General features: G+C 39.1%; 2 protein-coding genes, 1 long non-coding RNA gene and 1 other non-coding gene across 12 annotated transcripts; all 4 read left to right on the plus strand.

The window, feature by feature from the left end:
• Positions 1 to 4950: 4950 nt before the first annotated feature.
• Positions 4951 to 34269, plus strand: LOC132435987 (flavin-containing monooxygenase 5-like). Of its 6 annotated transcripts, none has more exons than XM_060028319.1 (9): positions 4951 to 5041; positions 5270 to 5447; positions 15862 to 16050; positions 17983 to 18145; positions 19699 to 19841; positions 22732 to 22931; positions 26651 to 27003; positions 32601 to 32673; positions 33829 to 34269. In XM_060028319.1, exons 2-9 carry the CDS (start codon positions 5313 to 5315, stop codon positions 34172 to 34174), a joined length of 1602 nt encoding a protein of 533 aa, XP_059884302.1. In that variant the 5' UTR covers positions 4951 to 5041; positions 5270 to 5312; the 3' UTR covers positions 34175 to 34269. The 6 variants fall into 6 exon arrangements, 4 of the variants coding, with proteins under 4 accessions (XP_059884302.1, XP_059884310.1, XP_059884292.1 ...); XR_009521697.1 differs by lacking the exon at positions 33829 to 34269 and adding an exon at positions 31595 to 31799 and having other exon boundaries at positions 4955 to 5117; XM_060028327.1 differs by having other exon boundaries at positions 4957 to 5120.
• A 5864-nt stretch (positions 34270 to 40133) lies between these two features.
• LOC132436008 (uncharacterized) lies at positions 40134 to 62232 on the plus strand. Its single transcript, XR_009521699.1, has 3 exons — positions 40134 to 40373; positions 54323 to 54461; positions 61935 to 62232. It is a non-coding gene; the product is annotated as an uncharacterized lncRNA (long non-coding RNA).
• Positions 62233 to 85039: 22807 nt separating this feature from the next.
• On the plus strand, positions 85040 to 119161 carry LOC132424101 (flavin-containing monooxygenase 5-like). 4 transcript variants are annotated; one of them, XR_011246692.1, is made up of 8 exons: positions 85043 to 85235; positions 91446 to 91634; positions 93573 to 93735; positions 94779 to 94921; positions 98840 to 99036; positions 102780 to 102853; positions 108763 to 108835; positions 118978 to 119161. XR_011246692.1 is itself a non-coding variant. In XM_069541304.1 (5 exons), exons 2-5 carry the CDS (start codon positions 91509 to 91511, stop codon positions 98924 to 98926), a joined length of 519 nt encoding a protein of 172 aa, XP_069397405.1. In that variant the 5' UTR covers positions 85043 to 85235; positions 91446 to 91508; the 3' UTR covers positions 98927 to 99638. The 4 variants fall into 4 exon arrangements, 2 of the variants coding, with proteins under 2 accessions (XP_069397404.1, XP_069397405.1); XR_011246693.1 differs by lacking the exons at positions 102780 to 102853; positions 108763 to 108835; positions 118978 to 119161 and adding an exon at positions 102175 to 102425; XM_069541304.1 differs by lacking the exons at positions 102780 to 102853; positions 108763 to 108835; positions 118978 to 119161 and having other exon boundaries at positions 98840 to 99638.
• Positions 116477 to 116548, plus strand: TRNAQ-CUG (transfer RNA glutamine (anticodon CUG)). Its single transcript has one exon. It is a non-coding gene; the product is annotated as a tRNA-Gln (tRNA).
• Positions 119162 to 121690: the final 2529 nt, after the last annotated feature.

Consider the following 121690-nt stretch of genomic DNA (forward strand, 5'->3'; position numbering starts at 1 on the left):
CTGGTCCGGGAAGATCCCACATGCCGCGGAGCGGCTGGGCCCGTGAGCCATGGCCGCTGGGCTTGCGCGTCCGGAGCCTGTGCTCCGCAGCGGGAGAGGCCATAGCAGTGAGAGGCCCGCATACCGCAAAAAAAAAACAAAAGAAAAAACACACACCATGAGATAATACCACACACCCACAAGAATGACGAACAGTACCAAGTGCTGAGAGGCTATGAAGCTACTGGAGCTTTCATATATTGCAGGTGAGTGTATAAAATGGCACAACCTCTTTTGAAAACTTTTTGGCAGTTGCAACTAAAGTTAAACCTACCCTATGACCAAGCAATTGCACTCTTAGGCACACAAGAAAAATGAGAGCAGACGTCCACAAAAAGGACTTGTTCAAGAATAAAACACCTTCATTACACCAAAAAGTGCAAATAATCCAAATATTCATCAATAGGAGAATGGATAAACAAATTATAGATTCATACAAATAAAAAGAGCAACCTACTGATACACGCAACTACCTGGATAAATCTTAAAATCACTACATTGTGTAACGATTCCAAGCACAGAGAGTATATACTATATAATTGTATTTATATGAAGTTTGAGAACAAATAAAAGCATCAGATGTTAACTAGACTTATTTTGCTTATCATTTCACAATATACAAATATTCAGATGCACAAGTGTTGCACACCTGAAACTAATATGTTACATGTCAATTATACCTCAGTAATAAAAAACAAACAAAAACAAAAGGAAACAATGTTTACCTCTGGAGGTGGATATTGGCTGGGAAAGTGCACAAGAAAACTCTCTGTATGACACCTCTGCTCCACATCCATCATTACAGTCATTCTACCTCTGAACCATACCTAGAATCATCTTCTTCTCATGATCTCCCCTGTCTTCACCCTAGGACAAGTCTCAACTGTCTCTGATGTGCAGGCCACAAGGACACTGTGCCTGAAGACTGAATGGGAGGACAAGAGCCCCCAGAGACTCATCAGATATGAGTGTTGTTCTTCTCAATGTGAATGAGCCATTACCACAAAACTTCCATTCCTACTGATCCAGAATTTTAACTGATTTTCTTTTGAGCTTCATTTGGTTTTTACAATATTTCTAGTGCCTTAACCATAAAAAATGACATTGGTTCTATGGGAAAATGTGTTCTGATTTTCAACAATTGATTAGAATTGTTAAAATTGATTAACTTTTTAGAACCCAGTCATTTCTTCATTGGAGATTTTCCTCTTCTTTTTATGGTATTTTTAAGTATCTCTAAATCTATTTAGTGGGTTTATATTCTGTATTTCCAATCATCTTTGAAAATCACGAAGGGCAGACTCTTCCATTACTTGTGTTTGTGTGTTAGAGCATGGCTTGCAGCACTGGATGCACAGGAAGCACAGCTGAAATGGAGCAGGATCCTATGGTCCTCCCCCCACCCCCCATGTCCTCTGCCTGCCTTTTGTCCGTAGAAAAACTTTAGTCAAAGTTGAGCCTATATATACTCACTTGCAAATTTGCAGTTAGCCTAAACAGAGAGAAAATTTGAGTCAAGGTTTAAAACATTTTACAAGTAATTTTAAAACAACATAAAACATATTTGCCAAGTTTAAAAGTAATTAATTACAAAACACAATTAAAGTAGTGGAGCAGGGCTTCCCTGTGGCACAGTGGATGAGAATCCGCCTGCCAATACAGGGGACACGGGTTCGATCCCTGGTCTCGGAAGATCCCACAGGCTGCGGAGCAGCTAAGCCCTGTGTGCTACAACCACTGAGCCTGTGCTCTAGAGCCCGCAAGCCACATCTACTGAGCCCATGTGCTGCAACTACTGAAGCCCACGTGCCTAGAGCCAGTACTCCACTACAAGGGAAGCCACCGCAATGAGAACCCTGCGCACCGCAACAAAGAGTAGCCCCAAATCACGGCAGCTAGAGAAAGCCCATGTGCAGAGACAAAGACCCAACAAAGCCAAAAATAAATAAATAAAATAAATAAGTTTATTAAAAAAAAGTAGTAGAACATTAAAATTATATTTTAAAATACTAAGTTTTAAAAGTAATTCTTGTATTGTTCTGAAATTCTAAAACCGATTCAGTAGGGAGATATTAATATTCAGTTTATAAAAGTATTCATCAGTTTTCCTATAACTAGGCATCTCTAGTACATTCAGAATTATCCAGTTTACAAGTAATTCATTTATAAGTTAAACTTCCAATATGTAAAAGGGTTGCATTAAAACACTTCAGAATTTTATTTTTAAAAGTACTATTATAATATAAGTTCACATTTATAACTGAAAACTTTTATGAAAGTTATCAGTCTAAAAAGTTACAGGTCCAAATAATATTGATACTAATATTAATTAGGGTTGTCTTAACTGCTGTAAAAAGCAAAATTAAAAATTCTATAGCATAAACAAAATAACAATTTACTTATCTCTCATGTAAGAGTCCAAGATTAATAGATCCAGACTAGAATATCCAGTCATTTAGGGCCCCAATCTGATAGTGGACCTACTTCAATACATAGTTCCCAAACATCTCTCTGTTATCATTATTCTAGGCTACAGGAAACCATTGCCTTTTAAATGGGTTAGACAGAACTTAGTGAGAACTTAGTCATATGGCCACGTGCAGCTGCAAGGGAAACTGGGAAATACTGTTGCTATTTGGGCAGCCCCATCCCAGCTACAGTCCTATAATTCTGTAATATGAGGAAAACAGATTTTAATGAAGAGCTAGCATTGTCTGACACCCCTCCAGCCACTAGAATTCTGTGTTCATCCTTCTCCTGATATGCTCATCCCCACCCCAAGGGAGACAACTCCAAATTCCATCCAGGTCCTACATCCAGCTCAGATTCTGGGATCTCTGGGTGACTTGCAATCATCTCCCTCAGACTCAGATTGGCTTTTTGTGGTCCAGCAGCTCATTAACTCAAAGGAAGTCACTAACTTCTCCAACACCCAATAACCCATGGTCTAATAGAAACAGGATGATTATATGAGAACTTCTTGTTCTTTAGTATTCAGTGGCCCTTCTGCTGCCATAAATCTTGGGGAGAGATAAGACAAGAGGTTAATATTTTTGAAATCTTAAGGGAGAGGCATTTAGGCAACTGGAAAAAAAAAACCCTGCTTTTTCTTTCTACGAGAAAGTAGCATTAGACAGAAGAAAAGATATTTGGTGACAAAAGACATTCTATTTCATGGTATTTGACGGTGAGGACACTAGTTAAATAAGGGATTTCTGGAGAAAAGTGAGAAGAGAATCCAGAACAAAAGTAAATAGTAGCTTTTTTTTTAAAGAAAAATACGAACTTTTTGATTAGCTTGTCTTAAGATGACTATTGAGAGATTAATGACATTTTGATAATAAGAACCATATCAAAAAGACAGAACCACATCAAAACACAAAAACACTTTAATTACTGAGAAATATATATAACTCCATCCTTAAGCTTCTTTCCTTTATTCTCTCATTAGGCTATGTTGATGTCATGTGTTCCCCACTGTGTGTGTGATTACGTGTGTGTGTGTGTGTGTGTGTGTGCATGTGTGTGTGTGTTCATATAATTCAGACCATATTTTGAACAGGAGACTTCCTGATGGAGCCAAATGATTTCCCAAACCAAAGATCTATTTTTAAACACATTTTAAAGTAGTTGAAATAAGGCAACAGCTAAAAGCAGTTCAACTAAAGTGTAAACTGTAAAGGCAGGTGCTAGGCAAAGAAAGGGGATGCAATAGAGAGCTGAGAAATGGACAAAGGACTTGTGGCTAAAAAAGACGTAAAAATATCCTCATAAAGGAGCAGTATATATAGTGATTGAAGCCAGACTGCCAGGTGTACCTTCCTGCCTTTCCACTTACTTGCAAAAGATGTAGTTGATAGTACGTTCTTCTTGGGGTTGCTGAGAGGATTACATGTGTCCATTCCCATTGTATCTTTTGTACCATATAAGGTAAACCCTTGAGAAATAGTGATTGGTCCGGGAAGGATACTTTTGGGGTGATGTTAGTAAGTCAAAACCCAATGCTGGAATTATTGGCATCAAATCATCTTCAGCAAGGTTGACTCAGGGAGTAGTATGAGGTGCACAAAGATGCATGGCATCTGTCACAACCCAGCTCTCCCAGAACCCCTTACAGCTGTCAAAATAGACTCCTGGGTTGAATAAGCCCTGATTCTGACCTAGTGTATGAAATCCTATATCCATTACATTGGTCTTTTCCGAATAATTTGAAAATTTTGTTACATTTTAAAAGTGTAATCACACGGGTAGCTGTGTGTTTGTAATCACACAGATAGCTGAGTCAGGAAAGTTCTTTTTTACAGTATTTTTATTTTTTTGAAATTATCTGTTTGTGTATCAGTCTTCTCTACTAAACTATAAGCTCCTTTAAGTAGGACATTTAATCCCCTCACTCCCCACTGTACCCCAGCACCCAGCTCAGTGCATGGGTATTTTAAAGTAAATTTCTTCCCGTAGCACGGAACCAAAGATCCGATTTGTGGGGTTGGGGGTTGGCTTGGAGAGGTGGACGAGGGCCCGGGATGTGTTCTGACAGATCTCCTGAAAGACATGTTCTCCGCTTAAGCTTTTCAGCAAGACTTGCTTCAGGGTTGTTGGTGACAGTTTCCCTTCACCAGTAGGAGTCTGTCACTATAAGACAACACCAGGAAGTTAAAAGTGAATGGGAAGGGCGGGTGATGGAGATTCCGGCCCCTAGGGTCTCCCCTGAGAGTAGCTGAGAGTGCGGGCAACTGCAGGTGAAAAACAGAGAGGTCATAGGGTTAATTATTTCTGCCCAGAGCAGGTTTGGCCCACGTTTTCTCCCCTCTGTGGGGGTAATGGGCGCTGCTGAGTGGCCGGTGTGTTGGCTGAAAGGAGGTGGAGCTGAACAGCCCCTCCACATTGGCTATTGCTGCTGTTTGTACTTTGTTGTTTTACATTTCTTTGCAAAGAGCTGAAAGTGCAGTGCCCTCCAGATCGCAGCTGAAGGATCTGCCAGTGTTGGGGCAAAGGCAGCGAGGTCGGGTACCACAGCAGAGCTCTCAGCTCTGGGTCTCAGCTCTGGGTCTTCCAGGCACAGGGCTCACCCATCCAAGGTAGTAGTTCCCGGTGGTCCATGAGGACACTGGAATCTGGGTTCCCCAAAGGCACCTGCTGCTGCAGAATTTATCTAAATGCCACGTTCAAGCTCTTCTTTGAAAGGTATTAACTGATGTGTGCTTTCTGTCTTTTGTCATCCTTTCTTTAGGACAGGTTACACTGACCCAGCCCGGTGAAGATCTCTGGAGACCATGACCAAGAAAAGAATTGCTGTGATTGGGGGAGGAGTGAGTGGGCTCACATCTATCAAGTGCTGCCTGGAAGAAGGCTTGGAGCCCGTCTGCTTTGAAGGGACTGATGACATTGGAGGGCTGTGGCGGTTTCAGGTAAATCTTTTTCCTTAATACTTGGAACTCTCGCTGTAACTAGGTGCATAAGATATTTTACCTCGTGTCAGGAAGTATGATGGGCTTCACAGTGATTAAACCTGCCAGACTTCAACCTGCTGACCTCCTCTCAGCAGCCATCACCTCAGGTTCTATGCAGGTTCCTCTTTCCCTACGCTGGCAGCAAAATGGGACGCAGGTATCACTCGTTCTGTCCTTTACTGATGTCTGTGAAAATGGCACAGAGATCATTTTCATTTACAGATCTTCCTTGATTTACAATGAGGTTACATCTTGATAAGCCCATCGTAAATTGAAAATATCCTGTTACAAATGTATTTAATGCACCTAATCTACCTCACACCATAGCTGAGCCTAGCCTACCTTAAACGTGCTCAAAACACTTACGTTAGCCTACACACAGGCAAAATCATCTCACACAAAGCCTATTTTATAATAAAGTGTCGAATAGCTCATGTAATTTATTGAATGCTGTAGTGAACATGAAAAACAGAATGGTTGTTTGGGTGCAGAATGGTTGTAAGTCTATCAGTTGTTTACCCTCCTGATCCTTCCAGCTGACTGGAAGCTGCCACTGCCCAGCATCACCGGAGTATGTTACAAAATATCGCTAACCCAGGAAAAGATCAAAATTCAAAATTCGAAGTGTGGTTTCTATGGAATGTGTATTGCTTTTGAACCATTGTAAAGTCAAAAAATCACAAGTTGGGCACTGTCTGTAATGAGTTTTGCCGCTATCCAGAAAAGGGTAACAATCTTGGTGGGGGGGTGTAGCAGAATGGCAGGCATGTAAAGTGGTTGCTCTTGGTCTGCGTTCATCGGTAAGTGATCTAGAATACTGCTTACAACTCCTTCCAGGAATCCCCCCTTTCAATCTCTTCTAACCTTACTGTTTTTTTTTCTTTTCTTTCTTACCTTCCTTCCTTCGTTGCTTCCTTCCTTCTTTACTTTAAACAATTCTCTAATGATTCTAGTGCTTGAATAGGATATAAAATCTGGCTGCCTTCCTTGCTTTGCACTTTTCCTTCACTTGAGAAATCAAAGCAGTAGTCCCGTCTTCAGAGAAGGGCAGAGGGCACCTGCAACTGGGTTTTCTTGTCCTTGCACAGACTCAGTTTTAAAGTTGAGTTGCTTTAATATGCACACCGAGTCCTGCAACTTGTTACTAACAGTTAAGGTATCTTCTTACTTAAATGATAGTTAAGCTTATTATATGTCAAAGAATATCACCCTCCTTAACTGATCTCCAAAGCAACATCCATTGGGTTTGCTTTTCAACTCACTTTTTAAGCCAGTGAATGGTATTAAGGTGTCCAGATTTGTTTCATATTTCACAAAACGAACACGGTGCTGGCCAGCTACTTAAAAGTGGTTTCATTCGTTCATAGCATTCCTTAGTAGAACAGCAGTACAGTTGTTTTGCATCTGGGCTCCGTCTTGGGGACTAACTCTATTTGACAATCGTCCCTATTCGGATCTAGGGTGGATACTCCTTAGCACACCATGCATGCCTCGGTCATAATCAGTCTTGGGCATGGCTGAAAAGACTGTTAATTAATATTTTGTAATAAATAGGAAATTTTACTTTTGAAATCCAGCCACAGCATGGTGTAGAGGTTAAGAGCATGTCTGGGTTCAAATCCTACTGTGACCTTGGGGAAAACCATTAACCCTCTCTGTACCTCTGTGTTGTCATCTTTAAGAAGGAGATAATATTGGCACCCACTTCATAGTTATTGTGGCGATTAAGTGAATGAATACTCATGTCATCACTAATAACAGTGGCACAATAATTGCTAAACATCAGTTATTATTCAGTTGGCCTAGAGTGTGGCCCACACATTTGGTGTCTGGTAAGCATCCTAGCCAGGTCTGGCAACTACTGACCAGGCATGAAATTAGTGAAGGGTCCACCATCCTACCTGATTATCAGGTTTTACTTCCAAAGTGGTTTAAACTTCCTCTCTGTTAAAGACCCAATTTGGAGTGTTTTCTGATTATACTCTTGGCAAAACTTCAGCACCTTATAAACTGCTTTCTTGAAAATAAATAAGCTATATTTCATCATAATGCTCTGACTGCTGTTAAGACAGACCACATCTGTGTCTATTACATTATATACAACATACATACATTTTACATATATTATAAAGGCACACACAAACACCACTATATTTCTAGAGCCACGGGGGATGCCTGGCATATATTAGGCACCAAATATATTTACATTTTATAAATGAATCCTAGAGAAGCAAAATATCTTGGGTGGCTGCTTAGAATGCTTGTGAAATAGAGACCTTCATTCTCACATATTCCACAGTTACACAGTTGTGGAGCCTAATTGCAGATTAAACATGTTTTACATGCTGATGCTGGTTTCCTCAAGAATTGCCTCAGATCTGCTTTTCTGTGACCCCCTTGCTTGTTATTTGGAGCCTTCCTCTCCCCCATCCTACCTCCCCTAAATTTTCTGTAATTCATTGGGGGTTTCATATATAGGATCGTCCCAAGCACTTTGGAATGCCACCATTGCTACCGGGTGTCCAGTAAGCCACTGGCAACTCAGGGCTTCCATTTTCTCTTTCTTGTAACAGGTCTCAGGGACTCAATATAAATTTCTTTCTTCTTGATCTCCTCATTAAAGTTAGACCAGACTGATGGTGAAAAGTCGGTAGTAATGTGAGACATATCACTTTAATTTTCATACTGCAATATTACTTTATGAACGAAATAGCTTAAAATGATAAATCTCTTATGAAATGCTGAGGTTTTAATGAGCATGTATTGCTGGAAAATAATTTTTAATATTCTTTAGTCAATCTGAATTTTAAAAATCCTTAAAGCATACCAAAGCAGTGCTTCTCCAACTTTAATGTGCACATGAATCACTGGAGCTTTTGCTGAAGTGTACATTCCGATTCATTAATCTGGGGTGGTGCCAAGATTCTATATTTCAGGCAAAGCCCCAGGTGATGTTGATGCTACTGATCTGATAACTACAGTTCACGTAGTGAGGTTCTAAAGTGTATATGTGATACAAAGATAGCACATGGATACAATATAATGTAAGATGGGCATATTTAGAACATTTTAATTTAAAATATGAAATTAAGTAATAAACACCCTTAGTTGAATCGGTGTTTAATTCTTAAATATCAACCCCCCCCCCAAAAAAAGACAACTGAATGGATACAAAATACTTAAAAGAGGGTAACTGTAGAGCAGTGGCTGTCAGCTTTGGCTGCAACACTGAACAATCACCTGGGGAACTTTAACAAACTTTAACAAATACTGATATCAGTCCATCCAGATTCTGGTTTTATTGGCCTGGGGTGTCAATAAAGCTCTCCACTAGCTATTTCTAATGTGCAGCCAACATGGAAACCTTTGCCCTTCAGCTTTTACCCCAGCTTTCCCAGGTGATAAATGAGGATCACATTGCGTGTTGAAAACAAAATCGATAACAGTTCATTGAACAAACATTTCTGAAGCTCAGACTTTGTTAGATGGTGTGGAGACACAGAGTTATATAACTTCCTGCCACTGCCCTCAGGCATTCTGCAGTTTAGCTAAGGATGTGTGGAGAAAAGACTTCTGAGGTGGATGGGATAAATTCTGGTGCCCTGAGCTTTCCGGGGCCACCACACGACCTCTTACCAGCAGATCTCAACCTTGTCTACCCATTAGAGAAGGAGCAATTAAAACAGGGTCCCTGGGCTTCCCTGGTGGCGCAGTGGTTGAGAGTCCGCCTGCCGATGCAGGGGACGCGGGTTCGTGCCCCGGTTCGGGAAGATCCCACATGCCGCGGAGCGGCTGGGCCCGTGAGCCATGGCCGCTGAGCCTGCGCATCCGCAGCCTGTGTTCCGCAGCGGGAGAGGCCACAACAGTGAGAGGCCCGCGTACCGGAAAAAAAAATAAAAAACAAAAAAAACAGGGTCTCTGGGAGTAAGGACCAGGCATTAGTATTTTAGAGTTCCCCAGATGAGTCCAGTGTGAGTACAACGCTGAGAACAACAGTCCTAAGACAGCTTCTGTCCCACGGGATTCTGAGAGTCTGTCAAAGGAACAGAAGATCCACACTGTTCTCACTCCTCCCACTGAAGGGGAGTCATTTTTCTCCTTTCTTCTGCCCTTACTATTGCCTCCAGTCCCTTCAGTTCCAATTATACTACCCTACGTCCCTGGTTCTCTCTTTTCTCATATGAACTTCCTACTCAATGCGAGTCATGTGCTTAGGCAGGAAATAGAATCAAGATACATCTCTAGAGGGCAGATTATTCGCCGATGGTAGGAAAAACTAAAATGCAGGAGCAGAAGCTGCTTCTTCCACTCACTGACCCAGTACTGCTCTGCCCTCACTCTCTTTTGTAAAGCGGTGAGTTGACAGTAATGAACCCTACGTAGGGTCCAATCAGGTGTTTAGAAGGGCTTGAAGGTTTTTGTTGACACACAATAACACTTTGTTGTCTTAGTTACTTGAAAAAGAATACAAATATATGATTATTGTCACAGGAGTAAGATCTGTGATTCATTTAGCTCAGTGACCCCAACATACCTGCTGTGGAAAGCATGACTCCAATCTTTGTACTAAATTTTGAACCTTTGGAAAACAGGGACAGACTTGTATTTTTTAGCATTAATATAGTGTTTTTATTACAGAGAGACTTTAGAAATATCTACTGAATGAATGAATGAAGTCAAATTTGATAGGAATGTGTCTACCCCTGCCCCCTCAAACATCTTGGTTCCAAAAGGACCCTACCACTCATTAATTTAATTTTTTTTGAAAAAACGTGCTATGTACAAACAACATGTTTAAGTAAACTTTGAATTTTAGAACTGTGTTAGATTTACAGAATTATTAGGAAGATAGTACAGAGTTCCCATATACCCCATGCCCAGATATTATTAATATCTTACATTAGTATGCTACATTTGTCCTAATTAATGAACCAGTATTGATACATTATTATTAGTTGAAGTCCATGCTTTATTCAGATTTACTTAGGTTTTTCCCTAACGGCCATTTCCTGTTCCAGGTGTTCCCATCCAGAACACCACGATGCATGTAGTTGTCATGTCTCCTTAGGCTCCTCTTGGATGTGACAATTTCTCAGACTTTCCTTGTTTTTGATGACTCTGACAGTTTTGAGGATTACTGGTTAGGTATTTTATAAAATGTCCCTCAGCTGGGATTTGTCTGATGTTTTCATCATGGTTAGACTGGGGTTATGAATTTTGGGGAGGAAGGCCTTAGAGGTAGGGTGCTGTTCTCATCACATCGTATCAATGGTACACACTATCAAACTTATCACACCGATTGATGTTAACCTTGATGACCTGGCTTGAGATGGTGTTTATCAGGGTTTGCCACTTTAAAGTTGCTCCTTTTTTTCTCCCTTGTCATACTATACTCTTTGCAAGAAAGTCACTAGTCACAGTCCACACGTAAGGACAAAGTTGGCTATTCTAGGCCTTTTTTTCTTTCCACATAAATTTTAGAATCAGTTTGTCAATATCTACAAAATAGCTAGCTTAGATGTTGATTGGGATTGTGTTGAATCTACAGATCAAGTTGGGAAAACTGACATCTTAACAATACTGAGTCTTCCAATCTATGAGCACAGCATATCTTTCCATTTATTCATATCTTTGTTTTTCTTCTTCTGTGTTTTATGGTATCTGCATATAAGTCTCATACATATTTTGTTAGATTTTTACCTAAGCACTTAATTTGGGGGGAGTGTTATTATAAATGGTACTGTTTTTTTAATTTCAAAGTCCAATTTTTCATTTCTGGTATATAGGAAAGTAAGTGACTTTTGTATATTAACCTTGTATCTTGCAACCCTGCTATAATTGCTTATCAGTTCCAGAAATTTTTATTTTTAAATCTTTGAGATTTTCTACACAGACAGTCATATCATCTGTAAAAAAAATCATTTTATTTATTCCTTCCCAATCTGTATACTTTTATTTCCTTTCTTATCTTATTACATTAGTTAGGATTTCTAGTGCAGTGTTGAATAGAAGTTGTAAGAGAGGATATCCTTGCCTTGTTCTCAATTTTATGGGAGGGAAATTGTCCATTTTCTCACTATTAAGTATGCTGTTAGCTGCAGGTATTTTGTAGATGTTCCTTATTAAATTGAAGATGTTTCCCTCTATTCCTAGTTTGTTGAAGTTTTTTATCATCAAGTTGTAGTATAAACAACATTTCTACAAAAATAAAAGAAAAAATCCTACCTCCTTAATAAATCAATTTGTTTTTCCTACTTTGAAGTTTTATTGATTTAAAATAATTAAAATATACTCATATAACAGGGGAGAGATTATACAATGTGTAATTATATAAATATGGGTAGACATAGGTATACAATTGCCCTAGGCATACATAATATTATATATTTGGTGATTAGAATGTGACCTTAATTTTGTAATATTACTTTTTCCACTTAAAGTTATAGGCCATTTTCAGTGTTCCTATACAGATTTCAAAATCATAGTTTTAAGTATCTCCAAATTCAATCACTATAATTCACTCATTAATTCATTTCAAAGCATTTATTAAGCATCCACCATGTATGAGGTACTGTCTTGATGACAGAGGTGCAAAAAGTAAGACACAAATCCTACTTTCAGGTACCTCACAGTCATAGAAACAAATGCAGAATATCGCGTGTTCTAATTTGCCTTGATGGCAATCTGAGCAGAGAGTTTTGGCAGCTTGGAGGTTGAATGGGGCATTTAACTCAGTGGAGAGAACAAGAAATATTTCTCCAAAGAAGTGACATTTGATGTGACTCTTGAATGATAGATAGGAATTTTCCAAATGAAGAAGCAGTACTATACTGTTACAAAAGTTTAAAGTTGTGAAAGAGTCTGGAATGTTTCAACAACAATTTAATGACTCAGAAGCTTGAAATTAATTGAGGAGAGCACTAAGTGAAGATACAAAGGTGGATTGGGATAGATTGTGAAATATACTGAGTTTCAAAATAAGAAATTTGCTTTTCCAAATGGAATCAGTAGAGCCCATTAAGCAGTGGGTTGACAGGATCTGCTTTGAATTTAGCAGGATACTTAAGGAGTGGTGTAGAAGGTAAATTCTTCATCATATTGAGATACCATAATTTACTAAACCCTTTTCCTATTGGGGGAGGGGGGCATTTTAAGTGGTTTCTAATTAATAGATATTTTAAATACTATAAAATGAATATATCTATGCATTTGATTTTATATTATTTTGCAATTTTCCTTACAGCAAATTTTTGTGAATAAGATAAAAATATCTTATTCAACTGTTTTTGTAATAAATTTTGATGTATTTCATTAGTTTGTTATGCATTTTGTGAAATTTATTTCCTTTTTCTATATGTACCTTTCTCAGTATAATTCAATGTACATCTATTAAATATCTACTACGTGCTATTTATAATTTTATATGCTGTGGGAAAGAGCATGAATACAAGTCAAGGGGCCTACAATCTAGTTGGGGAGATAAAGAATAGACTCTAAGACATTATGGAGGTCTTTGAATCCTAAGCTGAAAAATATACACTAGAGAAAATGGGGCAGCATCTAAAATTTTAATTGGGGCAGAGATACAACCATACCCTAGAAAGAATACTTTGGTTGAAATAGGTAGGATAGATTAGAAGAGACCTGTAGAAACATTATTAGCAGCCAAAGGGAATGAGATCTTGAAGTATGGGGCAGAGAAATGGGAATGATCTATTCAGGATTCTGAAACTGAAAAATTCTTCTCTAAAAATGGGAGGAAAATCATCTCTAATGTGGGCAAAACCAAGGAACACTCTCCTTTGTGGCCATTCAATGTTCAGTAACATCCATATATCTTTTTCTGGAATAAAAAGAGAAGAGGGGGTCCAAATTGGTTAAGGTAATTTTCCATAATCAAAACAATTTTAAAAAATTCTAGTAGAGTTGAAAAGTCATCATTTATGATATCTCAGTGAGAGGCTAACATAACAATCTGGGTAGATATGGCGCTATTTTATGTGATCACTACAACACCCCCATGAGGTAGTTATTAGAAGTTTTTGAGGAAGCAAAGAAGTTAACCTTGCTGGGGAAAGAACAGTGAACTGGGGTTTGATATCAGCTAGAGCAATGCTTCTCAGCTTTCAGATGCATCTGAATCACTTGAAGATTTTGTTAAAAGGCAGATTCCAATTCAGTAGGTCTGGGATGGGGCCTAAGATTCTGCATTTCTAACAATCTTCCAAGTGATGCCCCTGCTGCTAGTCCACAGATCGTACTTTAGGTAGCAAGGATCTGGAGCAGTGGTTCTCAAATGACAGTGTATTTTGTTGGGCATTAAATGGTTCTGAGACCAATTCCAGTGTGTGTATGTGGGTGGCGGGTGGTCCTCAGACACCAGCAAACAATTCTCAAACACTAGCAGGATGTCCAAGAATTCAACTCAATTGTGATCCCTATCTACACAGAGACAGCGTCAGATTCCACAGATTGAGGGCTCAGTCCTACAAGACTTCACCCTCGACTCCACTTCAGACACCAGTCATAAGCCCTGGTTATTACCTGGGCTTCTGAACAACCACCTACAGATTGGAGGTTCCAACAACCCCCTCCTGGGATTTGGACTTCAGTTGCCATTCTCAAGTCCAGGTTGTTACCTATACTTCTGATCAACCGAGTATAAATCAGAAATTCCCACGAACCCCTCCCCCATTGGGTTTGATTAATTTGCTAGAGCAGCTACAGAATACAGGAAACCCATTTACTCACTAGGTAACTGGTTTGTTATAAAAGAATATAATTTAGGAACAGGCAAATGAAAGAGATACATAGGGAAAAGGACACTGAGCTTCCATGCCCTCTCCAGGCACACCGCTCTCCCCTAGTCTCTTCGGTTCACCATCCTGGGAGCTCCCTGAACCCCACTCTTTTGGGTTTTTATGGAGACTTTATGACATAGGCATGATTGATTAAATCATTGGGCATTGGCTATTGATTCAACTTCCAGCCCCTGTCGCCTCCCCAGAGGTCAGGGGATAGGCAACTAAAAGTTACAACCCTCTAATCACAGTGTTTGCTCCGTTGGTAACCAGCCCACAACCTTAGTTGCTTTCTAAAGGTCACCATATTAACATAACAATAGACACTTGTATCACTCTCAACAGTTAGGAAATTAGGAGAGTATTGGGAGCTCTGAGCCAGGAACTGTGGAAAAAGACCATATATGAGAATATATTTTGACCATCTGGATAACCAAATATATATTTCTTATAAATCACAATATTGCAGCATTTAGCTTATTTCATTTTTATGTTATAAATAATGCTGTCATTCACATCCTTAAACATAAATCTTTGTCTACAATGCTGAATCTTTCTTTAAAAGGCTAAGTTGCAAGGGTTTCATATTCTTGTCACATTGCTGTCCAGAAAATATTGTACTAAGATCTCATTTCACCTCATTTTTGCTAACACTGAGTAATTGTCTTTGTAATTAGTAAAAACGAGGTAAAATGGGAACACTTAGTGGACAGAATGTAAGTTAGTACAGTGTTTCCTGGAGAACAATGTGGCAAGTGTATGAAACCCTTGAAACTTCTCAAGGCTTTGAAATATATATACTATTTAAAAGACTCAGATGGGGAGTTCTTACTTGGAGTCTTACGTCATGGCAATCAGGTGACAGCTGGGCCTGGATGTGTGCTATGACCTCCCTGCTCACATATTTAGAACATCAGTTGGGATAACTAGACCTTCTGGGGGCTGGCTGCACATCTCTCTATCCCAAACATGCTCTTCATGTGGCTAGCTCAGGCTTCCTCACAGGATGGTGGTCTCAGGGTAGCTGGACTTCTTACGTGGCTGCTGACTTCCACCACAGCAAGCTTTCTAAGAGACTCAGGCAGAAACTGCAAGACTACTTATCACTTAGTCTTGGAAGCCATTCAGTAACATCCCAACTGCATGCTGTTGGTCAAAAGCAAGTCATAAAGACAACTTAGATTCAAGGGGAAGAGACTGCACGAGGGCACAAATACTGGGAGATGTGAAGGGTTGTGGGGAAGGGACTTTTTTCTTTTTTTTTTTGCTGTACGCGGGCCTCTCACTGTTGTGGTCTCTCCCGTTGCGGAGCACAGGCTCCGGACACGCAGGCCTAGTGGCCATGGCTCACGGGCCCAGCTGTTCCGCGGCATGTGGGATCTTCCCAGACCGGGACACGAACCTGTGTCCCCTGCATCGGCAGGCAGACTCTCAACCATTGCGCCACCAGGGAAGCCCGGGACTTTTTAAATTGGCATTTCTTTCAGAAAACATTTTCAAATGTTTGTTGGCTGTTTATAAACCATGACCTTAATTCTCAAGTTGCCATGAATGCTTTTTACTTACTGCAGGAAGAACCTGAAGAAGGGAGGGCCAGTATTTACAAGTCAGTGGTCATCAACACTTCTAAGGAGATGATGTGCTTCAGTGACTACCCCATCCCAGATCACTATCCTAACTTCATGCACAACTCCCAGGTCCTGGAGTATTTCAGGACGTATGCCAAAGAATTTGACCTTCTAAAGTACATTCGATTTAAGGTAGGGAATTTCGTGGGTATCTCTGTGTTTTGAGTTGTCAAGTAAATGAATAACTGGTCTTATTTACCAGTGCTTAGATTGGTTTGATATGCTCGTGTATCTATTCTATCCAGAATCCACTCTTTGTCTTCCCTGTGTCTCAAAATATTCATGGAAAGGTCCCTCTTCTATGTATTTTGACTGAAGATCCAGGAAGCCACCTTCATTTCATTGCCTTCATTCTATATCATTTGATTACAATAAAACAATGAGGGGAACTGACAGGTATGGGAACTTTAAAACCTTCTGTTTCCACAACTTGCTGCTTAGCCCTTTTATACTTTCTGAAGTACTTTCCAGTGCATTATTTATGTGATCACAACAACCCAGTGAAGTAGGTATTGAAAAGTTACAAGGAAGCAAATAAGTTAACTCTGGCATAGAGGGAGGAACATTGAATTGGGAAGCAAAAACCTGAGTTCTAGTCTTTGCTCTACCACTAATCAACTTGTGACTTCAGACAAGTAAGTTCCTCAACGTTGATGTATCTTAAGTTTATTTGTAAAACAAGATGCCTGTACTAGATCACTTCACTGGTTCCTTCCTGCTGTAAAGTCTTCTGTGATATTCCTATCATTCTAAACCATGACCATAAAAGAATCAATACTCTGACAGCTGGCAAAAAGCCCAAATCTTCTACCTTCTGATCATTCTACTAAATCATGACTCTTTCTCTTTAACAACAAAATTAAAATGGCAATATCCAGTGACGACTTCCAAAGTCAATCATTTACAGCCTAGTGGTGCTTCTCTTCACTTCTTTAAACACTTATTGAAGAGGTTTGTTACCATACTAAACAGTGAAGACACAAAAACAAAAAAAATTAGTGATTTCACAGTCTAGTTATAGAGATAGAAAAATGAAGAGAAATTTCATTGTAAATATAATTATTAAAAATGAAGAGTTAGTGATAAATGCCACAGAAATCTATACATTGCAGCTCAGAGGAGGGTTGCTTAACCCATCAGGGCATGAGGCATCAGACACCAGGAAGGTTTTCTTAGAGGAGATAATACCAAGCTAAATGTTGAAGGGTGAGTATCTCCAAATGAAGAAAGAATAAAAGGATGATCCAGGCAGAAGCACCAGCCTGTGTAAAAGTAAGAACATGATGGAGAGGAACAATAAATAGTATAGGATGGCTCGGGTATACAAGAGGGGTATCTCTATTAGTCAACCAAGACATTAGGGTCATAAACCCAGAAGCACATAGAACACATTCTTTATGTTTCCTTAAGCTGGGTAGAGTAACCCATATTTATTACTATTTTTTAAAGCTAAAAATTGTGCCACTGACTATCCCATCTCACACCTTCTTTCTTTATAGTTACTTGTAAAATGGGCATTTATGGGAGTCAGAGAGGTTCATTTACATAAAATATGAGCCACTGAGATGTTTCTCTACTCTATTAGGAAAGGGAGCCCTCTAGCTCAGTCACAAGTTTAAGGCCAGACAGTGAGAACAGGACTTGCGGTAAGAAGGCATCAGAGGGTCTCAGGATGTCTGGGGGTATGGGGAGGAATAGGCATTTCGTGCATGGAGTGTCTCAGAAGCACAAGAGAAGCCCAAACTTTATTCAAGTATCACATTGCCCTAGGGTATGGTCCAGAGAACTAGTAATTTGCACTTTTCTAGAAGCAGTGGAGAGTGCAACATTAGTCTGCCAACTCTGTTTTATTTAGCTTGCCTCATGGAAGTTTTCTCACTCTGACCACAGCCCCAAACAAAAAAGTTCTGATTTGTGGAGTATGAAAATGAAATACCCCTGCATGAGGCCTGTTAGGCGGTAGCAGCCCTTTGTTTACCCTCTGCAAGGAGAGTCCTGTCAGGGAAGATGTCCACTATATGGGCTGTGGTTATAGTGCCCTGTGGCTACCCCTTTACTTTTCAGACCACCGTGTGCAGTGTGAAGAAGCAGCCTGATTTCTCCACTTCAGGCCAATGGGAGGTGGTCACGGTATCTGAAGGGAAAAAGGAGGTGAATGTCTTCGATGGAGTTATGGTTTGCACTGGCCATCACACCAATGCTCACTTACCCTTGGAAAGCTTCCCTGGTAAGTAGCCTACAAGGAAGGAAGACACTTGAACTATGCCTGTGACCTGATCCCTAAAGAATGGGAGGAATGTGGTCTGAGTGATTCCTACCTTGGGATGAAATAAAGCTTATCCTAATTCTGCATATTCTTCTGAAAAGTGATGGGGTAACTTGTATTAACGCTATTTAGGAAGTAGAGATACCAGTAATTTGGGGGACTAGAGGGAAATTAGAAGGCTCTATATTTAGTTTTACAATAATTTTAGTTTTTTAAGGATAAAAGTTGATCTGCATTAGATTGAATGACGGAATTTTTCTTTTTTAATTTTTTTTGGAGTATAGTTGATTTATAATGTTGTGTTAGTTTCTGCTGTACAGCAAAGTGAGTCAGTTATTCATATAAATATATCCACTCGTTTTTAGATTCTCTTCTCATATAGGTCATTACAGAGTACTGAGAAGAGTTCCCTGTGCTATACAGTAGGTATTTATCAGTTACCTATTTTATATATAGTAGTGTGTATATGTCAATCCCAGTCTACCAGTTAATCCCTCCCCCACACCTTTCCCCCCTGATAACCATAAGTTTGTTTTCTACATCTGTGAGTCTATTTCTGTTTTTTAAATAAGTTCATTTGTACCATTTTTTTTAGATTCCACATATAAGCGATATCATATGATATTTGTCTTTCTCTGACTTACTTCACTCAGTATGACAATCTCTAGGTCCATCCATGTTGCTGCAAATGACATTATTTCATTCTTTTTTATGGCTGAGTAATATTCTATTGTATATATTTACCACATCTTCTTTAACCTGAATGAGGGCTTTTTTAGCAATCGAGGAAATAAACAGAAATATTGAGTTTCTAAGGAAGAAAATAAAGCTTAAATAAAGAGTTTAATTACAGTCTTTGGCCTGGATTTTCATTCTGAGAGGAAAAAAGCACTCTATGTATAGTTTAGTGTATATAAGAACATATATACTCCAATTAGAATGGAAGTAGGTATTTACAGATGATGAAAAGAGGGGGTGAGGGATGGGCAAAATAGGTGAAGGGGATTAAGAGATAGAAGCTACCAGTTATAAAATAAAAGTCACAGGGTTGTAATATACAGCACAAGGAATATAATCAAAAGACTGTAATATCATAATAACTTTGTATATTGCATAATCTATATAAATATCAAGTTACTATGTTGTGCATCAGAAACTGATATAATATTATAAGTCAACTACACTTCAATTAAAAAAAATAAAGAGGGTGAAAAGACAAAAGAGAATGGAGGTTTTCTGAAGCAGTTTGGATTTGTGAGCCCACGGGTCTAAAATGCTAACAGATCCTGAGTTCAGCAGACTACTTATAATAAGGAAATCACAAGGTTCCACTCTGAGGTGATAGGAAAAGAAAACAGGCAAAAATATTCAGAAAGGCAACAGTGCACCTGAGTAAAAGGAGAACATACAGAGAATATATGCATAAACTCTACACACTGCAAAAAAAAATGAATGATTTAACAAATGATATCAGATAAACCATCACCCAGTAATTATTTTCCCTTCTCTTGCAGGAATTGAGAAGTTCAAAGGACAGTACTTCCATAGTCGAGATTATAAGAATCCAGAGAGTTTCACTGGAAAGAGAGTCATTATAATTGGCATTGGGAATTCTGGAAGCGATCTGGCTGTGGAAGTTAGCCACACAGCCAAGCAGGTTTGAATTAGTAAATTATTTACTTTGCTTCACCAAGGAAGCTGCAGGTGGACCCAGCAGAGTGTATGGATACCTGCACACAGCCCATCAGTGCCAATGGCAAATGCAGGGCTTGGTTTCACTGCCTCAGTTGGCAACATTATGATTGATGATGTGATGGAGCCAAGGTTACAAGTTAGATTCCCATCATTCACTTGGCCTCACACTAAGAATTTGGTCATGATCACAAACTGTGCTCATAATCTCACTCAGCTGTCAGTTCAGAGTGTGCCTCTGGTTTTTAAGAAGATCAAGTGATTGCTGGGAGAGCTTGTTAGAGTGCAGCATTCAGAGTGTGGATCACCTGTTGGCCAGCAGAAGTGCTATGCTCTTATCTGAGGGAAAGTGTACTCAGTCATTGAAATCTTTTAACTCATAGGATGTTTGGGGAATTTTCCTCTTCACTCTTCATCACTCCCCGAATGGAAAAAAGAAGTCTAATCCTTCTAGAGACAACATGGGTATCAGTATGAAAAGCATCCACATTGTAGCACAGGCAAGCAGCTCTCCCCAGCCTTTGCATACAATTAGGTAACACAGAATAACATTTACTCTAAAGGAATTTCTATGTCCTTGATGTTTTTTGGTTTCCTAATTTGTTTTTTGTATCATAGCTTTTTTAAAAAAATAAATTTATTTATTTTAGTATTTATTTATTTATTTATTTTGGCTGTGTTGGGTCTTTGTTGCTGCACACAGGCTTTCTCTCTAGTTGTGGTGAGCGGGGGCTACTCTTCGTTGCAGTGTGCAGGTTTCTCATTTCGGTGTCTTGTTGCAGAGCACGGGCTCTAGCCACATGGGCTTCAGTAGTTGTGGCACGTGGGCTCAGTAGTTGTGGCCCATGGGCTTAGTTGCTCCGTGGCATGTGGAATATTCCTGGACTAGGGCTCGAACCCGTGTCCCCTACGTTGGCAGGCGGATTCTTAAACACTGGGCCACCAGGGAAGCCCTGTATCATAGCTTTTGAACTGGGAAAAAAGTATCTTCATTATAAATTCCTAGAAACAGACATCACTAATATATTTTGTTATGCATGTCTTTATTGAATCATAATTTTGTTGGCAATAGGTAAATGCCTGGCTGTTCTTCAGTAACTTTAACTAAGCTGTGCTTCTCCACAAATTGTTTTTAAATTATTTTTAAAAATAGAAGTTTAATGCCACAACTTTGTTAAATGAACTTTACCCACAAACTCCATTCAGTAACACTTCCCAGGTCGATCCTCATCTATCCCCACAAAACTGATTTCATATATTACTCCATGAATTAATTCAACAAGCATTTATTAGGAAATAGGTATATAAACAATAAAGGGTATGGGTGCTATGATAAAAGAATGTACCAGGTATGTGGTGGGGACCGAAGGCATGAGCTTTCTTTAATACCATTGGCTTGTTAAATGGTCAGCTGTAGAGGAGCTGGGCCTTACAAGCACTGAGGAATTGTAAATTGCCAAAGAACAAGGCAGCAAGAGCGGGTGTAGGTAAGGTGGTTGTGTCTGAGAAAGCTTTGTGACGTATGTATTTTTGTCACTATTTTATACATAGAGAACTTTTTAACTGAAACTCTGAGCATTTACATTACTCATAACCTATATTTAAAAAGTTATCTAGACTGCACATAAAATCATTTGATTTCTAACACCACACAGGCTCTTTCAATTGTGACACGTAAAAGTGCTTATTTATGATAGCGGTTATGGTCACCATCGGTGAGAATATATGTATGAAGTACATAATTAGCCCTCTATAGACAGGTCACCGTTTAACATGAAATGTTAGACAAAACACCATAAAACAATGTACTTATATAGCTTACAACCCGGGAAACTATCCCCAGAGAGTTTTATAATATAAAGTGATGCTTTTGCCAGGTAGTTGAATACCAAACTTTTTATCAGCTCTGAATGTGGACTTCAGCCAGCAGATAACAGAAAGACGGACCAGCTCCCTTTGTGCTACTTGCAATCTTCAGTATTTTCCTTAAATAATTGATGAAACATTACTTAAGCACAGGCTTTGGAGTCAGACTTAGGGCGGAAATTCAGCTCTACCACTTAGTGTTATATGACCTCAGGCAAGTTATTCATCCTCTCCATTCTTCTCCCCATATAAAGGACATAACAATACCTACCTCAAGAGGTTGTTGTATTGATTAAATAAAAATATAGATAAAGGACCTAGTACAGCGATTGACAGGTTACAATTCTCAATAAAAGGAAGTGATGCTGATGATAGGCTGGGGACTAAAGGATGTATATGCTCTACCTCCCACCTTGGAGAAAACATATTTGGAAAGATATAAAATAAGAATATATAATGTTACATGTCAATATAAGTAAGTTTTTTGTAATAATGTAAACAATGTCAAAGGCAAAATAAAGACTGAAGGTTTTGGATTAATGATGCCCAGTTGCTTTCAGCTTTACTGTTCCATGATTTTAAATGAGTTGGACAGGTGACAAGTGCTAGAGAAGTTCAGAAGATGGAGAGAAAATTATCAGCCAGAACAGTCAGTGGTATCTTCATGGAGGAGGGAGACTTGATCTGGATCTGAAAAATTAATAGGCTTTGGAGAATTAAGCTTTTCAGGGAGGCATAATGACATTAAACAGAAATGCACTGGTAGTTCAGAGCAAGACAGAGTCTTGGTCAGTGACTACCCCAATTTAATTGTAAGCTTAGTGTTTGAAAAGAAAATGGCAGGAAATTTAAAAATATATATATTACCAGGGAATGAAAAGCCAGACTAATGAGTCTGAACTTCATCTTGAAGAAACTGGGTTCCCATTCCTTCAGAGAAATGAGTCAGAGAACGGCAAAAACAAACATTTTTTTTTCCCATGCCTCAGGTTTTTCTCAGCACCAGAAGAGGGGCTTGGATCTTCAATCGTGTCGGAGATTATGGATATCCTTTTGATGTGTTGTTGACTTCTCGATTTCACTATTTTATGAGGAAGATTTGTGGTCAATCATTAGCAAATATATTTTTGGAAAAAAAGATGAACCAAAGGTTTGATCATGAACTGTTTGGCCTGAAGCCTAAACACAGGTATGTTCCCAGGCTGGGAGGTGGGCAGTAACAGCCAAGGCAAAGAATAAGGACTGTTCCCATAGGCTAATAGTAGGGTTACCTCTATGTTTACATTAAGCAAGTCCACAGAATCTGAGACTAGATTTCTACCTTTCCCCCACAGAAGTCGAAGATCTACTGGTCTATAATTTTCAGGCTGTAATTCTCCTTGGCATTAACCATTTTTATCATTCCCTGAGGTACCAGTTCTTTTTACATGATGCCCAACAGCAACAACAAAATGGTAATAGAGGGCAGGGCATCTTTCATTCATTCATCCAACAAACTGAGCATCTGTTATGAGCCAAGCATTATACTGGCATGAGAATACTGAGACTAAAGACCTAATAGTAATACTAATAGTAATAATAACACCCTACCTTTTTGAGGACTTAATATAAGACAAGCACAGTGCTAAATGAGTTACGCGCATTATCTCATTTAATCCTCACAGCAGCCCTATAGGTTGGTACTATTTTGATCTCCATTTTGCAAATATAAAAATTGACACTTAGAGAACCTAATTTGCCCAAGATCACACAAGTAACAAATGACAGACTGGAGAAATGGATATTTCCTTTAATACTCTACAAAGAAGACAGACAATAGAATATGATAAAGAAATGCATGGAGTCCTATGAGAGTATGAAGGATAGAAGTCCTCACACAGCATACAAGGTAGACTGTGATAGCATTTCCAAAGGCTGATTTTAAATGCTGTTTTCCCTTCTGACTTTTATTTTATTTTTCATAAATTTATTTATTTATTTTTGGCTGCATTGGGTCTTTGTTGCTGCACGTGGGCTTTCTCTACCTGTGGTGAACAGGTGCTACTCTTTGTTATGGTACTTGGGCTTATCGTGGTGGCTTCTCTTGTTGCAGAGCATGGGCTCTAGGTGCTCAGGCTTCAGTAGTTGTGGCATGCAGTCTCAGCAGTTTTGGCTCACGGGCTCCAGAGCGCAGGCCCAGTAGTTGTGGTGCATGTGCTTAGTTGCTCTGCAGCATATGGGATCTTCCCGGACCTGGACTCGAACCTGTATCCCCTGTATTGGCAGGTGGATTCTTCACCACTGCGCCAACAGGGAGTCCAATGTTTAGGTTTACTTGCTATAAAATAGTAAGTACAATAAGCACCCATATACCCTTCACTTAGATTCACCTATTATTCACAGTTTACTATATTTGCTTTCTCTCTCTCCCTCTCTCTGGAGATAGATAGACCCATACATATATGGCATCCATATATACATACATGTATTCATACATTTTTTTTTCTGAACCATTCGAGAGTAAGCTGCAGTCAGTAAGACATTTTACCCTACATTTTTTAGCATATATTGCCTAAGATATAGGGCATTCTTCTACATAAACATAATTATCACACTTAGTAAATTTAACATTGATAAAAATACCATTACCTAATATATTGCATATTCAAATTTCCCAAATTGTTTCAGTAATATTGTAGCTTTTTAAAATTTTTAGCCGTGCCATGTGGCTTAAAGTGCAGAATCCTAACCATTGGGCTGCCAGGGAATTACCTGTAGCTTTTTTATTTTTAACTCCAAGATCCTGTCGGGTATTACACCATTGCATTTAGTTGTCATATTTCTTTAATCTCTCAGTCTGAAATAAATCTCTCTTTTTTTGACATGGATTTTTTTAAAGAATTGAAGCCATTTGTTTTGCAGAAAGTCTCTAAATTTGGACTTTCATAGCAGTTCTTCCTCTATTATATTTAGGTTAAACAGTTTTGGTGTGAATTCTCATAGGTTATGTTGTGCCTTCTTGGTGGATCACATCAGGAGCTGTATGATAGCAGCTTATTGCATATTAATGACGTAAAATTCGATCACTTGGATTAGGTGGTATCTACTAGGTTTCTTTACTGTAAAGATATTTTTTCCTTTGAAATTAATCAGTGGGGTGATATTTTGAGACTGTCTCTGCCAACAACCTTTCAGGAATTTATTTCGCCCAATTATGGAAACTGTAGCATCCATAACTTTGGTGATCACAAAATATATTGAGGTTATATGGAATAATAGAAGAGAGTCAAACAAATAGGGTAAGGAAGTAGCATTCTAATTATAAATACAAGGTCTTGGAATAGCAAAAAATACATTATGCTCTGAGATCTGCACACAGTTTGGTTTGGCTGGACTACAGGCAAAGATGGAAGAGTGACTGAGTACATCTCCTGGTTCACTGGGCAGATATATGAAAATGTTTGTATGCTCTGCTAAATAAAAAGTTTAGAATGAAGACAGCCCACAGCCACTGAAAGACTTTAAGCAGGTGAGTGACACAATAATAAATACATTTTGGAACAATCACTCCAAAAATGATGTAGAAGATAGACTGAAAGGGGATGGAGCAGGAGGCACTAGAGACAGCTGTAATGGCCCAGGTGAAACAGCACAAGTAAAACTATTCTGGGGGTGTTAAGAGGAGAAAGCGTGGCCTTGGTGACCAGATGTAAGACTCACAGTTTTGTGGCTTGGGCCACAAAATGTGGATGGTGGTACTGTTAGTGAACAGGAGTAAGTTTGGAGAGAAAGATGAAATGATGAGGTTGGAATGAGAACAGAATCTGTACCTAAAGGTTTGCATCAAAGAATTACTAAATGCAGCAAACCAGTAATACTGTTTAAACATATCTTGTTCCTAAGAAGAGGCCAGCTCTGTCTGAACATGATGGGCTGAGGATTCTCAGAGCTGTTAACACAGGGTCCAGGATTCACACTGCTTTTAGAAAGGTTCTGCACCTTATCCTATGTTATTTCAAGGAAACACTACTTACCATGCCTAGAGTATCTCAAGGAAGTTCATAAAAAAACATTTGATATAAATCCTAAAATCCTAGGCTGTGTGACCTTGGGCAAGCCACTTAACTTCTTCAGGCCTCAGTTTCCTCCTCTGTAGGACCTGGATAATGACAACTGTCCTGCCTCCTTCATTGGGTTTGCATGAGATTCAAATACGTTAATGTACGTAAAAACAGTTTATAACTGTAAGTCACTATACACATGTAATTTATTATACCTTTTGGAAAATGATGGTCCAAGCCTGGCTCTTGGGCCTTTGAAGCGGAAAAGAGACTCAACAGAATGCTGATAGTCCAGTTCCGCAGATCTCTTGATATATGGATAGAAGCTACTAGACTGTGGCCTTATCATATCACTGAGAGCATTATTAGACCTTGAGAAACCATGCACGTACTCTTCAAATAAAACAATCCTTCCCTAACTTCTCCAACAGCTTCTCTTTCAATGCCATCCAGGGTCAAACTTTTTTTTTTTTTTTCCTGCGGTACGCGGGCCTCTCACTGTCGTGGCCTCTCCCGTTGCAGAGCACAGGCTCTGGACACGCAGGCCCAGCGGCCATGGCTCACGGGCCCAGGCGCTCCGCAGCATGTAGGATCTTCCCAGACAGGGCCACAAACCCGTGTGCCCTGCATCGGCAGGTGGACTCTCAACCACTGCGCCACCAGGGAAGCCCCAGGGTCCAACTTTTACTCTGAGATCCTTACCTTTATCAAGCTGGTATACATTAGACCTTTCCCAAATTTCATGAATAAAGGGAGACTATTGGCATATTGATTAACCACCTCAATCAAAATAGAATTTTACTTACATGGTAATGATCTCTCTCTCTCATGATCTCTCTCGTTTTTCCTTCTTTATCATCTTTCACAGAGTTCTGAGTCAGCAACCAACCATAAATGATGATCTGCCAAACTGTATAATTTCTGGCTTGGTGAAGGTGAAATCAAACGTGAAGGAATTCACAGAGACAGCGGCCATATTTGAGGATGGCTCCAGGGAGGATGACATTGATGCTGTTATCTTTGCTACAGGCTATAGCTTTGCCTTTCCTTTTGTTGAAGATTCTGTAAAAGTAGTCAAAAACAAGATATCTCTGTATAAAAAGGTCTTCCCTCCTAACCTAGAAAAGCCAACTCTTGCAATCATAGGCTTGATCCAGCCCTTGGGTGCCATTATGCCCATTTCAGAGCTCCAAGGACGCTGGGTCACTCAAGTATTTAAAGGTAAGTGACCATGCAAGATGACTACCGAATTACTTAGTGGTTTGTTTAATTATGTTTATGTTCTTGCTTATAAATAGCTGAGACAGCATGTATGATTGTAACAGTGCCTGGTACAAAATTAGTGCTCAAAAATTAATTTTTGAGGGAATATAAAGTAGTAACTTATAATCATGGACACATAGCAGAATCTCCTAGGAAGTTTCCCCAAAACAGACATGTTTTTCCTGATGGTGTTTATTTAATAAGTCTGGTGTGGGACTGACATAAGATTGCTGAGAAAATGTTCCCCAGGTGATTCCAATATGCACTCCAGTTTAAAATCCACTCATCTAGATTTTAGACAACTGATACATATTTGTGAAGCAAAAGAATTTAATCTTCTTTCATTATAGTTAGAGAGAGTCACATATAGAAGTGCTGTGATTTCATTTTAGACAAAAATTAAGAGCTGGTTAAAGACTAGTCCAGAATGAAGAAGATTCAGCCACTCAAAGTCTTACTTTCCCCCCTTTATGTTCCCTCTTTCAGAAAGTTTTGGCTAGGAAAACATGAGAAACAACTTTGGGGTTTGGGATAGGAGGCTCAATATGAATCAGCAGAATGATGTGGCTTCCAAAAGACTTAACTATATCTGTCATCATTAAAAAACTATAATGTCCTGGAATTTACAACTGTTCTTCCTTGAACTGGTCAGACCACACCCAAAGATATTTTAAAAGTGAATCTGGAGTACATTAAAAGGAGAGAGACAAGAGTGGTTAAGGGGTTTGAAAATGTGCCATTTGAAGTACAGCTAAAGGAGCTGGAGAGGTTTGGCCTGGAGAGGATAAGATTTTGGGGAGATATGGTTCAGATACCTGCAGAGACTCCCCATGGCAGAAGGTTTTATATATTTGCTTAGTATCACTTCAAAGCGTTGAACCAGAACCAAGGAGTGAAATTTTGAGGGTTTGCACAATATTAGCTTAACATTAAAAATAAACTTTGGTCAGGCCAGTATGGAGTAGATTCAAGCCTCAGAATAGGGAGAAATCAAATGACTTTTAAGGTTCCTTCTAACAAAAAAGTTCTTTGTACAATTACTAATGTTTAATTAAAACTATTCAAAGTTCTTGTTGAGGGACTTCCCTGGTGGTCCAGTGGCTAAGACTCCACATCCCCAATGCAGGGGGCCTGGGTTTGATCCCTGGTCAGGGAACTAGATCCCACATGACACAACTAAAGATCCAGCATGCTGCAAAGAGGATCCTGCGTAGCACATCTAAGACCTGGCACAGCCAAGTAAATAAATAAATGCTTTTAGAGAGTTCTTATTGAAATTACAGATTCTTCTTCCCTAGTGAAGATCCTCATGGTAGCAGAGAAAAAAGCAGCAATGATGTTAGAGTTGATAGATAAAAAACTTTTCCAAATTTCCCCAAAGTTCTTTCATTTCTTTTTTTTTTTTACTTTTTTGGCTGTGCCCTGGGGCATGTGGGAATCATAGTTCCCCAACTAGGGATCGAAGCCACGCCCCCTGCAGCGGAAGCATGGAGTCTTAACCACTGGACTGCCAGGGAAGTCCCAAAGTTCTTTCATTTCTTAATTCCTTTTAATTCTATCCAGTAGATCATGTACTCCTTGAGCACTGGACCAGCAATCCAATGCAAGTAACCCGTTAAGTTGGCTTAATTCCAGTCATATAAAGTGAATCTTTTAACTGGGTTAATTAAGTAAGAGGAAAAAGTTGCATTAAAATAGGCCACAGCATCTTGTATACTTTGAACAACTGAGACTCTTTTCCAGGACCAAGTGAACCATTAAGAGGATTAGGGAAAATGAGTTATTTGGAAGATTACGCATTATGGCTATGGGATTAGGGGATCTTAGGGGAAATGCACAAAAAGCCCAGTTTCCTCTGCTAGCAAATCTTAGTGCTAATCCCTCTAGCTTTCTTCTAACACTTGGAAGGAAGGAATCATCAGAGAATCCCTATAACTTTATCAAGTTTCCAAAAGGAACCCTGAGTTTTTTGTTCTACTCTCTGCTTACCGAATCCTTGCTTTCTCATCACTGAATTCTGCTTTCACTGTACCAATTTTAAGACCTTAGAATCAGCTAGTTTCTCCCATTCTTTCAAACCTGCCAAACTCAGCCTGTCCTCTTCCCTGGCCTGTCCTTTACCCACCAAGCCACATTTCCCTTCCTCCTTTGTCCTCTAGAATTACTATTCTCTTGTCAAGAAAATATTCCACACTTTTATAGAACACTGAACCCACTTGCTTACGTTGACAGAAATCTAGTTTTCTTTTGTCTCATTTGTAGCCCTCTCAAGAGCCCTTGCAAGTGTTCCACTTTCATTTAGTAACTTTCTTCCCTTGCAAACCGTATGAAATGATACCAATTCTCCGGATCACAAGGAAGCATTATGTCATAGCATGGCATTCACGTACCTCCACAAATTGGATACAGGCTGCTTTTCAGGCCCATCTTTTGCAGGTCTTTACCATCCATCCTACAATCTTCTAGATGCACTGAATGACTTACCCACTATGCAGCAAACACAACAGGTACTCTTGTACCTTATGTCTTTGCTTCTGTTGCTCTCTCTGCCTGGTATGCCTCCCCTTTACTCGTTATTTGTGTGGAAAAAGCCTGTTTATTTCCTCCCTCTCTTTGTAGTATATTGAAAGCTCTTTAAATAAAAGAATCATGTTTATTTGCCTTTGTCTTCCAAGACTAGACCAGTGCCTAGCACATGGGAGGTAGCTAATACATCTCTATTCAATGACTGCAAGTTTAGTTTTGGAGATTTTCTAAACTCTACAGTAGAAAGTTCTTATCTGAGGATCTCAGCTTATGAACTACCTTCTCAATATCAGGTCATGGTAAAAGGCTGGACTGGACTGAAAGAGCAGAATGGCAGCCACACCTCCTTTCTCTTGTAACATAGTCTTTACATTTAAAGTGCAGGGACTAGTCAGGACTACATAAATACAATCTGACTTAGGTCTCAGAGCCGACTGAAAGACTTAGTTCCACAGAGTTAAAATTCAGGCTCACCCCGTTTGAACCTTGTCTTGGAACACTTAGGAAATCTCTGAACTTCAGTTCCACACTGTTCTTCAACAACATTTGTCAGCTAACATTTACTGGCCTCTTAGTGTATGCCAGACCCTCTGCTAGGTGCTGGAGATGCAAATATGACCAAATAGAAAATTCCTATCTTTATGGAACTCAGAGTCAAGCAAGGGAGACAAGTAAACAGACATTTAATGTGTTCATTCATTCAGCAGGTATTTACTATATCCTAAACAAGGGTCCAATAACAATGTAGAGGAGCTGGCTATGGGAGCAGAAAGGAATAAGTACCCAATTCTCCCTACAACTGCAAATACACTGTAAAAAAGAAGAGTTTACTAAAAGGACAATGCCATCTTGACCAGAGAAGAGAATAATTAGTAATATTTATGCAAATTTAGAGAAAATGACAAAATAAACCAAGTCCTGAGAACTATAAGGAGTTCAGAATTCTGGAGAATAAAGTATTATAGGAATTAAAGAAAATGAAGCTGGAGATATTTATAGAGGCAAAACCAAGAAAAATCCTTAGGTGCCATGCAAGAAGTTCACATTCAATGTAGGCAACAGAGAACAATTGAAGGATTAACTGGCAGAGGAGGAGTCAAATCAGATTTCTAATTCAGAAGATGTGTTAGAGGGAAATGAAATGGGAAATAGGTCAGTTGCGAGCCTGTGACAAAAGTCCAAGAAAGGCGTAATGAGGGCTTTAAACTAAGGTAAAGGAATACAAGGAGACAAATTTGAATGAAATTTCATTGGTGAATTTGAAAAGATTTGGATGGAATGTATGTTGGAGATGAAAGCGAGAAAAAGAATCTGCTCAGGGCTGTGGCCATTGATGTAAACTGGTAATATAAGAGGAGGAGCAAGATAGGAAGGAGGGAGATACACATGGTAAAAATGACATGTGCCTGAACGAGGAAACATTGCAACAACAGTATCAATGAATTAAGAACTGCACCACCGGATACAGTACACATCTTTATATATTCCTATCTATTTACCTATCTAATTTATAGTGATTTTTTCTTTGGTTGGGTTTTTGTTTTGTTTTGTTTTTTGGATGAATTGGCTGTGTCACAGGCAAGAAATGACCTCGTCCTCCATAATGTTTCTACTTAAGAGAAGTAAAAATTATGGTGGTTCTATGAGAAATAATTTGGAAATCAACTCTCAAACTGTGTTTCATGAGCGTCTTAAGACCTGTGATTAACCTCGAATGAAGCATTTCAGTGATTCCTCATTGAGTTATGAACATACGTAATAATTCCCAGGCTAAACTGAAAAGAACACATGGCAAAACACAAAAGGCTATTTCTTGAGTGTTGAATTTGAGTCTCATGTTTTAAGAGGGACACACCAGGATACTTACTAGAGTGTGCCTAGAGAAGGGTAACAAATGTGGCAGAAAATGTGAAACCTGTTATATGGGGAACTGTTAAGGCTTTAAGGCTGATAATGGGAAGACTTAAAGAAGTTATGACAGTTGTTCTCAAATGGTTCAAACGCTGTCATTTTTTAATACTAGATTCCTTGGCCCCAGAAGGCAGAGCTAAGTCCACTGGTGCCAGCTGCATGGAGCCAGGTTCTGGGGTCAATGAAAAGAATAATGTTCCAGCAAGTAGAGCAGCCAATTAAATCATCTCCTCAGGTGATGAGATCCCCATCACCAGAGATATTTAAGGAGGAATGAGATAACCACTTGAGAGTACTTGTACAGAGGATTGTATTAGGTAAGATATATTCCCATTCTAAAATTACACGTTCCAGAATTTTGTGGAATAACACTTTAGAGTTGGGTGTGGCTAAAGTTTTCTACATGGCATAGTGCCTGTAAATCCGAGCATAAAGCTAATCATTTAAATTGAGAGTTGTCTATGTCAACTTAAATACTATTCTACCTTTGTCTAGCCATGTCCTTGGTGTTAAATTCCTCCTACTGGAACTGTTCATTGGTGCTTAAATTTATCTGTTAAGATTGGGTATTATGAGTTGCCCTTGACCTTACCCCTCACTCTCAGTAAATAAAAAATTTAGAAGGTAAGGCTTATCTTCCATGGAACTGTAGGCATACAACAGGACTGAGAGTTTACTTTTACTTCCTTCTCCCTGTGGTATAAAGCCTCTTTGTTAATAAGAGTACAAGTACAGGTGTGTTTCCCATATTCCTCTCGCCCTTTTACTTTGTACCTCATTTTCCATATACTTTTAAGGCCATTTATCATTTCCTCATGTCCATATTTCATTTCCCAATTGAAAGACTATGTTAGGGAGGAGGCAGGTATTGGTTGGAAAGCAGATTCGGAGAAACATCTTCCAAAGACAAAGTAGAAAAGAGTAAACTACTGAGGTTAATATGATTATATTCTGGTGGTGGTAGGGTAAGGTGATCAAGCGAAGGTGTAACCTCCTTGGTACAGACAACTAGCCTGTATTCCTTTGAATTTTCCATAGCATGGTAATTGTTAATAGGGTTAGTGTTCATACTGAGGTAATTTTAATTTTACACTTAAAAATTTGATTTTTCTCTTTAGGGATAAAGACATTGCCCTCACAAAATGAAATGATAAAAGAAATAGCTAAGGTTCGAGAGGATATGGCCAAAAGGTAAGAATTCTCCTAGGAAGATAGGTGGTTATTTTTTCCCACTTCTTTCTTAATAAGAGCAATGTTGTATTTGTATTCATTGTCCTCATGTCTGTTTAAGGATTTAGAGTATATTTTGAAGGAAAAGGAAATAATAGTTTGTGACAATAGAATAGAGAAATACCACCAAGTGGTTTGAATATGGATGGGAAAGGAGAGAAAAGCTTAAGAAAATTCTATGTTTAGGGCCTAAAAGAAAAGTCAAGTAGGAAAAAGCACATGGAGAGAAAACCTGGTACGTTATTTTGGCAAGGATTACATGAAGAGATACTAGAGCTGCCAGAGGAAGGAAGGGCAGCGATGAATTAATGAGAGGTAGATATGGTTAAATTACAAATCTGTAGGTAGATTTACAAATCTGCAGAGGCCACTTTGCTGGCTGTCATGTGACAGCATACTCAGGTCACAGTGGCTCTTGGTATGAGTAATCTATAGGATCTGGGAAGGTGGTACCACCAGCCCGTATTTTAGTGCTTGGGTGGACACATTTAGCAGTCTGAATTTCAGAACTTGAGCTTATTCACTGCTGATTTTTATTTGAACAAAGTTGATGTTAATAAAGCTCCTAGATTTTTGTGGAGAAGTCAGAGGCACAATCTTTCCATGCCCAAAGACGTGGTTTTCTTCAACTGATTATACCAGCATAACTCTCCCTTCTGCAAGGAGGAGAAAGACAGTTTTTACTTAACCCTGATACCCTTTCTAGGTGCTCTCCTATCTTCCTCCTTCCTTTCACTGCCAAACTTCTACAATATATATTCTACATTATATATATTGACTTGTAATCCTTTCCTCTTTGTTCTCAGCTTATCTATTTCTTCCACATCCTTCAACGACTTATCATAGCTCGATTTTAACTACCCTCTTCTACATTTCTATTTAGGAGTCTAATACCACATGATTTACCAAAAGTCTTACATTCTTCTCTGTTTCATGTGTATCTATCTTATCGAGTCCAGTGGACTATAAGGCCCTTAAGGATAGAGACAGTGTCTTTCTTCACTATTTTCTGCAGCTCCTAGCTCAATATTGAGCCAAGAACAGATAGGAAGCATTGATTAATTGATGGAGTGACTGAATTGTTAATAGGCATGGTTTCTGTCTTCTCTGCTTCAGGTATGTGGACAGCCAACGCCACACCATCCAGGGAGACTATATAGATACCATGGACGAGCTTGCTGACCTGGTGGGCGTCAGGCCCAATCTGCTGTCCCTGGTCTTCACTGACCCCAAATTGGCATTACAGTTATTTTGGGGACCCTGTACTCCAATCCAGTATCGGCTACACGGCCCTGGAAAGTGGGATGGAGCTCGAAAAGCTATCCTCACCACAGAAGATCGTATCAGGAAGCCGCTAATGACAAGAGTAACTGAAAGCAACAATTCCACAACTTCAACAATAACAATGGCCAGGTTTATGCTGGCTGTGGCTTTCTTTGCTATAATTATGACCTATTTTTAGCTGTTCCATTGTCACTGTCCCAGTTTTCTTTGAAAGCTGGATCTGGAGATGCCTTCAGAACCTGACAAGATTGAACAACTCTCAGCTTCACACTGCCCAGAAATCTACTTTTATTTCTCTTTCCAAAGCATTAACCCTTTTTTCCTCTTTTCCCTACAGTGAAATCTCAGCTTTTCATTTGTACTGACTTACCTCCCTTACTCTTATGACCCATCACTTTTTCCTTCCAGTAATTCCTGGACTGTGAGCTCAGGTACTCTGTTAGTCATCTTTGTTTGTCCTTAGCAGAGTTCCTGACATGTGGTAGGTGCTTTCTTTTCTTTTTTTTTGACATGTTTATTGGAGTATAAATGCTTTACAATATTGTGTTAATTTCTGCTGTACGACAAAGTGAGTCAGCTATGTGTATACATATATCCCCATATCCCCTCCCTCTTCAGCTTCCCTCCCACCCTCCCTATCCCATCCCTCTAGGTCATCACAAAGCATTGAGCTGATCTCCCTGTGCTATGCAGCAGCTTCCCACTAGCCATCCACTTTACATTTGGTAGTGTATATATGTCAATGCTACTCTCTCACTTCATCCCAGCTTCCTCTTCCCCGCTGTGTCCTCAAGTCCGTTCTCTAAGTCTGCATCTTTATTCCTGCCCTGCCCCTAGGTTCATCTGTACCACTTTTTTAAATCGCATATATATGCGTTAGCATACAGTATTTTTTTTTCTCTTTCTGACTTACTTCACTCTGTATGACAGATTCTAGGTCCATGCACCTCAGCACAAATAACTCAATTTTGTTCCTTTTTATGGCTGAGTAATATTCCAATATATATATATGTGCCACATCTTCTTTATCCATTCATCTGTTAATGGACACTTAGGTTGGTTCCATGTCCTGGCTATTGTAAATAGTGCTGCAATGAACATTGTGGTACATGACTCTTTTTGAATTATGGTTTTCTCAGGGTATATGCCCAGTAGTGGGATTGCTGGGTCATATGGTAGTTCTATTTGTAGTTTTTTAAGGAACCTACATACTGTTCTCAATAGTGGATCTATCAATTTACATTCCCACCAACAGTGCAAGAGGGTTCCCTTTTCTCCACACCCTCTCCAGCATTTATTGTTAATAGATTTTTTGCTGATGGCCATTCTGACCAGTGGGAGGTGATACCTCATTTTGGTTTTGATTTGCATTTCTCTAATGATTAGTAACGTTGAGCATATTTTCATGTATTTGTTAGCTATCTGTATGTCCTCTTTAGAGAAATGTCTATCTAGGTCTTCTGCCCATTTTTGGATTGGGTTGTTTGTTTTTATGATATTGAGCTGCATGAGCTGATTGTATATTTTGGAGATTAATCCTTCGTCAGTTGCTTCGTTTGCAAATGTTTTCTCCCATTCTGAGGGTTGTCTTTTCATCTTGTTTATGGTTTCCTTTGCTGTGCAAAAGCTTTGAAGTTTCATTAGGTCCCATTTGTTTATTTTTGTTTTTATTTCCCTTATTCTAGGAGGTGGGTCAAAAAGGATCTTGCTGTGATTTATGTCATAGAGTGTTCTCCCTATGTTTTCCTCTAAGTGTTTTATAGTGTCTGGCCTTACATTTAGGTCTTTAATTCATTTTGACTTTATTTTTGTATCTGGAGTTAGGGTGTGTTCTAATTTCATTCTTTTACATGTAGCTGTCCAGTTTTCCCAGCACTCCTTATTGAAGAGGCTGTGTTTTCTCATTGTATATTCTTGTCTCCTTTATCAAAGACAAGGTGACCCTATGTGCATGGGTCTATCTCTGGGCTTTCTATCCTTTTCTATTGATCTATATTTCTGTTTTGGTGCCAGTACCATACTATCTTGATTACTGTAGCTTTGTAGTATAGTCTGAAGCCAGGGAGCCTGATTCCTCCAGGTCTGTTTTTCTTTCTCAAGATTGCTTTGGCTATTTGGGGTATTTTGTGCTTCCATACAAAATTGTGGAATTTTTTGTTCTAGTTCTGTGAAAAATGCCACTGGTAATTTGATAAGGATTGCATTGAATCTGTAGATCGCTTTGGGTAGTATAGTTATTTTCACAATATTGATTCTTCCAATCCAGGAGCATGGTATACCTCTCCATCTGTTTATGTTATCTTTGATTTCTTTCATCAGTGTTTTATAGTTTTCTGAGTACAGAACTTTTGCCTCCTGAGGTAGGTTTATTCCTAGGTATTTTATTTTTTTTGTTGCGATGGTAAATCGGATTGTTTCCTCAATTTCTCTTTCTGATCTTTTGTTGTTAGTGTATAGGAGTGTAAGAGATTTCTGTGCATTAATTTTGTATCCTGCAACCTTACCAAATTCATTGATTAGCTCTAGTAGTTTTCCGGTGACATCCTTAGAATTTTCTATGTATAGTATCATGTCATTGGCAAACAGTCACAGTTTTACTTCTTTTCCAATTTGTATGCCTTTTATTTCTTTTTCTTCTCTGATTGCTGTGGCTAGGACTCCCAATACTATGTTGAATAATAGTGGCAAGAGTGGACTTTCTTGTCTTGTTCCTGATCTTAGAGGAAATGCTTTCAGTTTTTCACCATTGAGAATGATGTCTTCTGTGGGTTTGTCATATATGGCCTTTATTATGTTGAGGTAGGTTCCCTCTATGCCCACTTTCTGGAGTTTTTGTCATAAATGGGTGTTGAATTCTGCCAAAAGCTTTTTCTGCATTTATTGAGATAATCATATGGTTTTTATTCCTTAATTTGTTAATATGGTGTATCACATTGATTGTTTTGTGTATATTGAAGAATCCTTGATCCCTGGGATAAATCCCACTTGATCATGGTGTATGATTCTTTTAATGTGCTGTTGGATTCTGTTTGCTAATATTTTGTTGAGGATTTTTGCATCTATGTTCATCAGTGATATTGGTCTCTAATTTTCTTTTTTTGTGATATGTTTGTTTGGTTTTGGTATCAGGGTGATGGCGGCCCTCATAGAATAATTTGGGAGTGTTCCTCTCTCCACAATTTTTCGGAAGAGTTTGAAAAGGATAGGTGTTAACTCTTCTCTAAGTGTCTTAGAGAATTCTCCTGTGAAGCCATCTGTTCCTAGACTTTTGTTTGTTGGAATATTTTTAATTACAGTTTCAATTTCATAACCTGTGATTGGTCTGTTTATGTTTTCTAATTCTTCCTGGTTCAATCTTGGAAAGTTGTACTTTTCCAGGAATTTGTCCATTTCTTCCAGGTTGTCCATTTTATTGGCATAGAGTTGCTTGTAGTAGTCTCTTATAATCTTTTGTATTTCTGTGGTGTCAGTTGTAATCTCTCCCTTTTCATTTCTAATTTTATTGATTTGAGTCCTCTCCCTTTTTTTCTTGATAAGTCTGGCTAAAGGTTTAACAGTTTTGTTTATCTTCTCAAAGAACCAGTTTTTAGTTTTATTGATCTTTGCTATTGTTTTCTTTGTTTCTATTTCATTTATTTTTGCTCTGATCTTATGATTTCTTTCCTTCTGCTAATTTTGGGTTTTCTTTGTTCTTTTTCTAGTTGCTTTAGGTGTAAGGTTAGATTGTTTATTTTAGATTCTTCTTGTTTCTTGAGGTGAGCTTGAATTGCTATGAACTTCCCTCTTACAACTGCTTAAGCTGTGTCCCATAGGTTTTGGATCATTGTGTTTTCATTGTCATTTGTTTCTAGGTATTTTTTTATTTCTTCTTTGATTTCTTCATTGATCTCTTGGTTATTTAGCAGCACACTGTTTAGCCTCCATGTATTTGTCTTTTACTGTTCTTTTTCCTGTAATTGATTTCTAATCTCATAGCATTGTGGTCAGAAAACATGCTTGATACGATTTCAATTTTCTTAAATTTTCCAAGGCTTGATTAGTGATCTATTCTGGAGATCATTCCAGGTGCACCTCAGAAGAAAGTGTATTTTTCCACTTTCAGGTGGAATGTCCTAAGAATATCAATTAGGTCTCTTTGGTCTATTGTGTCTTTTAAAACTTGTGTTTCCTTATTTATTTTCTCTCTGGATGATCTGCCTATTGGTGTAAGTGGGGTGTTAAAATCCCCCACTACTATTGTGTTACTGTTGATTTCCCTTTATGGCTGTTAATATTTGCCTTATGTATTCAGGTACTCCTATGTTGGGTGCATAAATATTTATAGTTGTTACGTTTTCTTCTTGGATTGATCGCTTGATCATGATGTAGTGTCCTTCCTTATCTCTTGTAACAGTCTTTATTTTAAAACTATTTTATCTTATATAAGTATAGCTACTCCAGCTTTCTTTTGATTTCCATTGGCATGCAATATATTTTTCCATCCCCTCACTTTCAGTCTATATGTGTCCCTAGATCTGAAGTGGGTTTCTTGTAGACAGCATATATAAGGCTCTTGTTTTTGTATCCATTCAGCCAGTCTGTCTTTTGGTTGGAGCATTTAATCCATTTACATTCAAGGTTATTATCAATATGGATGTTCCTATTACCATTTTCTTAATTGATTTGGGTTTGTTTTTGTGGGTCTTTTTCTTCTCTAGTGTTTCCGCTTAGAGAAGTTCCTTTAGCATTTTGTTGTAAAGCTGGTTTGGTGGTGCTGAATTCCCTTAGCTTTTGCTTGTCTGTAAAGCTTTTGATTTCTCTGTCAAATCTGAATGAGATCCTTGGCAGGTAGACTAATCTGGGTTGTCAGTTTTTCTCTTTCATCACTTTAAATATGTCCTACCACTCCCTTCTGGCTTGCAGAGTTTCTGCTGAAAGATCATCTGTTAATCTTATGGGGATTCCTTTTTATGTTATTTGTTGATTTTCCCATGTTGCTTTCAATATTTTTTCTTTGTATTTAATTTTTAATAGTTTGATTAATATGTGTGTCAGCGTGTTTCTCTTTGGGTTCATCCTGTATGGGACTCTCTGCACTTCCTGGACTTGATTGACTATTTCCTTTCCCATGTTATGTAAGTTTTTGACTATAATCGATTCAAATATTTTCTCACTTTATTTTTCTCTTCTTCTTCTGGGACCCCTCTAATTCAAATGTTGGTGTGTTTAATATGGTCCCAGAGGTCTCTGAGACTGTTGTCAGTTCTTTTCATTCTTTTTTCTGCTCCCTGCTGTTATTTCCACCATTTTATCTTCCAGCTCACTTATCCGTTCTTCTGCCTCAGTTATTCTGCTATTGATTCCTTCTAGAGTATTTTTAATTTCAGTTATTGTATTGTTCATCACTGTTTGTTTGCTCTATAGTTCTTCTAGATCCTTGTTAAATGTTTCTTGTATTTTCTCCATTATGTTTCTGAGATTTTGGATCATCTTAAATATCATTGCTCTGAACTCTTTTTCAGGTAGGTTGCCTATTTCATCTTCATTTATTTGGTCTTGTAGGTTTTTACCTTGCTACTTTGTCTGCAACATATCTTTTGTCATATATTTTTTTTATTGGTGGGGCATATTCCAGTGTCACTGGTTGTTTGGCCTGCAGCATCCAGCACTGGAGTTTGCAGGCAGTTGGATAGAGCTGGGTCTTGGTGCCAAGATGAGGACCTTTGGGAGGTCTCACTCCGATTAATATTCCCTGTGGTCTGAGGATCCTTGTTAGTCCAGCGGTTTGGATTCAGAGTTCCCACCACAGGAGCTCAGGCCCAACCTCCGGCCTGGGAACCAAGATCCCGCAAAACATGTGGCATGGTTAAAAAAAAAAAAAGAGAGAGAAAAGAAGGAACAGTACAATAACAATGAAAAAAAAACAAAATAAAATTAGAAAGATAAAAAATGTATTAGGAAAAATAAAAATATAATTGAAACAACTGCAACAAGGTAAAACAAAACCACAACAGAAAAAAGAAAGAAAATAAAGGGGAGGAACAAGCCAAAAAGAGCAGAACAATAACAAAGTATAAAGAATAAAATAAAATAAGAAAAATAAAAGATTTATTAGAAAAAATAAAAATATAAATGAATCAACAACAAGGTAAAACAGAAACCCAATCTAAAAGAGGAAAAAGAAAAAGAAAAAAAAAAAAGCCTTGGCTATGGGGGTCAGAGTTTAGGCAGGGGTGTAACTTAGGCAGTGGTGGGGGTGACTTTTGAGCATGGGGCAGGGCCTAGTCAGGGTTACGTTCAAGCGTGGGGTGGAGCCCTGCTTAGGACCTGCCCATGAAATGGGAGAGGTAGCACCTCCAAAGAAGGGCCCTCGGAATGTGGAGTTCTGGAGTTTGGAGGTACGGCCGTGGGTGAGGGCGTGTGGATGGGGTTTAGGCCCAGCGTGGTTGGAGGGGCTCTCAGAGGGGCTCTCCAAGTGTAGAGGTAGGGCCCTGGGTGGGGTGTAGGGGCGGGGCTCGGGCTCTCTGCGGCAGGAGGGAGGCTCCGAGGTAAGAGGATTAGGCCAGGGAGCTCCCCAGTGCCCAAGTGCACAGGGAAAACACTGGCCAGGTTCCCTTCCATTCCTCCACGCCCCCCCTCCCTGGGTCTCCCCCAGGCTCTCCCCCATCCCCACTTGACCCCTAACCATGGGTGGGTCCCACTGGGTGTAGGACTCCTCCCTTCCCCCAGCCACCCCTTAGGGGTGCCAGTTCTGTAGGTCTGGCCTTTACTTTTGCTCCCCTTTCCCTCCCTCCCACTCCCTCAGGACCCGAATGGCTGGAGGGGGCCTCAGTGTGCAGAGGATCAGGCCTGGGATCTCAGAAGGCTCCCGGGAGCCCAAGTGGGCAGGGGAAACCTGGGTACGCTTCCTTTTGCTCCTCTGCCCTCCCAATGACCAATTTTCCCCTGCAGGAGTGGGATCCCTTCCCTTCCCCCAGCCGCCCCTCAGGAGTGCCAGTCCCGTCCCGCCTCCACTTCTCCTCCCCCCTCACACGCCACATGCCTCACATCCTACCCGGTGGCTGGGGGTTCCTCCTATCCCCTTAGGTGTCCATGGTCCCCCACCAGTACCTGGTAGGTGCCTTAGTTGTGCAGAGATGCAAATGCTGCGTCCTCCTGGTCCGTCATCTTGACCCTGCCCTTGTGGTAGGTGCTTAATAAATGTTTGCTGTCATTTATCAAATATTATGGTGGGGAGCATAAGCCAATATCTACATAAGAAATGGGTGACTCCATGTAACTGTGCTTCTGACAGTATTTGGTTTTCTACTGGAAGTTTAATCTTTTATTTGTTTTTAATATTGTAACTAAATGTATTTTTCCTGAGAGATAAAGGAAATAATGGATTTATAACAGTTGTATATATCTAGGGTAAGATATACAGATACTTAAACACTTTGTTTCACTAGCTGTTCACTAGGGTGTCTGATACCTTGTCATTTTCACTCTTTTCCTCCAAGCAAAACATCTCTATTTTCTCAATGAAGAAACTACCTTCAACTTTCTAGGCTCATGGATCATTCTAAAATCTACCAGCTGCCAACATGTTCAACTTAGCTGGAAAACTTGGGATTTTAAATGAGCTGTCCAGTCTTTTTTGATCTCTTAGTTCCCATATTAGGATACAAGACTTTATCTTAGAACTGTGATAAGTAGTCATCAACTGCTGGTGTGGCCTACAAATGCGATTGGATTTTCTCCTCCCAACTCCTACTTTCTCCCCTCCTAACCCTCCCACACAGAGAGTCTAAGTAATAAGTATTCAAAGAAGTCATTTATGTAATAAATTAGAATTGATAACAACTACATATAGGGGTATTCTGCTTATAATGGTTCTTCTTATGTTGCACACTGTAGTTATGAAAAACAAAGCAAAGGAAATGAAAACCAGGGCCTCCAGTTTATGTCCAAGTGCTGCTGTTGATTCTGTTTTCCCATCCCTAGTTTTGCTCTCTTCTTGTCTGTCAGAGTAGTTAACTAAATGTTAGATGTCTGGCACACCTAATTTCATGAAGAAAGGAACTGGATGTACCAGCCAAGTGTGTTCATAAATAAGCTGTGATGTAATACATTTGGGATTGCTACCTATTGCTTAACCAAAAAATAAATTTGAACAACTGGAAGAACAACATTAGAAATCATTATCTTTCCCAATGTACAATAAACAAGAGAACCAGAAATGTGAGAACTACAACTTCCTCCTAATCATGTAACTATTTGTACAATTCCTTGCTATTTCACCTAATTTCACCTGTGGAAATGCTTTTTGAGAATTAGAAGGTCTTTTTTCTTCCATAATCCTTGTGATACTGGGGATTTATCCTCTATTGAAATGGACCTAGTATCTTTTAATCTGCAGACTCTTCTAATTCAAAGGTAAATTGAAAGCTGCTTCTTTTTCATTTCCTTCTTTTAACAAATAAATTTGCCTCTTTCAGCATGTAAGTCTGTTGAATTAAAGTCCTTTGATAATGTAATTCCTAGTTATCAGCAATAAGTACCCCAGTTTCCTCTTTAAATAAAAAGCATGTAATTCTAAGTTCACTGATGCTTTCATTTTACTTATAATATGAAAGGTTACCAAAAAAAAAATCATTGGTTAAATTCTAATCCAAGCTAAAAGTAGGATGTGAATAGGAAAGTGAACTCAAAAGAATTCAAGATACAAAGCCCTAGCTTTGGTGAATATGTATTAATATTCATCAATTTACCATATCTTGCTTTTGTAATTATATTAAAAGGTTGTATCATTTTCCCAATTATATTATACAGAAAAGTGCTTTCTTGTAGTGCCAGAAAGTAAGGAAGGGCTCAAAAAGCAAACTATGGGGGGGTATGTCACAGGGACACAGGAACCAACTGAAAGTGGTCCCAATGGCCAAAGCTGGAACAATTTGAACAACAATATAAATAGCCTAGCATTGGATTATAATATAAAGTATAAAAAATACCCATCAGTCCATAATGGTGTAAATAAGTGATTGAATAATAAGTGAGGTAGAATAGAGAAAAATCCCATATGGAAGAATTTCAAACAATTTACCTAAATACTCTGCCCTCCAGGAGTTGGAGCATAACTCCCCATTCCTTAAGTGTAGGCTGCATAGAGTGACTTCCTTCCAAAGAGCAGTAAAGGGAGAAAAATAACTTTACAGTGGAGAAATCTGACAAACACTACCTCGGCTGGGTGATCAAGATTAACATCAACAGTAAAGTCATGTAGATAGTATGTACTCTTGATATGATGTGATGAGAAGGGTACTTTGCTTCTGTGGTCTTCCTCCCTAAAACCACAACCCAGTCTAACCATGAAGAAAAAATCTGACAAACCCAGATTCAGGAATATCTTACAAAATACCTGACCATCTCAAAACTGAAGCTCATCAAAAAAAAGGAAGATCTGAGAAATTGTCATAGTACAGAGGAGCCTAAGGAGACCTGATGTCTAAATGTAATGTATCTTGGATGGGATCTTGGAACATAGAAACACATTAAGTAAAAATGGAAGAAATATTAATAAAGTATGGATTCTAGTTAATAACAATGTACTGAATGGTTTATTGGTTGTGACAAATGTAGCACTGTAATGTAAGATGTGAACAATAAAATAAATTGTGTGTGGGATATACAGGAACTCTGTACTATCTTCCCAATTTTTCTTAAATCTAAAACTATTCTAAAATTTTAAAATTATTTTTTAAAAAAAGTATTCTTTTGGTTCAGGATTTGACCCAGAGGCTTAGTCTAGTGGAATTTTCTCAGAGGAGGAAGAATATTGGATAGTACCATTCATTTAAATTACTATCTTTTCCCTTGATTACTCTACAAATTAAGTTCTTCTAATAAAGCATACTATTACTTACTATAGCAATTTTGTTCCTTTGTTGAATAAGTATAGACTACAGGTGTAGAGAGGAGAAAATGGTAATATGAGGTCAAAAGACACATTTTCTTGAAATACTTAGGTAAGTTCTTTCTTATAGCTGAGCACATTAAGCCAATAGTCTCCACTAGCAAAATGTATGGTATATTAATAACAAGTACATTCATAAATGAGATAATTTTACTCAATACTGGATCTGTGCATGGTTACTTTTGTCAGTAGTAATATAATGTATAATACTATACAAACATCCTCCAGGCTGTCTACTTGGAATTTCCCAAAGTGCTGTGTTTTTCCATGCTTCTACACACATTCTCATGCTGTACCCTCCTCTTGTTACATTTTCCACTTGCCCAACCTATTTCACCTTCAAGATTCACGTAATCTGTGACCTATTCCAGAAATCTCCAGGATGAAATAGGTGACCTATCTTTATGCTTCACACTGCACCTGGTATATTGCTCAATTATATTTGGCGACTATCATTGTCACACTACCGAATATCAATTGTTTCTCTCACCTAGTTCCTCCTTGAAATAGTAAACTCTTTTGATGAAGATACTTTGTAATTAATCTGTATGTTCCTAGTGCCTAATATAGTACCTGAAACACAGTAAGACCTCAGTAAATTAATGATTAATTACATGAATAAGTTAAACATGGGAGATAAAAGTATGGATGAGTTTTTAAAGGAGTAAATAAAATGGTGAATAATACTTCACTATTTTATTAAAAAATGATTAAGAAGATTATGGGGTGCTTAACATTTTGAAATGTCTGTGGGGCAAGCATGTTCTTCCAGAAAATATTCTGGGATAGATCATTGCTCTGAGTCAGTATGTCATCTCTAATATTGTTTGGTTTGAAACACAAGTGACATGTCCTATCCTATCTTATTTCCTCAGTCAAACACAGGATGTTAAAAGGCAATATCTTAGCGCGGGAACGAAGGTGGGGTGCGTGTCTTCCTTGATCCTCCTTGCTGCCTTGGTCCTCACTGCTGTTTCTCCCTGCTTTCTCAAATTCCCCAGCTTCTTTAAAGCACCCACTACCTCTCCTGTTTGAAATTATTTACGGACCTCCCATTTACTCCTCTTCATTCAGTGAAGATTTTAGCACCAAGCTTTCCCCCTCTCTCTATATATAACTACTCCTGTAGTTAATTTTTTCAGCAGTTTTGTAAATCTCAATTTTTTTATTGATATATAATTGACATATAACATTATATTAGTTTCAGGTGTACAATATAATGATTTCTATATATATTATGAAATGATCACCACAGTAAATCTAGTTTACATCTATGGCCACAAATAGTTAACAAATTTTTTTCTTGTGATGAGAACTTTAAAGATCTACTCTCTTAGCAACTTTCAAATATACAGTACAGTATTGTTAACTGTACTCACCATGCTGTACATTATATCCCCAGGACTTGTTTATCTTATAACTGGAAGTATTTACCTTTTGACCCCCTTCACCCATTTTGCCCACCCCCCGCCTCTGCCGACCACCAATCTGTTCTGTGCATCAATGAGTTCAGGTGCTTTGTTCTGTTTTTTAGATTCCACACAGAAGTGAGATCATACAATATTTCTCTTTCTCTGTCTTACTTATTTCACTTAGCATAATGCCTTCAAGGTCCATCCATGTTGCTGCAAAGGCAGGATTTCCTTCATTTCTTTGCTGAATAATATACCATTATGTATATACACCACATATTCTTTATCTATTTCTCCACTGATAGACACTCAGGTTGTTTCCATGTTTTGGCTGTTGTGAATAATGCTGCCATGAACATGGATGTGCAGCATTATTCTGTAGTTCACATCTGTGTAGGTAATACTTTCACCAACCCAATGTATTAGTTAGGATTAGATTCCACTGCATATAATAGAAAAACCCAAAGTAACAATGGATTAAACAAGGTTTAAGTTTATTTCCCTCTCATACGAAAAACTCTAGAGGAAGATAGTCCTGAAATGGTGTAACAGCTCCACAGCATCTCTTTCTGCTCCACTATCAGCATATGGCTTCTACCTTATGGTCCAAGATGGCTGCTGGAGCTCCAGCCATTATATGGACATTCTACGCAGAGGGAAAGAGAAATATAGAAGGCCACACCCCTTTTCTTTTAAGGAAAATTACTAGAAGTTCCATATAACATTTCCACTTAGATCTCATTGTAAGTATTTAGTCACATATATCTAGCTGCCAGGGAGCCTAGGAAATGTGTCTTTATACAGAGAGGCAGTGTGTCCAGGTAAAATCAAGGCTCTTGTTATTAAGGAGGACAGGAGAATAAGTATGAGTGTTGAGGTAGGCCTTTACCACCTGGCCTCTCACTTCAGTAACCTTCTCATTCCAATGATTTTATAATCTACCTATGTCATTACCACCAAAATCTGGGTTTCAAGCAACCCACTCTCCAAAACCGTCTCTTATCTTTTCAGCACATTCACTCCATTACTCTAACCCCACAGTTTCTTTGTTATTTTTTTCTTTTTTGTGGTACGCGGGCCTCTCACTGTTGTGGCCTCTCCCGTTGCGGAGCACAGGCTCTGGAGGCGCAGGCTCAGCGACCATGGCTCATGGACCAAGCCACTCTGCGGCATGTGGGATCTTCCCAGACCGGGGCATGAACCCGTGTCCCCTGCATCGGCAGGTGGACTCTCAACCACTGCACCACCAGGGAAGCCCCTCCACAGTTTTTTGACTCCACTTCATGCCCTCCATCAACCTGTTCTATCTTCACTTCCTAGCCCACCTGGTCTATAAGCCATGGTCCAACATTATAATCATACCCTACCATGCACTCTCAATTCCTTTGCCCTTTCCTCCATACTTGCTTGGCTAAACATTACCTTTGGTTATGTGCCTGCACTAAAACACAAATATGGCAAGAGAAAAATATCACTATGCTCATTTGACGTCTTAAATTCATGAACACTAAACCTTGCTTCTTTTTTCTCTAAGAAAGTAGAAATAGTCAGAAGACTTTCACATCTTTCCACTCTGTGCCCAAGGTCTGTAATGAGGGCTAGTCACACAGGCACCCTCTGTCAGCACATATCAAATTTCAGACTCCCAGAAGGAGAGCAGGTGTTCAGTATAAACCACACGGTAACGCAGTGTAGGCACAGCGTAGGCACAGCAAACTCTTATCAGTTAGGGTGGTAAGAACCCTCCCGAAATCCAAATTCCCAGACACCAGCCATCGGCCAAAGATGCAAGGTGGCCTTTCGAAGGATAAGCAATCTCAGGCCTGGAGTTATGTTCCACCTCCTTGAGAAGGCAATACATACATAAATGTGGAATTTTTCTGTATAGGAGATTTGTTCCCCATATTCTGGTTGGTTTTAATTCTTTATTTTTGGAGATATGGGAAGCACTATTATGGTTCCAAGAGTCAGCTACCTCTTTCCTCACACTGCCTTTTATTAGGGATCTCCAGTACTGGTCTCCAGACTGTTGCCTGCCCCAGTGTTTCTCAGAATTTGGTTCTTGATCCAGAAACACCAGCATCATCTGGAACTTGATAGAAATTCTCAGACCCCATCCCAGACTTACTGAATCAGAAGTTCCGGTCACCAGTCATCTGTGTTTTAGTAAGCCCTCCAAGTAATTCTGATGCATAGTAAAGTTTGAGAAACATTGATTTAGCCAGAAGGTGAGGAAGACCCGTACCTGCTCTTTCAGTCAGCCCTCAAACTGATCCTGAGGTCTCCACTATCTGCCGGAACCTACAGATGTTGACTTATGAAAACTGAGTTGGGATGAGACTGGTGTGGAGCTGGGGTGTATTCAAAGTAGCATCTTCCCTTCCTTGAGAATTTTATTTTTATTTTTTAAAAATATTTCTTTGTTTGGTTGCACTGGGTCTTAGTTGCGGCAGGCAGTCTCCTTATTTGCAGCCTGCAAACTCTTAGTTGTGGCATGCATGTGGGATCCAGCTGCCTGACCAGGGATTGAACCTGGGCCCCCTGCATTGGGAGCACGGAGTCTTAACCACTGCACCACCAGGGAAGTCCTGAGGATTTTAAATAAATTTATTTTAAACTCTCTTTAGAGAATTCTTTTTCTCTATTTCTTTGGGTGCAAATTCTCTCATTTGAAGAGTCTTCTGACTAAAGATCATGGCATTGGACTTCCTCATGTATTTTACTATTTGCTACTAGCCCTTACTGGCAAAGGTAAGGGCATAATTTCAGAGACTGTAAACTTGACCCATGAACCAAACTTTGCCCATAGATCTTTTGTTGACAGGACTGTGTTTGTTTTCCTTCTTAGTTAAATGCTTTTTGACTGTCATGCCTTACCACCAAATTAGTCACATGTAATTTCACTCCACCCAGCAGTAATTTCTGTTCTCCACCCAGCAGTAGTATAGTGTTTATGCAGTCCACCTAGCTAATCCCCAAAGCCTTTTGAGTTTTCCAACTCTGGAATTTAACCTTCGTGACATATTTCCACAGAAGTAATAGGACATCTCAATAATAAAATCATGAAGCCAAATGTTTCTCATGACTCAGCCTACATTGAGATAAATTTAGACAATGTGGTCTTGTTACCAGAGGCTACAATCCCAAGAACCCCCTTCTGCTGTGGTTGACAAGAGCCCAAAGCCATCTCATACCCTAACCCCACAAAGCTGGGTCTTAGGTTTGAAAAATGAGCACACCTGTTATATAGATATGTATTCCTGAGACACTGTTATAACATTGATACAAGGCAGTTCTCCCAACTCCATCCTCCCAAACTACTCAAAATTGGCATGCACAATTAATACTCATAATCAAAGAGTTTTAACAATAAGAGAGTGCTTCTGGAAGGCCTATGATACACAATAATTTATAATGAGGATAAAATAGCTACCCTATAATGGTGTTGTTAAAATTAAATGAAATAAGTTTTTACAAGGAACTAAACACAAATTTGAATGTCCAGGATATTGTGAAGGAACAAAAAAGTTAAGTTGGGAATGAGCCTGGTGATCACCTAAGTATCTACATCTTACCAGTGGAGACACAAGAAATCAGAAATTATCTCTCATTGTTGAGGTCCCATTGTAACCTCATTTGCTCGGGGAATCCACAGGGAAATGTTCCATTGTGTTTTTCTCATATGTGTGGCCCATAGATACGGATTCTGAAGGTAAATAGAAAACACACACTCACACATAGAGTGTGGGATGTCTACTCAATGGTGGGGTCGTGGGGTCGTGGATAGCCAGTTTTGGTAGATGGTATTACTGTTCCCAACTATTCACTTTTTCCCCTGTAAGATGACTGTACATCCAGCCCTTAACTAATATGACTTCAGTGCCTCCCAATAGGCCGGGTCCATATGATTTGCTTTGGTCAGTGGAATGCAAGTGGATGTGATGTACTCAATGTGAGCTAAAGCTTTAACTGTTCTTGCTTAGATTGTCCCTACCCTTTGCCAAGAGAGCTACAGAAACCAAACAGGGGCTGTGCTGGTTAAACTCTTTGCTAATCTTTCCATGTCAGTACAATAAATTCACCTCATTCAAAATGAATTTTTAAAAATATACATATATATATACATATATATACATATATATATATAGGTCTATAGTATGGTGTCCCATAATAGAGTCCTTCCCCATCTTGATGAACATTTATGAAGTTATTTCAAATTTTTCACTATTAATGCCACCTGATAACTTGAACTCATTGTGCCAGGCCATGTGCTGAGCACTTTACATGTATATTATTTTCTCTGTTCCTCACAACAATGACACAGGGTAAGTAATATTCTATTCCTCATTTTACAGATGAGAAAATTGAGCCACAAAAATATTAAGTTGCCTGAGGTCAGAAAAGTAGTTGGGGGTAGAGTCCGCATAGTCCGGATCCAGCACCTAAGCTATACCTCAAACAATGCTACAATAAACATCTTTGTTTATACACATGTGTAACTATTTCTGTAGGAAATCCTGGAAGGGAATTGGTGGTAAAAGGAACTCACAGTTTTGATAAACTTGTTCCACATGAAAGCTTAATTAATTTATCTTCCACCCACAGTAGACGAGCATGCCCACTTCCATCACTTCTCCAATTCTGAATATGACCAATCTTTTTGTTTCATTTTGTTTCCAATCTGATGAGAAAAACAGATATCACATTACCTAAAATTTCTTTGGTTACATGTCTGATTGAAGATCATTTTATAAACTAATTGGCCATTTTTAGGTCCTTCTTTTTTGAATGGCCTGTTCATATCCTTTCTTATTTTTCTATTGTCTTGTATTTTTAAAATAGTTGTGTGAAGCTCTTCACACATTTTGAATTTTAATCTTTTGTTGAATTCCTTATTTAGTATTATTTATATTCAGAAGTTTTGAATTTGCATGTGTAAAACTTTTCCTTCACTGTTCTTGTATTTGTCTCTTACTTATAAATGTCTTCCTTTTCTCACAGATTATACAAATATTTTCTTATATTTTCTCCTAGTAGTTCTCTAGTTTTGTTTTTTATATCCATCTCTGGAATTTGATGCAGTACAAAGGCAGGACATAACTTTAACTTTTTCCCCAAATAGATAATAGACATCATTTATTGATAATTCATCTTTTCTTATAATGATTTGAAACAGCATCTTAATTGCAAACTGAATTATTTTATATAAATGAGCCTATCATTTTACACAATACCACACTGTTTCAATCAATATAATGTTTGTTTTTAAATTTTTCTTTTCAATTTTTGTCTTCCTTTTAATTTTTTGACGCATTTTCTTTTTCAGTATTCAATATAAAATTGAGAATCAACTTATCAAGGTCCATAAAAAATTCAACTGAAATTTTGATTGGATTGCCAATTAATGTTGGGAGAGTGGCAAACAATAATTTGTACAATACTAAGATTCCCTATCTGGGAACAAGATATTTATCCAATTCATATTTTATGCCTTTTAGTCAGGTTTTACTGTTTTCTTCAAATAGGTCTTGCATATTACTTTTTTGTTTATTCTTAGGAACTGTTTAGCTTTTCCTGCTATTGTTAATGGGATCTTTTATTCTATTACTTTTTTAAATTGGTAGATGGGAAAAACATCAATTTGCATATGTTGATCTTATATTCTGCCCCTTCTTTGAACTCTGTTTTTAGTACAAATAGTTATTCTGTTGATTCTTCTAGATTTTAAAAATTTCCAACTGTAAAAATGTTACTGCATGTTACTGTGACCTTTAGTATATGGTTGAAAAGGTAAAATAAATGTGTTTTCAGAGTGAGAATGAGTCGGTTATGCATAACAGAACCATAGAAAACCATTAAAAGATACTGGCATATATGGGGTCAGAGAGGATAAATACCAACCATCTTATTTTTGGTACTACCAGCCATAAAATTGTAGGCTATGCAGACTTCCAGTTTGCCCCAAGACGATGAGTCCAACTTCTAATATATCTCAACTTATTTATCTATTAATTATTTTAAAGTTTACATACAGCAAATTCACTCTTTTTTTTGGTTTACTGTTTTATGAGTTTTAAGAATGCACAGATTCCTATAACTACCACCACAAGCAGGGTGAAGAACAATTTTAATACTCCTTAATCAGTCTCTCAACCCACCCCTAACTCCTAGAAACCATTGATCTCTTCACCATCACTTTAGTTTTATATTTTCCAGAATGTCACATAAATGGAAATATATGGTATGTAGCTTTTTGAGACTGGCTCCTTTCACTTAGCATAATGCATTTCAAATTCATCCATGTTGTTTGTGTATTAATAGTTTACTCCTTTTTACTGAGGAGTAGCACTCCATTGTATGAATACACCACAATTGTTTATCCATCTGTTGAAGGACCATTTTGGGTTGTCTTCAGTTTTTGACAGTTATGAATAGTACTGCTATGAACATTTGTGTACAAGTTTTTGTGTGGACATGTGTTTTCATTTCTCTAGGCTAAATACATAGAAAGTAGAATTGCTGGGTCACATTGTAGGTATGTGTTTAACTTTATTAGAAACTATCAAAATATTTTCATGAATGATCATTACATTTGCATTCTCACAATCTATGTAGGAGAGTTCCAGTTGCTTTAGATCCTTACCAGCACTGGGTATTGTCATTATTTTTAATTTTAACCATTACAATAGGTGTCCAAGAGTTTCCCATTTGGTTTTCATTTTCATTTCCATAATGACTAATGGGTTCGTCATGTGTTTTTTGTCATCCATATATCTCCTGAAGTGAAGTGTCTGTTCAAATCTTTTGCGCCCTTTTTTTAAGTTGTATTTTTTTTCACGTTTTAAGAGTTCTTTATATATTCTAGGTAAACATGATGTATGTCATGTATGATTAGTAAACTTTGTCAGATGTATGATTAGTAAACTTTTCTCCCAGTCCATGGCTTGTCTTTTCATTCTCTTATTGTCTTTTGAGGAGAAAAGTTTGAAGTTTTAACAAAGTCTAATTTATCAATTTGTTCTATGGATTATGCTTTCGGTTTTGTATCCAAGAAATCTTTGCCCTACCCAAGGTCATGAAGATTTTCTCCTATATTTTCTTCTAAGAGTTTTATAGTTTTACATCTCACATTTAGGTTTATTATCCATTTTGAATTCATTTTCTGTACAGTGTGAGATGTAGGTCAAGTTTCACTTTTTTTTTTTTTTTGCATATGGATGTCTAATTTTTCCAGGATCATTTGTGCAAAAGACTGTCCTTTCTCCATTGAATTGCCTCTGTACCTTCATTAAAAATCAATAGACTGAATTTATGAAGGTCTATTTCTGGAGTCTATTCTGTTCCACTGATCGTGTCTATCCTTTCACCAATACCACCGTCTTCTTTACTGTCACTTTATGATATATCTTAATGTCTTAATGTGTAATGTGAGTCTTCGAACTGGTTCTTGCCCTTCAAAATTGTTTTGTCTACTTTAGCTTCTTCACATTTCCATATGAATTTTAGAATCATCTTTTCTATATTTGCAAAAAATTCTGCTGGGATTTTAATTGGGATTGCATTAAATCTTTATATCAACTTAGGGAGAATTGACATCTTAACTATATTGAATTTTTCCATCAATGAAAAGGGTACATCTCACCATTCATTTAGGTCTTCTCTGATTTCTTTCATCAACGTTTTTTGATTTTAAAAATAAAGATCCTGCATATCCTATTATAATTATACCTAGTGTTTCATTTATGATGAGCTATTGGTACTGCTTTTAACTTTTGGATTCCAATTGTTTATTACAAGTATACGGAAATGGAAGTTGATTTTTGTATGTTGACCTTTTTTATACTGTGACCGTGCTAATCACTTGTAAGTTCTAGTAGCTTCTGTGTAGATTCCAGTTTCTGGATTCTCTATGGTGTCCTATTAATCCATTTGGCTATTTTTTTTTATTACTTAAAAAATTTTTATTTATTTACTTGGCTGCACACAGTCTTAGTTGCAGCACACAGAATCTTCGTTGAGGCATGTGGGATCTAGTTTCCTGACAAGGGATCGAACCCAGGCCCCCTGCATTGGGAGCACAGAGTCTTAACTGCTGGACCACCAGGAAAGTCCCCATTTGATTATTCTTATACCAACACAACACAATTGTAGCTTAGTACAGTTAGTCTTCCATCTTGTTTTTTTTTTAATGAAGAGAATTATTGAAAAAAATGTTTTTTAAGATTCCATTTTTTTAGACTTTACTTTTTTAGAGCAGTTTTAGCTTCACAGCTAAATTGAGAGGTACAGAGATTTCCCATGTACTCCCAGCCCCTACACATGCACAGACTACCAAATCGTCAACATCCCCCACCAGAATGGTACATCTGTTACAATCAAAGAACCTACATTGAAACATCATTATCACCCAAAGTCCATAGTTTACATTAGGGCTAACTCTTGGTGTTGTATATTCTATGGGCTTGAACAAATATAATGACATGAATCCACCATTATAGTATGATACAGAGTATTTTCACTGCCCTAAAAATCCTCTGTGTTTCACCTATTCATCCCTCCCTCCCCTCAAACCCCTGGCAACCACTGATCATTTTACTATCTTCACAGTTTTGCATTTCCCAGAATGTTATATAGCTGGAATCATATATATGTCGCTGTATTAGTCAGGGTTCCCCAGAGAAATAGAACTAATAGGATATATAGATATATTAAGAGAATTATCATGAGGGATTGGTTCACTGATTACAGAATCTGAGAAATCCCATGATCTGCCATCTGCAAGCTGGAGCACAGGAAGGCCAGTGGCATAGTTCCAATGCAAAATTTGAAAGCCTGAGAACCAGGGAAGCCAATGGTTTAAGTCATAGTCCAGTTCAAAAGCCCAAGAACCAGGAGCGACCATGTGTGAGGGCAAGAGAAGATGGATGTCCCAGCTCAAGTAGAGACCAAATTTGCCCTTCCTTCACCTTTTTTTTCTATTCAGGACCTCAGTGGATTGGATAATGCCCACCCACATTGGTGAAGGTGATCTTCTTTACTCAGTCTGCCAATTCAAATGCTAAATCTCATCTAGCAACACCCTCACAGACACACTCAGCTATCTGGGCATACCTTACTCCAAGGTAAGTAAGTCAAGTTGACACATAAAATTAACCATCACAGTAGCCTTTTCATTTTAGTTTCTATCACTTAGTAAGCTGCATTTGAGTTTCCTCCATACCTTTTCATGGCTTGGTAGCTGATTTCTTCTTAACACTGAATAATACTTTGCTGTCCAGATGCACCATTCGCCTACTGAAAGACATCCAAGTAGCTTCCAAGTTCTGGAAATTACAAATAAAACTGCTGTAAATGTCTGTGTCCACAAAAGACTCCAAAGACCCAAAACAACTTTGAGAAAAAAGAACAGAGCTGGAGGCATTACACATCCTGATTTCAAACTACATTAAAAACCTATAGTAATCAAAGCAGTATGATATTAGCATAAAAACAGACACATAGACCAAAGGAAGAGGGTCGAGAGCTAGAAATAAACCCATACATATACAGTTAACTAATCTTTGACATGGGTGCCAAGAACATAAAATGGGAAAAGGACAGTATCTTCAACAAATGGTGTTGGGAAAACTAGATATCCACATTGCAAAAGAATGAAATTGGACCCCTACCTTACACCACTCACAAAGCTAACTTGAAATGGATTCAAGACTGAAATGTAAGACCTGAAACCATAAAACTCTTAGAAGAGAAAACATAGGGAAAACTCCTTGACATTGGTATTGGCAATGATGTTTTTTAGATGATCCAAAAGCACAAGCAACAAAAGCAAAAATAAACAAGAGGGACTACATCCAACCAAAAAGCTTCCGTATAGAAAAGGAAACAATCAAGAAAATGAAAAGACAACCTATAGAATGGGAGAAAATATTTGCATCATATATCTGATAAGGGGTTAATATCTAAAATATATGAGAAACTCAGGCAGCTCACTAGTAAGAAAACAAATAATCTGATTTTAAAAATGGGCAAAGGACCCGAATAGACATCTTTCCAAAGAAAATATACAAATGGCCAACAGGTACATAAAAAGGTGCTCAACATCAATAATCATCAGGGAAATGCAAATCAAAACCACAATGAGATATCACCTCACACCTGTTAGAATGGCTATTATCAAAAGAAATATATGTAAGAAATAACAAATGTTGGCAACGATGTTGAAAAGGGGAACTCTTGTACATTGTTGGTGGGAATGTAAATTTGTACTGCTATTGTGGAAAACAGTATGAAGGTTCCTCAAGAAATTAAAAATAGAACTGTGATAAGATCCAGAAATCCCACTTCTGAGTATGTATTTGAAGGAAGCAAAATCAGTATCTGGAAGAGATATGTGCACCTCCATATTCATTACAGCATTATTCACGATAGTCAAGATATGAAAATAGCCTAAATGTCTGCCAACAGATGCATGGATAAAGAAACTGCATTATACATACATACAATAGAATATTACTCAACCATAAAAAGGAAATCCTGTCATTTGTGACAACATAGATGAACCTAGAAGCCATTATGCAAGGTGAAATAAATCAGAAGGGAAAAACAAATACTGTATGCTATCACAAATAGTATGATGTGGAATTATTTTATGTGGAATCTGGAAAAAAAAGTTGAGCTCATGTAAACAGTAGAATGGTGGTTACCAGGGGCTAGAAGGTAAGGGAAATGAAAAGATGTTGGTCAAAGAGTATAAACTTTCAGTTATAAGATGAATAAGTTCTGAGGATCTAATGTACAGCATGGTAACTATAGTTAATAATGCTGTATTGGATACTTGAAATTTGCTAAGGAAGTAAATGTTAAGCATTCTCACCACACACACACAAAAGGTAACTGTGTTAGGTGATGGATCTGTTAATTAACTTGATTGTGATAATCATTTCACAATGTATAAATGTAGCAAGTCATCGTGGTGTACACTTTAAATATATATAATTTTACTTGTCAATTATACCTCAGTTAAGCTGTGGTAAGGGCATGGAAATCTGAGTGCAAAACTTATGAATGCACATAAGTTTTCAACTCCTTTGGGTAAATACCAAGACTCAGGATTGCTGGAGGGTTGGACGCATGGTAACAGTATGTATAGTTTGTAAGCAACCTCCAAAGTGGCTATACCATTTTGCATTCCCACCAGCAATGAAAGAGTATCTGTTGCACCATAGCCTTGCCAGCATTTGGTGTCATCAGTGTTCTTGGTTTCTGGCCATTCTCATAGGTGTGTAGCGTTACCTCATTGTCACTTTAATTTGCATTTGCCTGATGACATATGATGTGGAACATCTTTTCATATGCTTATTTGCCATCTGTATATCTTCTTTGGTGAGCTTTGTTCTTTTTCAGGTGTCTTGGCTAAGATTTTTAAATCAGCTACACACACACAGACAGACACAGACACACACACACATGTGCACACACGTGTACACATTGAGATTCTGATTGGCATTGCACTGAATCTGAAGACTAAATTGCAGTGACCTGACATCCTTGCAGTATTGACTCATAACACATAAACATGGTATTTTACTCCATTAATTTAGGTATCTTTAATTTCTTCCAATATTTTTTCCCACTTTCTGCATAGAGGACTTGTATATTTTTGTTAGGTTTATTCCCAGGAGTTTAATATTTTGATATGGTATTTTTAAAATTTTCACTTCATATTCTTTTTAAAATACTATTTGCTGTCTAAAACAATAATACTGTCAATGTATTATGGGGTTCATAACATGTTAAAGTAACATATATGACAGTGATAACACAAAATTCAGAAAAGATAAATAAAATTATAATTATACTGTTGTAAGGCTCTTACGTTGTTTGTGGAGCTATTGAGTGCTAATTCAAGACAGATACTAATAAATTAAAGATCTATATTGTAATCACTAGAGTAATTAGTAAATATATAGGAAATATATGTAAAAAGACAATAAAAGAGGGAAAATGGAGAACTAAAACATGCTTGAATAAGCTAAAGAAAGCTGGAAAGGAGGAACAAAGAAACAAGTAACAGATGGTAAAAATTAAAAAACAAATATGGTATACTTAAAGCTAACCATATCAGTAATCACAATAAATTTAAATAGACTAATCACTCTTTAAAAGAAAAAGATTGTCAGACTATTTTTTTAAAAAGACCCAACAATATCTTGCCTACAAGATACACACTTAAATATAATTGATTTAAATATAAGTAATTGGAAATAAAACATGGGAAATGATAGTCCATGAAAACAGTAACCATATGAAAACTAATGTGGCTATACTATTAATGGTCAAAGTATATGTTAAGGAAGAAGTAACAGAGAAAAAAAGGAAATTAATAATAATTAGAAGATTAATTCCATAGAAGAAATACATAATCCTAAGTGTGTATGCACCTAATACATAATCCTAAATGTGTATGCACCTAATAATATAATAACGTCAAAATTTATGAAGTAAACAATTGACAGAATTGTATGGGAAAGACCGATCTAGAATCAGAGTTAGAGATTTTAACATACCTCCTCAGTAATCAATAGAACAGGCAGACAAAGTATTAGTAAGGATATAGAACATTTGAGCAACAATACCAAGCAACTTAATTCACACTTGTAGAAAACTATACTCAAGAACTGTAGGTTACACCATCTTTTCAAATGCGTATGGAACATTCAACAAAATATATGCTGAACCATAAAACTAGTAATCAATTTCAAAGGATTACAATTATACAAAATATGTTCTTTAACCACAGAAAAATTAAACTGGAAATCAATAGCAATAAGATCTTTTATGGAACCAAAACTTGGGTCCACTCACCTGCGAGCAGTAAAGCCAATCTACTGACACCAGGTTGTGGTGAAGGAAAGTGCAGCATTTATTTTAAGGCACCATATAATGAACATGGGACAACTAGTGCTCAAAAAGCCTGAACTCCCCTATGGGTTTCAGCAAGGCATTTTTAAAGGCAAGGTGAGGGAGGGGCATCCCAGGGTATGTGATGAGCTCCTGCAGAATTCTCTGGTTGATGGTGAGGTAACAGGTTGATGTCACAGAGGTTAACATTATCAGTCCTTAGGCTCCAGTAGGTCTGCAGGCTAGTGCTCATGGCCATCAAGTACTGAATTTCTTCCATTTGGTGGGGGATTTAGCATCTGTAAAACAACTCAGGAACTGTGCATCGGATACTATCATCTAAGTACTTCAGAGGAGCTAAAGCAGAGGTTATGGGGGAGGGGCCTGTCAGGGGAAGGACCCATAGGGGCCTGCTTGGTTACATATCTAGAAAATCCCAAATTATCTGGAAATTAAGTAACTTATTTCTAAATAATCCTTCATCAAAGACGAAATTACAATAGAAATTAAAAATGTTTTGAAAGTAACAGTAATGAAAATACAGCATATCAAAATTTGTGAAATGCAGCTATAGTAGCTCTTAGATGGAAATTTGATGAATTAAGTATCTACATCAACAAGCTACAAAAAAGAGAAGGTAGAAAGAAATAAAATCAGAAATTAATGAAATAGAAAACAGATATAAAACAGAGAAAGTCAGGACTTCCCTGGTGGTCCAGCAGTTAAGACTCGATACTCCCAATGCAGGGGGCCTGGGTTTGATCCCTGGTCAGGGAACTAGATCCCGTGTGCTGCAACTAAGACCTGGTGCAGCCAAATAAATAAATAAATATTTTTTTAAAAAACAAAAAAACAGAGAAAGTCAATGAAGCCAAAAGACGGTTCTTTAAAAAGATTAATAAAATTGACAGAATTGTTCAAGGAAAAGAGTGAGAGAGAAAACAGATATACCTAATATCAAGAATGACAGAGGCAACATCACCATAGATGCTACACACATTAAAAAAATAAAATGAGGATTCATAAATAACTTTATGTCAATAAAAACACAACTTACAGAAATTTTGAATAATCCTGTATCTTTTACTGAAATTAAATCCATAATTTATAACATTCCAACAACAAAAACACCAGATCCAGATGGCTACCCTGGTAAATGCTACCAAACTATTAGAGGAAAATATTAACAATTGTACACAAAATCTTTCAGAGAGGCCAGCATAACCTTGATACCAAAATCCATCAAGGGCATTACAAGAAAAAAAAATTACAGGGTAATATCCCTTAAAAATACAGATGGAAAAAAAAATTCCTAATGAAACACTAACAATCACATACAATATTATGTAAGAACCATACACATCATGGTCTTGTGAGTTTATTCCAAAAAGACATAGCTGGCTTAACACTTAAAAAGTCATACAATATAATTTTAACAATGTGATCATCTTAAAAGATACAGAAACAACATTTTATAAAATTCAAAACCCATATTAAAAACTATTTCATAATAAAAACTATTAGTTGGCTAAGAACAGAGAGAAATTTCCTCAATTTGATAAGATTATTTACCTAAAACATACAAATAATATCACACTTGATGGTGAAATAGTGAATGCTTCACCCTAACAAGACAAAGGTATCTGTTATCACCACTTCTATTCAACATTGTATTGAGTTCCTGTCAGTACAATAAGAAGAGAAAAAAAAAATTAAATTGCAAAGGAAATAGAACAATCTTTATTCATAAATGACACGATTGTATACATAGAATATCCAAGGAACCTATAAACTACTAGAAGTAATAGGTGAATTAAGCAAGGCCATGTGATACAAAGTCAATATACAAATATCAGCTGTATTTCTTTATACTTGCAGCAAACAATTGAAATATGAAAATGTAAAAATAATACCATTTACAATTGGATTTAAAAAATAATAAAGTACACAGGACTAAATAAAATGCATAGCGTTCTACAGTGAAAATTGTAAGACAGGAGAAATCAAAGAAGACCTAATGAAAGAAGAAAGAGCCTATTTCACAGAGGAAGATTTAATTGTTACAATGTCACTTCTTTCCAGTTGGTCTATACATTCAATGCAATCCTAATCAAAATCCCAGCAGGCTTTTTTTTTGTAGAAATTGATAGGCTAATTTAAAAATTTAAAATGTAATTGCAAAGAAACCTAGAATCATCAAAATCATCTTTAAAATAAGCATAAAGATGGAGGATTTATACTACCAATTTTCAAATTTTACTCTCAAGGTAAGTAATTAATACACTGTGGTATAGGCATAAGGATAAACAAATAGATCAGTGGAACAGAATACAGTCCAGATATAAGCTCACACATATATTGTTACTTGACCAATGAAAAAGACACCAATGCAATTCTAGCGGAAAGAAAGGTCTTAGAATAAATGGTGTTGGAAGAACACAGCATTCAAATAGAAAAAAAAAAAAACCTTGACTCTTACACTCATACCATTCATAAAAAATTAATTTTAAATGGATTGCAGATATACATGTGAAATCTAAAATATAAATCTTCTAGCTGGAAACACAGGAGACTATATGAGCTCGGAGTAGGCAAAGATTTCTTAAATAAGAGCAAAAGGTATTAACCATAAAGGAAAAAATGATAAAGTAGATTTCATCCAAATTTAAAACTTCTGCTCATCAAAAAACACCATTAAGAAAGTGATCAGTTAAGTCACAGACTGGGAGAAAATATTTGAAATACATATATTTGCAAAGGATTTGTAACCAGACTATACAAGAACTCTTACAACTTAATAATAAAACCACTCAGCTTTTAAAAATCAGGCAAAACATTTTCACAAACACTTTGCGAAGCAGATGTACAAATGGCCAAGAAATTAAATAGAAAGAGGTTCCACATCATTAGTCATCAGGGAAATTCAAGTTAAAAACACTGTGAGATAACACCACACACCTACAAGAATGGCTAACAGTACCAAGTGTTAAGAGGCTATGGAGCTACAGGAATTTATATATATAACTGGTGATTTTATAAAATGGCACAGTTTCAACTAAAGTTAAACATATACCTACCTATGACCCAGCAATTCTACTCTTAGGCACAAAAGAAAAATGAGAGCAGATGTCCAAAAAAAGACTTGTTCAAGAATAAAACATCTTCTTCATAACACCAGAAAGTGGAAATAACCCAAATGTTCATCAATAGGAGAATGGATAAACAAATTATATATTCATATAATTAAAAAGAGCAGCCTACTGATCATGTAACTACTTGGATAAATCTTAAAAATACTATATTGTATAGTGATTCCAAGCACAGAGAGTACGTACTATATAATTCTATTTATATGAAGTTTGAGAACAAATAAAATCATCAAATGTTAACTAGATTTATTGTGGTGGTCATCTCACAATATATGAACAGCGTATTCATATATACAAGCGTTATACACCTGAAACTAATATGTTACATGTCAATTATACCTCAGTAATAAAAAACAAAAACAAAGGAATCTATGGTGATAGAAATAAAAACAATGTTTACCTCTGGAGGTGGATATTGGCTGGTAAAGTGCACAAGAAAACTCTCTATAGGACACCTCTGCTCCACATCCATCATTACAGTCATTCTACCTCTGAACCATTCCTAGAATCATCTCCTTCTCATGATCTCCACTGTCCTCACCCTAGGACAAGTCTCAACTATCTCTGATGTGCAGGCCACAAGAAGGACCCTGTGCCTGAAGAGTGAATGGGAGGACAAGAGCCCCCAGAGACTCATCAGATATGAGTGCTGTTCTTCTTAATGTGAATGAGCCATTACCACAAAACTTCCATTCCTACTGATCCAGAATTTTAACTGATTTTCTTTTGTGCTTCAATTGCTTTTTACATTTCCAGTGCATTAACCATGGAAAATGACATTGTTCCTATGGGAATATGTATTCTGATTTTCAGTAATTGATTAAAATTGATTAAACTTTTTAGAACCCAGTCATTTCTTCATTGGAGATTTTCCTCTTGTTTTTTATGGTATTTTTAAGTATCTTTAAATCTTTTTAATGGGTTTATATTCTGTATTTCCAATCATCTTTGAAATTCACGAAGGGCAGGGTCTTCCATTGCTTGTTTTTGTACCTTAGGCCAGGGGTCCCCAACCCCCAGGCCAGGGACCGATACTGCTCCGTGGCCTGTTAGGAACCAGGGTGCACAGGAGGAGGTGAGCAGTGGGTGAGCGAATGAAGCTTCATTTGTATTTACAGCTGCTCCCCATTGCTCACATTACCACCTGAGCTCTGCCTCCTGTCAGATCAGTGGCAGCATTAGGTTCTCATAGGAGTGGGAACCCTACTGTGAACTACACGTGTGAGGGATGTAGGCTGCGTGCTCCTTATGAGAATCTACTGCCTGATGATCTGAGGTGGAGCTGGGGTGGTGATGCTAGCACTGGGGAGTGGCTACAAATACAGATTATCATTAGCAGAGAGGTTTGACTGCACAGAGACCATAATAAATCAATTGCTTGCACACTCATATCAAAACCCTATCAGTGAGGGGCAAATGAAAATTAAGCTGCATCTGGAGGCAGGCTTTATAGTGGCAAGTGAGTTGATGTACTTCAATTGTACAGCTGCATCTGGTGGCAGGCTTCAAGTCAGAATCCGACACATTTTAGTCCACATGTGGACCACACATTATTTTATTTACCACTTCCATTTGCGCCTCTTTCCTGCACTGCGCACTTGTCTCAGTCACAGTTTTGGTAAGCCACAGCTAACCCTAGCCAAAATGAGTCAAAAACAAACATTGCTGGAGAGCGTCTTTGAAAGGGGGAAAGACCAATGATGAGACAGCAGAATACTCTAAGACTGCCAACAAAAGGAAAGCTGCATTTAAAAGAAAATACCGAGTCCTACTTAAACTATGGTTTCATTGCAACAGGTGATTCACATTCTCCAAGCCCGCTTTGTATAATTATGTGGTGACTGGCTATCCAACGAAACCATGAAACCTTCAAAACTGCTTCACCACATGGAGACCAAGCACCCTGCATTAAAAGACAAGCCTTTAGAGTTTTTCAAAAGAAAAAAAACCATGAACACGAAGAACAGAAGCAATTATTGAAGGCCACCACTTCATCAAAAGTGTCTGCACTAAGAGCATCATTCTTAGTGGCTAACTGCATTGCTAAAGGTAAGAAGCCCTTTACTGTTGGTGAAGAGTTGATCCTGCCTGCTGCTAAGGACATTTGTCGTAAACCTTTGGGATAGGCTGCAGTTCAAAAGGTGGTACAAGGAGGCTTCTGGGAAGATGGTGGAAGAGTAAGATGCGGAGATCACCTGCCTCCCCACAGATACACCAGAAATACGTCTACACGTGGAATAACTCCTACAGAACACCTACTGAACGCTGGCAGAAGACCTCAGACCTCCCAAAAGGCAAGAAAGTCCCCACGTACCTGGATAGGGCAAAAGAAAAAAGAATAAACAGAGACAAAAGGATAGGGACGGGACCTACACCAGTGGGAGGGAGCTGTGAAGGAGGAAAGGTTTCCACACACTAGGAAGCCCTTTCGAGGGCGAAGACTGCGGGTGGCGGAGGAGGGGAGCTTCGGATCCGCGGAGGAGAGCACAGCAACAGGGATGCAGAGGGCAAAGCGGAGAGATTCCCACACAGAGGATCAGTGCGGACCAGCACTCACCAGGCCGAGAGGCTTGTCTGCTCACCCGCCGGGGCGGGCGGGGTTAGGAGCTGAGGCTCCGGCTTCGATGGGAGCACAGGGAGAGGACTAGGGTTGGCAGCGTGAACACAGCCTGCAGGGGGTTAGTGCACCACAGCTAGCCGGGAAGGAGTCCGGGGAAAAGTCTGGACCTGCCGAAGAGGCAAGAGACTTTTTCTTCCCTCTTTGTTTCCTGGTGCGCGAGGAGACGGGATTAAGAGCGCTGCTTAAAGGAGCTCCAGAGACGGGCGCGAGCCGCGGCTAAAAGTGCGGACCCCAGAGACGGGCATGGGACGCTAAGGCTGCTGCTGCCGCCACCAAGAAGCCTGTGTGCATGCACAGGTCACTATCCACACCCCCTTCCAGGGAGCCTGTGCAGCCCGCCACTGCCAGGGTCCAGGGATCCAGGGACAACTCCCCGGGAAGAACGCACGGCACACCTCAGGCTGGTGCAACGTCACGCCTGACTCTGCCGCCGCAGGCCCGCCCCACACTCCGTGCCCCCCCCCAACCCCGCCCCAGCCTGCGTGAGCCAGAGCCACCGAATCAGCGGCTCCTTTAACCCCGTCCTGTCTGAGTGAAGAACAGACGCTCTCCGGTGACCTACACGCAGAGGCGGGGCCAAATCCAAAGCTGAGCCCCAGGGAGCTGTGAGAACAAAGAAGAGAAAGGGAAATCTCTCCCAGCAGCCTCAGGAGCAGCGGATTAAAGCTCCACAGTCAACTTGATGTACCCTGCATCTGTGGAATACATGAATAGACAACGAATCATCCCAAATTGAGGAGGTGGACTTTGAGAGCAAGATTTATGATTTTTTCCCTCTTTCCTCTTTTTGTGAGTGTGTATGTGTATGCTTCTGTGTTAGATTTTGTCTGTATAGCTTTGCTTCCACCATTTGTCCTAGGGTTCTATCTGTCCGTTTTTTTGTTTGTTTCCGTTTTTGTTTAAATTTTTTTCTTTTTTTTCTTTTCTTTTTTTCTTAATAATTATTTTTTATTTTAATAACTTTATTATATTATATCTTACTTTATTTTATTGTACTTTATCTTCTTTCTTCCTTCCTTCCCTCCTTTCTTCCTTCCTTACTTCCTCCCTCCCTCCCTCCCTCCCTCTCTCCCTCCCTCTCTCCCTTTCTTTCATTCTTTCTTTCTTTCTCTCTTTCTTTGTTCTACTTCTACTAATTCTTTCTTTCTACTTTTTCTCCCTTTTATTCTGAGCCGTGTGGATGAAAGGCTCTTGGTGCTACAGCCAGGAGTCAGTGCTGTGCTTCTGAGGTGGGAGAGCCAACTTCAGGACACTGGTCCACAAGAGACCTCCCAGCTCCACATAAAAACAAACGGTGAAAATCTCCCAGAGATCTCCATCTCAACACCAGCACCCAGCTTCACTCAACGAACAGCAAGCTACAGTGCTGGACATCCTATGCCAGAAAACTAGCAAGACAGGAACACAACCCCACCCATTAGCAGAGAGGCTGCCTAAAATGATAATAACTCCACAGACACCCAAAAACACACCACCAGACTTGGACCAGTCCACCAGAAACACAAGATCCAGCCTCATCCACCAGAACACAGGCACTAGTCCCCTCCACGCAGAAGCCTACACAACCCACTGAACCAACCTTAGCCACTGGGGACAGACACCAAAAACAACGGGAACTACACCTGCAGCCTGCAAAAAGGAGACCCCAAGCACAGTAACATAAGCAAAAACAGAAGACAGAAAAACACACAGCAGATGAAGGAGCAAGATAAAAACCCACCAGACCTAACAAATGAAGAGGAAATAGGCAGTCTACCTGAAAAAGAATTCAGAATAATGATAGTAAAGATGATCCAAAATCTTGGAAATAGAACAGACAAAATGCAAGAAACATTTAACAAGGAACTACAAGAACTAAAGATGAAACAAACAATGATGAACAACACAATAAATGAAATTAAAAATACTGTAGATGGGATCAATAGCAGAATAACTGAGGCAGAAGAACGGATAAGTGACCTGAAAGGTAAAATAGTGGAAATACCTATTGCAGAGCAGAATAAAGAAAAAAGAATGAAAAGAACTGAGGACAGTCTCAGAGACCTCTGGGACAACATTGAACGCACCAACATTCAAATTATAGGGGTTCCAGAAGAAGAAGAGAAAAAGAAAGGGACTGAGAAAATATTTGAAGAGATTATAGTTGAAAACTTCCCTAATATAGGAAAGGAAATAGTTAATCAAGTCCAGGAAGCACAGAGAGTCCCATACAGGATAAATCCAAGGAGAAATACGCCAAGACACATATTAATCAAACTGTCAAAAATTAAAAACAAAGAAAACATATTAAAAGCAGTAAGGGAAAAACAACAAATAAAACACAAGGGAATCCCCATAAGGTTAACAGCTGATCTTTCAGCAGAAACTCTGCAAGTCAGAAGGGACTGGCAGGACATATTTAAAGTGATGAAGGAGAAAAACCTGCAACCAAGATTACTCTACCCAGCAAGGATCTCATTCAGATTTGATGGAGAAATTAAAACCTTTACAAACAAGCAAAAGCTGAGAGAGTTCAGCATCACCAAACCAGCTCTACAACAACTGCTAAATGAACTTCTCTAGGCAACAAATACAAGAGAAGGAAAAGACCTACAATAACGAACCCAAAACAATTAAGAAAATGGGAATAGGAACATACATATTGATAATTACCTTAAAAGTAAATATTCTAGATGCTCCCACCAAAAGACACAGATTGGCTAAATGGATACAAAAACAAAACCCATATATTTGCTGTCTACAAGAGACCCACTTCAGACCTAGAGACACACACAGACTGAAAGTAAGGGGATGGAAAAAGATATTTCATGCAAATGGAAACCAAAAGAAAGCTGGAGTAGCAATTCTCAGATCAGACAAAATAGACTTTAAAATAAAGACTATTACAAGAGACAAAGAAGGACACTACGTAATGATCAAGGGATCGATCCAAGAAGAAGATATAACAATTGTAAATATTTATGCACCCAAAATAGGAGTACATCAATACATAAGGCAAATACTAACAGCCATAAAAGGGGAAATCGACAGTAACACATTCAGAGAAGGGGACTTTAATACCCCATTTTCACCAATGGACAGATCATCCAAAATGAAAATAAATAAGGAAACACAAGCTTTAAATGATACATTAAACAAGATGGACATAATTGATATTTATAAGACATTCCATGCAAAAACAACAGAATACACATTTTTCTCAAGTGCTCATGGAACATTCTCCAGGATAGATCATATCTTGGGTCACAAATCAAGCCTTGGTAAATTTAAGAAAATTGAAATTGTATCAAGTATCTTTTCCGACCACAACGCTATGAGACTAGATATCAATTACAAGAAAAGATCTGTAAAAAATACAAACACATGGAGGCTAAACAATACACTACTTAATAACGAAGTGATCATTGAAGAAATCAAAAGAGGAAATAAAATAATACCTAGAAAATACTGACAACGGAGACATGACGACCCAAAACCTATGGGATGCAGCAAAAGCAGTTCTAAGAGGGAAGTTTACAGCAATACAATCCTACCTTAAGAAACAGGAAACATCTCGAATAAACAACCTAACCTTGCACCTAAAGCAACTAGAGAAAGAAGAACAAAAACACCCCAAAGTTAGCAGAAAGAAAGAAATCATAAAAATCAGATCAGAAATAAATGAAAAAGAAATGAAGAAAACGATAGCAAAGATCAATAAAACTAAAAGATGGTTCTTTGAAAAGATAAACAAAATAGATAAACCATTAGCCAGATTCATCAAGAAAAAAAGGGAAAAGACTCAAATCAATAGAATTAGAAATGAAAAAGAAGTAATAACTGACACTGCAGAAATACAAAAAATCATGAGAGATTACTACAAAAAACTCTATGCCAATAAAATGGACAACCTGGAAGAAATGGACAAATTTTTCTAATGCACAACCTGCCAAGACGGAATCAGGAAGAAATAGAAAATATGAACAGACCAATCACAAGTACCGAAATTGAAACTGTGATTAAAAATCTTCCAACAAACAAGAGCCCAGGACCAGATGGCTTCACAGGCGAATTCTATCAAATATTTAGAGAAGAGCTAACACCTATCCTTCTCAAACTCTTCCAAAATATAGCAGAGGGAGGAACATGCCCAAACTCATTCTACGAGACCACCATCACCTCGATACCAAAACCAGACAAGGATGTCACAAAGAAAACTACAGGCCAATATCACTGATGAACATAGATGCATAAATCCTCAACAAAATACTACCAAACAGAATCCAACAGCACATTAAAAGGATCATACACCATGATCAAGTGGGGTTTATTCCAGGAATGCAAGGATTCTTCAATACACGCAAATCAATGTGATATACCATATTAACAAATTGAAGGAGAAAAACCATATGATCATCTCAATAGCTGCAGAGAAAGCTTTCGACAAAATTCAACACCAATTTATGATAAAAACCCTGCAGAAAGTAGGCATAGAGGGAACTTTCCTCAACATAATAAAGGCCATATATGACAAACCCACAGTCAACATCATCCTCAATGGTGAAAAACTGAAAGCATTTCCACTAAGATCAGGAACAAGACAAGGATGCCCATTCTCACCACTCTTATTCAACATAGTTTTGGAAGTTTTAGCCACAGCAATCAAAGAAGAAAAGGAAATAAAAGGAATCCAAATCGAAAAGGAAGAAGGAAAGCCGTAACTGTTTGCAGATGACATGATACTATACATAGAGAATCCTAAAGATACTACCAGAAAACTACTAGAACTAATCAATGAATTTGGTAAAGTAGCAGGATACAAAATTAATGCACAGAAATCTCTGGCATTCTTATACACTAATGATGAAAAATCTGAAAGTGAAATCAAGAAAACACTCCCATTTACCATTGCAGCAAAAAGAATAAAATATCTAGGAATAAACCTACCTAAGGAGACAAAAGACCTGTATGCAGAAAATTATAAGACACTGATGAAAGAAATTAAAGATGATACAAATAGATGGAGATAGACCATGTTCTTGGATTGGAAGAATCAACATTGTGAAAATGACTCTACTACCCAAAGCAATCTACAGATTCAATGCAATCCCTATCAAACTACCACTGGCATTTTTCACAGAACTAGAACAAAAAGTTTCACAATTTGTATGGAAACACAAAAGACCCCGAATAGCCAAAGCAATCTTGAGAACGAAAAACGGAGCTGGAGGAATCAGGCTCCCTGACTTCAGACTATACTACAAAGCTACAGTAATCAAGACAGTATGGTACTGGCACAAAAACAGAAAGATAGATCAATGGAACAGGATAGAAAGCCCAGAGATAAACCCACGCACATATGGTCACCTTATCTTTGATAAAGGAGGCAGTAATGTACAGTGGAGAAAGGACAGCCTCTTCAATAAGTGGTGCTGGGAAAACTGGACGGGTACATGTATAAGTATGAGATTAGACCACTCCCTAACACCATACACAGAAATAAGCTCAAAATGGATCAAAGACCTAAATGTAAGGCCAGAACCTATCAAACTCTTAGAGGAAAACATAGGGAGAACACTCTATGACATAAATCAAAGCAAGATCCTTTTTGACCCACCTCCTAGAGAAATGGAAATAAAAACAAAAATAAACAAATGGGACCTAATGAAACTTCAAAGCTTTTGCACAGCAAAGGAAACCATAAACAAGACCAAAAGGCAACCCTCAGAATGGGAGAAAATATTTGCAAATGAAGCAACTGACAAAGGATTAATCTCCAAAATTTACAAGCAGCTCATGCAGCTCAATAATAAAAAAACTAACAACCCAATCCAGAAATGGGCAGAAGACCTAAATAGACATTTCTCCAAAGAAGATATACAGATTGCCAACAAACACATGAAACAAAGCTCAACATCATTAATCATTAGAGAAATGCAAATCAAAACTACAATGAGATATCATCTCACACCCATCAGAATGGCCATCATCAAAAAATCTACAAACAATAAATGCTGGAGAGGGTGTGGAGAAAAGGGAACACTCTAGCACTGCTGGTGGGAATGTGAATTGATACAGCCACTATGGAGAACAGTATGGAGGTTCCTTAAAAAACTACAAATAGAGCTACCATATGACCCAGCAATCCCACTACTGGGCATATACCCTGAGAAAACCATAATTCAAAGAGTCATGTACCAAGATGTTCATTGCAGCTCTATTTACAATAGCCAGGAGATAGAAACAACCTGGGTGCCCATCATCAGATGAATGGATAAAGAAGATGTGGCACATATATACAATGGAATATTATTCAGCCATAAAAAGAAACGAAATTGAGCTATTTGTAATGAGGTGGATAGACCTAGTGTGTGTCATACAGAGTGAAGTAAGTCAGAAAGAGAAAGACAAATACCGTATGCTAACACATATATATGGAATTTAAGAAAAAAAATGTTATGAAGAACCTAGGGGTAAGATAGGAATAAAGACACAGACCTACTAGAGAATGGACTTGAGGATATGGGGAGTGGGAAGCGTGAGCTGTGACAAAGCGAGAGAGTGGCATGGACATATATACACTACCAAACGTAAGGTAGATAGCTAGTGGAAAGCAGCCGGATAGCACAGGGAGATCAGCTCGGTGCTTTGTGACCACCTAGAGGGGTGGGATAGGGAGGGTGGGAGGGAGGGAGACACAAGAGGGAAGAGATATGGGAATATATGTATACGTATAAGTGATTCACTTTGTTATAAAGTAGAAACTAACACACCATTGTAAAGCAATTATACTCCAATAAAGATTTAAAAAAACAAAAGAAAGGTGGCACATGTTCCTCTTTTGGCTAGCACCATAACTAGATGAATTGATGAAATAGCAGAGGATATTGAGGCACAATTTTTAGAGAGGACAAATGAGTCGCATGGTACACAATCCAGGTTGACGAGTCTACCAATGTTGACAAGATTACAATGCTTGTTTTTGTGCAGTATATTTTTCAGGAGGATGGGCATGAGGATAAGTTTTGTGCACTTTTGTTGCCAACCAACACCACAGCTACAGAACTAGTCAAGTCTTTGAATGATTACATATCAGGAAAACCGAACTGGTCATTTTGTCTCATAATATGCATGGACAGAGCGGCTGCCGTGACTGGACTGCTTTCTGGTTTCACTACTTGGGTCAAAGAGGTTGCTTCTGAATGTGAGTCTACGCACTGTGTCATCCATAGAGAAATGCTGACTAGCCGAAAAATGTCGCCTGAATTTAACGTTTTGCAGGATGTGATTAAAATTATCAACCACATTAAGTACATGCCCTTAACTCACATCTGTTGGCGCAGCTCTGTGAAGAGATGGACGCAGAGCACACACGTCTCCTCTGATACACAGAAGTGAGATGGCTTTCTAAAGGTAGATCACTGGCCAGGGTTTCTGAGTTACAAGCGTCGCTCCAGAGATTTCTTTTAGAAAAACAGTCACCACTGGCAGCACATTTCAGTGACACAGAATGGGTTGCAAAACTTGCTTCCTTGTGTGACATATTCAACCTACTCAACGAACTCAATCTGTCACTTCAGGGGAGAATGACAACTATGTTCAAGTTGGCAGATAAAGTGGCTGCATTCAAAGCCAAGCTGGAATTATGGGGGTGACGAGTGAACATTGGGATTTTTGACATGTTTCAAACATTAGCAGAGATTTTGAAAGACACTGAGCCAGAGCCTTCTTTCTCCCAGCTGGTGCCTGATCACCTATCTCAGCTTTCAAAAGAGTTTAAGCATTACTTCCCAACCACAAAAGACCCCTGAACTGGGAAGGAGTGGACACGATCCATTTGTGAATAAGCCAGGTGAATCAACATTGTCCGTGCTAGAAGAGGACCAACTGCTTGAGACTGCAAATGACGGTGGCCTTAAAAATATGTTAGAGACAGGGCTTCCCTGGTGGCGCAGTGGTTGAGGGTCCGCCTGCCAATGCAGGGGACACGGGCTCGTGCCCCGGTCCGGGAAGATCCCACATGTCGCGGAGCGGCTGGGCCCGTGAGCCATGACCGCTGAGCCTGCGCGTCCGGAGCCTGTGCTCCGCAGCGGGAGAGGCCACAACAGTGGGAGGCCCGCGTACTGAAAAAAAAAAAATCTCCGTATGTTCTTGGATTAAAGTCAAGGCGGAATGTCCTGAGATTGCCACAAAAGCACTGAAAAGCCTGCTTCCATTTCCAACATCCTATCTTTGTGAAGCAGGGTTTTCTGTAGTGACAGCAACCAAAACGAGATTACAGAGTAGACTGGACATAAGCAACCCACTTCGGGTGTCACTGTCTCCCATCACCCCCAGATGGGACCATCTAGTTGCAGGAAAACAAGCTCAGGGCTCCCACTGATTCTGCATTATGGTGAGTTGTATAATTATTTCATTATATATTACAATGTAGTAATAATAGAAATAAAGTGCACAATAAATATAATGCTCTCAAATCATCCCGAAATCATCCTCCCTGCCAACCACCCCCACCCGAGTCCGTGGAAAAATTGTCTTCCAGGAAACCAGTCCCTGGTGCCAAAAAGGTTGGGGATGCTGCCTTAGAGCAACAGCAAGGCATGCAGCACTGAATGCACAGGAGGCACAAATGAAATGGAGCAGGACCCTACGGTCCTCCCCCCAGCACCATGTCCTCTGACTGCCTTTTGTTTGTAGAAAAAATTAGTCAAAGTTGAGCCTGTATATACTCACTTGCAAATTTGCAATTAGAGAAAATTTGAGTCAATGTTTAAAACTTTTTACAAGTAATTTAACAACAACACAAAACATTTTGCCAAGTTTAAAAGTAATTAATTACAAAACGTAAAGTAGTAGAGCATTAAAATAAAATTACATTTTAAAAAATTAAGTTTTAAAAGTAATTCTTGTATTGTTCTGAAATTGTAAAACTGATTCAGTAGAGACAGATTAATATTCAGTTTATAAAAGTACTCAAGAGTTTTCCTATAACTAGGTATCTCTAGTACATTCAAAATTATCCAATTTACAAATTAATTTGTAAGTTAAACTTCCAATAGGTAAAATGGTTGCATTAAAACACTTTTCAGAATTTTATTTTTAAAAGTACTATTATAGGATAATTCACATTTATAACTGAAAACTTTTATGAAGATATCAGTCTTTAAAAAGTTACAGGCCCAGGGGCTTCCCTGGTGGCGCAGTGGTTGAGAGTCCGCCTGCCGATGCAGGGAACATGGGTTCGTGCCCCAGTCTGGGAAGATCCCACATGACGCGGAGCGGCTGGGCCCGTGAGCCATGGCTGCTGAGCCTGCGTGTCCGGAGCCTGTGCTCCGCAACAGGAGAGGCCACAGCAGTGAGAGGCCCACGTACCACAAAAAAAAAAAAAAAAGTTACAGGCCCAAAGAATATTGATACTAATATTAATTAGGGTTGTTTAAACAGCAAAATTAAAAATTCAATAGCACAAATAAAATAGCAATTTACTTATCTCTCATGTAAGAGTCCAAGATTAATAGATCCAGATTAGAATATCCCGTCATTTAGGGCCCCAATCTGATAGTGGACCTACTTCAATACATAGTTCCCAAACATCTCTCTGGTTATCATTATTCTAGGCTACAGGAAAGAAGAGTGAGCAGAAGTCCAGGGAAAACCATTGCCTTTTAAATAGGTTAGGCAGAACTCAGTGAGAACTTAGTCATATGGCCACGTGCAGCTGCAAGGGAAACTGGGAAATACTGTTGCTATTTGGGCAACCCCATGCCAGCTACAGCCCTATAATGCTGTAATATGAGGAAGACAGATTTTAATGAAGAGTTAGCATTGTCTGACACCCCTCTAGCCACTAGAATTCTGTGTTCATCCTTCTCCTGTTATGCTCATCCCCACCCCAAGGAAGACAACTCCAAATTCCATCCAGGTGCTGCATCCAGCTCAAATTCTGGGATCTCTGGGTGACTTGCAATCATCTCCCTCAGACTCAGATTGGCTTTTTGTGGTCCAGCAACTCATTAACTCAAAGGAAGTCACTAACTTCTCCAACACCCAATAAACCATGGTCTAATAGAAACAGGATGATTATATGAGAACTTCTTGTTCTTTAGTATTCAGTGGCCCTTCTGCTGCCATAAATCTTGGGGAGGGATAAGACAAGAGATTAATATTTTTGAAATCTGAAGGGAGATGCGTTTAGGCAACTGGAAAAAAAAAACCCTGTTTTTCCTTTCTAAGAGAAAGTAGCATTAGACAGAAGAAAAGATATTTGGTGACAAATGACATTCTATTTCATGGTATTTGACGGTGAGAACACTAGTTAAATAGGGGATTTCTGGAGCAAAGTGAGAAGAGAATCCAGAACAAAAGTAAATAGTAGCTTTTTTTTTTTTAAAAGAAAAATACGAACTTTTTCATTAGCTTGTCTTAAGATGACTATTGAGAGATTAATGACATTTTTTAAACATCTTTATTGGGGTATAATTGCTTTACAATGGTGTGTTAGTTTCTGCTTTATAACAAAGTGAATCAGTTATACATATACATATGTTCCCATATGTCTTCCCTCTTGCATCTCCCTCCCTCCCACCCTCCCTATCCCACATCTCCAGGTTGTCACAAAGCACCAAGCCAATATCCCTGTGCCATGCGGCTGCTTCCCACTAGCTATTTACCTTACTACGTTTGTTAGTGTGTATATGTCCATGACTCTCTCTCGTCCTGTCACAGCTCACCCTTCCCCCTCCCCATAACCTCAAGTCCGTTCTCTAGTAGGTCTGCGTCTTTATTCCTGCCTTACCCCTAGGTTCTTCATGACATTTTTATAAGAACCATATCAAAAAGACAGAACCACATCAAAAAAACCACTTTAATTACTGAGAAATATATATAACTCCATCCTTAAGCTTCTTTCCCTTTATTCTCCCATTAGGGTATGTTGATGTCCTGTACTCCCCACTGTGTGTGCATGTGTGTGTGTGTTCATATAATTCAGACCATATTTTGAGCAGGAGTCTTACTGATGGAGCCAAATGATTTCCAAAACCAAAGATCTATTTTTATTTTTATTTAAAAAATTTTTTTTTGCGGTACGCTGGCCTCTCACTGTTGTGGCCTCTCCCGTTGCGGAGCACAGGCTCCGGACGCGCAGGCTCAGCGGCCATAGCTCACGGGTCCAGCCGCTCCGCGGCATCTGGGATCTTCCCGGACCGGGGCACGAACCCGTGTCCCCTGCATCGGCAGGCGGACTCTCAACAACTGCGCCACCAGGGAAGCCCCCAAAGATCTATTTTTAAACATATTTTAAAGTAGTTGAAATAAGGAAAGCTATGCTCAGCTAAAAGCAGTTCAGCTACAGTGTAAACTGTAAAGGCAGGAGTTAATAAGCAAAGGATAAGGATGCAATAGAGAGATGAGAAATGGACAAAGGACTTGTGGATAAATAAGATGTAAATATATCCTCGTAAAGGAGCAGTATATATAGTGTTTGAAGCCAAGGCCTGAAGCCAGACTGTCAGGTGTACCTCCCTGTCTTTTCACTTACTTGCAGAAGAAGTGTTTGATAGTACTTTCTTCATGGGATTGCTGAGAGGAACTCCTGTGTCCCTTCCTATTCTGCCTTTTGCACCATTAAAAGGTAAACCCTTGAGAAATAACCATTGGTCTAGGAAGGATACTTCTGGGGTGAAGTCAGTAAGTCAAACCCAGGGCTGGGGACTTCCCTGGTGGCACAGTGGTTAAGAATCTGCCTGCCAATGCAGGGGACATGGGTTCAAGCCCTGGTCCAGGAGGATTCCACATGCCGCAGAGCAACTAAGCCCATGCACCACAACTACTGAGCCTGTGCTCTAGAACCCATGAGCCACAACTACTGAGCCCACGTGCCCCAACTACTGAAGCTTGCGTGCCTAGAGCCCATGCTCCGCCACAAAGAGAAGCCACCACAATGAGAAGACCACACCACAACGAAGAGTAGCCCCTGCTCACCACAACTAGAGAAAGCCCTCACACAGCAACAAAGACCCAATGCAGCCAAAAAGAAATTAATTTAAAAAAAAAAAACCCAGGGCTGGCATTATTGGCAATAAATCACCTTCAGCAAAGTTGACTCAGGCATTAGTAAAAGTGAAACTGATAGGTGGTGTTTTGGGGGGCTCCAAGGAGCTCCAGTCCTTTACCTCTCAACGCAGAAAGAATTCAGTGAGAGGTAAAGTGATTGATAAGAGGTGATTTATTAGAATAGGATGCTTGTAAAGCTTATAAGCGGGCAGGCCAGAGGGGGCCATGCCCTGAGAATTTAGTAGGCTACAGTTTTATAATCAAAGGAAAAGTAGGGAGGGGGAAAAGACCACCTTGTTCCTCATTCTTTAGTAGACATCACGCTTGCATCATCAGCTCCTCCAGGCTGGGCAGGGGAGTTTTCTTGTCCCTATATGGTCAAGCGATGACTGTCGTGGCACTATGGAAAAATTATTTCAGGTCTCGGTACAATGAGTGTCTTTCATTTTGAAATGTCACCTTTCCATAAATTATTGTTTTTTAAGTGTGCAGAGAGCATGTCCTAGGCTCACTGGGCAGGATGTGGCTCTCATACCACCACTGTTTTATTGTCTTGGGACATGTTTTGTCTTATGCTTCTGCTGCATGGATTTTGTTGCTAAACAGGCCTGCTTGGTTTTGTGGTTAAGCAAACCTGCTTTCTTGAATGATCATTAACTTACAGGGGTCACCCATACTGTTTTCTTTACTTACAATCCCCTAGTGGGGTTAACTATTTAATTAACTAATTTGTCCCTTTACTCTGTCCCTAACCTAAGGGGCACAAAGATGCATAGCGTCAGCCACAACGCATACCTCTCCCAGAACCCCTTACACCTGTCAAAACAGATGCCTGGGTTGAATGAGCCCTGATTCTGACCCAATGTGTGAAATCTTATATCCATTACATTGGTCTTTCATGCATGATTTTGTATTTGAAGAATTTGTTATATTTCTAAAGTGGATATTTTGTGTTTGTAATCACACAGGTAGCTGTGTGAGGAAAGCGCTTTTTACAGTATTTTTATTTTTTTGAAATTATGTTTGTGTTTCAGTCTTCTCTACTAAACTATAAGCTCCTCTAAGTAGGAAACTTAATCCCCTCACTCCCCACTGTACCCCAGCGCCCATCTCAGTGCATGGGTATTTTAAAGTAAATTTCTTCCCGTAGCACGGAAACAAAGATCCGATTTGGGGGGTTGGGGGTTGGTTTGGAGAGGTGGACGAGGGGCCGGGATGTGTTCTGACAGATCTCCTGAAAAACAGATGTTCTCTGCTTAAGCTTTTGGAGCAAGACTTGCTTCGGGGTTGTTGGTGACAGTTTCCCTTCACCAGTAGGAGTCTGTCACTATAAGACAACACCAGGAAGTTAAAAGTGAATGGGAAGGGCGGGTGATGGAGATTCCGGCCCCTAGGGTCTCCCCTGAGAGTAGCTGAGAGTGCGGGCAACTGCAGGTAAAAAACAGAGAGGTCATAGGGTTAATTTTTTCTGCCCAGAACAGGTTTGGCCCACGTTTTATCCCCTCTGTGGAGATAATGGGTGCTGCTGAGTGGGCGGTGTGTTGGCTGAAAGGAGGTGGAGCTGAACAGCCCCTCCACATTGGCTATTGCTGCTGTTTGTACTTTGTTGCTTTATATTTCTTTGAAAAGAATGGAGGGACTTCCCTGGTGGTACAGTCGTTAAAAATCCGTCTGCCAGTGCAGGGGACACATGTTCAATCCCGGGAAGATCCCACATGCCCAAGAGCACCTGAGCCCGTGCGCCACAACTATTGAGCCTGCGCTCTAGAGCCTGAGAGCAACAACTACTGAAACCCACGTGGCTAGAGGCTTCAGTTTACTTTCATGTAGTAAAGTTCTAAAGTGTATATGTGATATAATGTAAAATGAGGCATATTTAATACATTTTTATATAAAATATAAAATTAAGTAATAATATTTAATACATTTTATATAAATATAAAATTAAGTAATAAACACCCTTAGATGAATAGGTGCTTTTAATTCTTAAATATATCAACCCTCCCCACCACCATCAAAAACACAACTGAATGGATACAAAAATATTTAAGAGAGGGTAACTCTAGAGCAGTGGCTGTCAGCTTTGGCTGCAACACTGAACAATCACCTGGGGAAATTTAACAAACTTTAACAAATACTGATATCAGTCCATCCAGATTCTGGTTTTATTGGCCTGGGGTGTCAATAAAGCTCTCCACTAGCTATTTCTAATGTGCAGCCAACATGGAAACCTTTGCCCTTCAGCTTTTACCCCAGCTTTCCGAGGAGATAAATGAGGATGACATTGCATCTTTAAAACAAAATCGATAACAGTTTATTGAACAATTTTACCCCAGCTTTCCCAGGAGATAAATGAGGATCACATTGCGTGTTGAAAACAAAATCGATAACAGTTCATTGAACAAACATTTCTGAAGCTCAGACTTTGTTAGATGGTGTGGAGATACAGTTATATAACCTCCTGCCACTGCCCTCAGGCACTCTGCAGTTTAGCTAAGGATGTGTGGAGAAAAAACTTCTGAGGTGGATGGGATAAATTCTGGTGCCCTGAGCTTTCCGGGGCCACCACACGACCTCTTACCAGCAGATACACATCCTTGTCTACACATTAGACAAGAAGCGATTAAAACAGGGTCTCTGGGAGTAGGGACCAGGCATTAGTATTTTAGAGTTCCCCAGGCAAGTCCAGTGTGAAGACAATGCTGAGAACAGTCCTAAAACAGCTCTGTCCCTCAGGATTCTGAGAGTTTGTCAAAGGAACAGAAGCTCCACACTGTTCTGACTCCTGCCACTGACGGGGAGTCATTTTTCTCCTTTCTTCTGCCCTTACTATTGCCTCCAATCCCTTCAGTTCCAATTACACTACCCTACGTCCCTGGTTCTCTCTTTTCTCATATGAACTTCCTACTCAATGAGAATAATGTGCTTAGGCAGGAAATACAATCAAGGTACATCTCTAGAGGGCAGATTATTTACTGATGGTAGGAAATACTAAAGTGCAGGAGCAGAATCTTCTTTTTCCACTCACTGACCCAGTACTGCTCTGCCCTCACTCTCTTTTATATAGCAGTGAGTTGACAGTGATGAACCCTACGTAGGGTCCAATCAGGTGTTTAGAAGGGCTTGAAGGTTTTTGTTGACACACAACACTTTGTTGTCTTAGTTACTTGAAAAAGAATACAAATATATGATTATTGTCACAGAGGTAAGATCTGTGATTCATTTAACTCAGTGACCCCAACACACCTGCTGTGGAAACCATGGTTCTACTCCTTGTATTAAACTTTGAACCCTTGGAACAGGGACAGACTTGTCATTTTTAGCATTAATATAGTGTTTTTATTATAGAGGGACTTCAGAAATATCTACTGACTGAATGAATGAAATCAAATTTAATAGTTAGGAATGTGTCTACCCCTGCCCCCTCAAACATCTGGTTTCAAAGGACCCTACCACTCATTAATGTAATTAAAAAAAAATAACTGCTATGTACACACAACACGTTTAAATAAATTTGAATTTTAGAACTGTGTTAGATTTACAGAATTACTAGGAAGATAGTACAGAGTTCCCATATACCCCATGCCCAGATTTTTTTTTGAATTTTATTTACTTTTTATACAGCAGTTTCTTATGGGTTATCCATTTTATACATATTAGTGTATATATGTGAGACCTAATCTCTCAGTTCATCACACCACCACCACCCCACCCCAAACGCCACTTTTCCCCCTTGGTGTCCATACGTTTGTTCTCTACATCTGTGTCTCTATTTCTGCCCTGCAAACCGGTTCATCTGTACCATTTTTCTAGGTTCCACATATAGGCGTTAATATACGATATTTGTTTTTCTCTTTCTGACTAACTTCACTCTGTATGATAGTCTCTAGATCCATCCAAATCTCTACAAATGACCCAATTCTTTCCTTTTTATGGCTAATATTCCACTGTATATATGTACCACATCTTCTTTATCCATTCGTCTGTCAGTGGGCATTTAGGTTGCTTCCATGACCTGGCTATTGCAAATAGTGCTGCAATAAACATTGGGGTGCATGTGGGGTTTCTTTGTGTTTTTTTTTTTTGCAGTATGCGGGCCTCTCATTGTTGTAGCCTCTCCCATTGTGGAGCACAGGCTCTGGACGCGCAGGCTCCGGCCATGGCTCACGGGCCCAGCCACTCAACGGCATGTGGGATCTTCCTGGACCGGGGCACGAACCTGTGTTCCCTGCACCAGCAGGCGGACTCTCAACCACTGCACCACCAGGGAAGCCCAACATGTGTCTTTTTGAATTATGGTTTTCTTTGGGTATATGCCCAGTAGTGGGATTGCTGGGTCATATGGTAGTTCTATTTTTAGTTTTTAAGGAACCTCCATACTGTTCTCCATAATGGCTGTATCAATTTACATTCCCACCAGCAGTGCAAGAGGGTTCCCTTTTCTCCACACCCTCTCCAGCATTTACTGTTTGTAGATTTTCTGATGATGCCCATTCTAATGGGTGTGAGGTGATACCTCATTGTAGTTTTGATTTGCATTTCTCTAATAATTCATGATGTTGAGCATCTTTTCAGGGGCCTCTTGCCGATCTGTATGTCTTCTTTGGAGAAATGTCTATTTAGGTCTTCTGCCCATTTTTGGATTGGGTTCGTTTTTTTAATATTGAGCTGCATGAGCTGTTTATATATTTTGGAGATTAATCCTTTGTTTGCTAATTTGTTTGTAAATATTTTCTCCCATTCTGAAGGCTGTCTTTTCGTCTTGTCTGTAGTTTCCTTTGCTTTGCAAAAGCTTTTAAGTTTCATTAGGTCCCATTTGTTCATTTTTGGTTTTATTTCCATTACTCTAGGAGGTGGATCAAAAAAGACCTTGCTGTGATTTATGTCAAAGAGTGTTCTTCCTATGTTTTCCTCTAAGAGTTCTATAGGGTCCAGTCTTACATTTAGGTCTCCAGTACATTTTGAGGTTATTTTTCTGTATGGTGTTAGGGAGTGTTCTAATTTCATTCTTTTACATATAGCTGTCAAGTTTTCTCAGCACTGCTTATTGAAGAGACTGTCTTTTCTCCATTGTATATCCTTGCCTCCTTTGTCATAGATTAGTTGACCATAGGTGCATGGGTTTATCTCTGGGCTTTCTATCTTGTTTCATGATCTATATATCTGTTTTTGTGCCAGTTCCATATTGATTAGATTACTGTAGCTTTATAGTATAGTCTGGAGTCAGGGAGTCTGATTCCTCCAGCTCCGTTTTTTTCCCTCAAGACTGCTTTGGCTATTTGGGATCTTTTGTGTCTCCATACAAGTTTAAGATTTTTTTCTTCTAGTTCTGTAAAAAATGCCATTGGTGATTTGATAGGGATTGCACTGAAACTGTAGATTGCTTTGGGTAGTATAGTCATTTTCACAATATTGATTCTTCCAATCCAAGAACATGGTATATCTCTCCATCTGTTTGTACCATTGTTAATTTCTTTCATCAGTGTCTAATAGTTTTTTGCATACAGGTCTTTTGTCTCCCTAGGTAGGTTTATTCCTAGGTATTTTATTCTTTTTGTTGCAGTGGTAAATGGGAGTGTTTCCTTAATTTCTTTTTCAGATTTTTCATCATTAGTGTATAGGAATGCAAGAGATTTCTGTGCATTAATTTTGTACCCTGCTACTTTACCAAATTCATTGATTAGCTCTAATAGGTTTCTGGTGGCATCTTTAGGATTCTCTATGTATAGAATCATGTCATCTGCAAACAGTGACAGTTTTACTTCTTCTTTTCCAATTTGTATTCCTTTTATTTCTTTTTCATCTCATTATCATGGCTAGGTCTTCCAAAAGTATGTTGAATAATAGTGGCAAGAGTGGACATCCTTGTCTTGTTCCTGATTTTAGAGGAAATGCTTTCAGTTTTTCACCATTGAGAATGATGTTTGTTGTGGGTTTGTTGCATATGACCTTTATTATTTTGAAGTAGGTTCCCTCTATTCCCACTTTCTGGAGAATTTTTATCATAAATGTGTTTTGAATTTTGTCAAAAGCTTTTTCTGCGTCTATTGAGATGATAATATGGTTTTTATTCTTCAAATTGTTAATATGGTGTATCACATTGATTTGCATATGTTGAAGAATCCTTGGATCCCTGGGATAAATCCCACTTGATCATGGTGTATGATCCTTTTAATGTGTTGTTGGATTCTATTTGCTAGTATTTTGTTGAGCATTTTTGCATCTATATTCATCAGTGATATTGGTTTGTAATTTTCTTTTTTTGTAGTATCTTTGTCTGGTTTTGGTGTCAGGGTGATGGTGGCCTCCTAGAATGAGTTTGGGAGTGTGCCTTCCTCTGCAATTTTTTGCAAGAGTTTGAGAAGGATGGATGTTAGCTCTTCTCTAAATGTTTGATAGAATTCACCTGTGAAGCCGTCTGGTCCTGTACTTTTGTTTGTTGGAAGACTTTAAATCACAGTTTCAATTTCCTTACTTGTGATTGGTCTGGTCATATTTTCTATTTCTTCCTGGCTCAGTCTTGGAAGGTTATACCTTTCCAAGAATTCGTCCATTTCTTCCAGGTTGTCCATTTTATTATCAAAGTTGCCTGTAGTAGTCTCTTAGGATGCTTTGTATTTCTGAAGTGTCTGTTGTAACTTCTCTTTTTTCCTTTCTAATTTTATTGATTTGAGTCCTCTCCCTTTTTTTCTTGATGAGTCTGGCTAAAGGTTTATCAGTTTTGTTTATCTTCTCAAAGAACCAGGTTTCAGTTTTATTGATCTTTGGTATTTTCTTTGTTTCTGTTTCATTTATTTCTCCTCTAATCTTTATGATTTCATTCCTTCTACTAACTTTGGGTTTTGTTTGTTCTTCTTTCTCTAATTCCTTTAGGTGTAAGGTTAGATTGTGTATTTGAGATTTTTCTTGTTTCTTGAGGTAGGCTTGTATTGCTATAACTTCCCTCTTAGAACTGCTTTTGCTGCATCCCATAGGTTTTCGATTGTCGTGTTTTCGTTGTTATTTGTCTCTAGGTATTTTTTGATTTCCTCTTTGATTTCTTCAGTGATCTCTTGGTTATTTAGTAACGTTTTGTTTACCAACCATGTGTTTGTGTTTTTTACGTTTTTTTTCCCGGTAATTGATTTCTAATCTCATAATGTTGTGGTAAGAAAAGATGCTTTATATGATTTCAATTTTCTTAAATTTACTGAGGCTTGATTTGTGACCCAAGATGTGATCTACCCTGGAGAATGTTCCATGTGCACTCGAGAAGAAAGTGCAATCTGCTGCTTTTGGATGGAATGTCCTATAAATATCAATTAAATCTATCTGGTCTATTGTGTCATTTGAACCTTGTATTTCCTCATTAATTTTGTTTGGATGATCTGTCCATTGGTGTAAGTGAGGTGTTAAAGTCCCCCACTGTTATTGTGTTACTGTCGATTTCCTCTTTATAACTGTTAGCAGTTGCCTTATGTATTGAGGTGCTCCTATTTTGGGTGAATACATAATTGTTATAATTTCTTCTTGGATTGATTCCTTGATCATTCTGTAGTGCTTTTCCTTGTCTCTTGTAACATTCTTTATTTTCAAGTCTACTTTATCTGATATAAGTATTGCTACTCCAGTTTTTTTTTTATTTCTATTTACATGGAATATCTCTTTCCATCCCTTCACTTTCCGTATGTATCTGTCCTTAGGTCAGAAGTGGGTCTTTTGTAGGCAGCATATATATGGGTCTTGTTTTTGTATCCATTCAGTGAGCCTGTGTCTTTTGGATGGAGCATTTAATCCATTCATGTTTAAGGTAATTATCGATATGTATGTTTCTATTACCATGTTCTTAATTGTTATGGGCTTATTTTTATAGGTCCTTTTCTTGTCTTGTGGTTCCCACTTAGAGAAGTTCCTTTAGAATTTGTTGTAGAGCTGGTTTGGTGGTGCTGAATTCTCTTAACTTTTGCTTGTCTGTAAAGCTTTTGATTTTCCATCGAATCTGAATGTGATCCTTGCCAGGTAGAGTAATCTTGGTTGTAGGTTCTTCCCTTTCATCACTTTAAATATATCATGCCACTCCCTTCTGGCTTGTAGAGTTTCTGCTAAGAAATCAGCTGTTAACCTTATGGGAGTTCCCTTGTATGTTATTTGTTGTTTTTCCCTTGTTGCTTTCAATAATTTTTCTTTGTCTTTAATTTTGTCAATTTGATTACTATGTGTCTTGGTGTGTTTCTCCTTGGATTTTTCCTGCCTGGGACTCTCTGTCCTTCCTGGACTTGGGTGGCTATTTCCTTTTCCATGTTAGGGAAGTTTTCGACTATAATCTCTTCAAATATTTTCTCGGGTCCTTTCTCTCTCTCTTCTCCTTGTGGAATCCCTATAATGTGAATGTTGTTGTGTTTAATGTTTTCCCAGAGGTCTCTTAGGCTGTCTTCATTTCTCTTCATTCTTATTTTTTATTCTGTTCCATGGCAGTGAATTCCACCATTCTGTCTTCCCGGTCACTTATCCGTTCCTCTGCTTCAGTTATTCTGGTATTGATTCCTTCTAGTGTATTTTTCATTTCAGTTATTGTATTGTTCATCTCTGTTTGTTTGTTCTTTAATTCTTCTAGGTGCTTGTTAAACATTTCTTGCATCTTGTTCATCTTTGCCTCCATTCATTTTCCGAGGTCCTGGATCATCTTCACTATCATTATTCCCAATTCTTTTTCTGGAAGGTTGCCTATCTCCAATTCATTTAATTGTTTTTCTGGGGTTTTATCTTGTTCCTTCATCTGGTACATAGCCCTCTGCCTTTTCATCTTGTCTATCTTTCTGTAAATGTGGTTTTTGTTCCACACGCTGCAGGACTGTAGTTCTTCTTGCTTCTGTTGTCTGCCCTCTGGTGGATGAGGCTATCTAAGAGGCTTGTGCAAGTTTCCTCATGGGAGGGACTGGTGGTGGATAGAGCTGGGTGTTGCTCTGTTGCGCAGAGCTCAGTACAACTTTAATCTGCTTGTCTGCTGATGGATGGGGCTGTGTTCCCTCCCTGTTTGTTGTTTGGCCTGTGGCGACCCAACACTGGAGCCTACCCAGCTCTTTGGTGGGGCTAATGGCAGACTCTGGGAGGGCTCACACCAAGGAGTACTTCCAGAAATTCTGCTGCCAGTGTCCTTGTCCACACGGTGAACCACAGCCACCCCTGCCTCTGCAGGAGACCCTCCACACTAGCAGGTAGGTCTGGTTCAGTCTCCTACGGGGTCACTGCTTCTTCCCCTGGATCCCATTGCACACACTACTTTGTATGTGCCCTCCAAGAATGGAGTCTCTGTTTCCCCCAGTCCTGTCAAAGTCCTGCAATCAAATCCTGCTAGCCTTCAAAGTTTGATTCTCTAGGAATTCCTCCTCCCGTTGCCAGATCCCCAGGTTGGGAAGCCTGATGTGGGGCTCAGAACCTTCACTCCAGTGGGTGGACTTCTGTGATATAAGTGTTCTCCAGTTTGTGAGTCACCCACCCAGCAGTTACGGGATTTGATTTTATTGTGATTGCACCCCTCTTACCATCTCATTGTGGCTTCTCCTTTGTCTTTGGATGTGGGGTATCTTTTTTGGTGAGTTCCAGTGTCTTCCTGTTGATAATTTTTCAGCAGTTAGTTGTGATTCTGGTGCTCTCATAAGAGGGAGTGAGCACACGTCCTTCTACTACACCATCTTGAACCAATCTCCCAGATATTATTAACAGCTTACATTAGTATTACACATTTGTCCTAATTAATGAACCAATATTGATATATTATTGCTAATTGAAGTCCATGCTTTATTCAGATTTACTTAGGTTTTTTTCTAATGGCCTTTTCCGGTTCCAGGTGTTCCCATCCAGGACAACACATCACATGTAGTTGTCATGTCTCCTTAGGCTCCTCTTGGATGTGACAATTTCTCAGACTTTCCTTGTTTTTGATGACATTGACAGATTTGAGGATTACTGGTTAGGTATTTTATAGAATGCCCCTCAACTGGGATTTTTCTAACGTTTTCATCATGGTTAGACTGGGGTTATGAATTTTGGGGAGGAAGACCCTAGAGGCAAAGTGCTATTCTCATCACATCATATCAATGGTACATGCTATCAAACTGATCACATTGATTTATGTTAACCTTGACGACCTGGCAAACAGGGTTTACCACTGTAAAGTTGCTCTCTTTTTCTCCCTTGTCATACTATACTCTTTGTTTTGTTTTTTGTTTTTTGTGGTACACGGGCCTCTCCCATTGCGGAGCACAGGCTCCAGACGTGCAGGCTCAGCGGCCACAGCTCACGGGCCTAGCCACTCTGCGGCATGTGGGATCCTCCCAGACCAGGGCATGAACCCGTGTCCCCTGCATCGGCAGGTGGACTCTCAACCACTGCACCATCAGGGAAGCCCATACTATACTCTTTGGAAGAAAGTTACTATGCACAGTCCACACTTAAGGACAAAGTTGGCTATTCTAGGCCTTTTTTCTTTCCACATAAATTTTAGAATCAGTTTGTCAATATCTACAAAATAGCTAGCTGGGATGTTGGTTGGGATTGCATTGAATCTACAGATCAAGCTGGGAAAACTAACATCTTAACAATACTGAGTCTTCCAATCTATGAGCACAGCATATCTTTCCATTTATTTATATCTTTGTTTTTCTTCTTCTCTGTTTTATGGTATCTGCATATAAGTCTCATACATATTTTGTTAGATTGTTCCTAAGCACTTAATTTGGGGGGTGTTATTATAAATGGTACTGTATTTCAAAGTCCAAGTTTTCATTTCTGGTATATAGGAAAGTAAGTGACGTTTGTATATTAACCTTGTATCCTGCAACACTGCTATAATTGCTTATTAGTTTCAGGAATTTTTTTTTTTAATTCTTTGGGATTTTCTACCTAGACAGTCATATCATCTGTGAATAAAAATCATTTATTTATTCCTTACTAGGCTGTATACTTTTATTTCCATTTCTTATCTTATTACATTAGTTAGGATTTCTATACAGTGTTGAATAGAAGTGGTAAGACAGGCTGTCCTTAACTTGTTCTCAGTGTTATGGGGACATTGTCCATTTTCTCGCTATTAAGTATGCTGTTAGCTGCAGGTATTTTGTAGATGTTCTTTATCAAATTGAAGATATTTCCCTCTATTCCTAGTTTGCTAAAGTTTTTTATCATGAAGTTGTTATATAAACAACATTTCTACAAAAATAAAGAAAAAAATATATCTCCTTAATAAATCAATTTGTTTTTCCTATTTTCAAGTTTTATTGATTTAAAATAAATAAAATAGGGCTTCCCTGGTGGCGCAGTGGTTGAAAGTCCGCCTGCCGATGCAGGGGACACAGGTTCGTATCCCGGTCTGAGAAGATCCCACATGCCGCGGAGCCGCTGGGCCCATGAGCCACGGCCACTGAGCCTGTGCATCCAAAGCCTGTGCTCCTCAACGGGAGAGGCCACAGTGGTGAGAGGCCAGCGTACCTCAAAAATAAATAAATAAATAAAAAATTAAAAATAAATAAATAAAATATACTCCTATAACAGGGGAGAGATTATACAGTGTGTAATTAGATAAACATGGGTAGACATAGGTATACAATTGCCCCAGGAACACATAATATTATATATTTGGTGATTAGAATGTGACTTTAATTTTGTAATATTACTTTTTCCACTTAAATTTATATCATAGGCCATTTTCAATATTCATTCCTACACAGATTTCAAAATCATAGTTTTAAGTGTCTCCAAATTCAATCTCTTTAATTCACTCATTAATTCATTTCAAAGTATTTATTAACCATTCACTATTCATCAGGTACTATGTTGATGATAGAGATACAAAAAATAAAACCCATTACTACTTTCGGGTACCTCACAGTCATAGAAACAAATTCAGAATATTGTGTGTTCTAAGTTGCCTTGATGGCAATATGAGCAGAAAGTTTTGGCAGCTTGGAGGTTGAATGGGGCATTTAACTCTGTGGAGAGAACAAGAAATATTTCACCAAAGAATTGAAATTTGATGTGACTCTTGAATGATAGATACGAATTTTCCAAATGAAGATACAGTACTGTAGTGTTACAAAAGTTGAAGTTTTGAAAGAGTCTGGAATGTTTCAACAACAATTTAATGACTCAGAAGCTTGAAATTAATTGAGGAGAGCACTAAGTGAAGATACAAAGGTGGATTGGGATAGATCGTGAAATATGGTGAATTTCAAAATAAGAAATTTGCTTTTCCAAATGGAATCAGTAGAGCCCATTAAGCAGTGGGTTGACAGGATCTGCTTTGAATTTAGCAGGATACTTAAGGAGTGGTGTAGAAGGTAAATTCTTCATCATATTGAGATACCATAATTTTCTAAACCCTTTTCCTATTGGGGGAGGGGGGCATTTTAAGTGGTTTCTAATTAACAGATATTTTAAATACTATAAAATGAATATCTCTATGCATTTGGTTTTATATTATTTTGCAATTTTCCTTACAACAAATTTTTGTGAATAATATTAAAATATCTTATTCAACTGTTTTTAAATGAACTGTGATGTATTTCATTAGTTTGTTATGCATTATGTAAATTTACTTCCTTTTTCTATATGTACCTTTTTCAATATAATTCAACATACATCTATTAAATATCTACTTAGTGCTATTTATAATTTTATATGCTGTGGGAAAGAGCATGAATACAAGTAAAGGGGCCTACAATCTAGTTGGGGAGATAAGGAATAGACTCTAAGACATTATGGAGGTCTTTGAATCCTAAGCTGAAAAATATAAACTAGAGAAAACGGGGCAGCACCCAAAATTTTAACTAGGGCAGAGATACAACCATACCCTAGAAAGAATACTTTGGTTGAAATAGATAGGTAGATTAGAAAAGACTTGTGAAAACATCATTAGCAGCCAAAGGGAATGAGATCTTGACGTATGGGGCAGAGAAATGGGAATGATCTATTCAGCATTCTGAAACTGAAAATTTCTTCTCTATAAATGGAAGGAAAATCATCTATAATGTGGGCAAAACCAATGAACACTCTCCTTTGTGGCCATTTAATGTTCAGTAACATCCATATATCTTTTTCTGGAATAAAAAGAGAAGAGGGGGTCCAAGTTGGTTAAGGTAATTTTCCATAATCAAAACAATTTTTAAAACTTCTAATATAGTTGAAAAGTCATTGTTTATGATATCTCAGTGAGAGGCTAACATAACAATCTGGGTAGATATGGCGCTATTTTATGTGATCACTACAACACCCCCATGAGGTAGTTAGTAGAAGTTTTTGAGGAAGCAAAGAAGATAACCTTGATGGGGAAAGAACAGTGAACTGGGGTTTAATGTCAGCTAGAGCAATGCTTCTCAGCTTTCAGATGCATCTGAATCACTTGAGGATTTTGCTAAAAGGCAGATTCTGATGCAGTAGGTCTGGGATGGGGCCTGAGATTCTGCATTTCTACCAGTCTCCCAAGTGATGTCCCTACAGCTAGTCCACAGATCATACTTTAGGTAACAAGGATCTGGAGCAGTGGTTCTCAAATTACAGAGTATTTTGTTGGGCATTAAATGGTTCTGAGACCAATGCCAATGTGTGTGTATGTGCGTGGGCAGGGGGTGGTGCGCAGATACCAGCAAACAATTCTCAAACACTAGCAGGATGTTCAAGAATTCAACTCAGTTCTGATGCTTACCTACCCAGATATAACATCAGATTCCACAAATTGAGGGCTCAGTCCTACAGGACTGCCCCCTCGAACCCACTTCAGACACCAGTCATAAGCCCTGGTTATTACCTGGGCTTCTGACCAACCACCTACAGATTGGAGGTTCCAACGACCCCCTCCTTGGATTTGGACTTCAGATGCCATTCTCAAGGCCAGGTTGTTACCTATGCTTCTAACCAACTGACTATAAATCAGAAATTCCCACAACCCCTTCCCTGGGTTTGATTAATTTGCTAAAGCAGCTCACAGAACACAGGAAACCCATTTACTCACTAGATTACTGGTTTGTTATAAAAGAATATAACTCAGGAACAACCAAACGGAAGAGATGCACAGGGGAAAGCACACTGAGCTTCCATGCCCTCTCAGGCACACTGCTCTCCCCTAATCTCTTCAGTTCACCATCCCGGGAGCTCACTGAACCCCACACTTTTGGATTTTTATGGAGACTTTATGAAATAGGCATGAATGATTGATTAAATCACTGGGCACTGCTACTGATTCAACTTCCAGCCCCTGTTGCCTCCCCAGAGGTCAGGGGATAGGTAACTGAAAGTTACAACCCTCTAATTACAGGGTTTGCTCCATTGGTAACCAGCCCCCATCTTTATTTGCTTTCTAAAAGTCAGCATATTAACATAACAAAGGGCACTTTTTATCACTCTCAACAGTTAGGAAATTAGGAGAGTATTGGGAGCTCTGAGCCAGGAACTGTGGAGAAAGACCAAATATATATGAGAAATATATTTTGACCATCTGGATAACCAAATATATATTTCCTATAAATCACAATATTGCAGGCATTTAACTTATTTCTTTTTTATGTTATAAATAATGCTGTCATTAACATCCTTTAACATAAATCTTTGTCTACAATGCTGAATCTTTCTTTAAAAGGCTAGGTTGCAAGGGTTTCATATTCTTGTCACATTGCTGTCCAGAAAATATTGTACTAAGATCTCATTTCACCTCATTTTTGCTAACACTGAGTAATTGTCTTTTAATTTAGTAAAAACAAGGTAAAATGAGAACACAGTGGACAGAATGTAAGTTAGTACAGTGTTTCCTGGAGAACAATGTGGCAAGTGTATGAAACCCTTGAAACTTCTCAAGGCTTTGAAATATATATACTATTTAAAAGACTATTACTCAGATCGGCAGTTCTCACTTGGAGTCTTATGTCATGGCAATCAGGTGACAGCTGGGACTGGACATGTGCCATGACCCCTCTGCTCACATATTTAGAACGTCAGCTGGGATAACTAGACCTTCTGGGGGCTGGCTGCACATCTCTCTATCCCAAACATGCTTTGCATGTGGCTAGCTCAGGCTTCCTCACAGGATGGTGGTCTCAGGGTAGCTGGACTTCTTACGTGGCTGCTGACTTCCACCAGAGCAAGCTTTCTAAGGGACCCAGACAGAAGCTGCAAGACTACCTATGACTTAGTCTTGGAGCCGTTCCGTATCATTCCAACTGCATGCTGTTGGTCAAAAGCAAGACATGAAGACAACTTTGATTCAAGGGGAAGAGACTGCACAAGGGCACAAATACTGGGAGATGTGAAGGGTTGTGGGGAGGGGACTTTTTTTTAATTGGCATTTCTTTCAGAAAACTTTTTCAAATGTTTGTTGGCTGTTTATAAACCATGACCTTAATTCCCAAGTTGCTATGAATGCTTTTTATTTACTGCAGGAAGAACCTGAAGAAGGGAGGGCCACTATTTACAAGTCAGTGATCATCAACACTTCTAAGGAGATGATGTGCTTCAGTGACTATCCCGTCCCAGATCACTATCCTAACTTCATGCACAACTCCCAGGTCCTGGAGTATTTCAGGATGTATGCCAATGAATTTGACTTTCTAAAGTACATTCGATTTAAGGTAGGGAATTTCGTGGGTATCTCTGTGTTTTGAGTTGTTTGTCAAGTAAATGAATAACTGGTCTTATTTACCAGTGCTTAGATTGGTTTGATATGCTCATGTATCTATTCTATCCAAACTCCACTCTGTGTCTTCCCTGTGTCTCAAAATATTCATGGAAAGGTCCCTCTTCTATGTATTTTGACTGAAGATCCAGGAAGCCACCTTCATTTCATTGCCTTCATTCTATATCATTTGATTACAATAAAACAATGAGGGGAACTGACAGGCATGGGAACTTTAAAACCTTCTGTTTCCACAAAAGGGCTGCTTAGCCCTTTTATACTTTCTGAAGTACTTTCCAGTGCATTATTTATGTGATCACAACAACCCAATGAAGTAGGTATTGAAAAGTTATGAGGGAACAAATAAGTTAACTCTGGTGTAGAGGGAGGAACACTGAATTGGGAAACAAAAACTTGAGTTCTAGTCTTTGCTCTACCACTAATCAACTTGTGACTTCAGACAAGTAAGTTCCTCAATGCCGATGTGCCTTCAGTTTATTTGTAAAACAAGATGCCTGTACTAGATCACTTCACGGGTTCTTTCCTGCTGTAAAGTCTTCTGTGATATTCCTATCATTCTAAACCATGACCATAAAAGAATCAATACTCTGACAGCTGGCAAAAAGCCCAAATCTTCTACCTTCTGATCATTCTACTAAATCATGACTCTTTCTCTTTAACAACAAAATTAAAATGGCAGTATCCAGTGATGACTTCCAAAGTCAGTCATTTACAGCCTAGTGGTGCTTCTCTTCACTTCTTTAAATGCTTATTGAACAGGTTTGTTACCATACTAAGCACTGAAGACAAAAAAACAAAAAATTAGTGATTTCACAGTCTAGTTAAGGAGACAGAAAAATGAAATTTAATTGTAAACATAATTATTAAAAATAAAGAGTTACAGAGTGATAAAGGCCACTGAAATCTATTCATTGCAGCTCAGAGGAGGGACACTTAACCCATCAGGGCATGAGGCATCAGGCACCAGGGAAATTTTCTTAGAGGAGATAATACCAAGCTAAATGTTGAAGGGTGAGTATCTCCAAATGAAGAAAGAATAAAAGGATGATCCAGGCAGAAGCACCAGCCTGTGTAAAAGTAAGAACGTGATAGAGAAGAACAATAAATAGTATAGGATGGCTCGGGTATACAAGGGGGTATCTCTATTAGTCAACCAAGACATTAGGGTCATAAACCCAGAAGCACATAGAACACATTCTTTATGTTTCCTTAAGCTGGGGGTAGAGTAACCCATATTTATTACTATTTTTTTAAAGCTAAACATTGTGCCACTGACTATCCCATCTCACACCTTCTTTCTTTATAGTTACTTGTAAAATGGGCATTTATGGGAGTCAGAGAGGTTCATTTACATAAAATATGAGTCACTGAGATGTTTTTCTACTCTATTAGGAAAGGGAGCCCTCTAGCTCAGTCACAAGTTTAAGGCCAGACAGTGAGAACAGGACTTGCGGTAAGAAGGCATCAGAGGGTCTCAGGATGTCTGGGGGTATGGGGGAGGAATAGGCATTTCGTGCATGGAGTGTCTCAGAAGCACAAGAGAAGCCCAAACTTTATTCAAGTATCACATTGCCCTAGGGCATGGTCCACGAGAACTAGTAATTTGCACTTTTCTAGAAGCAGTGGAGAGTGCAACATTAGTCTGCCAACTCTGTTTTATTTAGCTTGCTTCATGGAAGTTTTCTCACTCTGACCACAGCCCCAAACAAAAAAGTTCTGATTTGTGGAGTACGAAAGTCAAATACCCCTGCATGAGGCCTGTTATGTGGTAGCAGCCCTTTGTTTACCCTCTGCAAGGAGAGTCCTGTCAGGGAAGATGTCCACTATATGGGCTGTGGTTATAGTGCCCTGCGGCTACCCCTTTTCTTTTCAGACCACCGTGTGCAGTGTGAAGAAGCAGCCTGATTTCTCCACTTCAGGCCAATGGGAGGTGGTCACGGTATCTGAAGGGAAAAAGGAGGTGAATGTCTTCGATGGAGTTATGGTTTGCACTGGCCATCCCACCAATGCTCACTTACCCTTGGAAAGCTTTCCTGGTAAGTAGCCTACAAGGAAGGAAGACACTTGGACTATGCCTGTGACCTGATCCCTAAAGAATGGGAGGATTGTTGTCTGAGTGATTCCTACCTTGGGATGAAATAAGGCTTATCCTAATTCTGCATATTCTCCTGAAAGATGTTGGGGTAACTTGTATTAATGCTATTTAGGAGGTAGAGATACCAGTAATTTGGGGAACTAGAGGAAAATTAGAAGGCTCTATATTTAGTTTCACAATGATTTTAGTTTTCCTAGGGATAATAAGAGTTGATCTGCATTAGATTGAATGAAGGCTTTTTTAGCAATTGAAGTAACAAACAGAAATATCGAGTTTCTAAGGAAGAAAATAAAGAAAGCTTAAAGAAGGAGTTTAACTACAGTCTTTGGCCTGGATTTTCATTTTGAGGGGAAAAAACTACTCTATGCATACTCTAGAGTATGTAAAAACATATATACTCTCATTGGAATGGAAGTAGGTATTTAGAGAAGATGAAAAGAGGAGGTGGGGGATGGGCAAAATACGTGAAGGGGATTAAGAGATACAGACTACCAGTTATAAAATAAATCAGTCACAGGGTTGTAATATACAGCACAAGGAATATAGTCAAAAGACTAACATTGTAATAACTTTGTATGTTGCATAATCTATAAAAATATCAAGTTCCTATGCTGTACATCTGAAACTGCTGTAATATTATAAGTCAACTACACTTCAATTTAAAAAAATAGAGGATGAAAAGGCAAAAGAGAATGGAGGTTTTCTGAAGCAGTTTGGATTTGTGAGTCCACAGGTCCAAAATACTACCAGATCCTGAATTAAGCAGACTACTTATGAAAAGGAAATCACAAGGTTCCACTTTGAGGTGATGGGAAAAGAAAACTGGCAAAAATATTCAGAAAGGCAACAGTGCACCTGAGTAAAAGGAGAACATACAGAGAATATATGCATAAACTCTACACACTGCAAAAAAAAAAAATGAATGATTTAACAAATGATATCAGATAAACCATCACCCAGTAATTATTTTCCCTTCTCTTGCAGGAATTGAGAAGTTCAAAGTACAATACTTTCATAGTCGAGATTATAATAATTCAGAGAGTTTCACCAGAAAGAGAGTCATTATAATTGGCATTGGGAATTCTGGAAGCGATCTGGCTGTGGAAATTAGCCACACAGCCAAACAGGTTTTAATTAGTGAATTATTTACTTTGCTTCACCAAGGAAGCTGCAGGTGGACCCAGCAGAGTGTATGGATACCTGCACACAGCCCATCAGTGCCAATGGCAAATGCAGGGCTTGGTTTCACTGCCTCAGTTGGCAACATTTTGATTGATGATGTGATGGAGACAAGGTTACAAGTTAGATTCCCATTATTCACTTGGCCTCACACTAAGGAATTTGGTCATGACCACAAACTGTGCTCATAATCTCACTCAGCTGTCTCTTCAGAGTCTGCCTCTGGCTTTTAAGAAGACCAGGTGATTGCTGGGAGAGCTTGTTAGAATGCAGCATTCAGAGTGTGGATCACCTGTTGGCCAGTAGAAGTGATAATGCTCTTATCTGAAGGAAAGTGTACTCAGTCATTGAAAGCTTTTCACTCCTAAGATGGTGGGGGAATTGTCTTCTTTACTCCCCAAATGGAAAAAGAAGCAATCTAATCCTCTTAAAGACAACAATCCCACTACAGGGCATATACCGTGAGAAAACCATAGTTCAAAAAGAGTCATGTACCACAATGTTCATTGCAGCACTATTTACAATAGCCCGGACATGGAAGCAACCTAGGTGTCTATCGACAGATGAATGGATAAAGAAGATGTGGCACATATATACAATGGAATATTACTCACCATAAAGAGAAATGAAATTGAGTCATTTGTAGTGAGGTGGATGGACCTAGGGTCTGTCATACAGAGTGAAGTAAGTCAGAAAGAGAAAAACAAATACTATATGCTAACTCATATATATGGAATCTAAAAAAAAAAAAATGGTACTAATGAACCTAGTTGCAGGGCAGGAATAAAGATGTAGACATAGAGGATGTTGATGAAACAGGGTGGGAGGGGGAAGCTGGGGCGAGGTGAGAGTAGCATCGACATATATACACTACCGAATGTAAAATAGTTAGCTAGTGGGAAGCAGCAGCATAGCACAGGGAGATCAGTTCAGTGCTTTGTGACCACCTAGAGGGGTGGGATAGGGAGGATGGGAGGGAGACTCAAGAGGGAGGAGATATGGGGACATACGTATGCATATGGCTGATTCACTTTGGCGTGCAACAGAAACTAACACGGTATTGTGAAGCAATTATACTCCAATAAAGATCTATTAAAAAAAGAAAAAGGAGAAGACGTACCTGCTGCTGCTGTGTGTCTTCACCACCAGCAATGTCTCCCATCACGGAATGGACACGTCCTCCTGCAGAAATGTACAATCCAGTGAGCTACAGTGGTACACTTGGTTGAATGCAACCTTGAACAAACTGACTAGTTTAGTAAAAGAAATCTACCCAGGAGCTAGAAAGGGTACATAGATAAATTCTGTGATTCTTTTATGGCACTTAAAACATTCAGCTATCAAATAAGAAGACTGGCAGTACCATGTCTAGGAGAAAGAAGACTGATGATTCTGTAACCCTGCAGTCTAATGAGTTCCCTGTAGGAGATCACTGACATAACAATCACTCCTCTAAATGGCGCACTGCCTCCCTCTGGCTACATGATACCCTATTAAATTTTATTTACAGTTTCTTGAGGAAAAAAGAAGCAATATTTAATCTTCTTTAGTTTATATTTTTATGGATATATGTTTCCAAAATTGTATGAAGTTCCTAGAAATTTTTCGATGTCTTTGGTGTCCATGATATGTCTTGTTATAATGTAATTAGTCATAATTCCAGTTATTATCTTAAAATGTTATGTGACTGAAACAATCAAATTTCCTAGTCAATTGCATTAAAGTGAACTCTCATAAGGTCTTTAATCCTAAAAAAAAAAAAAAAAGACAACATGGATATCAGTATGAAAAGCAACCACCACATTGTAGCACATACAAGCAGCTCTCTCCAGCCTTTGCATACAATTAGGTAACACAGAATAACATTCATTCTAAAGCAGTTTCGAATAACATTCACTCTAAAGCAGTTTCTATATCCTTGCGTTTTTTGGTTTGTATTATTTTTTGTATGATAGATTTTGAACTGGGAAGGAAGTATCTTCATTATAAATTCCTAGAAAAAGACATTATTAAAAAAAGACATTATTGATATATTTTGTTATTCATATATTTATTGAATCACAACTTTATTGGCAATACATAAATGCCTGGTTGTTCTTCAGTAACTTTAATTAAGCTGTGCTTCTCCACAAATTGTTTTTAAATTATTTTTAAAAATAGAAGCTTAATGCCACAACTTTGTTAAATGAACTTTACCCACAAACTCCATTCAGTATCACTTCCTCTCAGTCTATCCCCATTGATCACCACAAAACTGATTTCATATATTACTCCACAAACTAATTCAACAAGCATTTATTAGGAAATAGGTATATAAACAATAAAGGGTATGGGTGCTATGATAAAAGAATGTACAAGGTGTGTGGTGGGGACCGAAGGCATGAGCTTTCTTTAATACCATTGGCTTGTTAAATGGTCAGCTGTAGAGGAGCTGGGCCTTACAAGCACTGAGGAATTGTAAATTGCCAAAGAACAAGGCAGCAAGAGCGGGTGTAGGTAAGGTGGTGGTGTCTGAAAAAGCTTTGTGACGTATGTATTTTTGTCACTATTTTATACACAGAGAACTTTTTAATTAAAGCTCTGAGCATTTACATTACTCATAACTTATATGTTAAAAGTTATATAGAGTGCACAAAAAGCCATTGATTCCTAAGACCACGCAGGCTCTTTCAACGGTGACACGTAAAAGTGCTTAATTATGGTAGAGTTGAAGGTCACCATCGGTAAGAATATATGTATGAAGTACATGATTAGCCCTCTATAGACAGGTCACATTTTAACACGAAGTGTTAAGACAAAACACCATAAAACAATGTACTTATATAGCTTACAACCCGGGAAACTATCTCCAGAGAGTTTTATAATATAAAGTGATGCTTTTGCCAGGTAGTTGAATACCAAACTTTTTATCAGCTCTGAATGTGGACTTCAGCCAGCAGATAACAGAAAGACGGACCAGCTCCCTTTGTGCTATTTGCAATCTTCAGTTTTTCCCTTAAATATTCGATGAAACATTACTTAAGCACAGGCTTTGGAGTCAGTCAGACTTAGGTAGGAAATTCAGCTCTACCACTTAGTGCTATATGACCTCAGGCAAGTTATTCATCCTCTCCATTCTTCTCATCCATATAAAGGACATAACAATACCTACCTCAAGAGGTTGTTGTATTGATTAAATAAAAATATAGATAAAGGACCTAGTACAGCGATTTACAGGTTACAATTCTCAATAAAAGGAAGTGATGCTGATGATAGGTTGGGGACTAAAGGATGTATATGCTCTACCTCCCACCTTGGAGAAAACACATTTGGAAAGATAAAAAATAAGAATATATAATGTTAAATGTCAATATAAATAATTTTTTGTAATAATGTAAACAATGTCAAAGGCAAAATAAAGACTGAAGGTTTTGGATTAATGATGCCCAGTTGCTTTCAGCTTTACTGTTCCATGATTTTAAATGAGTTGGACAGGTGACAAGTGCTAGAGAAGTTCAGAAGATGGAGAGAAAATTATCAGCCAGAACAGTCAGTGGTATCTTCATGGAGGAGGGAGACTTGATCTGGATCTGAAAAATTAATAGGCTTTGGAGAATTAAGCTTTTCAGGGAGGCATAATGACATTAAACAGAAATGCACTGGTAGTTCAGAGCAAGACATAGTCTTGATCAGTGACTACACCAATTTAATTGTAAGCTTAGTGTTTGACAAGAAAATGGCAGGAAATTTTAAAATATATATATTGCCAGGGAATAAAAAGCCAGACTAATGAGTCTGAACTTCATCTTGAAGAAACTGGGTTCCCATTCCTTCAGAGAAATGAGTCACAGAATGGCAAAAACAAACATTCTTTCCCCATGCCTCAGGTTTTCCTCAGCACCAGAAGAGGGGCTTGGATCTTCAATCATGTCGGAGACTATGGATATCCTTTTGATGTGTTGTTGACTTCTTGATTTCAATATTTTATGAAGATTTGTGGTCAATCATTAGCAAATATATTTTTGGAAAAAAAGATGAACCAAAGGTTTGATCATGAACTGTTTGGCCTGAAGCCTAAACACAGGTATGTTCCCAGGCTGGGAGGTGGGCAGTAACAGGCAACGCAAAGAATAAGGACTGTTCACATAGGCTAATAGTACAGTTACCTCTATGTTTACATTAAGCATGTCCACAGAATCTGAGATTAGATTTCTACCTTTCCCCCACAGAAGTCCAATATCTACTGGTCTATAATTTTCAGGCTATAATTCTCCTTGGCATTAACCATTTTATCGTTCCCTGAGGTACCAGCTCCTTTTACATGATGCCCAATAGCAACAACAAAATGGTTCATTCATTCATCCAACAAACAACTGAGCATCTGTCATGAGCCAAGCATTATACTGGCGTGAGAATACTGAGACTAAAGACCTAATAGTAATACTAATAGTAATAATAACACACTGCCTTTTTGAGGACTTAATATAAGACAATCACGGTGCTAAATGAGTTACACGCATTATCTCATTTAATCCTCACAACAGCCCTATATGTTGGTACTATTTTGATCTCCATTTTGCAAATATAAAAATTGACACTTAGAGAACCTAATTTGCCCAAGATCACACAAGTAATAAATGACAGACTGGAGAAATTGTTATTTCCTTTAATACTCTAACAAGAAGACAGACAGGGCTTCCCTGGTGGCACAGTGGTTGCCAGTAGGCCTGCCGATGCAGGGGACACGGGTTCGTGTCCCGGTCTGGGAAGAACCCACATGCCGCGGAGGGGCTAGGCCTATGAGCCATGGCCACCGGGCCTGCACGTCCGGAGCCTGTGCACCGCAATGGGAGAGGCCAAAACAGTGAGAGGCCCGCGTACCGCAAAAGAAATAATAAATAAAATTAAAAGAAAATTTTAAAAAAAGAAGACAGAGAATAGAATATGATAAAGAAATGCATGGATTCCTATGAGAATTTCAAGGATAGGAGTCTTCACAGAGCCTACAAGGTAGACTGTGATAGCATTTCCAGAGGCTGATTTTAAATGCTGTTTTCTCTTTCAACTTTTATTTTATTTTATTCTTATTAAATTATGTATTTATTTTTGGCTGTGTTGGGTCTTCATTGCTGCGCATGAGCTTTCTCTAGCTGCTGCGAGAGGGGGCTACGTTTCGTTTCGGTGCGCGGGCTTCTCGTTGCAGTGGCTTCTTCTTGCGGAGCACAGGTGTAGGCACGCAGGCTTTGGTAGTTGCAGCACGTGGGCTCAGTAGTTGTGGCTGGAGGGCTCCAGAGCACAGGCTCAGTAGCTGTGGCACACGGGCTTTGTTGCTCTGCGGCATGTGGGATCTTCCCGGGCTCGAACCCACATGCCCGTGTCCCTGCACCACCGTGGATGCCCAATGTTTAGATTTACTTCCTATAAAATAGTGAGTGCAATAAGCACCCATATACCCTTCACTTAGATTCACCTATTATTCAGTTTACTATATTTGCTTTCTCTCTCTCCCTCTCTCTGGAGATAGATAGATCCATACATATATAGCATCCATATATATATACATGTATTCATACATTTTGTTTTCTGAACCAGTCGAGAGTAAGTTGCAGCCAATAAGACACTTTACCCTACATTCTTTAGCATATATTGCCTAAGAAAAAGGGCACTGTTTACATAAACATAATATAATTATCACACTTAGTAAATTTAACATTGATAAAAATACCATTATCTAATATACTGCATATTCAAATTTCCCAAATTGTTTCAATAATATTTGTAGCTTTTCTTTATTTTCGGCCATGCCGTGTGGCTTAAAGTGTGGAGTCCTAACCACTGGACTGCCACGGAATTCCCTGTGGCTTTTTAAGTTTTAAATCCAGGATTCTGTCAGGTATTACACCATTGCATTTAGTTGTCATACCTCTTTAATCTCTCAATATGAAATAATTCTCTATTTTTTTGACATTGGATTTTCGTTTATTTGAGAATTGAAGCCATTTATTTTGCAAAAGTCTCTAAATTTGGACTTTCATAGCTGTTCTTCCTCTATTATATTTAGGTTAAACAGTTTTGGTGTGAATTCTCATATGTTATGTTGTGCCTTCTTGGTGGATCACATCAGGAGCTGTATGATAGCAGCTTATTGCATATTAATGATGTAAAATTCGATCACTTGGATTAGGTGGTATCTACTAGGTTTCTTTACTGTAAAGATATATTTTCCTTTGAAATTAATCAGTGGGGTGATATTTTGAGACTGTGTCTGCCAACAAGCTTTCAGGCATTTATTTCACCCAATTATGCAAACTGTAGCATCCATAACTTTGGTGATCACAAAATATATTGAGGTTATATGGAATAATACAGCAAACCAGTAATACTGTTTAAACATATCTTGTTCCTAAGAAGAGGCCAGCTCTGTCTGAACATGATGGGCTGAGGATTCTTAGAGCTGTTAACACAGGATTCAAGGATTCACACTGCTTTTAGAAAGGTCCAAGATTCTGCACCTTATCCTATGCTATTTGTAGGAAATACTATTTACCATGCCCAGAGGAGCTCAAGAGAGTTCATAAAAAAACATTTTGAAATAAATCCTAAAATCTTAGGCTGTGTGACCTTGGGCAAGCCACTTAACTTCTTCAGGCCTCAGTTTCCTCATCTATAAAACCTGGATAATGACAACGGTCCTGTTTCCTTCGTTGGGTTTGCGTGAGACTCAAACACGTTAATGTACGTAAAGTCAATTTATAACTGTAAGTCACTATACACATGCAATTTATTACACCTTTTGGAAATTGATGGTCCAAGCCTGGCTCTTGGGCCTTTGAAGCGGAAAAGAGACTCAACAGAATGCTGATAGTCCAGTTCTGTAGATTTCTTGATATATGGGTAGAAGCTACTAGACTGTGGACTTATCATATCACTGAGAGCTTTATTAGGCCTTGAGAAACCATGCATGTACTCTTCAAATAAAACAATCCTTCCCTCACTTCTCCAACAGCTTCTCTTTCTATGCCATCCAGGGTCAAACTTTTACTCTGAGATCCTTACCTTTATCAAGCTGGTATACATTAGACCTTTCCCAAATTTCATGAATAAAGGGAGACTATTGGCATATTGATTAACCACCTCAATCAAAGTAGAATTTTACTTACATGGTAATGATCTCTCTCTCTCATGATCTCTCTCGTTTTTCCTTCTTTAGCATCTTTCACAGAGCTCTGAGTCAGCATCCAACCATAAATGATGATCTGCCAAATTGTATAATTTCTGGCTTGGTGAAGGTGAAAACAAATGTGAAGGAATTCACAGAGACAGTGGCCATATTTGAGGATGGCTTCAGGCAGGATGACATCGCTGCTGTTATCTTTGCTACAGGCTATAGCTTTGCCTTTCCGTTTGTTTGTTTTTTGTTTTGGCTGCATTGGGTTTCTGTTGCTGCGAAAGGGCCTTCTCTAGTTGCGATGAGTGGGGGCTACTCTTTGTAGCTGTACGCGGGCTTCTCATTGCGGTGGCTCCTCTTGCTGTGGAGCATGGGCTCTAGGTGCGTGGGTTTCAGTACCTGTGGCTCTTGGGCTCTAGAGCGCAGGCTCAGTAGTTGTGGTACACGGGGTTAGTGTCTCTGTGGCATGTGGGATCTTCCCAGACCAGGGATTGAACCCGTGTCCCCTGCACTGGCAGGCCGATTCTCAACTGCTGCGCCACCAGGGAAGTCCTGCCTTTACTTTTCTTGAAGATTCTGTCAAAGTAGTCAAAAACAAGATATCCCTGTATAAAAAGGTCTTCCCTCCTAACCTGAAAAGCCAACTCTTGCAATCATAGGCTTGATCCAGCCCTTGGGTGCCATGATGCCCGTTTCAGAGCTCCACGGACACTGGTCACTCAAGTATTTAAAGGTAAGTGACCATGCAAGATGACCACCTAATTTCTTAGTGGTTTGTTTAATTATGTTTATGTTCTTGCTTATAAATAGCTGAGACAGCATGTATAATTGTAACAGTGCCTGGCACAAAATTAGTGCTCAAAAATTAATTTTTGAGGGAATATAAAGTAGTAATTTATAACCATGGACATACAGCAGAATCTACTAGGATGTTTTCCCAAAAGGGGTGTGCTTTGCCTTATGCTGTTTATTTAATAAGTCTTGGGTGGGGCAGACATAAGAGCCCCACACTTGAGAAAATGATCCCCAGGTGATTCCAATGTGCACTCCAGTTTAAAATCCACGCATCTAGTTTTGAGACAACTAATATATATTTGTGAAGCAAAAGAATTTAATCTTCTTTCATTATAGTTAGAGAAAGTCAAATATAGAAGTGCTGTGATTTGATTTAAGCCAAAAATTAAGACCTGGTTAAAGACTAGTCCAGAATGTAGACAATTCAGCCATTCGAATTCTCACTTTCCTCTCTTTATATTCCCTCTTTCAGAAAGTTTTGGTTAGGAGAATGTGAGAAAAAATTTTGGGGTTTGAGATAGTAGGCTCAATATGAATCAAAAGAATGATGTGGCTTCCAAAATACTTAACTGTATCTGGCATTATTAAAAAAACATAATGTCCTGGAATTTACAACTGTCCTTCCTTGAACTGGTCAGACCACACCCAAAGATATTTTAAAAGCGAAACTGGCGTACATTAAAAGGAGAGAGACAAGAATGGTAAAGGGATTTGAAAATGTGCCATTTGAAGTACAACTAAAGGAGCTGGAGAGGTGTGGCTGGAGAGGATAAGATTTAGGGAAGATAGGGAAGTTCCCTTCAGGTATCTGAAGAGATGCCCCGAAGCAGAAGGTTTTATTTCCTTAGTATCTCTTCAAAGGGTTGAACTAGAAACAAGGAGTGAAACTTTGAGGGTTTGCACAATATCAGCTTAACATTAAAAATAAACTTTTGCCAGGCCAATAGGAAGTAGATTCAAGCCTCAGAATAGGGAGAAATCAGATGACTTTTAAGGTCCCTTCTAATAAAGAAGTTCTCTGATTCTATGATTGTTATAATAAAATTTGCTACCATTAATAATGTTTAATTAAAACCATTCAAAGTGCTTGTTGAAATTACAGCATCTTCTTCCCTAGTAAAGATCCTCATGGTAGCAGAGAAAAAATAAGCAATGGTGTTAGAGCTGATAGGTAAAAAACTTTACCAAATTTCCTCAAAATTCTTTCATTTCTTAATTCCTTTTAATTCTATCCAGTAGATCATGTACTCCTTGAGCACTGGACCAGCAATCCAATGCAAGTAAACCATTAAGTTGGCTTAATTCCAGTCATATAAATTGGATCTTTTAATTGGGTCAATTAAATAAGAGGAAAAAGTTGCATTAAAATAGGCCACAGCATCTTAGTACACTTAGAACAACTGAGACTCTTTTCCAGGACCAAATGAACCATTGAGAGGATTAAGAAAAATGAGTATTTGGAAGATTCTGCTTCATGGCCACAGGATTAGGGAATCTTAGGGGAAATACACAAAAAGCCCAGTTTCCTCTGCTAGCAAAGCTTATTGCTAATTCCTCCAGCTTTCTTCTAACACTTGGAAGGAAGGAATCATCAGAGAATCTGTATAACTTTATCAAACTTCCAATAGGAACCCTGAGTTTTTTGTTCTACCCATAGCCCTACTGACTGCCTACCAAATCCTTGCCTTTCTCATCTCTGAATTCTACCTTCACTGTGCCAATTTTAAGACCTTACTTAGAATCAGCTAGTTTCTCCCATTCTTTTACACCTGCCCAACTCAGCCTGTCCTCTTCCCTGGCCTGTCCTTTCCCTACCAAGCCCCATTTCCCTTCTTCCTGTGTTCTCTAGAATTACTATTATCTTGTCAAGAAAATATTCCACCCTTTTATAGAACACTGAACCCACCTGCTTGCCTTGACAGAAATCTAGTTTTCTTTTGTGGCATTTGTAGCCCTCTCAAGAGCCCTTGCAAGTGTTCCACTTTCATTTAGTAACTTTCTTCCCTTGCAAACCTTGCAAACCGTATGAAATGATACCAATTCTCTGGATCACAAGGAAGCATTATGTCATAGCATGGCATTCACGTTCCTCCAAAAATTGGATACAGGTTGCTTTTCAGGCCCATCTTTTGCAGGTCTTTACCATCCATCCTACAATCTTCTAGATGCACTGAATGACTCACCCACTATGCAGCAAACACAGCAGGTACTCTTATACCCTGTGCCTTTGCTTCTGGTGTTCTCTCTGCCTGGTATGCCTTCTCTTTACTCGTTATTTGTGTGGGAAAAGCCTGTTTATTTCCTCCCTCTCTTTGTAGTATATTGAAAGCTCTTTAAATAAAAGAATCATGTTTATTTGCCTTTGTCTTCCAAGACTAGACCAGTGCCTAGCACATGGGAGGTAGCTAATACATCTCTATTCAGTGACTACAAGTTTAGTTTTGAAGGTTTTCTAAACTCTACAGTAGAAAGTTCTTATCTGAGGATCTCATCTTATAGACTACCTTCTCAATTTCCAGTCATGGTAAAGGCTGGACTGGACTGAAAGAGCAGAATGGCAGCCACACCTCCTTCTCTTGTAACATTATCTTTACATTAAACGTGCAGAGACTAGTCAGGATTACATAAATAAAATCTGTCTTAGGCCTGAGAGCCGACTGAAAGACTTAGTTACACAGAGTTATAATTCAGGCTCACTCCGTTTGAACCTTGTCTTGCAACCCTTAGGAAATCTCTGAACTTCAGTTCCACACTGTTCTTCAACAACATTCTTCAGTTAACATTTACTGACCTCTTAGTATAAGCCAGACGCTCTGCTAGGTGCTGGAGATACAAATATGACCAAACAGAAAATTCCTATCTTTACGGAACTCAGAGTCAAGCAAGGAAGACAGACAAGTAAACAGACATTTAATGTGTTCATTCATCCAGCAGGTATTTACTATATCCTAAACAAGGGTCCAATAACAATGTAGAGGAGCTGGCTATGGGAGCAGGAAGGAATAAGTACCCAATTCTCCCTACAAGTGCAAATACACTGTAAAGGAAAGTTAGAGTTTACTAAAAGGACAAGGACATTTTGACCATAACAGAGAAGAGAAGAATTTGTGATATTTATGCAAAGTTAGAGAAAAATGACTGAATAAACCAAGTCCTAAAAACTACAAGGAGTTCAGAATTCTGGAAAACAAAGTATTACAGGAATTAAAGAAAATGAAGCTGGAGATATTTATAGAGGCAAAGCCAAGAAAAATCCTTAGGTGCCATGCAAGAAGTTTACATTCAGTGTAGGCAATAGAGAACATTTGAAGGTTTTCAAGTGGGAGAGGGGGAGTCAGATCAGATCTGTAATTCAGAAGATGTGTTACAGGGGAGTGAAATGGGAAATAGGTCAGTTTCGAGCCTGTGAAAAAAGTCCAAGTAAGACATGATGAGGGCTTTAAACTAAGGTAAATGAATATGGGGAGACAAATTTGAATGAAATTTCACTGGTGAATTTGAAAGGATTTGGATGGAATGTAGGTTGGAGATGAAAGCGAGAAAAGAATCTGCTCAGGTGCTATGGCCATTGATTTAAACTGGTAATATAAGAGAAGGAGCTGGGCTTCCCTGGTGGCGCAGTGGTTGGGAGTCCGCCTGCCGATGCAGGGGACGCGGGTTTCGTGCCCCGGTCCAGGAAGATCCCACATGCCGCGGAGCGGCTGGGCCCGTGAGCCAGGGCCGCAGAGCCTGCGTCCGAAGCCTGTGCTCTGCAACGGGAGAGGCCACAGCAGTGAGAGCTCCCCGTACCGCAAAAAAAAAAAAAAAAAGAGAAGGAGCAAGATAGGAAGGAGGATACTCCTAGTTTCAGGTCAGGAATAAAGATGTAGACATAGAGAATGGACTTGAGTACACCCGGTGGGAGGGGGAAGCTGGGGCGAAGTGAGAGTAACATTGACATATATACACTACCGAATGTTAAACAGATAGCTAGTGGGAAGCAGCAGCATACCACAGGGAGACCAGCTCCACGCTTTGTGACCACCTAGAGGGATGGGATAGGGAGGATGGGAGGGAGGCTCAAGACGGAGGGGATATGGGGACATACTTATGCATATGGCTGATTACTTTTGTGTACAACAGAAACTAACACAGTATTGTGAAGCAATTATACTCCAATAAAGATCTATTAAAAATAAATAAATTAAAGTATCTTCTAAAAAAAAAAAGACATGTTCTCTGAACGAGGAAACAGTTCAACAAACAGTACCAATGAATTAATAAAGAATTGCACCACTGGATAACGTACACATTTTTATACATTCCTATCTATCTACCTATCTAATTTATAGTGATTTTTTGTTTGTTTGGTTGGGGTTTTTTTGATGAATTGGCTGCCTCTCACAGGCAGGAAATGGACCTCTTCCTCCATAATGTTTTTAGTTAAGAGAAGTAAAAGTTATGGTTGTACTATGAGAAATAATTTGCAAATCAACTCTCAAAATGCATTTCATGAGCCTCTTAAGACCTGTGATTAACCTCGAATGAAGCATTTCAGTGATTTCTCATTGACTTATGAACATACATAGTAATTCCCAAGGCTAAAATGAAAAGAACACATGGCAAAGCACAGAAGGCTATTTCTTGAGTGTTGAATTTCTGAGTCTCATGTTTTAAGAGGGACACACCAGGATAGTTACTAGAGTGTGCCCAGAGAAGTGTAACCACGTGGCAGAGAATGTGAAACCTGTTATATGGGGGACTAGTACTATTAAGGCTTTAAGGCTGATAATGAGAAGACTTAAAGAAGTTATGACAGTTGTTCTCAAATGGTGCAAACGCTGTCATTTGTTAATACTAGACTCCTTGGCCCCAGAAGGCAGAGCTAAGTCCACTGGTGCCAGCTGCATGGAGCCAGGTTCTGGGGTCAATGAAAAGAATAATGTTCCAGCAAGTAGAGCAGCCAAACAATTAAATCATCTCCTCAGGTGATGAGATCCCCATCACCAGAGATATTTAAGGAGGAATGAGATAACCACTTGAGAGTACTTGTAGAGAGGACTGTATTAGGTAAGATATATTCCCATTCTAAAATTACACGTTCCAGAATTTTGTGGAGTAACACTTTAGAGTTGGGTGTGGCTAAAGTTTTCTACATGGCATAGTGATTGTAAATCCGGGCATAAAGCTATCATTTAAATTGAGAGTTGTCTATGTCAACTTAAATACTATTCTACCTTTGTCTAGCCATGTCCTTGGTGTTAAATTCCTGCTACTGGAACTGTTCATTGGTGCTTAAATTTATCTGTTAAGATTGGGTATTATGAGTTGCCCTTGACCTTACCCCTCACTCTCAGTAAATTAAAAATTTAGAAGGTAAGGCTTATCTTCCATGGAACTGTAGGCATACAACAGGACTGAGAGTTTACTTTTACTTCCTTCTCCCTGTGGTATAAAGCCTCTTTGTTAATAAGAGTACAAGTACAGGTGTGTTTCCCATATTCCTCCCGCCCTTTTACTTTGTACCTCATTTTCCATATACTTTTAAGGCCATTTATCATTTCCTCATGTCCAGATTTCATTTCCCAATTGAAAGACTATGTTAGGAAGGAGGCAGGTATTGGTTGGAAAGCAGATTAGGAGAAATATCTTCCAAAGACAAAGTAGAAAAGAGTAAGCTACTGAGGTTAATGATTATATTCTGGTGGTGGTAGGGTAAGGTGATCAAGCGAAGGTGTAACCTCCTTGGTACAGACAACTAGCCTGTATTCCTTTGAATTTTCCATAGCATGGTAATTGTTAATAGGGTTAGTGTTCATACTGAGGTAATTTTAATTTTACACTTAAAAATTTGATTTTTCTCTTTAGGGATAAAGACATTGCCCTCACAAAATGAAATGATAAAAGAAATAGCTAAGGCTCGAGAGGATATGGCCAAAAGGTAAGAGTTCTCCTAGGAAGATAGGTGGTTATTTTTTCCCACTTCTTTCTTAATAAGAGCAATGTTGTACTGTATTTATTGTCCTCGTGTCTGTTTAAGGATTTAGATTATATTTTGAAGGAAAAGGAAATCATAGTTTGTGACAATAGAATAGAGAAATACCACCAAGTGGTTTGAATATGGATGGGAAAGGAGAGAAAAGCTTAAGAAAATTCTATGTTTAGGGCCTAAAAGAAAAGTCAAGTAGGAAAAAGCACATGGAGAGAAAACCAGGCATATTATTTTGGCAAGGATTACTTGAAGGGCTATTAGAGCTGCCAGAGAAAGGAAAGGCAGTGATGAATTAATGACAGGTAGAGATGGTTAAATTACAAATCAGTAGGTAGATTTACAAATCTGCAGAGGCCACTTTGCTGGCTGTCATGTGACAGCATACTCAGGTCACAGTGGCTTTTGGTATGAGTAATCTATAGAATCTGGGAAGGTGGTACCATCAGCCAGTATTTTAGTGCTTGGGTGGACACATTCAGCAATCTGAATTTCAGAACTTGTGCTTATTCACTTGGTGATCTTTATTTGAACAAAGTTGATGTTGATGAAGTTCCTAAATTTTTGTGGAAAAGTCAGAGGCACAATCATCCCACGCCCAAAGACGTGGTTTTCTTCAATTGATTATACCAGCATAACTCTCCCTTCTGCAAGGAGGAGAAAGACATTTTTTATTTAACCCTGATACCCCTTCTAGGTGCTCTCCTATTTTCCTCCTTCCTTTCACTGCCAAACTTCTACAATATATAATCTACATTATATATATTGACTTGTAATACTTTCCTCTTTGTTCTCAGCTTATCTATTTCTTCCACATCCTTCAAGGACTTATCAGAGCTCTATTTTAACTACCCTCTTCTACATTTTTATTTAGCAGTCAAAACCACATGATTTACCAAAAGTCTTACATTTTTCTCTGTTTCATATGCATCTATCTTATCTAGTCCAATGGATTATAAGGCCCTTAAGGATAGAGACAGTGTCTTTCTTCTCTATTTTCTGCAGCTCCTAGCCCAATATTGAGCCAAAAGCAGATACTCAGAAAGCATTGATTGATTGACTGAATTCTTAATAGGCCAGGGTTTCCCTCTTCTCTGCTTCAGGTATGTGGACAGCGAACCACATAACATTCAGGGAAACTAATTCGAAGATGTCAGTTACGTAATAAATTAGGATTGATGATAACCAAATATAGGGGGTATTCTGCTTATAACAGTTCTTCTTATGTCAGACATTGTAGTTATGAAAAACAAAGCAAATAAAATGAAAACCAAGGACTCCAGTTGACGTCCAAGTGCTGCTGTTGATTCTGTTTTCTCACTCATAGAACTTTTGCTCTGTTCTTGTCTTTCCAAGAAGTAAACTAAGTGTTAGTTGTTGGGCACACTGAATTTCATGAAGAAAGCTACTGGATGTACCGGCCAAGTGTGTTCATAAATAAGCTACGGTGTAATACAGTTTGGGATTGCTGCCTATTGCTTAACCAAAGAATAAATTTGAACATCTGAAAGAACAACATTAGAAATTTTTATCTTTCCCAAGGTACAATAAATACAAGAACCAGAAATGTGAGAATGACAACTTCCTCTTAATCATATAACTATTTGTACAATTCCCTGCTATTTTGCCTAATTACACCTGTGGAAATGCTTTTTGAGTATTAGAAGGTCTTTTTCTTCCATAATCCTTGTGATGCTGGGGATTTATCCTCTATTAAAATGGACCTAGTATCTTTTAATCTGCAGACTATTCTGGTTCAAAAGTAAATTGAAAGCCGCTTCTTTTTCATTTCCTTCTTTTAACATATAAATTTGGCTCTTTAGGCATGGAAGTTTTTTGAATTAACAGTCTTTTGATAATATAATTCCTAGTTATCACTAATAAGTACCCCAGTTTCCTCTTTAAATAAAAGGCATGTAATTCTAAGTTCACTGATGCTCTCATTTTACTTATAATATGAAAGGTTACCAAAAAAAAAATCATTGGTTAAATTCTAAACCAAGGTAATAGTAGGATGTGAATAGGAAAGTGAACTCTAAACAATTCAAGATACAAAGCCCTAGTTACGGATGAATGTGTATTAATATTCATCAATTTACAACATCTTGCTTCTGTAATTATATTGAGAGGTTATATCATTTTCCCAATTATATTATAGAAGAAAAAAAAATGCTTTCTTGTAGTGCCAGAAAGTAAGGAAGTGCTCAAAAAGCAAACTGATGAGGGTATGTCACAGGGACACAGGAACCAACTGAAAGTGGTTCCAAAGGCCAAAGCTGGAACAATTTGAACAACAATATAAATAACCTAGTATTGGACTATAATATAAAGTATAAAAAATACCCTTGAGTCCATACTGATATAAATAAGTGATAGAATAATAAGAGGGGTAGAATAGAGAAAACTCCCATATGGAAGAATTTCAAACAACTTACATAAATATTCTGCCCTTCAGGAGTTGGAGCATAACTCTCCATTCCTTAAGTGTAGGCTGCATAGAGTGACTTCCTTCCAAGGAGAATGTGTGAAATCTCGGCTTCTGTACCCCGGTGCTGAATAGAAATATGGAGAGAGAGTTTCGGAGGAAAGAGAAACAGTAGCTTTATTTCTTTGCCAGGCAGAGGGAACACAGCAGGCTAGCGCCTCAAAAACTGTGCCCCACCCACCCCAACCCCACCTCCGGAGAGGATGGTGAGAAGTTTTATAGTAATTGTTCAAAAAGGGCGTGATCAACTTGGGGACATTCTTCTGATGGGTTGGTGGTGAGATAAGTAGGAGTCAGCATCATCAACCTTCAGGTTGCAACTGGTGTGGGGTCTATGTGCTTGTGGGCAGCATACCATCGTTAATCCTTAACTTCTTCCACGTGGAGAGGGTTTCAAGTATGTGCAAAACAGCTCAATTATATCTTTGTGTGTATCTGTTGGATAGAAAACCAGGACCTTGCCCCAAGGCTTCACTATTGTTTCTCTTGACTGTTTCTCCCTGGTCTCACATACCCTCCCTTCCCTAATTAGCAACTGCTTGAATCTGCCCGTTGGAAGGTCATGGAGCCTGAATGAAGGCTATTTCCTGTAATCAAAGAAATGGGGGACACAGAAAGGCTTTGTGCCCAGGAGCCCCACAGGGCCCTGCTCAGTATCAAACCCAGCAGGCAACAGCAGCCACCAAGCAACAGTGATATATTTACACTGCACTTGGCTCAGATTACCTGAGAAAACAGAGTAGTTGTAAAATAGAACAGAGAAAAATCATAGGATTTAAGCTTTTCCAGGATGTCACTTAAGTCAATGAGTGTGAACTCACTTGAAGAAATCTCTCAATAAGGGGTTGATTGTTGGCAAAAATAAATGGTAGGGGGCTTCCCTGGTGGCGCAGTGGTTGGGAGTCTGCCTGCCGATGCAGGGGGCACGGGTTCGTGCCCCAGTCCGGGAGGATACCGCGTGCTGCGGAGCGGCTGGGCCCGTGGGCCATGCCCGCTAGGTCTGCGCGTCTGGAGCCTGTGCTCCGCAGCGGCAGAGGCCACAGCAGTGAGAGGCCCGCGTACCGCAGTAAAATAAATAAATGGTAGGTACAGAAGCTATTCCGTGTGGCAAGAGTATGAAGAAAAAGAGTATTCTCATAAATGATTGGAAATATGAATTGGTAAAGCATCTTTTCAAGGAAATAGGGAAGGCATTAGCAAAATTAGATATGTATGTACAAGTATATTTCTAAACTGAGCAATTGCCTTTACAGGAATAGCTATTAGAGAAATACACAAGCAGTGATGGAAAATAGTTGGCCCTCAGTATCCATGGGTTGGTCATCCAAAAATTCAACAAACCATGGATTAAAATATTCAGAAAAAATTGCCAGAAAGTTCCAAAAGCAAAACTTACATTTGTTGGGCGTATTTGCTTTACCAAGTCCAAGCTCGCTCTGCTCGCCTCATGACAGGCCAATAAATCAGAGACAAGGTGTTGAGGCAAGGAATATGACTTTATTTGGAAAGCCCGCCGAATGAGAAAATGGCAGACTAGTGTCTCAAAATAACTATCTTATCGGGGTCTGGATGCCCATTTCTTTTATAGAATCAGAGAGGGAGAAGCTGTGAGGAAGTAAAAAGACCATCAGTCTTGCAAAACATCTGGAATGGCCAGCCTCAGGGAGGGGATGTGTTAATTTCTTCTTTCTTGCAGCCATTCACAGCTGGGTAGAGTTCCCTGAGTCAGGCCATTATGTATGATTATAATAACAAAAGCAACTAAAAGCAAAGGCTAAAGTCAAAGAAACAGATCCAACATGGAGTCAAAATTGGCTCTTCCCTGTTACATTTGCCTAGAATTTACATAGTATTAGGTGTTTAACTTAAGTAATTTAGAGATGATTTAAAGTATACAGGAAGATGTGCATAGGTTACATGCAAACACTACACCACTTTATATAACGAACTTGAGCATCTGCAGTATGAACGGGGGTCCTGGAACCAATCCCCGGAGTATACCAAGATATTACTGGATTAGATATAGACAGGTAGATGTCCCCTGCAGTATTATGTGTATAAATAAACACTGGAGTCAATTTCATGTCCATCAACTGGAGAACATTTATTTATAATAATCCATTCATACCCTGAAAGGGTCTGCAGTTATTTAAAAGAATAAGGCAGATGATAAAAATGCTGAGAGTGATGGACTGATAAAAGCTAACATGTATTGAGTATTTACTATGTGCTAGGCACTGGGCTTAATGCTGTACCTGCACTTCTCATTTAAAACCTAGGACAACCCACGTAGGAAGAACTCCTATTTGTCCCATTTTTAAGTGAGAAATTGAGCTACAGAAAATTCCAGAAACTTTGTTAAAGTCACTCTGATACCCAGTCAGGTTTGCACCTACAGCTTAAAAGACCAGAGTGCTCTCTTTTCTTGTTCTCTGTTATAGGGATTTCACAGCCTGACTGATTTTTTCTCATGTTGGAAATAAACAATGTCAGATACAGAATATCAACTTCAGACAGGCTACCTCAGAATTTTGTCCAGTCACAGAGAAAAACAAGGTCACTGTGCAACCTACAAAACTTTAAACATCTTCCTCTTTTCATAAGGAAATGACTGTTACTTTCTTATTCCAATCATAGAATTGCCCATGCTAACAGTATTCAATATGGAGCAAACCCTGCTTCCTCCCATCTTCCCACAAATCACCCAGCTAAAGCCCAAATCCTATAATAGGATTACACCTGACCACACCTTGAAACCACATCCCCTTAACAAGTTCCTCTGGGGAGTTTATTTTTAACCTATCAAAAATATTATTCCTTTTCTTGTCTGACACCTTTGTTCCTCTCAAGACTGAGAAGTATCAAAGAAAACGGGGCACTGAAATTGAGCAGGACCCTGTGGGTCTCTCCCATGTACAAAAGCCTTTCCATGTCCCCCATTTCTTGTTTGTAGGAAAAAGGTTTCAGCCTCCTCACGGAGTTCCCAAGCGCAGATTCAAATAGTTACTAATGAGAGGACTGAGGAAATGCAGAAACAAAGGAAAGGCTGTCAAGAAACAATAATGCAGCCACGGGGCAGGGTGCAGTTTCCTCCTCAAGGAATATACATAACTATCTGATACAGGTCTCTTGAGGTCTTCTACAGGAACTAGGGACCCACCCGGGTCGGGAGGATGGTAAATTCACAGTGGGTGCAAGGACCTGGACCCCAGATTGGTTGGAACCAGAGGCTGAGATTCCTAGAACACCACCCTGTCACCTCACCACCACCAAGTCAGAGGAAGGTCACACACTCTGCAGCCACCCCCGCACCCCAAATTTTGCCTATAAAAACTCTTCCCTGAAACTGATCTCTGAGAGGCAGCAGTGAGTGGGGGGCGTGAAGCAAGATCTTAATTCCCTGCCCAGGAATTGCACCTGGGTAGCCTGGATGAAAACTAGGAATCTTAGCCACCACGCCCCCTGGCTCTTGCCCCCAGTGAAAAATGAATTTCTCATGGAGGTAAAACTGTAGAAACAGGTACAAAGTTTATTATTAGAGACATAGCACAACAAGTGGGAGAGCACACAGAGAAACTGTTTAGTGAAGATAGAAGCAAGGCAGAGATGCCCACCCAGAGAGGAAGGGTGTGGGCGTGGACGTCCTCCCTAATGAGGAGGAGCGCAGTAAAGAGGCCGTTAAGTCATTTATATACTGCAGTTCTTCCAGGTCTTTGTTTACCTTTGGCCAATTATCTGGTTTCTTTTTCCACACCTGACCTGCCCTAGGACGCTCCCCAACACACGTGAGCAACTTTTTTTCCAAGACGGATTACAGCCCAGAGGCCTTAGCATTACATGGCTTTAGCATCACATATTATGGGGTGGTGCCCCCTCCTTTTTGACCCCCCAAGGTGCAATGTTTCCCTTGCCCCAAGGATGGGAAATGGATGACCACTTGCTCTTTTAATAGGGTTTAGTCCCACTCTGTCCCTGCCATAAAAATATCCAGTGTCTGGTTATTTACCCTATTTCTGTTGCTGGGATTTTTTGTTTTGTTTTTTTTTTTTGTGGTACGCGGGCCTCTCACTGTTGTGGCCTCTCCCGTTGCGGAGCACAGGCTCCGGACGCGCAGGCTCAGCGGCCATGGCTCACGGGCCCAGCCGCTCCGCGGCATATGGGATCTTCCCGGACCGGGGCACGAACCCGCGTCCCCTGCATCGGCAGGACTCTCAACCACTGCGCCCCAGGAAAGCCCTGTTGCTGGCTTTTATATTCAGGTACAGATCTCGAAATATAGACAGGAGTCAGGTCATAAATATGTATTCCTGGAGCCCGTTTGTCTCTTGCTTCAGTAAATGTAAACAGGGGACTGGTGATGAATGTCGGGCCTGGAGCCCATCTTCTTCTCACCCCAGGAAGTGTGAACAGGAGGGCACTTTTAAACGTGTAGCCTGGAGCCCATCTATCTCCTGCCTCACAACCTATCAGGGAGTTTGTCTTTTGAGCAGGAGTCCCCTTTCTCCGTGCGTGGCCCTGCAATATACCTTCCTCCAGCATTTCCTTTTGTTTGGCCTCACCGCGCCTTCAGCAGAGGACCTTGTGTCACATAACCGGGCAGGCCATGAGCCGCCCTGGGCGCTTGCAGTGCGACGTGTGCGGCCGGATCCCCCGGCAAAGCCCCCAGCACCCAGCGATTCTACCCTTGGACCTGGGGTCCCAGGGAGGGGACATCCCACGAAGTCCCGGGGCTGTTCTGAGGGTCTTCAGAGCTCCCAGGGCAGCGGGAATAGGACACTTGGAAAGAAGAGGAAAGGAACCTTTTTTTTTTTCCTCGCGGGAATTTTACCTCAGAGCAGAAAACTCTAGAAATGCCGGCAGAGCAGGTGGATTTGGGGGAGCCCTAAAAGCCCTTCCCTGTAGCTCACCCCGAATGGAGTTCATCTCATTCCACGACAAACTAACCTGAAGAGACGGCCGAGGGCAGGCGAGTCAGGCGCCTCCTGGCGTCCCGGAGGAAGCGGACTCGGGGCGGAGTGACGAGAGCGCCCGGCGGGAGGCAGCTCCTGGGCTCTCGGGGCTGTGCGCAGCCAGGTTCAGTGGCGGGAGCAGCAGGATGCCTGGCAGCGGGTTCCATGGTGTAATGGTGAGCACTCTGGACTCTGAATCCAGCGATCCGAGTTCAAATCTCGGTGGGACCTTTCTCTTTAGGCAGCGCCCAGCCGTCTTTTACTCGGTCTCCTCCCGAAAGCGAACTCGCGCCTCAGAGGCGCGCTGCGTGGACGCGCTTTCCCGCCCTCGCGTCCTCCTCAGTCCTGCTCTCGGACCCGACCGTCTGGGTCACGAGAAGGAGGTTCCCCGGACCCGCGACCCTCCTGCCGCCGCCCACGCCTCGCAGCCGCGTCCCCCGCGCTCTGCCACCTCCTCCTGATGAGGAGCTCCAAGCTGCTCCAAGCGGCTGCTCCAAGCGGCGCGCTCCACGCGGACGCCATGGCGGGCAGGTGGGGGGACGAGCCCGCGGGGTCCCCGCTGGACCCTGGCGACTCTGCCCGTCGCTGGCCACCGGAGGCCCCGGCCCCGCCGCCCAGGGGCGCAGGGACCGAGCCGGTGGCTCCCCCTCGTCGGGTCACCCTGAGTCTCAGGGGTAAAAGGCAGAGGCTGCGCCCACTGAGTCCTGCCTCGCGAGGGGGCTTCACACCGCACGTCTTGTAACTGCGCGCTGATCCCTGTGAGTAAAGGGTCGCGGTGCGGGGCTGTGACGTCGCTGAGCAGCCAGGGTGACAGCGTCTTAGCTTTCGGGTCGAGGGTTCCAGACCTGGATGGGAAGTACTGTATTGTATTCAGGTGCCCTATTATTCCGAATATTAATGGATCCTATCCCAGTTTATTCCCATTTTATTCAGAATTTCTCGCTTCTAAGTCTCCATTGGACACGGAAAGCCGCTGTTAGGCTAAGATTTGAACCTTCACTCCAAGAAACCTCGTCCCAAGCTCAGCCTGAAGGAGGAGGAAGGCCAAGGATTCCGGCGTCTGAGGAGACCAGGGATCCCTGACCCACATCCACCCAGGCCTTTGAGACACGTGCACATCTTAAGTCCAGGCTAGACTATAGTGAATATGCCTTGTTTGGTTTGATTTGAGTTGGAAACCACATTCATTTTTTTATCATTATAAAATTAAATTAATTTTTAAAATGTCGCCTCTAGACATTGAAAGCACAATGTAACAAATGAACCTGTGTATGCCTCTTGTGGAACAAGCATATGGATAAGAACTCTCCCAAGAGGCTATAAAACACAATAATTTATATGTACCCCAGGACAGGGACAGAATTTAAAAACTGCTTTCTTCAATTGTGTTGTTATTGGCATTGTTAGTATTTTATTCTTTTGTCCATGTAATGTAGGAAAAAGCAAAGGAGACTGTATGAAATATCGTATTTCTATTAGTCCCAGTGTCCTTAAAAACAAAAATACTGGTATTAGAGAAAAGAGATGCAGATGTACGATAGACGTTCAATAAAAAGCCTGTAGTTCTGAATTTGAATTGTGAATGTGGATATATGTGAATACATGAATACATACAAATATGAGTATTTCCTAGCTCTGTCCACTGGAAAGACCTAGAAATAAACCAATTCCAATGAGTATCTTTAGGTTACACAATTTGACTTGAGAATAATGTTTTGCACAAAAAGAAACCAGAGATTCTTAGAGAAATGACTGAGTCCAACTCAGGCAGAAAATATTCAAGATGAGACAGAAGCACCTTGTCATACTGATATCAGGAATGTTCTCAAAGACTATTAGGATCTTATCAAAAGAATGAAGGAGCCAGCTTAAAGTCACTTTCCCTACTGAAAGAGAGGATAATTGGAGTGTCAGTAAAGACTATATTGCCATGAATTGAAATACTTCAATGTGTTTGAAACTTTGAATTCATATTAGCACGGGGGAAAAAAAAAAGAAATTAACTGGTGACCACAGAAGATGCTTGGGGAATTGCTCATTAAGCTGCAGTTTTCTTTACAGAGGGTACCACTAAATAACTAAACAGTATTTAGTATTTAGGGGAAGTTTCTTTTTATACAAGTGTTCCAGTTAAATAATACATGATGATGGAACATCACCCTTTTGCTCCACATAATCAGTTAATGGATCTAGGCCTTGAACTCCAAGAGCTGCTAGTATTATTTGAAGAAACACACAGGATTTTGATGTGCCTCCTGATCAGAGAGCACACACCACTTCTGAGGTAGTCTTGCCAAGATATCAGACGTGAATCTCATCAGTCTCTGTATCTGCCAGGTCCAAAATAGGGACCACTAGACACATATGGCTGTTGAACACTTAGAATGTAGCTAGTAGGACTGAGGAACTAGATTTTAATTATATTTCATTTATAATTCATGTGAATGTAAACTTAAAAACTGAAGACATGCACAATATTTTTCTATTAAACACAGCTTTAAAACTGGTAGAATTATATTTCCTTTACTGTGTAGCATTAACTAGCTATGTATTGAATAGGTCATATTTATATTATTGTGTGATTATACTTTTTTAGCTTGCAGTGTGGCTACTAGTAAAATTTAAATTACATATGTGCCTTGTGTTTTCTTTTATTACAGCATTGCTCTAGATTCTACCACCAAAAAGGAAATATGGAGGACAAGAGAATTTATGAAAGTACACCCAGGTATTCAATTTAGACTGCAGGAATGCTACAGAACAAACAGCTCAGTTTCCTCAACAAATGAATGATTTAAAAAAAAAAAAATGACAGCAAGAGACCAAGAGAGAGCTGGAGCAAGAGAGAGAGAGGAAGGAAGGAAGGAAGGAGGGAAGGAAGGAAGGAAGGAACTGAGGGTAAACATATATGTAAAGACTTAAACACATATCCTACTGATTACAATTTGTGGATTTTATTTGGCTCCCAAGAAAGGATACTAACTTGAAAACAATAACTGGGAATTTGAACACTATTTTTATGATATTAAAGATTTTAAATTGATTTATGAATAATTGTAGTGCTATGATAATACTTTCAGAAAGAGTCTTCATTTAGGGAAACATACTGGCATAATTACAGATGAAATATGATGTCTGAGATTTGCTTTAAATAACAGGAAAAGATAAGTGGGTGGAATTGTAGTAAAACAATTTCAGCCATAAGTTGATAAATGTTGAACGTGGCTGACAAAGATGGGGATGTTCTATTATATAATTCTGTCAATTTTGTGTACTATTGAAATTCTTCATTTGAAAAAGAATGATAGGAGACCACAGATCCACCTAGGATAACGGCAGCTGAATCTACCAACACATATTTCAGAGGGCTAGAGACTTAACATAGAGAGTCAAAGACACCACTCATAACCCTGCCCTAAACAACCAGAGGCCAGAGAACACTGTGGATTCCAACTGGTTTGTTTTCACCCAGGTCTTGGAGCCACACAGCAGTAGAGGGATCAGCAAAGACTCTGCATATAAAGGAGAGGACAGCAAGGAGGACATACTCAGGAGGGAACCCAGGTAAAATTACTCACAGAAAGAGCATGTGGATAAACTCAGAGGATGCCTAAGACCTGGTGGTATATAGCTCTGGTGTCTGGGGAATTGACAGGAAGGGGTTGGGTTTGACAGTGCAGAGAACCAGAGGGTGACAATTTTGAGGAGGCACAATTACTGGGATCAAGTGTGAGACCTAGATGAAGGTAGCATCCTTTGGAAGCTTGTGGTGAAGAGAAAGAATGAAGTAACTGGCAGAAGTTAAAGGTCCTACTGGAAGAAACAGAATCCCAGAATCAGGAGACACACCATGCCTTTCCCCAAAACCTTACATCTGCTAAAATAATTGCACAAGACAGATCTAGAACTAAGAAATCGACTAAGCCACTCAAAGCACTAATCTGTTCCTACCTAGAACTGTTCCTACCTAGAAACTGCTGTTTCTCGTTCAAGTAGACCCAGTCATGTTAAAATAAAAATCATACAACAGACATTTATTCTAAGATGACAGGATAAAAAACATAAATAGTTAAAAATTTCAGGTCATGAAAAAATTCCCTTCAAAATCCATCACAAAACATAGGAAAAGTGTAAAACGGCATCTGTATCTGAATTAAGTGTTTGTGAACAAAGCATTTGTACACACACACACACACACACACACACACACACACACACGGGGAAAAGCCCCAAAACTTCACATAACAAATACACAACACAAAATAGAAGTAGACAAGAAAGAAGAAATGAGAAATTAGAATTGGCAGAGATTAGAAAAAATTGAAGGAAAAGAAAAGTCTCTGGAAAAGAGGCTAAATGACAAAGTACATAAGGGATCATATTTGTCTGAAATTAGAAGGGACATTGAACGAAAAAATGAAAGCATCAAACAGAATAGTAATGAATAAAAGATAATGAGAAAGGATCAGAGAGAAAGTCATAGAGACCTGGGAGAAATAGAACTGGAATGGTCAACTCTAAGACCTATCCTGTTAGAGCTAAAAGATTTTATTTTGTTTAATTACTTTATTTATTTTTAAGATTAAAAAAAAAATTTTTTTCTGTGAAGCTCCAGGCCTCCCTTTGCCCTCAATGGAGAGAAAGTTACATTCTACATCTCAATAGAACATGCAAAGCAAGATGTTTTTTAAAAAATCAGTAAATTCATTATGGTCAAGTCATGTATATTCAGTCAAGCTGTCCATGTATCAAAGCAATAGAAAACAAGTATTAAATATGCGAAACTTAGGGAGTCCTTACTCCATCATGAGGAATCTTTAAGGATGAACTCTACTCATCAAGAGCTGACTGAGGAAACTTTTGAGTTTTGTACAGCTGGTCATCATTGAATATATGTAATTGTAGATTTAAGCCAGTGTGTCATGGGCCCTGCTCTGGGGGCAGCCTGGGCATACCCTCGGGCCTCTGCAGGGAGGCTGCTGGCACTCCCAGGGTGGGGCAGCCATCCTGTGCCACTAGGGTGTATAAAGGGCCCGGTGGGCCCCTCCAGCTCCTACCTCTACCTTGCCGGTTCCCTCATTAAAAAAAAAAAAAAAAAAAGAGGTGGGGACAAGGTGGGAAAAATCGAATGTAAAGGGTATACATTTGATTGGGTTGAAATAATACTGTAAGAAGTGGTAGGTAAAGACAGAAGAAAAGAGAAAAGTAGAATAATGTCCTTGATCATCACAGTGGTAAAAGTTGAAGTTGAGAGATGTCATTTAAAACTTATATTCCAAATATTAGAAATGTGACAACATACTCAGGGACTAAGGGGTCAAAAATTTTAGTGCACTAGCTAAAATTAGTGCATTTAGCCAGTCCTTTGTAAAT

The sequence above is a fragment of the Delphinus delphis genome, chromosome 1 (assembly GCF_949987515.2).
Source record: "Delphinus delphis chromosome 1, mDelDel1.2, whole genome shotgun sequence".
Taxonomy (NCBI): domain Eukaryota; kingdom Metazoa; phylum Chordata; class Mammalia; order Artiodactyla; family Delphinidae; genus Delphinus; species Delphinus delphis.

Excerpts from the sequence above, each read along its gene's own strand:
- LOC132435987 (XM_060028319.1), top strand. The coding sequence starts at position 5,313 with ATGACCAAGAAAAGAATTGCTGTGATTGGGGGAGGAGTGAGTGGGCTC. Across the intron at positions 22,932-26,650 it reads GGCCTGAAGCCTAAACACAG|AGTTCTGAGTCAGCAACCAA; the intron begins GTATGTTCCCAG and ends CATCTTTCACAG. Across the intron at positions 32,674-33,828 it reads CGAGAGGATATGGCCAAAAG|GTATGTGGACAGCCAACGCC; the intron begins GTAAGAATTCTC and ends TCTCTGCTTCAG.
- LOC132424101 (XM_069541303.1), top strand. The coding sequence starts at position 91,509 with ATGATGTGCTTCAGTGACTATCCCGTCCCAGATCACTATCCTAACTTC. Across the intron at positions 91,635-93,572 it reads TAAAGTACATTCGATTTAAG|ACCACCGTGTGCAGTGTGAA; the intron begins GTAGGGAATTTC and ends TTTTCTTTTCAG. Across the intron at positions 93,736-94,778 it reads ACCCTTGGAAAGCTTTCCTG|GAATTGAGAAGTTCAAAGTA; the intron begins GTAAGTAGCCTA and ends CTTCTCTTGCAG.